Source organism: Vicia villosa, linkage group LG5, assembly GCF_029867415.1.
Source record: "Vicia villosa cultivar HV-30 ecotype Madison, WI linkage group LG5, Vvil1.0, whole genome shotgun sequence".
Taxonomy (NCBI): Eukaryota; Viridiplantae; Streptophyta; class Magnoliopsida; order Fabales; family Fabaceae; genus Vicia; species Vicia villosa.
Genome location: NC_081184.1, coordinates 118,090,348 through 118,234,526, shown reverse-complemented (window position 1 = coordinate 118,234,526; position 144,179 = coordinate 118,090,348). Strand labels below are relative to the sequence as shown.

Sequence of the window (144,179 nt, the reverse complement as noted above, 5' to 3'; positions counted from 1 at the left end):
TTAAAAGTCATCTACCTAGAAAAGAAACTAAAGTTAAAGATGACCCAAGTGAGGATATGAAAATTTTAAAAGCACTTTGACATAACTTATTTTTTAGTTCCAGAAGAACTAATCAAGTACTTGAAATATGCAATAAAGAGATCTCGATAAATTATGTCATGGATGAAATAAAATGGAACCGAAATTAAGAAAACCAAATAAAGTCGACAATGGCAATGTATTTGTATCAATATAGCGCTAAATATGATAAATGATAACGAGGATCATGAAAGAAAGTCTATCAAAGATTATAGACAAAGTGAGAATTGGCCAAAATGAATATATTCAATTGAATAAGATTTAAACTCACTTTACAAGTAACTTGATTATGGACATGTAGTCCGAACACCTCAAGGTGTGAAACCAATGGGATATAAATGAGTTTTTGTAATGGTATAAATTTTGATTTGTGGCTTAATGATTTTCAAAAAGACCAAAGATTGGTTTTGATAAAACATATCCACCTGTAGTGGATTTAATTAATTTTTTGATATTTTATTAGCCTTGTAGTACATGAAGGGCTTAATATAAACATGATGGATGTTGTAACATCTTATTTATGAAGCTAACTTGATAGTGACATTTACATAAAACTCCCTAAAGGATTTTATTTATCAAAGATACATAATTTTGAATCTCGAGAAACTACTCCATAAAATGAATAAATCTCTCTATGGGCTGAAGCAATTTGGACGCATGTGGTATAACCGTCTTAGTAAATATTTGCTTAGAGAGTGGTATACAATTAACTCCATTTGTCCTTTTATTTTATAAATAGACTGGGAAAAGAATTTCCAATAATAGTTATCTATGTTGATGACATAAATATTATTGAAACTCCTGAAGAGATTCCAAAAGCTATAAATTGTTTAAGGAAATTATTCGAGATGAAAGACTTGGGAAAGAAAAAGTTCTTACAAAATGAACATTTAGAAAATGAAACTTTTATATACCAAGAAGGTTATATAAAAAAAATTAAAACATTTCTATATGAGAAAATCTCGTATATAGAAAAATGTTAAAATGTTCTTATATGATAGACAAATCTCGTATGTTGTCTACCTCTATGATGTTAGATCATGGAATTTGCAAACTATTTTTTAGACCTCAAGAAGAGGATGAAAAAGTAATTGGTCCTGAAGTACCATATCCTAGTGATATTTAAGCACTAATTTATCTTGCTATCAATCTATTAGCAAGGCACAGTTCTTCACCTACACGAAGACATTGGAACAAAATCAAACATATGCTTCATTATCTTAGAGGTAAAATAGACATTGGTCTATTTTATACCAAAATATACAAATTCGAATTAACAATTTATGCAGATGGAAGTTACTTGTCAGATCCGCATAATGGTAGATCACAAACAGGTTATTTGTTTGTTTCCATGTGGTGGTACAACTATTTCATGAAGATCGGTGAAACATACAATAGCAACAAGTTCATCTAATCATGCAGAAACTTTTAGCACTACATAAGACTTTTCAGTGCAAAAAGATTGGTCTTTATCGTCGAAGAAATAATTTTTCAGTTGAGGGGGAGAAATAAACATTCAGCTGAGGGAGAGAAATAAGTTTATTTTAAAAGGATATTGTACTCTTTTTCCTTCACTAGATTTCCACTGGGTTTTTTCTAGTAAGGTTTTAACGAGGCATATCCAAAACAAACATCCAAGGGAGAGTGTTAAGAATAATTGGATGATTGTCTCCCAAGCATCTTATTCCTTATTTATAATATTGTGTATTTATTACATTGTCTGTATGTTGTCCTATAAATAGGACCAACCTCATTGTAAAATATATACCGATAAAATAATATAGAATCATTCTATCTTTCACTATTCCCTTTTATCTTATTTCTCTTTATTTTATAACAATTACAAATATATTTACTTTATAAAGAAAATATTTCAAAACTAATTTATTTTCTTTTATTCTTATAATATTATCGTTTATAATTCAATCATAAATTTATTATTACAATATAGGTATTCAATTAGAGGATATCACAAAATATTTTATAAAAGTATAATGATAATAATATATAATTTAAGAAGATTTACGAATACAATAAAATATATAAGAAAATATTGCAAAGAAATGTTTTTATATTCAATGGATTTCAATTCTTCATTCATAACTTTCATCCACTTCGAATCCTTGAATGCCTCAATTGCATTGACGAGTTCGACATCTGCGTAGAAAGCTTTGTATACCAGCTCAACATCATCATCGACCACATCATTTGATATAATCACATATTCTTGCAACTTTGTAGGCATATATCTTGTTCTCTGAGGTTTGTTTGGACCTACGTCACCCCTGACTTCTTCTTGTCGAACTTCGGTTTCGATTTCAATTGCTGGTTCTTCACAAAATATTCTCCCTAAATCCTTCTTGGCATTCTCAGTCCAATCCCATTGTTTAAGCTCATTTATGATCACATCCCTGCTGATCACTACTTGCTTGTTCATTGTGTCGAACAACTTGTATCCACCAGTCGAATGATATTCTATTAGGATCATTTGACTAAACTCGTCATCAAATTTTCTTCTCAACTGATCTGACACGTGTCTATGTGCTATAGATCCAAATACCTTCAGATGACTCATGCTAGGCTTCACACCAGACCAACATTCTTCTGGCATAATTCCTTCTAGCTTCTTCGTCAGACATATGTTCAATATGTATGTTACAGTCGACACAGCTTCACCCCAAAACTCTTTAGACAAATGCTTGCCTTTCAACATACTTCTCACCATGTTCATGATGGTTCAATTCTTCCTTTCTGCTGTGGTGTGTAGGGTGGCATCACCTCATGCACGATCAATTCTTTCTCACATAACATGTTGAAGTCTTTCGACACATATTCTCCACCACCATCAGTTCTTAAAATCTTGAGCTTTCGTCCATTTGTCTTTTGACCATAAATTTAAACTTGGCAAATACCTCAATCACTTCACTTTTCATCTTGATTAGGTAAGTCCACAGTCTTCGACTGAAATCATCTGTGAATGTGACAAAGTATTTATTACCTCCATTCGAATCCACCTGGATTGGTCCACTTACATCATAGTATATAATTTCAAGAATTCCCTTCGACTTGCTTCCTGCATCCTTGCTGGAGCTATTCTTGTGTTGCATTGCCTTCACACACTTCTCTTGAAATGTCGATCTTTGGTAACCCTGAAACCATATTTCTTCTTTTTAACTCTTTGATGTCAATGAAGTTAAGATGGCCTAGTCGATAATTCCATATTCATTCATCTCTGGTAGTTGCAGTTGCAAGGCACTTGTGCTCCATCACATTGAGTTCAATCTTGAAGACTCTATTTTGAGACATAGGAGCCTTCAAGGTTAACTTTCCACTTGCGTCGACGACTCTCATCATCTTGTCTTTGATCGACACTATAATTCTTTTCGACCAACTGCCCTATACTGAGCAAATTGCTCATCATGCCTGGTATATACAACACATTGGAAATTATTGACTGCTTGTCATCTTTCCTCACTATCAGAACGTCTCTAATACCTTCAACTACTATATTATTGGCATTTATGAATCTCACCATGTTCTTCACTGAGGGCTTTATATTGACAAACCAATCTTTCCTTCCAGACATGTGTAATGAGCATCCCGAATCCAAGGACCATTGATCCTTGTATCACTCTTAATCTTTTATTGTGACCGCCTACATCATATCTTCTTCTTTGTGCTTTACAAAATTTGCATCACTTTCTTGATTCTTATGCTTTTCTGGATAATCACTGGAATAGTGACCATACTTCTGACAATTGAATCACTGAATGTGACTTTTGTCAGGCTTTTGACCACCACCTCTTTCTCTACCTGCAGCACGACCTCTTTGGTTACCTTCGTAAGAGGGCTTTCTCTGATTCGACCAGCTTCCTTCTTGCAGATTTCGACCAGTCAAATTGTTGTAGCCTCGCATTCCTTTGTTTCCATTCCAACTTCCTTTAGCTTTCTTTACTTCTGGTGGTTAAGCCTACAGAGCCACATCACTCATCGACTTTCCTGCAGCTCTTTCAGTCATTGTTTGTTCATGAGATTCAAGCGTCCCTTGAAGCTCTTCTTTTGTCAATTTAGACAAATCTTTCGAATTTTATATGGCTAACACTATGTGGTTTAACTTAGGAGCTAATGAGCTCAAGATCTTTGCAACAACTGATCTTGATGTCAACATTTCTCCACATACCTTGATTTGATCACAAATTCTGTAATCCTGGTGAAGAAATCATTTATGCTTTCACTTTCTTCCATCTGATGCAATTCATATGTTCTTTCGTGAGTTTGTAACCTCCTCTCTTTCACCTTTTCTACACCACCAAAAGAATTTTCAAGAATCTTCCAAGCTTATTTTGCAGATTCTACATCACTAACCTTTTAAAAATTATTTAGACTCAAACATTGATGAATTATAAAGAGAGCTTTATAATTCTTCTTCTTCTTTAATTCTCTGTGTGTAGCTTCTTGTTCATCCATTGCGTCTTCTGCAAGCGGTTCTAACCCTTATTTCACAAGATCCCAAATTATTTGACAACAGAACACAACCTTCGTCTACTTGCACCAATTCTCATAGTTATCTGCTTTCAGAATTGGAAGACTCGTCAGAAAATGCTCATTCGGATGATTCACTGTCGTTAATATTTTCCTGCTTTGAATCGTTCAACCGGAGCTTTAGATATCATATGTTGAAATTAAACTCAAACCTTTGAGTAATTCCTTACTGTTACACAACGACAATGAAGAAAACAAGAAAGAAAATTTAGGTTGCAAAGGATTAGGGTTTACGAAAGTAAAGGAAGATGATGATGATTTTTTGCAGAGTTTCTCTCTGTCCACAAACTGCGGAAAATATCTTATTCACTTGCAACTGCAAATTATGTTAATATTCAACTTGTTACAAAACAGGAATTACTCCCTCTATTTATAGTTTTAGGTTTGCTTTCTCCCTAAGACAAAGCCCAAAACATAAAAGTCCAAAAATACTTATTTTAGACCAAGTCGAAATACTGTGTGGAGCTAACTGCTTCGACACTTCGACAACAACATACAACTCGACATTCTAAACTTTTCGACACACCTTGTATCAAGTAACATGCTGCTTCGATACAAGAAATTACAATTTAACATCAAAGACATATATGTAAATTTATCGACAGACAATTAATGATAGAGTATGAGTGAACATTATTAATGAATGAGGATAAAATAGAAAGGGAGAGATAATAGAAGAAGGTGAATAAAAACTATTGAGAAAAAGAATGGAAAAAAATTGCAGTAGAAGATTCATAAATTTTTGTAAATATAAAATTTAACTTTTTTATTGTTGTATTTAAAACATATTTATTTTTTAAAAATTATTAATAAATGATAAAAATGAATTTTAATTAAAATAAAAAAGAAAAAAATATAAGAAAAAGCAATAAATTAAAAGCCACAAACTTAATAATTATTTTAAATAGTTTTTAAAAAAAGAAACAAAAAGTTGTAAACTAAAAATCAATTACTTTCAATCAGAATTTTATATTTATGTGAACTGAAAAAAAAAGTGAAGCTAATTTTTTAATATTATCAAAGAGACTCTTTAAAAAGGCTACAATATATAAAAAAAGTAAATTTTATAAATAGAGACAAAGAATGTATTGTTATGAATATTTATGTTAGTGGAGTTCCATCCATTTCCTAGTTCTTCATCTTCCTATTCCATACTTAATATGTGTTTACTATGTGTGATTTTCTATCTCCCTTGAGTCCTATAAATAGAGACTCATATTACAATGTAAAGTACACTAAAAATAAGATAAGATAACATTGCTCTCTTTCTTCTCTACCTCTCTTTGATCTTTATATAATTTTTATTTAGTTTATAACACGTTATCAGCACGATACTCTACAATGCGAGTAATGATATAGCCAGGTTCTACGTTAATTTTCTAATCTTAATATATTTGAACCAATATAATATAATTCATGATTTTGTTACTATTTTTTTTCTTCATATAAATATGTTTATTTTTATATATATTTTGTAGAGAAATTTATTTACCTTGTACAATAATATTAGATTTCTTTGATCATTCTTGTTAAATTCCGTAAGAATTTAACATTAAAGCATTTCTATATGTTTGCTCGGAATTGAAGAACAATTTTTTTGAACGTTGTTTATGGAAATAATTTGTGATGTGATATTTGTAGAACTAAAGATTAATATTAAACTATCTCTAAATTATTGATCAAAGATTGAGTTTAATCGATTATTGTGTTTATCAATAATTGATGAATTCCAGAAGAATTCAACGTTCAATCCTCTTTAAAAGGTCGCATCTATAATATTATTGAATCTAAGAAGAATTTCATAATTTTTTTTTGTATCGATCTAAAAATTCATAATTTGTAATATGCTTATTAAAAGATTGTCACTCGAGAAAAATGACACAAATAATTTTAACACATCCCAGAAGGATGGTTATATATATATTTTTAGATTATTGTTTTTAACAAATTATTTATATAGTTTCTGAAGAACTTATCAAGCATCCTTGAAGAATAGAGAAATAAATTATTTTTATAGTTCCTGAAGAACTTATCAAGCATCCTTGAAGGATAGAAAAATAAATTATTTTTATAGTTCTTGAAGAACTTATCCATCCCCGAAGGATAGTAAATCAAATTAATTATATGACGATATAATTTTAGTGATATAATATTGTATGATTAAATATGTTTAATTTTATAAGGGGTAATTGTTTGATTATTATATGATCATATGTTCAAATGAATGTATTTGATTAAAGTGTTTAATAATGAGATACTATTATATTGGTTTTGAATTATACTGGAGGTATTGAATATCTTTGTATTATACAAATGAATTTGGACATAAAATGTATAATAGAAAAGCTATCGGCTTTTTCCTCGGCTTGTACTACACTTATAGTACAATTTAAACACATGTCATTGTAAACCAATAGTTTACAAATTACACTTAAATATATTGTTGGTAAAACCGGTTGGGTCATCTCGGATATAATATGAAGCGGATAATTTGTATTGAAGAACCAGAAGTTTCTTCAATTAAGTCAATTTTTGTGTGTTTCTAAAGGAAAATAAAAAATTGAGAAATTGCGTTTTTATGACATTAATTGTTGCATCAACTAAAATATCATGCATATGTCTCTACTCACAACCAGAAGTTTGTGAAATTATTTTCTCAACTAATTAGACTAAGATCTTGTTTTCTAGATTTATTTTTAGAAATTCATGTATAAGTATCACATATATTGTTAAAATTGATATTGAATATCATGTAATATATGTTCATAAAAAGAAAATGGACCCGAAGATTCATTCTTTAGACGTCTAAAGTTAATTATATGGTTGATACTTATGAGATCATCAATTCTAAATTATATATTTGAAACACCCAAAGTATGATATTAAGATATTTATTCGCATTAAGCCAACAAGATACTATATTTTACTCCTCCCTAATTTATTATAATACTTCTCATCTAAGTGAATATTTGGATGTGTTGTGTATATTCCAATTGCTCCAATATAATACTTAACGATGAGTCTTGAAAGAATATTGGAAAAATATAATTAATAAGAATCTCAATTTTGAGAATATAATTTGAGAAAATAATCAAATACTTGATTACAGCCCAGTAGGATGATTATCACTTGATAAATTAATTTTCCCAATATTAGGGGAAGGGAATAAGCAGCTGAAATCATGAACAAGAAGTTCAAATGAACAATTTCAAATAAATTGTTGTCTTGATCCTCGTACAAATCAATATGAACCAAAAGTTCAAAATATTATTCATTTGCAAAGTTTATGAAATAAATTATCAGCTCATAATACTCCACTCAAAGTGGATTCTCCTATTGGATAATATATTATTACAAATGAGTTGTTGTTGCGCCTGAAGCGTGGTATGAAAGTCGGTTCCAATGTTAAAAGTCCTCTACTAAGAAAAGAAACTAAAGATGACCCAAGTGAGGATATGAAAATGCTAAGAGCACTTTGACCTAATTTAATTTTCAGTTCCAGAAGAACAAATCAAGTACTTGAAATATGAAATAAAGAGATCTCGATAAATTATGTCATGGATGAAATAGAATAGAACCGAAATTGAGATAACCAAATAAAGTCAATATTGACAATGTCTTTGTATACAATATAGCGCTAAAAGTGATCAATGATAACAAGGATCATGAGTCAAAGTCTATTAAAGATTAGAGATTAAGTGAGAAATGGCCAAAATAAATATATTCAATTGAAGAAGAATTAAACTCACTGTACAAGTGACTCACTTTTGGACCTGTAGTCCGAACACCTCAAGGTGTGAAACTAATTGGATATAAATGAGTTTTTGTGAAAAAGAAAAATAAGAATGATATGAAGTTTGATTTATTGCTCAATGATTTTCACAAAGACCTAAGATTGATTTTGATAAAACATATTCATCTTTAGTGGATTCAATCGATTTTTGATAATTAATTATCCTTGTAACACACGAATGGCTTAATTTGAACATGATGGATGTAATGACATCTTATTTATATGGTTCACTTAATAGTGACATTTACATGAAACTCCATGAAGGGTTCAATATACCAGAGGCACGTAATTATGGATCTCGAGAAAACTACTACATCAAATTGAACAAGTCTCTGTATGAGCTGAAAGAATCTGGATGCATGTGGTATAATCGCCTCAGTGAATATTTACTAAATGATGAATATACAAATAATTCAATTTGTACTTGTATTTTCATAAAATGATGTGGAAAAGAATTTGCAATACTAGTTATCTATGTGAATGACATACATATCATTGGAACTCCTGAAGAGCTTCCAGAAGCTATAAATTCCTTAAAGAAAGAGTTTGAGGAAAAACAAAAACTATGTTTAGCCTTACAAATTGAGAATTGGGACAATGGAATATTTGTACATTAGAAAGATTATATAGAAAAGTGTTGAAACACTTCTATATGGACAAATCTCATTCGTTGTCTACTTCAATGATTGTTATATCATTAGATGTAGAGAAACATCCTTCCAGGCCTCAAGAAAATGATTACAAAAATTGTTTGGTCCTGAAGTACCATATCTTAGTGCAATTGGAGCACTAATGTACCTTGCTAATTATACACGTCTCAATATATCCTTTGTGGTCAATCTATTACCAAGATACAATTATTCGCCTACATGAAGACATTTGAACAGAGTCAAACATATACTTCGTTATCTTAGAGATGCTGGTTACTTGTCAGATTCTCACAATTGTAGATCAGAAAGAGGTTATTTGTTTACATGTGATGGTACAACCATTTCATGGAGATCTATGAAACAACTCATGGCAACAACTTCATCAAATCCTGCATAACTATTAGCACTACATGAAGTCACTTCCAAGAAGAAATTTTAAGCAACTACTACAAATAATATCGTCTCACATGTAAATGTCTGCATGAGGGGGAGAAAAACATATGTTTTGCACTCTTTTTTCCTTCACCATGGTTTTTTCCCATTGGGTTTTCCTGATAAGATTTTTAACGAGGCAATTCACATTCAAAGGATATTGTACTCTTTTTCCTTCACTAGAATTTATCCCACTGGGTTTTTTCTAGTAAGGTTTTAACGAGGCATATCCTCAATGGACATCCAAGGGGGAGTGTTATGAATATTTATGTTAGTGGATGTCCATCCATCTCCTAGTTTTTCATCTTTCTATTCCATACTTAATATGTATTTAATATGTGTGATTTTCTATCTCCCTTGAGTCCTATAAATAGAGACTCATATTACAATGTAAAGCACACTTGAAAGAAGATGATATAATATTACTTTTCTCTTCTCTACCTCTCTTTGATCTTTATTATTTTAGTTAATTTTATAACATGTATAAATAAGATCTTATATACTCTTAAAATACAAATTAAAACTTTTCAAAAATATAAATGTCATCTTGAACGAAAACTTAAATTTATAAGAATTTGAATGGACAAATTTGAAGACAAAGTTGTTACATCCGGTACATTAACATGTGTCCTATGGTGAAACAAATTGTATAGTTGTTTGATTTATAAATCTTTCTCTACTTAAATGTAAGTGTGCTTCCCACAAAAGGTGGTCCTTCACCACGTGAGTATATACTAATTCTCGATTAAGTAAAGAAAAATAATAATAAACGTGGGACATTACACTTGATACACATTTGGTTCTGCTTGACAATGTGTCAGTTATTTTTAGAAGGATTTATGATAATTAATACCTCATTTATTTCAAAAAAAGATAATATCTTTCATTTTCAAACAGTATTAATTATTATTTAATGACTTTTAATTTAATATTTATTTATGATAAATATCTTTCAATACATATTTGATCTTTATTATTTTTAATTTTAGGGAAATGTTAACAAGTGCCCCAGAGGTACTATTTAAGAGCTTAAAAAAGTAAGTTTTTCTTGGAAATATAATTAATTAATGCATCGAAAATTGAAATAGTGAACTTTTTAAAAAATATTTTCTTAAAATAGAATGCTTAAAGAGTGCCCCTGGGGCACTCGTTAGCATGACCCTTAATTTTAATAGATTATGTGTAATGAATTGGTGTAATGGAGAGGAGATCGAAGACAGTTAAAAAGATATATTAGAATCCCAATGTGATCTGAGTACAGTACAAGTGTACAACAATGCATTGAATATAAGTGATCACGTGGAAAGTGCCCCATTCACATGTGCTACTGATCTGCAGACAAACGGCAGTCTGGCATTGTTCTTTTTAATACTCCTCAGATTCAGAATATCAAGTACTATCATATTATTTGTAATCAATTATTTATATGATTATTATCTCTCCAAAATGCCCTCTGTTGTTTACCAAATTTACATTTGCAAAAGTTTCAATAGGTAATTATATTTGACTTAAATATATATTTTTAATCCTTTTATTTTATAATTTTAAAATTTTACTCTTTATTTTAAAAGCTCCTCTAAACTTTACCTCACTTAAAATTAAAAAATTATTTTTAATTATATGGTATTAGTGACTAGGATAATTAATTAATTAATATTTTTAATTAATTAATTTAAGTATCTTATAAATACATTTTGAAATGATTAAATACAAATTTTTTTAAAAATTTCTGATACATTCAAGAACCCCACCAGTCCACAAACACTCCTTGTGTAATATTTATTTCGACCAGTGTTTTAAAAACCGGACCGGAGATTAAATCGGTGAAGGTATTAGGTTACTGGTTTATTGATTGAACCACTGGGTCATTGGTCGAACCGCATGACTAAATCGGATAACTCGGTTCAATAGACCGATCGTTATAACAAAATTATATAGTTATAAAACGTGTCAAACCGAATAATTTAGTCTTTATAAAATATAATTAACACTTAAATTTTAAAAAATATCATATCATAAATAAATTTACAAGTACATAATTTAAATTCAAATTTCAAACATAGATATCACACGTAATAAAATAGTACAAAATTATAAAGTAGAACTGCAAACAAACTTTAATCGCTATATAATCTACTTAAATAATATATAATTAAATAATTTATAACCAAATAATTTCATTGTCTACTAAATTTAATTTAAAGGAAGAAAAATTGTTTAAATGTTGAGATCTCTTTCTTCAATATCAAAACTATATGCAACAAAGTCAACCGTCCGCAACATCTTTATTTTTATTTTTATTTTTTATTTAAGTTCTTTTATTGTTTCTTTTTTATTTTTCATTAAAATAATCAAAATGCGTCGTTTTAATTTTTTAAAAAATTATTTTGTTAAAATACAATTAAATCACCGGTTCATGAAAACCGTCGGTTTTTCCGGTTTTAGCGGTTTACACCAGTTTTGACCAGTTCAGATCGGTTCAATGACATATTCGATCCAACAATTGAACCAGACCGGTTACCAGGCCGGTTCCTAGTTCGACCGGTCCGATTTTTAAAACACTAGTTTCGATAATAAAAGAGATTTTCTTTACAGACCCCCCTATAGGGAGAACCTCCAGCGAAAACCCAAAAATACCCTTATTTCGGAAATACATTTCCAAAGTAATTTTTTTTTAGATTTTCCCAGAATTCAGAAATGCACTTCCGAAAACACCTTTTCTGTGGTGTTTTCGGAGATGCATCTCCGAAATCACTGAAAATTAAAAAAAAAAACGTTTCAGGTATTATTTCAGAAGTGTATTTCCGAATAAAACTGCATCAGTTCGAAAGTACATTTCCGAAATAAATCACCTAACAAATTTCGGAAATGTACTTCCGAAATAATGTCTGGCAGAAATTAAAAATAACAGTTTTAACAAGATAACGTTTGTTGGGTCAATATTGCTCCAATAAGTCTATAAATACTACTCCAATCCTTTTCATCAACATCAAGCTTCAAAACAACAATGCCACAAACCTACCCCCACCTTGCGTTTATCTACTTCAGCAGTGGCTACCCGACGCCGTTCCAATTTCGCTTCTCGCGTGACACGTCGTTCTCGGAATTGATAATGTCGTTCAACACTCTCTTGCAATATTCGGAAAATCAGAAGGTTATCAAGCTTGAGTACCGCTCGCCTTCGCTTAACGACGAGGGAGACATTGAGTTCACCCCATTTGAAGTCAAGAACGACGAAGATTTAGCGGTTTTGTGGACAACTTTTGACCGATTTTCTTCGAAGGGTCCGATCGAGTTGGATGTGAAACTTCAACGTTATCAAAATGTTGACTCATCCTCACCTACCAGTGTTTAACAATATGTAACTTTAATTTTATGTTATGTGATGTTTGTAATTTCCATGTTTTATAATAAATCAAAGCGTTGTTGTTTGTTTCATGGTTTCTGTATCAGAGAAGATTTCGGAAGTACATATCCGAATTCTTCCAGGGGGTGAATTCGGAGATGCACTTCTGGAAACACCTTTTTTTTTCTGAAAAAAAAACTTTATTTCGAAGATGCACTTCCGAAAACACCTTTTTTTTACAAAAAAAATGAGTTTTCGGAAGTGCATCTCCGAAACCACCTTTTTTTTCATAAAAAGTTGACTTCAGAAATGCATTTCCGAAATAAAGGGACATTTTGGGGATTTCAGCGCGGGTGACTGTTGAGTGCCAGAAATTCGTTATTTTTACTATTGTTTTGTGGCACTTATCAATTCTTTTGTATTATATTCTCTGAATAATTCCCCGCTTTTTGTATAAATATGTATAAATAGGATTTAATTGAGTTTTTATTCATTTATATACCATTTGATAGTTTTCTATTCATTTTGTAGATATCGAGTCGCTTTTGGAGCACGAGCAATAAAGTGCAAAAGACACGGCTTCAAAACGCGCAATTTTGAGCGACGGAACCAACGAATCGTCGAATAAATCTCAAAATCAAATAAAAATAAATCATCAATTTAGTTGATATTCATCCATTATTGGATAGAGCATGGAATAAGCTTTCCAACGCTTTGAACCGGGCGCAAATCAGAGTTACGGTTCTCGAGTTATGGCCGAAACAGTGCAGAACTTTTTGCTGTACTGGTGTGTCTCGCCGGGCAAAAAAAGGGCTCGCCGGGCGAGCCCAACCGACCCAAAAATGTGCCAACTTGCTGTCTGGAGTCGCCGGGCGAACCATTTTAGTCGCCGGGCGAAGCAGTGTCGGCAGAAACGTGTTTTAAGGTAGAAAAATCACATTTTTGGAGGTATGGTTGGATATTTTAGAGCTCCAATCCATCCAATAGCATTTTTTGAGTGGAATGATGCTAGAAAACACATTGGAGTTGTCAAATGGATGATCCGGGGTTGAATCCTTCATCAATCGGAGCCGACAAACCGGGAGATTTTTGGGTTTTTCTCCATTTCCTCTCTTTGTAGTTTCTTTTGTGAGTTTTGTTATGTATATACTTTGATCTCATGTATATTTGTTGACTATTATGTTATATAAAGCTTGCTTTCATATTTTTATGGATTATTGTCTTCGATTGTTGCTTTGTTGCTATGTGTTTGAGTTGCTATAGAGATGTAGGGCTCTAATGCTTATCTAGGATGATTTTCTATTAACTTAATTTCAGAGATGGATTAGGTTGATAATCACTTAGTGTCAGTGCTTAATGCGTATGAGTGGTCGTGTTTGTCTGAGAGATCGACATTTACGGGAAGCTCGGATTTCTCATGTGTTGTTTAGGTGTCTGAGAGATCGTCACTTAGATAATGTTGTGGGTTGTGTTGTTGACATGTGGTAATATTGATAGGTTACAAGTTGAGTATATTTGGTCAATAAGTTTAAGTTTGTGAAGAGTAGATTATATGCAATACTTGATAGTTTCTTCTCTCTAAAGAATGAATTCTTTTTATGTTAATATTTACTTTTCCATTTTTTATCTTTAACAAATTCAATCCAAACTTATAACTATGGAAACTGTTGAACGACAGTTCAATGCACTAGTCCCTGTGGAGACGATAATTTCCCGGATAAATATTTCCAAAACTTTTGTTGCTTGCCGCTTTACCGCCTCAACAGTGACCAAGAAGACTAGGGGGTCTAAGAAGAAATTCTCAAATTATAAACACTTGAACATTTTTTTGTGAAAACGACGTGAGACTATTCTCTTTCTCTTTCTGCAACCTAACTGCACAATCATCATCCTTAACCTTATTCCACTGTCGCAGTTTGTTAATTTGTATTACTACCATCAGTATTATTCTTGTTAGAGATGCCACCACATTTCCACCTTTATTTGAGCAATTTCCTAAAAAATCTTACTTAAGTGGTGCTGAGTAACAATATGTTTCTTTTATCGCCTAGTTTTACTTTGCAATTAAGTATGTTTAAAGAAATAATCTTAGAAAATGAGAGTAAAGACAAAACATGTTGAAAACACACTCGTATAGTTTTGCAAGAACAATAGACAAACCAAAAAGTAGTATGATGTTAATTGACAACTTATATATACAATGGGGCTTTTGAAAGTTTGAGCTGTAAAAGTTCATTTAACTTACGTTACATATTATCATTTAGAAAATTTGTAGTTAATATAAGATCATTATAAGATCATCATAACATTTTCTTTTCAGAGTAGTTCTTGTTGAAATGAAATTAAAATGAGCCATAAATTATTTAGAAAACTGCCTGTTAAACCACATGATACATGTCAACTTGCTCACAATTCTAGTTCATTGGATAGTAAAACAGTTGTCTCTGTTTAGGAATTTCTAAGACTTTTTCGTCTTGCATCTGTTTTGTTTAGTTTTGTAAACTTCCTCCCACTTGTTGTGATGCTTTTTAAACCTTTATAGATGATCATAAAGCCACATAATATTCAAGGTTGTTTTGCATTGTAGGAAATATGAATCATGTAGCTGGGGCGTCTTCATCAGTTAGAATTAAAAAAGCAGCCAAAATTTGATTTCGACAATGGTGGATGCAAAGCTGAGAATAAGATGTACAACAGTTTGATTTTGGAAGAAGAAAAGGAAAATTCACCAGTTGTAACTTTTGTCCGCAGAGAGAAGAACGCAGTGGAACGATAAAAGCACAAACATGTCCACATTGGAGAAACATGTAGTTGCAACAATGAGTGATGGTTGGAGGTTTTTGAAGAGAACAAGCAAAGATGTCCCACATTGTTTCCTTTAGAAAAAAAAGTTTAGTGTTTATAAAGCTATTTCATTCTAATGAGTTATGAATTAAAAAGTGAATGTGCGGGCCAAAAGGGCTAGGCCCCCAAAAAAACTTTCTTTTAAGTACTACGAATCATTAATTTTCAAAAAACATAATCAAAATTATTAATTAATTAATTTGTTAGTCAATAAAAAATATTTATTTATCCAGTCACTAATGCCATGTAGTTAAAAATAAATTTTTAATCCAAATCATCAATACTACGTATGCAAAATTGGAGGGGGCTATGAATATGTCAAGTGATGTAAAGTTTAAGGATCATAAAATTGGCTTTTAAAATGGAGGGACTAAAACTTAAAAAACTTAAAAATAGGGGGAGACCAAAAGTGCATTTAAGCCATTATATTTTGATACACATTCTTAAATATGATAATTATTGTTCACCATGAACAATGATTTTATTTAATTTTAATTTTTTTTAAAAATATTTTTCTTTAAAAACAACTTTGATTAATAAATTATAAAAATTTGGTTAAAAAATAGTTTTAAGTGGTGAAATAAAGTTGATTAATAAAGTGTAAAAATTTTGATAATACAATTCACAATTTTTTTTGATAAAGGTTAAAATATATTCAAAGAAAATTGATACACAAAAAGGAGTGGAGGAGTATATCAAAACTCACTCAATAAGATGTTAATTTAAATAAAAAAAATAAACTTAACCTATTTTTATAGAGTCATTTCTTATATCCAAAGGTAAATAAAGAATAAAAAAGACTAAAGGAGGTAGACGTGCAGCTTATATTAGCAAAAAAATTGCATAACTATTTCCTTCTCTTAATATGCGTATGATAATGAAAAACATGTCCAAAATAATCTTAGAACAATCAAGTCATTTAATCTAACTTGCCAAGGAACCAAATCAAAATTGTATTTAATCTAACTTGCCAAGGAACCAAATCAAAATTAGTTTTGCAAAATCCTAGACCATTGTAAGGGAGTCACTCCACCCGAAGTTTGGACCAACCCCTCTCCTTTGCTACTTCAACACATCTAAATACAACACAAAACTCACAAAAAAGAAACACGCTCTGCAAAGGCCAAAAGAAACAGGCCTTTGACATTCCTGTATATACTACAACAACCTATAGAAGTTGGATTAAGAGAAGGCCATATCTACATTGCACTTGATCTGGTGAAAAGGAAGGGGTGTCATATGTAACACCTTAAATCCTGAAACTTATAAATAAAGTATTACACGATAATTTAAGGTGCCACCAATAACAATCCTTTAACAACAGATAGCCATTTAGCAACACATAACAAAAAATTATAACATCATACAACACTTGTCATCACATGCTCACCATGACTTAGGCTCATTGCGGCATAATAATCAATAAAAGACAACAGTCAATTACATATGTCATCAAATGCTCACCTTCACTTAGGGTATCATTGCTACAGAATAATAAACTGATAATGAAACATACCAACTTTCAATTTTAGTCTCATAAAACATAACTTTCATAAAACAAATGAAACGGAGTTGTAATACTCAACTCTCAACAATCTCCAAACGATTCAACAAATAAAAAATTAATTCACAACAAGGTAAAATAATCCTCTTTAACAAAACAACTTCAAAACATAAACGAAGCGCCTCATCCCGATGTTACAGAGTCAGAGCATGACACTACTAAATAAAGCAAAAACTAAAGGAAATAACTCCAAGAGATATCTTTCACTTGCAACACTAAACTATACTCCTGAGTATCTGCAAGATGTCCATGGTGGACAATATTAAAGCAAAACGGGTGAGAATACATTCAAATAATAAATGGTGTATAAACAATCAGGATAGATTCACACACTACTCAATCACGCATATGTCATACATGCACCACACATATTCATATTTCACCCACATCACAATCAAAATCATACAAATCACACAAGATTGCTCATAATTATACACACATCTCATCATCATGTAATGGAATGCAACCTCGACCCAACTCATGCTCGTCACGGTCCCTACTCTAAACCAGACTCACAACCTAACTTTATAAGCATGCAGTACCAACTCAACATTTGGTTCTTTGTATGAACCAAATTCCAATCAACTACAAACCCGAGGCGATCACCGAGCTCCAATCATTAACACCGAGCTTGGGACAAGTTACAACGTCCCATACCGAACTTGTTAACTCGCCTCTTTTACAACAACAACAACGACATATGATGCATATCTTACAAGTCAACGCAACTTAATAACAACTACAACATTTAAGGTCCACACCGACCATAAATAACATGCATTCAAAATAACATAATAATATCGCACTGAATTATTATTCAAAAATCACCATAACAACAATATAACATAATTATGCTCACACAATAGCAAGTACTCAACAATACACATAATAACTCAACACGACATTATCAACACATATTCACCTATTCATCATCCGTTAAATGTTTCAAAAAATTGATTCAATTACATTTTAATCATCAATTACATTAAAATAGTCCCAAACAGTAGCTAACAATAGCCAAACAACAAAAAAAACACAGTAAGTCGACAATTGTAACTTTCATATAAACAACTCCCATATAAACAACAAAGACATATAAAACAAGCAATAAATTATCAAACAATTCAATGTTAATACATTATATTCAGCCTCCTAAGGCATCACCATGAGAAAGTACCACGCGTTAGCTTTCCAACACTTCAAACGGCGTCTCAATTGGACTTACGGAGCTAAAGTTATGATAAAAATAAAATTAGAATAAGAGAGGACCCTCCCTCGCTAAGCTATGATGCTCCCTCGCTAAGTGAGGACGCACATACCTGCAAAAACCAGAATGCAATTTTCACTGTTGGATACTTTCTAGACCTCCCGATTTCGATCCTGTAAAAAGCCTCGATCTCAGAGTTCGAAATACAACAAATATCCAATGATTAAAACATCTAATTCACAATTTATCACAGACTGACATCAATTTCATCACGAATTAGTCAAGTATATTCATACCCTAAAACCTCCAATTTCACCCACATTCATCATTCAATCAATTAGTTCATGAACATAAAATATCATAGAAATAAAATACAATTTCTCATCAATTTATGCCACATAAAAACAGAATTGCATCATATATTTAACAAATTATCATCAATTCGTAAGAACCGGAAAAATCTATTAGAGGTTAAGGGAAACCTCTCTACCCTTTCATGATTAAGGCACCCATAGATGAAAAATCCCTCCTTATATTGTAATTCTAGCAAAAACAAGAAATCTCTATGGTTATCTCTCCCAAAGCTCTAGCTCTCTTCTTTCACATTTTTTTTCCTAATTTCTAATCTCACGTATTGTAAAAAGTCCCTCTAACTCTCTAACTTTCTTTTTAGGGTTAAATATGTTTGGGATCCTCAAAAATAACCCAACATTCAATTTTCGTCCATAAAAAATTTTCCTTCAACCCTAATGTTTTTCGTCCATAGTTTTGGTCTCTGCGGTCTATTTGGTGTAACGAAAGTTGATGTGGCACGTCACGGTTGCACGCAACGTCAAAGTCAACATGATATTTTATTTAAAAAATATTAGGATTAAATGCACTTTTGGTCCCCCTATTTTCAAGTTTTAGTCCATCCATTTTAAAAGGCAACTTTCTGGTCCCTAAACTTTACCTCACTTGGAATTTTCATGGTCCCCCTCCAATTTTGCATATGTGGCATTGATGGTTGAGATTAAAAAATTATTTTTAATTACAAGACATTAGTGACTAAGATAATTAATTAATTAATATTTGTAATTAATCCATTTATTTAATCAAGTTTTTTTATAAATACATTTTATAAATTATTAAATACAAATTTTAAAAGAGTTTTCTGGGCTAAAGGCCCATTGCATTCAAAAATCCCACCAGCCCACAAGTACTCGTTGTGTAATGTTTGTTTGGACTATATAAACACTGTAACATTTCTTTGTGAAAACGATGTGGGACTATTTTCTTTCTCTTTCTGAAACCTAACTGCACGATCATCATCCTCAACCTTACTCCAATATCTCAGTTTGGTAGTTTGTATTAAGGGTGGCAAAACAGGCCGTCCGCCCCGCATCTGTCCCGCAAGCCCACCAAGTGAAATGAGCATAAAACTCAAGCCCGCCCCGCCAAGGTGGCGGGTTGGCGGGCGGCGGGCTTTCCCGCCTATTTATTTATTTATTTATAATAGATTGATTGACTTTTATACCTTTCAATTAAATTTTTCAATTACTTTTTAAATAATTTTTTTAAAGCATCTTTTAAACAAATTTTACTTTAAAAAATGTTGCATATATTCACAAATAAATGTATATAATAATACCATCAAGAATTAAAATTATTAGAATTAACTAGAAAAAGACGAATTTAAGGCAGGACAGACTGAACAAATAGTTTTGGGCGGGCTTTGGCGGGCGGCGGGTTTTGGCGGGGCGAGCAATGGCAGGCGGTGGGTTTTGGCGGGGCAGGCTTTGGTGGGCGGCGGGTCATAAATCTCAACCCAAGCCGCCATTTAATGGCGGGTGCGCGGGCCGGCGGGCCACGACCCGTTTTGCCACCCATAGTTTGTATCACTACTACCAGTATTATTCTTGTTAGAGATGCCACCACTGTTTTCGCCTTTGTTTGAGTAATTTTCTAAAAAAACCTTACTAAGTGGTGTTGAGTAACAATATGTATCTTTTGTCGCCTAGTTTAACTTTGCAATTAACTATGTTTAAAGAAATTATCTTAGGAAATGAGAGTAAAGACAAAATATGTTGAAACACTCTCATATAGTTTTGCAAGAACAGTAGACAAAACAAAAAGTGGTATGATGTTAATTGACAAGTTATATATACAATGGGGCTTTTGAAAGTTTGAGCTACAAAAGCTCATTTAACTTACGTTACATACTATCATTTAGAAAAGTTGTAGTTATTATACGATCATCGTAACATTTTCTTTTCATAGTAGTTTTTGTTGAAATGGAATTAAAATGAGTCATATATTATTTAGAAAACTTCCTGCTAAACCACATGATACATGCCAACTTGCTCACAATTCTAGTTCATTGCATAGTAAACAGTTGTCTCAGTTTATGAATTTCTATGACTCTTTCGTCTTGCATTTGTTTTGTTTTGTAAACTTCCTCCTACTTGTTGTGATGCTTTTTTGACCTTTAGATGATTATAGGGCCACATAATATTTAAGGTTGTTCTGCATTGTAGGCAATTAAATCATGTAGCTGATGGACGTCTTCATCAGTTAGAATTAAAAGAGCAGCCAAAATCTGATTTCGATGCAAAGCTGAGAATAAGATGTACAATAATTTAATTTTGGAAGAAGAAAAAGAAAATTCACAAGTTGCACCTTTTGTATTTAAGCCAAAAACATTTGTATGAAAAAATTGGATGAATATGATTCCTAGCTCCTAGAATAAAGTCCAATTTTTCTAAAATTGTCCTACCCTAACTCAAGTCACACTAAAACCATTAAGACAACGACATTGTGTGTAACAACTTTGATTTGATAGATTAATTTGAATTTTTTAACACTACGGTAAATTTATTTCTGCTTATTGATTCAGTGATATTCTGATGATCATTTGAGTGGATTTTAATAAGGAGAGAAAAATTTATTAGGGTTGAGATCGATGGCCTTCTTTTTAATTATCTCTTTTGAAGTTTGAGAATAAAAGTAGGATTTGGGCATGATCCTGAAAGTAATCTGGTAAGTATCTTCGAACTTAGAAATTATCTTCAGTCAGGTAAGGTTCTTATGTTTATCATATAGTAACATCTCTCGAGCAATTTCCTTGTGGAGAAGGAAAGGCTCGAGTTTGGGGCTGTGATGACATTTAGTCTTTACATGGTTTTTAGTAAGATTTATATTATTTTTAATTTCTTTTTCTACTAATAATTTCTATTCTTTTAGCCTTTTAATATAAATCCAATTCATTATGGAAAAGCTCAATATGTTTCAAAACCACTATAACTAGATAAATTCTACAATATTTTCACAATGAAAGTTACGATGACAAGAATGGAGTGAGACTCAAACATAATATTTGGAAGGAAATAGTAACTTTGAATAATTCATAAATTCGCACTATGTTTCATGGAGCTAACATTCTGAAATTTTATTCTCACAAGACAGATGATGGACACGGTGTCTAAGACAATGTGTTCAACATCTTTTACCAGATTTGACAGATAATAGAAAATAAATCATATTAAAATAAATAACACAAAGGATTGTTAATCCCGTTTGGTGCAACGCCACCTACGTCTGGGGGGCTTCCAACGCAAGAAAGGAAATCCACTTTCAATAGTATTAGTACAAAGTGTCTTAGATGAATAACCCTTGTTCAATGCCTATCTTCCTAACACTACCCAAATATTTATATTTAGGACTCCTTATAGAACTATTATATTCTCAATAGTCAATAGGAAAAATAGGCTTACTTTGAACTTTCTTAGTTCAAGGCCAATTCATATTACTACCTTTGAAGCTTTGTTCAGCCCCCCTGGATAAAAGACCCCTCTCACTCTCTCAAGCATTCTCCCAAGTGTAATATGATTGAAAAGATGGAACAATTAAATACTCACAAATACTTTTGTTCTCAAGCTTATAGAATTAGTATCTGTTGCACCCTAAAATTTGCCCTAATAATTTCAATCACAATTGACTTATGCTTCACATTCATCTGCATCTATCTATTAGGTCAATAACCTCATAATCATGCATACAAGGTGTGGGATTACATTATGTTTCTTGTGATTTAGGTTTTCCATTTAAAAGGACAGGACTTGTCTATCAAGGTTTGATTCATCATCATCATCATCATCAAAAGGATCAATCTCTTCTTAATGCTAGGTTTTCATTAATTATTTCACCAGATGCTTCTATTGGACTGAGGTTTTGAATCTATCAAACACATTAGGACATCATTTGATTGGATTGATGGTTCTCAAGCACCTCAAATTTTTCTTTGATAAAGTATATGGTTCATCAAGACATTGTGTATGGAGATTGGGGTTTTGGCCCTTCATTAGATAAAATCAGGATTAGGGTTTCAGCATCAAGGTAAAATAATCAGGGGATATTCAAAGACATCATTTCAATGGCCTTTAAAGTGTACCAAGGTGTCCAACATCACTTCATGATTACAAGATTGCAATTGGTTAAAAATCACTTGATTCATCTAATACAAAGTCAACTGCTCAAAGTCAAAGTTTGACTTTTGAGTTTTTTGGTCAACCATGGACTTCTCAAGTCAAGAATCATGAAAATATGACCAATTTATGCATTTGATTTAGCCTAAACAAGAAAATCAAGCAAAATATCAAAATTAGGTTTTTGAGAAATTTTCTAACTCCAAAAATTTGTGTTCATCTAGCTTACTTTTCAAGATCATAACTTGCTCTTCAAGAACCCTAAAGTTGCAAACAAGGACTCTTTGGAAATCTCTCATGGCATAGTTCAATGTAATGAAAATATTTGAGGTTAAAAGGATTCTTAAAGTTCTTAAAATTGATGACTAAAATTGGTGTTTCAAGTTGTTAAAAAGTTCAAATACTTGGAAATATTTCTAAGTGTTTTGACCTTACCAAGTGCATGACTTTACGGCCAATTTGTGATCAATCCAAGTCACCATTTTTCATACCCAAGGGATGTACTTAAAGATGACATTTGATAATTCATTATTATGGAAAAAATGGTCCAAAAAGCTCATGTAAATTGGGAGATATGAAGTGTTGAAGTTAAGGTTTCAAAGTTGTCAAAATTGCCAAATACTTAGAAAAAAAATCTTAACATCCAATTTTATTGGTCAGTTTTCTTCATGATCCAAGATGATTCAATGAAAGTGATCAACATGAAAGTTGTAGTATTTTATGTCCTCTTTCCAAATAATCCAACAACATTAATTTATCTTACTTGAGCTAGGAGTTTCAAAGAGATTAAGTTGGCATGTTGAAGCTGAATTAGAGCTCCATTTTCATGTCCAAACCATGTCCATAACCTATGCCATACCTCATGATCTTGGTGCATACCTAATTTTTCTTCTAATTCTCAACAAGAAATGAGCTTTACACAGGTCCTAAGTGCATTACACAATTGGTTTGAGCTTTGTCCATGGATACATGCCATTTAAGGATCATTTCTTCAAAAAGTTCCATTCCTATCTTCATAAAGGTTACTTTAATCAGAAGTTGACTTTGTGAAAGAGCTTAACCTCTGATTACACTCCATCTTAATCTCTACTCACACTCTTCTACTGCTCCCTAATCTCCTCAACCACCCTAAAAAGCTTAAAGCTATGGCTTAAGGACATGATGCACCATGAATTACCATTTCAAACTCAACCAAGCCAAAACTCCATAAGCTCCAATTATGACCACCTATTGTTCCCCCAAGCTTCGCTATACATAGAGAACCATATCTCAGTGCAACACACACATTAAATACCCCTCAAACTCAAAGAACACATATATAGTATTTGCAAAAAACCTCCATTGAAGCTCAGAATCAATTTCTTTGAATCTTGCTTCCCATACTAGTTTTTATTGAAACCTCCACTCAAACACCATCCATACACTATAACCTAGATACAATATGCATTGAACTCTATTGTAATAACTCAAACACTCCCCCAACCTCACTAAAACAGGTCTGCAACTTGACCTGGGTAGGAAGATTCAGAGCATTTCAAGGTAAACTAAGCATTGCAACACACTCCTGGAACATCAAGGAAGCTAACCTGATCATTCTCTTAGTTCAAAAGTACCTGTAAAGAAGCACTGGAATTTCTTCAATAGGTAATTTTCTTTCCACTTTGAACTCATACATACATGCACCATTTTCATGATTTCTTGACACCACAATAATTGCTTTGATGTGGGGAATGAAAGCCCTAACATATTGGCTATTGATTGATGTTGTATGCTATTTAATTTAGTTTGAATTTTTTAGGGTTTACTGGTTCTTGATCAAATTCATGTTATTCTTTGAGTTTTAATTTGTGTTAATGGTATATTTGAATTCCTTGTGAAATTATGAGCAATTTGGTATATTTACATTCCATTTTTGATGCAAAATAGAGAAAATTCGAATTTGAAAATGGGGGATGTCTATAGGTTAAAGATGATACAGGTGGCGTGTATTTTTGAATTTTGGAACCGAGTTTGTGTTATGTTGTTTTTTATGCACAATATTACTGCCAAAAGGCGTTTGGCCCAGTGGCTAGCATGTTTTGCTAGTGACCAGAAGGGAGGAGGTTCGAACCCCTCACCTCTATTTTTTATCACTTGTTTCTTGTTTCTTTTTTTTCTTCTTTTCTATTTTAATTTCTTTTTTTATTTTATTTCTATTCTAATTTAATTTCTTCTTGATCAATACTTGATTTTATTTTCCCAAATATTTCATAAAACAAAAAAGAATTTATTTTTCTTACCTTGAGTTTTTTTTATTTATTCACACATGAAAATAAAAATAATTAAATTATAGTAATTTAAATAAAAATTAGGGTTTCTCTTGATTTAAAAAATCCCGAAAATATTAGGGTAAATTTCTAATTTATTCTCACCACATAAAAATGTCCTAAAATATTTTTGACGATTGTTCACATACTTTTAGTACTTTGATTTAATTATTTTTTGTTACTTAGAAAAACCATAAAAATATAAGTTTGTTCTTGATCATTTTCACTGAATACTTTGCCAAATTCTTGATGTCTTCTCTTTGTGATGTTTAATACCATTTATTACCATGTTCTTGGTGTCTTGTATCTTGGTGAATTACTGATTTAAGTGTACTTAATGATTGATTACTTTTGGATGTTTAAATTAGGGTTTCAACTTGAATTTGCTTGAAATATTTTCTTTGAATGTTGTGTTGGTTTTTAAACCATTTCCAAATGATTGGTTGACTTGTCTTGATGGATATAGGGATGAGATTGATGTGTTTAAATGTTTCTTTCACGAGCTTAGACCATTGATCCTTTGATGCATGTTTAATTTTCCTTTAGGGTTTAAGATTGAAACTTGTCTTAACATGATCTTTGTCCATCTTTGACTTACATGCATGTTGATCCTTATTAGGGTTTGATTTTTTTTGGTTGATTCACGTGTGGCTTAAATACTTTTGTTTGATCTTGACTTTCTCTTGATAGACTATGACATCTTGTAAATATAATTGATCATTACTTGACTTTGATGTTCACTTAGCATGTTTTGATTAGGTCATGATGTTTATCTTCCTTGAGTGATCTTGATGTGTGTCATGATGCTTCACATGTTCATTACTTACACATACATATACACACTTAACATGTTCACACACACCTCTATGTCATAATACTATACATGTTCATATCATACATATGTTCACCTGGTTGTTCTCATACTCATACATGCTTACTATGTTCATATACATGTACACATGATCACCATGCTCACATACACATACATGTCCACATGATTACCATATTCACATACACACCTATGTGTTCACATATCCACACTCCTTTTGACATACACTTGATATTGCTATGGTCTTGATGCTTGACTTTGTTAAAACATGTCTATAATTGATTGCTTGTTACACCCTTTGTCTTGATCTTGCGTGAATTTATGACACAATCACTTGTGTATACTTGTGTTTGTTTGATCACTATTTTTGATATTTATAAACATTTGTCTAAGTGTTTATCTTGGGTATGATTATATGATTAGGGTTTAGATGATCATTCCTTTTAATTAGGGTTTTGATGTCCGTCCTTGGGATTTTTCTAGTCCACTTTGGACCTTGTCTTTTGTTTATCTACTAGTTGATTGCTTGCTTGATTCTCATGTTCCCTTAGATACTCATTCAAACTTAATCTTTGAAAAAGGATGAATTTGAGGTAGACTTTAGGATTCTTAATCCAAGCATGATAACATTAGGATAGTTATTCCCATTCAATCCAAACTTTAAGACCATTAATATATGATAACATTAGGTTAGTCCTCCTTTTTTAATCTCAACTCTAAGTCCATCATACATGACAACAATTAGGATCAAGTCTCCCATTAGATTTTGTTTCCTTCTTTTGCATTTCATTCTCTCAAGACTTAAACATTTTCATAATCAAAATCTCAAAACACTTAATCATATCTCAATAAGAGTGGATCGTGTGGAGTACCACATACGTGAGAGATGCTAGTACTTTCCCCTTGCGTAATCGACTTCCATACCTAGATCTTTTATTAGGGTTTTATCGATATTTTCCCGTTTACATTGTTGGAAACATTAAAGTTCAGCGGCGACTCTTGTTCATTTGAGTTAAGTTAATCAATAGTTTAATCTCAAAATTTCTCATCGCAACAGTATCTAGGAACAAAGTATTACAACCTATAAAAACAAGACTCAACTAAAACAAAATTCTCCTAATGAGTATATATTTTCTCTTAAGGTCTAGGTCTTCACAAAAGGGATGAACTCCTTATATAGCCACAAAAGTCAAGCTCCAAAAGCCCATCACGAAGTTTGGTTAGACTTCTAAAATGTACATGAGATCAATCTTCATTGATCACCTTGAATAAATCTGAATATCTTAATTATTCTTGTTGTATTTTATTCATATTACATCCTCCAAAAACTCACATAATCAATCAAATCTTTATTAGAAAGATTGAGATCTTTGATTGATACAAATCATGAACAATTAAGCAATCCATACGCAATCTTGCTAAAATAAGATCTTTTCCAAATCCAAACTTAAGCTAGCACACTTATATCTATGATATAACAGAAAAGGAAACAAATCTTAAAAGAACAAGATATACTTCAATTTATCTTGCTCGCCAAGTGACAGTCCGAGACAAATGTCTCACAGATCGTTGGAACATTTGGTATGACATCTGTCCACGTAGCAATTATGAGTCTTGAACAAATCAAATAAAATCTTTAATGATATAAATCACAAGTTCAACTTCTCAAGTATAAGATTCAGAATATATCTCTTGCAAACACCGAATCATATTTTAAATCATCTTCAATAGAGATCTGAGGTTTTCTCATTAAGTGCAAATCCAAATTAAATTTCTTCATGAATCTTCAATCAATATCTTTTCATATCCAATATTAGCACAATATTGAATAAAATCTTTTCATTTCAAATCTTCCTTCAAGGCATATTTAATATGTCTTTTCTTCAATGCAAATACGATCAAATCAAATCTTCTTATTTGAAGCAAATCCAAATCTTTTTTTTTATTATCAAATCATATCTAATTAAATCTTCTTCAACCTTTATATATTATGATCTAACTAACAGACTGAGGCCAGATGTTGCACATCATGTTAAAATATCTTGTCCCTCGTGATGCCTTTTCACATTTTACACCTTATGTTTCTCATGTTTTTTTACCAGTTAATCAAAGTAACAACAAATTCATTGAAAAAAAATGGAAAAATGATCTACACCAAGCACATCAACATGAAGTGTTAAATAAATCTGACACAAATCATTTAGGCTAAATCGAGGGAACGTGTCGCACCTGATGAATGGTGTGATGCGAATTGCATGGTCCCAATTTTTTCTATTTATAAGAAAACATAATCAGTTGTTAAAGGTCTGGAATTTTAATGAAGACAGACTATTGTGGAGTGCTTGGAACTGAAGATTAATGATCCAATGTCATCAAAGTAATTCCCTTTGATTGTAATGTCATATAATATTTTTTTTGGGTCAAATAATATATTCATCCAAATCCTACATTGGGTAATAGAAAGAAAATAAAATTGGATTATTGATATAAATAGAGATTGTTAGTTTGAGTTTTCTTCACAAGAACAAAATGTAGTCTTTTGGGTGTATTAGGGATTTGGGTAGTTGTGTATCTTGAGGAGGTTTTCATCTTTTCTATACGAAAATTGTTGTTGAGAGGGTTTGCGATTTTTTCATACAAAATTTTTGTTGAGAGGATTTGTAATTTTTCTATTAAAAATTATAGTTGAGAGAGGGTTTGCAATTTTTCTGTCCAAAAATTGTTGTTGTGGTGGTTTGTAACTTTTCCTTTAAAAAATTATAGTTGAAGGTTTTCAATTTTTCCGTCCAGAAATTATAGTTATTGAGAGGAGTTGTAATTTTATATCATCAAAAAATTGTTATTGAGAGAGGGTTTACAAATTTTCCGTCCAAGAATTGTAGTTGAGAGGAGGTTTACAATTTTTCCGCCCAAAAACTACAGTTGAGAGAGGGTTTGTCACTTTTAAGTTCAAAAATTGCAATTTTGAGGGTTTGTAATTTTCTCTTTAAAAGTTGCAATTATATGAGAGAGTTTATAATTTTATCCTTGTAAAAATTAGGGGTTGAATAATGAATTTGTGAGTTTTATTTTTTTTGAATTTTTTGCTTCTTTTTATTCTTTTATGAATGTGCTTCTGCGTGCACTGCTATTTGTTTATTTGTTATTTTTCCAACAACTAGTATCAGGGTTAAGACTTCGATCAAGGGAGGAAGGAAGAGTAACACAAATTTTGATCAAAGAAAAAAGAAGAGTAACAATTATTTTGATCAAGGGAGGAAGAAGACAAAAAGATCGGAGAGTAATAATTTTACAAATGTGGCTAACCTATAATGATTTTAAACGCTTTGAAGATGAAGTTGATGACAAAATAAAGATATGTGAAACTTTGGATGAAGGGAGGATTTGATGGATCAAATAATATATTCATCCAAGTCCTACATCGAGTAGTAGAAAGAAAATAAAATTTGGGTATCGATAAAAATAAAGATAGTTAGTTTGAGTTTTCTTCACAACAACAAAATATATTCTTCGATATTCTAGATATCTCAGGAGTGAACAATACTCGGGTTTGACAACGCTACGGTTTTCTAGATATCACAGGAGAGTATTCAGTTTGGATATCAGGTCGGCGAGAGTGATGTCCTCACGGACCCTAAAATGATGTGGTGGCATCTCACCATTGAAATACACAAATGCAAGGTGAGGATATGTATTCATTTTTTTTTATTTTGTGTGTTTTGTAGAAAATATGGGATGATAGACACCCTATTTATACAAGTCTTGGATCACTTTGGACCTTAGAAACTTTATCATGTCATTAGAGCACTTTTCGGAGATGTATAAATTACAAAAAAAGTAGTTTATTCATGTTGTGTTTTTTTTTAATTAGAATGAGGTTTATCTTAATAAGCATATCAGAATTTACCCTGAACTAAAAACATACCAGAAACTTAGAAAACATAAACAGAATTGTAAACCATAAAATTTGGAAATAGAAACAAGACATCTGCACCATCATTGTTGAATATATATATATATATATATATATATATATATATATATATATATATATATATATATATATATATATATATATATATATATATATATATATATATATATATATATATATATATATATATATATATATATATATATATATATATATATATATATATATTACTTATGTATTACATCATATCAAAATTACATCGTTGACGATAATACTTTCAAAAAGTGTATTGATTACAATTTAAAATGCATCAAAAGATGCATCATCGCATAAATCTACAACTTGTTTCTCCTTCGACCTTTTCTTTTTTGATTCTCTTTTAAGCTCTCTCAATTTGGTGAACTCTTCCATCCTTTCCAAAAATTGATCCGGTCAAGTTTCTACCTCTTTTGCGGAATGGGTCGTGCACTCCAAGGATGTACTTGGTATAGGACACCCCAGTATCAAATAAGCCTCAACAAAATGTAGCAGTTTTGAAAGTCATCCTATACACATGATGCGTCCGGAAGGATCTTTAGGTGACCCACTCCGAAGTGGAAAATATGTCTCAGAAAAACCATATTTTGTGAGATCGATACACACCCGATCATATGCACTTGCTATAATATGGCCCATTTCAAGGAAGCACATTCATTTTATAAACAGTCTGGGACTGCTAACAGAAGGAGTACGTGAATAGGCCTGCCTAGATAATTATGGATATTATTAGTAACAGGAAGTCTGATCCACTTAGTAAAGTCTGATTTTTGCTAAAAACCATTCCTGACTTGTCAAAATTAATCTTCTTCCCATAAGCCTTCTTGTAAGTATTGATGAAGTTAAAAAGACTTTTAGCTTCACTTTCATCTGCTCTGTCAAAAAGTAGGCTATCATCTGCACACAAAAAAATAAATGAGTGATGGTAGGCGCTTGTTTAGCAATAAATATCCCTTTAACTTGTTTATTTAACATAGATTTCTTAATAAGATTAGAGAAAACAACACCACATAAAATGAAAATATAAGGAGAAAGAGGGTCCCCTGTCTAATGCCTCTGGTTGGTGTAAAACTCTACCATTGATTAAAATAGAAAAAGAAATAGAGTTGATACAATTCATAATAATGTTAGTTATGCACAAAGAAAAGCTCACATCTAATGTGTTTTTTTTTATGAATTTCCACTCAAGTTTGTCATAGACTTTAGTCATGTAAGCTCTTTTTCTCTTAGTAGATTTTTATATGATTGAAAACTTCATAAGCAATGATGGTGTTGTCAGTTATAAGTATTTTTTTTCCACAAAAGTACTCTGATTCTCACTGATAATATGAGATAGGATCTTCTTCAATCTATTTGCCTTGGTTTTAGTAATTATCTTCATGATCACATTACACAATGATATAAGTCTGAATTTAGAAGGGACAATAGGCTTACTCTTCTTAGGGATCAAGCAAATATAAGCTTGGTTGTATATTTTGAGGTCACCATTGTTATTAAGAATGTTGAGGACAATGACTATAATGTCTTCATTAACTGAGAGGGGTTGAGAGTCTTCAATCTCTACTCCCTTCTGATATTTGTTGTTTTGTTGTTGTTGCTTGATCGTTTGGACGGTTGCTTGCATGGTGGCTTGCATTTCCGCTAGGATTTCTTGGTGGCTACCAAAGGAATGTGAAATATGTGTTAATACCATTGATAAACAAGAGTTGATTGAGTGAAAGCTCTTGTATAAAAGGTGCAACCCATGAATATTAAGGTAACAACACTACAGGGTCAAACTATCAACAAAGGCACCTCTTTCCTTGGTAGAATTGCAATCCACATAATCACATATACACCAAGGATAACAGGCTCAAAAAGCACTTGAACCCTAACATAAGTACCTAACAATAACATCTGTATTTTGAACATGTGACAAAAAGCATTGATAAATGATTTTTATGCAGACAAACTAAAGCCATGGTCAATTGGTCATGAATGTCTACCTACTTACTTATACATACACAAAGCAGAAAGTTCAAACATAATAAATTTTACTGCCAAAGCGACCTTTCTTGCAGCCAAAGAAACCTCTATGTGGAGATAAACCAGAAGGATGTGCCGATTTTAGAATGTGATGCTTTGTTGCATCAATTAACCTGACATGTACATGCTCATCAAAAAGTTTCAAAGAATTTATTTTCCATGCAAGAAAAGAGAAGAGTCTTATTTAGTTTAAGAAAACAATTTCTGAAAAACGTATGCTTACTCTTGAAGAATAACTTGTTTGTCCCCTATTTCTCAAAAATAAGCATTTATTCAAAATTTATATAATTCTTTGATTAGGCTGCCTTTGAAAAACTATCAAAGTGACTATTGTATGACCACATCAGTGATTCCATAACTAGCTCTTAAGATTTGTCATAAACAGTGTTATACAATTATATAGTTGTTTTTCTTAGCATGACATGAACATTCTTGTTTTTCTACATCACAATGAACATTCAATGCTGTAAATAAATCCAGTCAATGTAAAAAAGTTGTCGACTATTTGATTCGAATATTAAATATCTAATTAAATACACCTAGAATATAATTCACCAATTATTTTATTCCTAAATATTTTATACATATAGAATAAATCCAATTGTCCTTCGCAATACGATTATATTTTTAGAATGTTCGAGACGCGTAGAGATTTAAAGAATATATTTATTAAAAAGTTCATTGTATTTTTGGATAAATACGATCAATAATTATCAATTCGTCATTATTTTATTCATCAATTCAAACATTCCGCTGTTAGTCGTAATTCTAATTATTAAAAAATTTAGTATATATGTTAATACTATTGTCTTTCTCAACACGAAATGAATAAGTCTGATTTTTCGGACTGAGAATGATCATCTACATTTAGATTGTTCTAACAAATGACCTTATTCATTTATTAAATATATGAAATTCTAAAAGAGTAGTAACAAAACAAATAAAAGAATGAAAGCCATGAAAAGAAACTAGTTAGGATTTAATGTAAGCTCTCAATATTTTTTTCTTTTATAAATTCTCCTTCATCCTCAACCTATCACTTCACACCAACACAAGCCATTGTTCCTAGTATAATCACCCCAAAAGTTCTCACTTTTCTCTACAATGACTTTTACTCCAAACCCACCACCAAACTACTCCTTACTCCCTCTTGAAAACCATAAAAATCACAAAAATAGAAGAAACAGTAAGTACAATAGACAGAAAAACAGTTGGGACTATTCCAGCTCAAAGGTTACACTTTTAGTCGCTAATAGAAGTGATGCTACTGCTGGTGGTGTTAAATCTGCTGGCAATGCCAATGGCAGAGCTGCATATCTATCTAGATTAGGTCTTTCATTGGATTGCATGAAATCAAAGATTGTACCTGTGATCTCTGACAGGAGACGAACCTGGTTCGCCACGGGGATGAACTTTGGAATGGAAAGGGTAGCACCTAAAAAACACATTCATAGCCCTGCTGCAGATGAGGCCCTTTGTTGTCTCTTCAAAGCAGGTAAAAATGATGATGTCACGTACAATGTACTTTTGTCAGGGTACGGTAGGCATGATATGCACGATGAAGTGAGAAGGCTATTCGAAGAGATGAAGGTGCGGAATATAAGTCCAATTAAGTTAACTTGCTTTACAATGATTGTAATTGAAGGAATACGCCGAAATGTGTGGAAAAGCGAATGGTCAATTTCTTGTTTGGATCTGCATGTGATGTCTTGTGGTGCTGCTTGTGTACTGGTTCATGCATGGTTGCTTAATATGCATACGCTGAACTTCGTGAGATTGTGAGGTATGGATTTTTCCCATTGAATATTTTTACTGTTTTTGTTTGATTAGATTAATCTGAGGATTAAAGTGTTGATAGTTATTTATTTATTTTTGCAGCATTATAACTGGTTCAGGAAAACACAGCAAAGTTATGGATGATGGAAGTTTGAAAAAAGGTGTTGAAGCAGTCCTTAATGGAATGGGAAGGTTTGTGTCTCCTGGAGATTTGGTGGCTACCTGGCTAAGACAACCTGATATTCTCAATTTGCTTGTTCTATGTGATGTTCTAAATCATTCACAAGCTGCAGATCCATCACATAATTATCCAGCTCTTGGCAATTAGATTGATACAAGCTCTGTAAAACCGACAATTTAGATTGAATGTGCGTTTGGTCCCGAAACCCTATTACTAGCGTCGTTGTGTCGGAGTTTTATCCATGTGGCTGCAAGTCTCTTGTTGCTTTGAGTCTCACAAAATAAAGTGTCTTGTTGGTTTCTTAGCTTAAATAAAGTTTCTTGAATTCAATGTCAGTGTCTTGTATTGTCCGGTTATAGAGGCAAAATAAAAATAAATGAATAATAGTACTATTTAGCTCCATTTGATCTTTGCTCTTCTTACTTCAAATACACTTGCTTTATTGCAAATTTTAATAGTTAAAATCTCCTAAGTTTGGTGACAGAAAATGTTATCTAGATGCAAGGTGAAGTTTGTGAATGAAGGTCACAGAAATGATATAAAATAAAATTTGATTCACAATCTCAGATTAACTGATTGTGTAAATACGATATCAATGAAAATACAAGTTTACATCAATTATATCAAATAAAGATGAATAGAAACAAAATTAGATTCATGTACCTGTTGAAAGAAGCTATCATTGTGATGAACTTTCACTATCAATGATGAAACTGGCTTGTGTTGGACATCATTTGAACCTTGATACCAGTGTAAGAATGGAGCATCCATCACTATTGATTAATTGACTCTTTTGATTGCGGTCTCCAATTTCGGATTCAGTATACCTGAACCACGGGTTTCTGCCATACTCTTCGGTTTTGGATTTCTTCTGTTACGGTTACGAGGTTTCTCATTTCAGATTTCAGATTTGGTGATGTGCGTGATGTTATGCGGTTTTTCCTTTATTTTCGGATTAATGCTTTGGATTTTGGAAATGAGAAGAAAAATGATAAAGACATGAGTGCAGTTGCACTTGAAAGTGATGTCTCAATTATTTATTTACGATGATAATTTCATAAACCTTGCATGTCAAAATTCAATTTGAATTATTGTTTCAGTTGTTTCCTATCATGTTACTTCTAGGCGTGATTTCTTCTTATTTTATGGTGTTGGTGATTTTGAAACGGTAAAAATAAAAAATGAGGGAGTTTGTGAAATTTTTGGTATGAGAGATGTTTGGGTTGAAATTGGGGTTGGATATAAATTTAAATTGAAGAATGTGAGACATGTTTCTGATATTCGTCTCAACTTGATTTCAGTCAAAACTTTGAATATTGAAGATTATCACACTTATATTGGTAATGGTATGTTAGCTCGAAAATGTCTCGCATGCGAGTATATATGTATATTTGAAAGTAGCAAGTGATAAAAAGTAAGAATTTCGTACCTATATGGAGTGTAAGCAACTTAGATTGACTCCGTAAAAAATTATCTTTTGAATTTAAGTATGAGCAAGGATAAAACTAATATATGAGAGTCGTAAGTTCAGTTTTCTTTTAAGCAAGATCTATATAGAGTAAAATGAGTGTTGTTAATATTTCAAGATAGTGTAAGTTGGGCTAAGGTCCATTAATATATATGAAGCAATTATGTGTACATGATGTGAAGTGTCATGGCAAGAAAGGTCAGAAAGTGATCTAAGGATGTATTTCTACAACATCAAAAATGTATATTTCAAGGCAAGGGAACAAATCTCTAAATCACACTTATAACTCTAAAATACGTCTGTTTATATTCTGAAAATCCTTTATAGTTGTAGTTCTTTATCTCTAAAGGAACTAATCAAGTGAATATCTCTATCATACTCTTTTCAACTATTTTTATTATGAAATCCACTTGTTGGTTCTCTAAAAAAACAAGCTTCTAAGTTGATCATTCAAAGAAGCATATTTATAAAAGTTTAGCACATAATAAAACAAGGCACTATCATCACATCACTTAACATAAAAGCAACATATATTAACTTCTCATTGCTCAATAAACAAATGGTTTAACTTATAATGAACTAAGTACAAACTACAAAGTTGGTTCTTAAAGGAAATATTTTAAAATGGATAATGAAAAAGAAATGAAAATCTAAAAGTAACGTGTTGCCTCCTTGTGATGGATAATCAACAAGTGATGACTTTAGTCGCGCTAAGATTTAGTAGTAGGCACCGGAAATGATTAGAAGAAGAAGTTTTTTTTTCTCTCTATTAACCCTCACATTATTTTTTTCCTATGTTTTCTTCAAGATGATGAACTCTTTATTTTGTCTTCAATAGGATCTATTTATATGCCTCCAACTAGGGTTCCTTTTGCATTGTCTTGGATCATGAGCCTTTTGAGAAGTCACATAAAACCCAATGCTTTCTTCAGCACATTCCTTTCTTTCCTTTTACTTTGTATTCAATGAAAATTAGCTGGTACAGACAATTGTGGGGGACAAAACATAGCATGGCATACTGCAGCAGCACAAGTGCAGGCGGCGCTTATCCTTTTCTGCAAGGCGCAATTTAGCATGTGTACTACGTACTATTCACTTTTATCCTCTAGCTCCATTGATCTTATCCATTTAATTCAAGAAAATATCTTTCAATTTAAGAGCAAATATCCCTTTCCAATGCAGCTTCCTTTCCACGCATGTCCTAAGAATCCAAGTAATTGTTTCTCTCTTTTTAGCATCATGCTTTCCTTTGGACTCCCAGCTGCTATCATCTACTGTCTTTCCTTAGCTCATTAGAATTAACCTTATAACAAGCAACAAACACATAAAAACTACAAAAGAGAGCACATATAATTTACTCTAAAAATAGCACAAACTCAATAAATTAAGCTAACAACTAACGAATTAACAAGCTAAAATAAATAACTAGGTCATATAATAACTCACAAAATATGAGTTATCACACCCCAAACTTAAATCATTACCTGTCCTCAGGTGTTGCGATAGATAGCGACAGAGAAACTTCACTTCCCAACAACAACCTTTTCTAACAGCTCTAGTTCATAATCAACCCAGAAATCATCTTAAAGAAATATCTCGAAATATTGGCACAACTCAGCCTTGCTGCCAATCATAAAATGTGTGTGTGTTGTGTGCATAGATTGATGTTACCTGTCATGTCAGTACTCTTCAATCAAGATATCTAGTCTAAGTTCATCTTTGATTATCTTACCCTATGGTCCAATGATCCATCTTTCAGTTTCAGAAAGGGGGTTTGAATGTTCTGCTTTAGATTTTTTGTTCATTGTATATTTAGGATTACACATGCATTTATTATTGAATAGATTTACTAGATGCTCCACCTTTTCAGTTTTCACCTAATGAAATCTCACTTGTAATGAGTTCAACCTGTTACCAACTGAGCTGACTTAATGAGACACTCGCTCATTTTAACTTGTGCAGTCAAATGACTTTTGGAACGAATGTAGTTTACAAACAATGTTGTTGAAAAACACATAATCAGCCATTGGTTAAACCAAAAAATATACCAAAGTCTTGAGAGAAAAGCACTTGAACCCTACATATAAATTATAGTTGCCAATCTATGGGACTTATGCCCATTTGCTTCAGATGTTGGTTAGTTTGAGAGAAGTGCCTATTGAGAGAAAATCAAATAAATACAATAAAGTAAGAATGAAAAAATGGATAGATTAGATTGATAGAAGTATGATTAGGTGTTTTTATATTGACTTAAATACACTTTTGATCTTCCTACTTTGTTTTTTAATTTTTAATCCCCCTATTTTAAAAGTTAGCTTTTTGATCTCTAAACTTTATTTTCCTTGAGATTTTCATGATCCCCTCCTTTTTTACACATTTGACAGTAATAATTAGGATAAAAAAATTACTTTTAGTGATTGAGATAATCTATTAACTTTCATTTTTTTACAAACACGCTTGCCAATAAAACCATGTGTTAGTTTTATAAACACTATTGTTGGTTAATAAAACGATGTGGGACTCAGTCTAAACATCTTCCATGCCACTGCTATCACCAAGTTTTACTTCCAATTGTTCAAATGTTTCTTGACATTCTAGTTGAGTCTTTTTCCATAAGTTGCTTTAATATTTTCATGGAGGGTATAGTGTTATAAAAGAACTTGCTTCAGTAGTTCCACATGGTAATCAAAAGGTGTTAGAGTTGCAGCGGAATTTTGACTTCTAAAAGTGATATGACATACAACTCTCTTAAAGTTAAATAAGAAATTAGTATAACATGAACAATGAATTTGTATGAAGAGATATAACTGTCTAAAGAAGAAAGATTGAATTTGTATATGTTGTTTATATTATTACAAACTAATGATTCATCTTATATAGTAATCCACATACTATAAAATGAATGAAGCATATTACAAAACACATATAAGCCATGTTATTCCTATTATTGTTCCTTACTAATGTTGTATCTTGCCATAATTAGTTTTGACTAATTATTCCCCCAATTCTCCACCTCGTTCATAATTTGAAATATTCAAATTTTGGACGAATATGGAATAATGTTTAGCAAGTTCAAGCAGTTTTGAAATTTGCTACCTGATACAACCTCGGTTAACATGTCAGTTGGGTTATCATCAGTATGTACCTTCGTAAGAAAAATATGTCCTTCCTCTACGACATCCTGTACAAAATGATATCTTACATCAATATGCTTGGTCCGAGCATGATGAACCTGATTCTTTGCCAAATGCAGCGCACTTTGACTATCACAACTCAGTCCTACACATTCTTCTTTCATACCCAAATAATCTAGAAGACACCTTAGCCACAATGCTTCCTTCACTCCTTCTGTTACTGCCATATATTCGGCTTCTGTAGTTGAGAGTGCTACTGTAGACTGTAACATCGACCGCCAACTAACTGGAGCACCATGTATTTGAAAAACATAACCAGTAGTAGATCGTCGTCTATCTAGATCGCCAGCATAATCTGAATCAACAAACCCACTTATTTGACATGTATCTCCACCAAAACACAATCCGGTGTTAATGGTACCTTTCAAGTACCTCAAAATCCATTTCACTACTTCCCAATGTGCCTTTCCCAGATTCGCCATGAACCTACTGAAAACACTTACCGCTTGTGAAATATCTGGACGTGTACACACCATAGCATACATCAAACTGCCAACTGCACTAGCATAAGGTACATTTTCCATGTATGCCTTATCTTCTGCTGTAGTGGGAGATTAATTACCATAAAGCCTAAAATGTGGAGCTAATGGAGTAACCACCGACTTAGCACCTTTCAGTCCGAACCTTTCAACAACTCGCTCTAAATAGTCTTTTTGACTCAAGAACAGTTTCTGGTTTATCCGCTCTCTTCTAATCTCCATACCTAATATTTTCTTTGCAGCGCCCAAATTCTTCGTCTCAAACTCTTTACCAAGTTTAAATTTAAACTTAGCAATAAGCATGTCATCGACATACAATAATAGATAGATATAATCACCTTCAAGAAGCTTCTGAATATAGACACAACTGTCATAACTACTTCTAGAGTAACCTTGTTTTTATCATGAAAGAATCAAATCGCTTGTACCACTGTCTAGGAGATTGTTTCAACCCATAAAGTGATTTCCTCAAGCGACATACCTGGCCCTCTTTACCCTCAACCTTGTATCCCTCGGGTTGATGCATATATATCTCCTCATCTAAGTCTCCATGCAAGAAGGATGTCTTCACATCTAGTTGTTCCAGCTCAAGATCACCATGAGCTACTAAACTTAATAGCACCCGGATAGAAGTATGTTTCACCACCGGAGAAAATATCTCATTATAATCAACTCCTTCCTTTTGTGCAAACCCCTTGGCCATTAGTCTAGCCTTATATCTTGTACCACCCGACTTAGTATGATCTTCTTTTCTTTTATACACTCATTTACAACCGATAGCGGACTTTCCTACAGGCAATGGGACCACCTCCCATGTCTTGTTCTTGTGAAGAGATTGCATCTCTTCCTCCATAGCAACCAACCAACTCTCTCTATCTTTATCTTTGATAGCTATCTTGAAGGTGACCGGCTCATCATCTTCAACTGAGAGTGCATATTCCACTAAGTTAACCTGTCCATAATGCCTAAGAGGTTTGTCTGACCCAAACTTCAGAACTGGTTTATAATTTCTCTTTGGCCTAGTAGCATCCAAAGATTCTTGTTGTTGTTGTAACACATGTGTATTTTCCTGCTGAACCTCCTCATGATCATGTTCATCCTCTTCCTTGTCTTCACTGGCGATAGGATTCTCCACCAGACCATGACTAGAATCTGGTTGGTCTTCAGATTCTATCTCAATAACTTGCTTATTTGATATCGTCACATCACCATCAATAGGTTTAATAGCTTTTGACAAAGCTACCAAATATTTTTCGTCAAATGTAACATCCCTGCTGATCACAAACTTATAATCTTCTACACTCTTTAAGACGATAGCCTTAGACCCCTTTTGCATATCCTAGAAAGATAGCTTTCTTGGCTCTATTATCAAGTTTGTTATCCTTAACGTGATAGTAGGTTGTGCATCCAAAAAAATCCAGTCTTTCATAATCTGCATGTTCACCTGACCATATCCTATAGGGCGTGTCTCCACCTAAACTAGAATGTGGGGATCTGTTTACTACATAAAAAACTGTAGCAACCGACTCTGCCCACCATTCTCGATCTAGCCCAGAATTAGAGCGCATACACCTTCCTTTCTCAAGAAGTGTACGGTTCAGTCTTTCCGCAACTCCATTCTGTTGTGGTGTACCTTTGACCGTCCAATGTCTAACAATCCCTTCCTGATCACAAAACCTCTTGAAAGCTCCATCTGTATACTTTGTACCATTATCCGATCGCAGAGTTTTTAACTTTCTACCCGTTCTGTTCTCAACCATTGCTCTCCAACATTTAAAAACAACAAATACCTCATTTTTATGCTTAAGAAAATATATCCAAGCATACCTTGAATGATCATCAACATATGTAACAAAGCACCTGGAACCACCCTTAGAAGTAACCAGAGCCGGACCCCAAACGTCAGTATGCACATAGTCTAATATCCCCCTGCTTTTATGTTTGCTTGTAGAAAACTGCAACCTATGTGCTTTACCAAACACACAATGTTCACAAAATTCCATGCATGGCTTTTTCATGTTCTTCAGCAAACATTTCTCACCAAGCAGTGATAGACCCTTTTCAGACATACGCCCAAGGCGCATGTGCCACATCCTCGTACTTTCCGTCTGGTCTTTACTTTTATTGATTCCAACTGCCAAATCACACGTGACAGTTTCCCCCACAAGAGAATAAAGATTCTTGTGACGAACCCCCTTCATCACAACCAACAAACCACGAACAACCTTTAAGACTCCATTTTCTAAGATTATTTTGCAACCATTTTCCTCTAATACACCAAGAGAAATAAGGTTTTTCCGCAAATTAGGGACATGTCTCACGTTCCTCAAAGTCCTTACTGCTCCATCATGCATCTTGATTTGAATTGTATCATACCCTATAATTTTAAAGGCATGGTTATTCCCCATTAAAACTGTACCATCATATGCGCTTTGGTATGTAGTAAACCACTTCCTATTTGGGCACATATGGTGCGAAGCTCCGGAATCAAGCATCCATATTTTGGAGATATCATGATCTTGCTCTGAAACTGAGAAGCAATCATCCTCGCCATTTTAGACATAACTCGCCTCCTGCAAATCTTGTTGTTTTCGTTGTTGGTATACTTCTTGAATAATACTCTCTTATTTGGATAATTTTCTTTAAAGTGCTCAAGCTCGCCACATTTAAAGCATGTTCTTTCCGCAGGAGCTCTAGATTTTGATCTAGACTTCCTGCCCTTTCCCTTTCCTCTTTCATTATTCCGCCCCTACTAGCAAACAATCCTTGTGCCTGCTCGTTATTTTCTCCACCATTACCAGACATTCCACTAGTAGCAACCTTTCGAAGATCATCCGCTAATAGCGATGTTCTAGTCTCATCCATGGTTAGAGTATCACCCACAAGCATCAATGTTTGAACTAGATTTTCATACTTCTTGGTCAATGAAAGAAGCAACTTAAGTGTTTGGTCTTCATCATCAATCTTCACTCCTATATCTTTCAAGTCTGGTATAATCCTATCAAACTTATTGACATAATTCCGGATTGAGATGTCTTCCTCCATTTTGCATGTATATAATCTAGATTTTAAATAGATCCGATTTGTTAGAGTTTTCACCATAAAGTTATTCTCTAACTTTGCCCACACGCCAGCAACCGTTGATTCTTCACTTACCAAGAAAACAACATCCCTCTCAAGACTTAAAATTATGGCTGCCCGTGCTTCAAGATCTAGCTCTTCCCAATCCTCGTCCTTCATACTCACAGATTTTTGTTCTTTCCCTGCTAACGCCTTATGTAATTTTTGTGATATAAGCAAATTTTTCATTTGCATCCTCCAATAGGAAAAATCATTTTTTCCATTGAACTTTTCAATTTCATATTTGCCGACCTTGACCGATCCACTAGAAGAAGCCATTATAGGTTCTGATGCCAATTGTTAGAGATGCAGCGGAATTTTGACTTCTAATAATGATATGAAATACAACTCTCTTAAAGTTAAATAAGAAATTAGTATAACATGAACAATGAATTTGTATGAAGAGATATAACTGTCTAAAGAAGAAAGATTGAATTTGTATATGTTGTTTATATTATTACAAACTAATGATTCATCTTATATAGTAATCCACATACTATAAAATGAATGAAGCATATTACAAAACACATATAAGTCATGTTATTCCTATTATTGTTCCTTACTAATGTTGTATCTTGCCATAATTAGTTTTGACTAATTATTCCCACAAAAGGCTTGAAATAAATGTGTATAATGCAATGGCTTCTGTGTATTCACTTGATAACTCCATTGCTTTACAAAACATGCATACTTTATTGCTTTACAGAATTTTCAACAAAGTTTTCTCTCAAACAACTTAGATTTCCTCACTCGGCATAGAAATTGTTCCAATCAAATCTAGACTCTCATTGATAGGAAGCTAAATGCTAACCCTAACAAAGCTTACAAAACTAAGAGAAACAAGTAAACAAACTAAGAAAATAGAATTAAAAGATAACTTTGATTTTCATTGATTGATTCCAAATGTCTCTATGAGACTACATTATATAATATTCTTAATGGATAATAATAACATAAAAGCCCAAACACTACTAAAAGCCCAATAACCATAATAATAATAATAATATAAGTTCTATTATTACCCTTCTAACTAATATAAATCATATACTACCCTTCTATCATTGCCGCGGGGTTCACTTGAACCTTGTCCTCAAGGTTCGAAAATAAATATGAGAGTGGAGATATTGTTCCCGGATTCCATTGCTTGAATAACAAATTGTCACTTGCAACACAAACTTCAGAATTTGAAAAATCAACTTTCTCACATACATTGACGGGTACAGCGGACGTAGGCGCCTCTGAATTTCCACACAGGGCAGTTTTTCCCACAGCAAACACTAGAAAAAGCATAACCATTGCCTTGAGACCTTTAATCTCTTCTTCTGATATATTTTCAGCCATAACCTTCAATGAAAGTTTCTTGAAGTTATTCATTGCCCTGAATTGTTTCATTATGGATAGAACAACACTATTAATCAGTTTAGCAAATGCTTCCCCGCCTTCTCTCATCCACAGATGTTCAAGGGTTTGTGGTTCACCTGCTTTCTTACAGATGCCATCAGCTGTGTTTTCAGATTCACAGGGGCTCCCAAGCTTTTTCTGAACATCTTCAAATTTTGCGGTAGCTGATGGTGTTGTGCCCGTGGTTCTCTTCGAGTCCAATGCATCTATGGTCAGTGTAGAAACTTCATCCCGAAAGGCATACCAGGAATTACCACAGGCAACGCATTCCAGCTGATAATTGTCATTGTGTCCAACATGGATAATCTCCCTAAAGCCCACCTTAAACTCTGTGCATCTTGAGCAGCGGGCATCTGTCATTTGCATGTGTTGTTTCACATCAGGCTCCTTCTTGGTTAATTCCTCAGCAATCAATTCAATGGGTGTCATATTCAAAATTTTAGAAGGTTCCAACTCTCCATTAAGCAGACGGCGTGCTAGCAATGCATTGTTCTTGAGATTAAAATCCAATTGTCGTAGCTTTTGGTTGTACTTCTGAAACTCTGTTGAAAAGGCCTCGTTGGAAGCTTTCTCAAAAGAAATTATGGCTGAAACAGCCGCATCTGGCCACACAAAAGACTTGGAACTCTTCTGACCCTTGTCTTGACAGTCTTTTGCTGTTTCTGAAGTTTTATCATTGTTGTTGTTTTTTATTTCATCATAATCAGCATTTCCTGATCCATTTCCCTTTTCTACACCCTCATCATAATTACACCCGCACCGAATATGTTGAAGCAGCCTCTCCAACCATTTGTCACGATTTATGTTCCCAGTTAGTGCATTGAAATTCACTAATATGCGATGATGCTCTGAGTTATTACTTACAAAACTCATTGGTGTTTCGGGCTTTGAATGTTGGTCACTCTTTGAAATGCGTTCCTCCTCCCTTGAAACATCAATGGGTGAAATGCTCTTTCTCCTTGAACTTCTTTTATTTTTCATCACCTTCTCCTGATCAGCAGGAGGGGCTTCTTCAGGCTCAATGTCAAGTAGCTCGTCGATGCGTTTCTGAGTTTTTTGAACAAGCTCATCAATTTCTTGCTGTTGAACATCTTCAAAGTCCTTATCAGTCAGCTTCCAGAGTTTCCTTTCCAAAGGGTCATACGCCTTTTGTACAATAAAGCCAGGATGTTGCTTACGTTTCGGAAACTGTTTGTTTAAGGGAGCAAAGTACACCACAGACTTATGCATAACCGACTCTGCAGGAACCTCATCACGGTGAAAACTATAATAAATCTCCCTTGTATCACACGATTTCCAGTTGCCGACACCTTTCTTTTCAGCTTCTCCAGGACGATAAAAGCACCAATTGATAGGAAGCTAAATGCTAACCCTAACAAAGCTTACAAAACTAAGAGAAACAAGTAAACAAACTAAGAAAATAGAATTAAAAGATAACTTTGATTTTCATTGATTGATTTCAAATGTCTCTATGAGACTACATTATATAATATTCTTAATGGATAATAATAACATAAAAGCCCAAACACTACTAAAAGCCCAATAACCATAATAATAATAATAATAATATAAGTTCTATTATTACCCTTCTAACTAATATAAATCATATACTACCCTTCTATCACTCATCATCACAATTATTGGAAACGTTTGATATACCTGGAGCTAAATCAATAACTCCATTGCAAACTACGTCTCTTAACCAAAATTACAAATTCCCGGTAATTGTTTATTTTACCCAAAAACCATACTTTCCTTACTTTGATTGCTATGCTTGCAGATTTGGAGAGATGAAATAATTCCAATAGTTCTCCTTTTAGCATTTTTATTTGATTTGTGTTAGCTTGAAAGTTTACCATATTGAGTTCTCTTTCATTAAGTTGTGCAACATTTTCATTTTTCTGGAAACAGACTAGTTGGTTTGTTGCATCTATGACCATTGTGTTTTTTAAATAATAACATTGAAGACTTCCTAGATGGTGCAACAATGGAAACTCATCTCCAAAACTAGAAGACTTTCTAGGTGGTGCAACAATGGAAACTAATAATCAACATGAGTATGAAGAACATGAAAGAGAAACAATGACTTTACTAAGCTTAGACAACATCTACTACAACAACAATGCAGAAAGTTACTATAAGCTAATCTGTTTCCCTTTTCCAATGATTTCCAATGTCAAACACAACTAATTTTGAACACACTTCTATCAATTGAGATTCTAAAAAGATGTTTTGAACACCCTTGCTATTAGCTTTTGGATTATCCAAACTGTTTGGTTGCATCTTCTTAAAGTCACATAGCGATGAAAAAAGCACATCAAGATGCAAATAGACTAAATTGTAGGTTATATTAACCTTTTAATAAAGAGTAGAGTAAATTCTTGTGGGGATAATTAGTCAAAACTAATTATGAAATGATACAACATTACTCTGATATAAGTCAGGAGAAATAATAGGAAAAGAATGGTTTACATTTATTTGTAATATCATTCAATCATTTTATAGTATGTAATTACTATATAAGTAGAAGCAAGTGAAAAGTTATTATAACAACATAAGCCATACAACATATATACAAAGTAGTTTTCTCTTATAAATTCATCTTTCTTCTTAGACATTTTATTGTTATAGCTACAATATTTCATGTTCAATTTTAGTGAGAGTGATATTTCATATCATTATTAAAAACTAAAATTCCGCTGCAGCACCAACAATTGGTATCAGAGCCAATTGTAAAATTGTAGAGTGGTAAAAACTTTATTATTTTTTATTGGTTATCGAAGATAATGGCTTATACTAATGGAACCGTCAAGGTTTGGAAATATGAAATAGAGAAGTTCAATGGAAAAAATGATTTTTCTTATTGGAGGATGCAGATGAAAAATCTGCTTATATCACAAAAGTTGCATAAGGCATTAGCGGGGAAAGAACAAAAACCTGTGAGTATGAAGGATGAGGATTGGGAAGAGTTAGATCTTGAAGCACGGGCAGCCATAATCTTATGCCTTGAGAGGGATGTTGCTTTCTTTGTTAATGAAGAAGCAACGGCTGCTGGTGTATGGTCAAAGTTAGAGAAAAATTGCATGACGAAAACTCTAACAAATAGAATCTACTTAAAATCCAAATTGTATTTATGCAAGATGGAGGAAGGCACCTCAATCCGTGATTATGTCAATAAGTTTGATAGGATTATATCAGACTTGAAGGATATAGGAGTGAAGATTGATGACGAAGACCGAGCACTTATGTTGCTTCTTTGACCAAGAAGTATGAAAATCTAGTTCAAACATTAATGCTTATGGGTGATACTCTAACCATGGATGAGACTAGAACATCGTTATTAGCGGATGATCTCCGAAAGGTTGCTACTAGTGGGATGTCTGGTAATGGTGGAGAAAATAATGAACAGGCACAAGGGTTGTTTGCTAGTAGGGGAGGAACAATAAAAGAGGAAAGGGTAGGCGCGGCAAGTCTATATCAAAATCTAGATCTCATGCGGAAAGAACATGCTTTAAATGTGGTGAGTTTGGGCACTTTAAAGCAAATTGTCCAGATAAGATGGTATTATTTAAGAAGCATATCAACAACGAAAACAACTCCATAGGTAAACAACAAGAGTTGCAGGAGGCGAGTTATGTCTCAAATGGCGAGGATGATTGCTTCTCAGTTTCAGAGAAAGACCATGATATCTCCAGAAGATGGATGCTTGATTCAGGAGCTTCACACCATATGTGCCCAAATAGGAAGTGGTTTACTACCTACCAAAGCACAGATGGTGGTACAGTTTTAATGGGGAATAACCATGCCTGTAAAATTATGGGGTATGGTACAATACGAATCAAGATGCACGATGGAGCAGTAAGGACTTTGAGGAACGTGAGACATGTCCCTAATTTGCGGAAAAACCTTATTTCTCTGGGTGTATTAGAGGAAAATAGTTGCAAAATAATCTTGGAAAATGGAGTCTTAAAGGTTGTCTGTGGTTTGTTGGTTGTGATGAAGGGGGTTCGTCACAGGAATCTTTATCCTCTTATGGGGGAACTGTCACGGGTGATTTGGCAGTTGGAATCAATAGAAGTAAAGACCAGACAGAATGTATGAGGATATGGCACATGCGCCTTGGGCATATGTCTGAAAAGGGTCTATCACTGTTTGGTGGGAAAAGTTTGCTGAAGAACATGGAAAAGCCATACATGGAATTTTGTGAACATTGTGTGTTTGGCAAAGCACATAGGTTGCGGTTTTCTACAAGCAAGCATAAAAGCGGGGGAATATTAGACTACGTGCATACTGACGTTTGGGGTCCGGCTCCGGTTACTTCTAAGGGTGGTTCCAGGTACTTTGTTACATATGTTGATGATCATTCGAGGTATGCTTGAATTTATTTTCTTAAGCATAAGAATGAGGTATTTGATATTTTCAAGTGTTGGAAAGCAATGGTTGAGAACAGAACGGGTAGAAAGTTGAAAACTTTGCGATCGGATAATGGTACAGAGTATACGGATGGAGCTTTCAAGAGGTTTTGTGATCAGGAAGGCATTGTTAGACACTAGACGGTCAGAGGTACACCACAACAGCATGGAGTCGCGAAAAGACTGAACCGTACACTTCTTGAGAAATCAAGGTGTATGCGCTCTAATTCTGGGCTAGGTCGAGAATGGTGGGCAGAGTCGGTTGCTACGGCTTGTTATGTAGTAAACAGATCCCTACATTCTAGTTTAGGTGGAGACACGCCCTATAGGGTGTGGTCAGGTGAACATGTTGATTATGGAAGACTGGAAATTTTCGGATGCATAACCTATTATCACGTTAAGGATAACAAACTTGATAATAGAGCCAATAAAGCTATCTTTCTAGGATATGCAAAAGGGGTCAAAGGCTATCGTCTTTGGAGTGTAGAAGATTCTAAGTTTGTGGTCAGCAGGGATGTTACATTTGACGAAAAATCTTTGGTAGCTTTGTCAAAAGCTATTAAACCTAATGATGGTGATGTGACAATATCAAATAAGCAAGTTATTGAGATAGAATCTAAAGACCAACCAAATTCTAGTCGTGTTCATGTGGAGAATCCTATCGCCATTGAAGACGAGGAAGAGGATGAACGTGATCATGAGGAGGTTCAGCAGGAAAATACACATGGGTTACAACAACAACAAGAATCTTCGGATGCCACTAAGGCAAAGAGAAACTATAAACTAGTTTAGAAGTTTGGGTCAGACAAACCTCTGAGGCATTATGGGCAGGTTAACTTGGTGGAATATGCACTCTCAGTTGAAGATGATGAGTCGTCACCTTCAAGCAAGCTATCAAAGACAAATATATAGAGAGTTGGTTGGTTTCTATGGAGGAAGAGATGCAATCTCTTCACAAGAACATGACATGGGAGGTGGTCTCATTGCCTGTAGGAAATTCTGCTATCGGTTGTAAGTGGGTGTATAAAAGAAAAGAAGATCATACTAAGTCATACGGTACAAGATATAAGGCTAGACTAGTGGCCAAGGGGTTTGCACAAAAGGAAGAAGTTGATTACAATGAGATAATTTCTCCGGTGGTGAAACATACTTCTATCCGGGTGCTATTTAATTTAGTAGCTCATGGTGATTTTGAGTTGGAACAACTAGACGTGAAGACATTCTTCTTGCATGGAGACTTAGATGAGGAGATATATATGTATCAACATGAGGGATACAAGATTGTGGGTAAAGAGAATCAGGTATGTCGCTTGAGAAAATCGCTTTATGGGTTGAAACAATCTCCTAGACAGTGTCAGTGGTACAAGCGATTTTATTCTTTTATGATAAAACAAGGTTTATCTAGAAGTAGTTATGACAATTGTGTCTATATTCAGAACCTTCATGGAGGTGACTATATCTATCTATTATTGTATGTCGATGACATGCTTATTGCTTCAAAAAGCAAGGTGAAGATAGATAAGTTGAAGTTTAAACTTGGTATAGAGTTCGAGACGAAAAATTTGGGCCTTGCAAAGAAAATATTGGGTATGGATATTAGAAGAGAGCGAATAAATCAGAAATTGTTCTTGAGTAAAAAAGGTTATTTAGAGCGGGTTGTTGAAAGATTTGGACCGAAACGTGCTAAGTCGGTGGTTACTCCATTAGTTCAACATTTTAGGCTTTCTGGTAATCAATCTCTCACTACAGAAGAAGATAAGGCATACATGAAAAATGTACCTTATGGTAGTGCAGTTGGCCGTTTAATGTACGCTATGGTGTGTACACGTCTGGATATTTCACAAGCGGTAAACATTATCAGTGGGTTCATGGCGAATTCGGGAAGGGCGCACTGGGAAGCAGTGAAATGGATTTTGAGGTACTTAAAAGGTACCATTAACGCTAGTTTGTGTTTTGGTGGAGATACATGTCAAATAAGTGGGTTTGTTGATTCAGATTATGCTGGCGATCTAGATAGACGACGATCTACTATTGGTTATGTGTTTCAAATACATGGTGCTCCAGTTAGTTGGCAGTCGATGTTACAGTCTACAGTGACACTCTCAACTACGGAAGCCGAGTACATGGCCGTAACAGAAGGAGTAAAGGAAGCATTGTGGCTGAGGGGTCTTCTAGGTGATCTGGGCGTTAAGCAAGAATGCTTGAGACTAATGTGTGATAGTCAAAGTTCAATTCATTTGGCTAAGAATTAGGTTCATCATGCTCGGACCAAGCATATTGATGTAAGGTATCATTTTGTACGGGATGTTGTAGAGGAAGGTCATATTTTTCTTACGAAGGTACATACCGATGATAACCCAGCAGACATGTTAACCAAGGTTATGTCAAGTAGCAAGTTCCAACCTTGCTTGAACTTGCTAAATATTATTTCATATTCGTCCAAAATTTGAATGTTTCAAATTATGCACGAGGTGGAGAATTGTGGGAATAATTGGTCAAAACTAATTATGGAATGATGCAACATTACTCTGATATAAGTCCGGAGAAATAATAGGAAAATAATGATTTACATTTATTTGTAATATGATTCAATCATTTTATAGTATGTAATTACTATATAAGTAGAAGCAAGTGAAAAGTTATTATTATAACAAATAAAGCAATACAACATATATACAAAGTAGTTTTCTCTTATAAATTTATCTTTCTTCTGCGACATTTAATTACTTCATACAAGTTTATTGTTATAGCTACAATATTTCATGATCAACTTTAGTGAGGGTGATATTTCATATCATTATTAGAAGCCAAAATTCCAATGCGACACCAACAATATGGCTTCTAATAATGATATGAAATATAACCCTCACTAATGTTGATCATGAAATTTTGTAGCTATAACAATAAACTTGTATGAAGTAATAAAATGTCTAAGAAAAAAGATTAATTTATAAGAGAAAACTATTATATTATATATATATATATATATATATATATATATATATATATATATATATATATATATATATATATATATATATATATATATATATATATATATATATATATATCATACAATATAATAAAGCAAAATGAGTATTTTGGCAAGTTTGCTACTTGGCACTCTCTCATGCATTCTTCTATTTATATTTTTACTATAAAAAGAAAGTTTCTTATATTATCTTATTATTATTTTTTATTATTTAATTAATTATTTACTTTTAATTAAAACAATTTAACAGTCCTATTTTATACCCTTAAATGTCATTTCATCCTTATAATCATTACTACCCCTAATTAAATATTACAATTAATATTTACAGCCAACTCTTCTATTTTCAAAACAACTTTTTACATGTCAAATAATTATCATTTTCAAAACGTGTTTTCCCAATAATTATTTTTACTTCCAAGACTTTGATACTACATCCAAGGTTTCACTTCACTATTTAGCCAATATTCTTTCATCTCTCCAATGTTAACACCAATAGCATTTCTCTTCTATTTGTAGACTCGCTCTTCTATATCAGTTAACTTTCTTTCAACAGGTAAACATAATAAAAATTGTAACATATCCTTTCACATATTGTATATACCATTTGCGATCTACGATTTTAAATTTATTATTGTGCATACTGATTGTTTGTTTATTTACGATCATTTTGTCCGATTTTCTTGCAAAATAATTTCTTGCCCGATTTTCCATTTTCTTCACTATTCAGATTTCATTCTCAAACATTTCTTGCATTGTCTTTCAATAATTTAAAACAAACAATATTGCTCATGGATTGTTTATTTTTCTTATTTGAATTTGTGTTTTAACTTTTGAAGAAAAATAAAGAAACTATTGAAGGATTAGTTTATCTGTTTTAACTACATCTATTTTATATTTTTAGAATTTTCTACGGCTTGGAGAGATGGTGTAGTTGAGTAATTTGCATGGAAAAGTAGAGAGTTTCTAAGGAAGTTTTGCGATGCAAAGATGGAGTTGTTTGTTACTATGATCTGATGGAATATTTTGGGTATTATATTTTAATATGATTTTTGAAGCATGAAATTTCCAAATGTTTTTAATGTGTTGGTTTAATAAATGGATATGAAATTAAATGTTGAAGAAGAAATATTGTTTGCTTTAAATTATTGACCAATACTTAAAGAGACGTAAAATATGAAAATAACAATTATTTGTATTTATTTGTGGTTTTTGTTTTGTTTCACTTTTAATAATATCAATTAACACTAATGTCGTATAAAATTAAAAATAATAGTATATAATAATAATAAATATTAATAATGTGATAATAATCTTTATCGATTCTCCCAATCTTTTAATTCATAATCTTATTTATAATCTTTATCAATTCTTCTAACACCTAATTGTCTTTTTTTTTATTTTCAATATTATCAGTGTAAATGCAATATATTGGTCACTATCTTTAAAATTAATTCATAACGTGATTTCCATCAGTTGTAAAGCAAAATAAAATCCTATAGAAAAAAATTATATTTCTTAAATGATTAGATAGTGCTTCCAAAATAAATATATTATTCGAATAAATAATTATGTTGTTGATTATGTAATAACTATATATTATTGATAAAAGACTTAAAAAATGCAAGCAATTTTCATTGAGTTTGTTTTAAAATATGTGAAAAATATTATGCTAGGATTTATAAATGGGAATGAAATTAAATTTGAAGATGACCATATTATTTTGTTTTTATAAACATTGATTCAATTAATTATGACATGATATAAGAAACAAAACTGACTAAAAAATTATGATGGGTGAATACACATATTTTTTATGCTGATCAGTATTTTATTTTCCTTTCTTATTTTATTTTATTTTTCTCAATATATTATTATATATTAATAGAATAATGCTAAATGTTACGACAGTATTTTTCGTGGAAACCACACGACCGTGTATTCAACCATGCAGTTGTTTTATATTTTTTTCATTTATTGTAATTAATACTTGATTTAAAATAATAAATATTTAGTCAATAGAAAGGATGTAAAGCTACATACATATTCGTTGTTTTCGTTGATGAAATATTTCGCACACTATAGCATCACTCATATTAATATTACTTGACTTGTGCGTTCAAATGCACATGTCTATTGCTAACTAAATATTATTACTCATATTTTGTCTTAATTTGAAACAAAGTACAACATATTATATATCATCAACATTTATATATACGTTACTCTTTAAAATCTAAAAATTGCAAAAAATTTATGCTGACTTTGTTAATGCATAGGTCAAAAAAATGGGTAGACAAAATAAGGGGTGTGACCCTCTTCGAAATAAAATTAACATTTTTATGAAGTCTTTTTACTATACACTAAGTATGTAATTGAAATATTTGGAGTATAAACAAATTTATGTATTATTTTAAAACAATATTAATTAATACATTATTTTATTATTTTTTATAAATGGCAATAAGGTAAAAATGTATTTATAAACAAGAAAAGTCAATTGTTGATACAATTATTCTTATAAACGGAAATAAATTTCAAATATTTTTATAAACGAGAAAAAGTCAATTGTTTATACAATTATTTTTATAAAAGAGAATAAGTTACAAATATTTTTATAAACGAGAAAAAGTTAACTATTGATACAATTATTTTTATAAACGAAAATAAGTTAGAAATATTTTTATAGACAAGAAAAAGTCAATTATTGATACAATTATTTTTATATTCAAAATAAGTTACAAATATTTGATTAATACACAAATTTATTATTATAAAATTTGATACGGTAAAATTTGGACAATTTATATTCTCTTACTATATATTTAATAAAGATCAATAACTTAATTTGATATATTGCGTTATAAAGATCATTTGTGTTAGTAAATTATTTTAGAGGCTAATGTAGTTTGACATTCTGTTTTTGTTTTAGTGAATGAGATGATATAATTTTATTCTATAAAACATATATAATTATATATTATTATTATTATTGAATAGATTCATATTAAAACGGATTTTAGTTTATAACTAAAATACACTTTAATATTTATGATATATTTAAATTTAGTATTAGAAATATGTACAATGAAATTACACACTAAAAACTACTATAAATATTTATTTTAAATATGAGATAATTATGATGTATGAAAAACACAACTTTCTTATGAAAAACACAAATTTGTTATTCTTTTTATTCAATTGATTTATTATATATTAAATAAAAGATCTATTTTATATATTTTATGCCCTAGGGACCAAGACTATTTAATTTTTTATTATTTAATTTATTTTCTCTTCTAAAATAGACCATACATACGGGTCAAAACTACTTAATTTGTATATATAATTTTATTGAATTAACACAATTTCCTTTTAAATATTAATAAAATAATTCTACACTATACAATTAATTCATATTTGGATCAGAAACACGAATTTAGATATTTTTTTATTTTTTATTTTTAAAATGAGATTTTTACTTAGAAAGTATTTAACCCGTGCCTCGCACGGGTCTAAGTACGTGTGTATATATATATATATATATATATATATATATATATATATATATATATATATATATATATATATATATATATATATATATATATATGTTGCATTGCTTATATTGTTATAATAATTTTTCACTTGCTTCTACTTATATAGTAATTACATATTATAAAATGATTAAATAATATTACAAATAAATGTAAACCATTCTTTTCTTATTATTACTCCTGACTTATATGAGAGTAATGTTGCATCATTCCATAATTAGTTTTGATTAATTATTTCCACAATTCTCAAAACAGGTGGGAAAAGAGTAAGATGTAACCATGCGCCTCTCAATAGAGAAAAGTATAATATATCTCTGAAAAATTTACTTCCTACCCCTACAATTGTCTTTCTACCCCTACAATCAAATTTTTTGGACGAAATTACCCTCGTATAAATAGGTAAATTTTTTTTCATTTTCAACTTTTTACTGATTTTGAACAAACACTCTCCCTTCTCTCCACGAAATACGCTCCGGAACCCTTCAGAAGACTCTTCCGGTTCACAAAATCACCAAACCGGAACACATTTGGTAAGTGATCCGGTTTGCAAAATTTCAAAAAATCAGAAGAAAAAAAAATACACACCGGAACACATTTCCAAACTGTTCCGGTTTGTAAAATGCTCACCGGAACACTTTCACCAACTGTTCCGGTATGGCCAAAATGCTCACCTGAACAGTTTCGAAATGTGTTCCGGTGAGCATTTTACAAACCGGAACAGTTTGGAAATGTGTTCCGGTGTGTATTTTTTTTCTGATTTTTTGAAATTTTGCAAACCGGATCACTTACCAAATGTGTTCCGGGAAAGAAAAAAACTGAACCGGAACTGTTTTCAAAAGTCTTCCGGTTTGTAATTTTGTGAACCGGAACTCTTACCTCAAGTGTTCCGTTTTTTATGCGCGTAGGGGTGCAGATTTCAAATTTTTTTGACTTTTTGGAAAAATGGTAAAAAGTAAAATGGTAAAATGGTTATTAGTGTTTGAGGGTAAAATTGTCATTTTTAAAAAATTGTAGGGGTGGGAAGGTAAATGTAGGGGTAGGAAGTAAAATTTTCTATATCTCTTACTGAACCTAACTGACCCTAAAATTAGTTCCTAACAATAATATCTCTATTTTGAACCTGGCCGGCTCTAATAAGAATTGTCATGACTCATGAGAGAAAAAGCCTTGATAAATGATTTTTTATGCAAACAAACAACCTGTATTTGTTCATAACAACTGATTCGTGTGATCGTATTTTGCAGACAAACTAAAGCCATGGTCAATTGGTCATGAATGCCTAACTACTTGATACATACACAAATCAGAAAGTTAAAAACATACTTTTACTACACTGCTATATTAACGTATCAAACTTTAATGCCAAAGCGACCTTACCTGCAGCCAAAGAAGCCTTTGTGAGCCGATAAACCAGAAGGATGTGCAGCTTTTAGAATGTGAGGCATGGTTGCGTCAATTAACCTGACATGTACATGTTCATCAAAAAGTTTCGAAGAATTTTTTTCGACAAGAGAAGAACACTATTTAGTTTAAGAAAACAAATACAGGAAAAATACATACTTACTATTGTAAGACCACATCAGTGATTCCATAACTAGTTTTTAAGATTTGTCATAAGCAGTATTATACAATTATTAGTTGTTTTTCTTAGCATGAAATGAACATTCGTGTTTTTCTACATCACAATGAACTTATCACTTATAGGTTCAATGTTGTACCTAAATCCAGTCAATGTAAAAAAACTATCGACTATTTGATTCGAATATTAAATCTAATTAAATACACCTAGAATATAATTCGCCGATTATTTTATTCCTAAATATTTTATACATCTAGAAAAATGCAGCTGTCCTTCGCAATACAATTATCTTTTTTAGAAAATTCGAGACGCGTAGAAATTTAAAGAATATAGTTATTAAAAAGTTCGTTGTATTTTTGGATAAATACTATCAATAGTTATCAATTCGTCATTATTTTATTCAATAATTCAGACATTCAACTGTCAGACGAAATTCTAATTAATAGAAATTTTAGCATATATGTTAATATTGTTGTCTTTCTCAATACGAAATGAATAAGTCTGATTTTTCGGACTGAGAATGATCATTTGCATTTAGATTATTTTTAACAAATGACATTATTCAATTATTAAACATAAGAAATTCTAAGAGTAGTAACAAAACAAATAAAAGAATGAAAGCCATGAAAGGAAACTAGTTAGGATTTAATGTAAGCTCTCAATATTTTTCTCCTATAAATCCCCTTCATCCTCAACCTATCACTTCACACCAACACAAGCCATTGTTCCTTGTATAATCACACCAAAAGTTCTCTCTTTTCTCTACAATGACTTTTACTCCAAACCCACCACCAAACTACTTCTTACTCTCTCCTGAAAACCATAAAAATCACAAAAATAGAAGAAACAGTAACCACAATAGTCATGAACTACAGAAAAACAGTTGGCACTATTCCAGCTCAAAGTTTACACCTTTAGTTGCTAATAGAAGTGATGCTACTGCTGCTGGTGTTCAATCTGCTGGAAGTGGCAGTGACAGAGCTGCATTTTTATCTACATTGGGCCTTTCATTGGATTGTGAGAAATCAAGGGTTGCACCTGTGATCTCTGGGACGAGTCCAGCCCGGTTCACCACGAAGATGAACTCTGGAATGGCAAGGGTGGCACCTTAAAACCACATTCATAGCCCTGCTGCAGATGAGGCCCTTTGTTGTCTCTTCAAAGCAGGTAAAAATGATGATGCTATTAATCATATTTTTGTTTCATATGAACCTGAGCTATGGGAAGAAGACTATGTTTATATGCTCAAAAAGTTATGTAATACCGGTAACTTTTTGTTGACGAAAACATGCTTTGATTTTATTATTTCGAAGCAAAATGGGAGGGTTGCTAAAGGTAAGCTGACCAGCACTATGATTGGTGCTCTTGGTAAGTTAGGAGAGGTTAATCATGCCTTGAGGTTGTTTGAAACTGCTAGGCTTGAAGGGTATGGAAACAACGTGTATTCCTTTTCGGCCATGATTAGTGCATATGGTCGAAATGGGCGCTTCCATGATGCTATAGATTTATTTAGTTCCATGAGTAGCCCGGGACTTGAACCTGACATGATCATGTACAATTCGTTAATTGATGCCGGGTTAAAAGGGGAAATGAATTTTGATGAACCTATTGATAAGTGCAAAGAGATAGAAAAAGGAATCAAGCCAAATGTGGTCAATTTCAACTCCATAATTAATGCATCTCGACAATCGCCGTCTTTGGACCATGGAGTTAATGGTTCTTCGCGAGCCATCGAGTATCCAATTGAAGAATCATCTTGTGTCCTTATTGATGGCACTTTTCAGGATATGAAGGGCGGCGACTGTATCTTGAAGGTGTTCGAGCAACTTGCTGCTGAAAACGCAGGTCATATAAAGAAGGATAGGAGGGGAAGACAAGAACAGCACTGCATACTGTGGTTCTTACAAAAAATGCATGAGATGCATATTAAACCAAATCTTGTCACATTTTCGGCCATTTTGAATGCTTCCAGGTAATTTACTTTAAAACTATTTTTTTTTCATTATCTTGAATTATACTCTTTTATTATGTGAACGTTGATACACTTGCGAGCATATATGACCAACCTCGGAGCTCAAAATTTGATCCATTTTGATGTAGTCATTGCAATTCGCTTGAGGATGCTTCAAAGATGCTAGACTCGCTCCGTTTGTTTGATAGCCAAGTGTATGATGTAACCCATGGACTGTTGATGGGTTACAGAGAAGAAGTATGGGTTCGGGCTAAAACTCTGTTTGAAGAAATGAGGTATATGGATTCTTCAACTGTGTCCACCTTTTATAACGCCCTCACAGATATGTTGTGGAACTTTGGTCAGGTAAAGTTCAGCCATTAGAAATTTTGCTAGTTTTGCACTACTTTGTTTATCTAACACTCTTATTTTTATAAATTAACATCAGAGACACGGAGCTCAAATGGTTGTAATTAAAGGGATATGCCGAAATGTGTGGAGAGGCAAAAGGTCGATTTCTTGTTTGGATCTGCATTAGATGTCTTGTGGTGCTGCTAGTGTAATGGTTCATGCATGGTTGCTTAATTTGCTTGTTCTGCGTGATGGTTCACAAGCTGCAGATCCATCACATAAGTATCCAGCTCTTGGCAATTAGATTGATAGAAGTTATGTAATAGTGACACTTTAGATTGAATGTGTGTCTAGTCCCTAAACCCGATTACTAGTGTCGTTGTGTCTTGTTCTTCTTCGTGTCGGAGTTTTACCCATGTGGTTACAAGTTTCTTATTGTGTTGGGTCTAACCAAAAAAAAAATTCTCTTGTTGCTTTCTTAGTTTAAATAAAGTTCCTTGAATTCAATGTATTTGTATTTTTCTCAGCGTCTTGTATTGCCCTGTTATAGTGGCAAAATAAAAATAAATGAATAATAGTACTATGTTGCTCCCTTTGATTTTTGTTCTTCTTTACTCAATCTCATTGCATTATTGCAGGTTTTAACAGTTATAAGTTATAATCTCCTAACTTTCATGACCGAAAACATTATCTCAATGTGTAGTTTTGTGTGAGTACTTGAATTGAACAGATAGTATAGTCACGAAATAAATATGAATACAAACAAGATTAGATTTATGTACCTGGTGAAAAAAGGCATTGTGATGAAGTTTCAGTATCATGAAGAAACCGGCTTGTGTTGGACATCATTGAACCTTGATACCAGTGGAAGAATGGAGCATCCCTCATTATTGATTAATTGATTCTTTTAAATTGGTAATGTGTCCTACTTCTTGTTTCCGATTTTGGATTTCTCCGGTTAAGTTTTCGTTTTCAGATTCGGTAATTTGTGCAGTTGTTATGTGGTTACCTCCTTCCACATTTTTACGCTCTCGCGTTGCTTTCGGTTACGGTTTTGGTTTTTGATTTCATAATGTGTGCGGATTTTAAATAAATCAAAGGGTTGTGATTAACTCGTGGTTAAAATATCTCACACCTTTCAAATACACATCAATTAAATTCTATAAAAATATAAAATTATAAAATTAAAATGTACTTATAACTGCTTAAATAGAAAAATTATAAAATTTGCCATCCAACTATTATTAGAAAAGGTTAAAGGTAGTGAACTCTAGGTGAAAATTAGTTTTACATTATCATCCAATAGAATTATAATATTCAGTCATTTCATATAGCATTTTAAAATTAAAAGCACTACTTGACGGAATTAAAAGCATGACTTAACAGAATACACGTCCATGATTGATTGACAATATAAAAATACTTTACATGTCAATACATACTCTTTTTTTTCTAATTCAAAAACATCCCAAATTTATTGTTATTCTTACATAATATTTATTTGAGTTAGTTTATCAAGACCAAAATTCCGCTACTATTATCCCTTCACCCTTAATTTTACATGCTTTGATCAAAATACCCATATATAAATACTTTTATGTTTCAAAATTTTCTTTTGTTTTTACTCATTACAATTTACAGCTATGTGATCCAATGAAAGAAAGTAAGAGAATTTAAGAAAATTAATGGAAAACACTATTTGACTAAGAAAAAACTATTTAATGACGGTTTGATACAGTTTGAAAATTTTGCAACAACAATTTAGAAAATTAATGGAAAACACTATTTGACTAAGAAAAAACTATTTAATGACGGTTTGATACAGTTTGATATTTGGAACCAGTGTTTTGAATAGTATCAAGTCAAAATTTTAGTTCAGTTACTGCTTAAAAAGGTTCATTTAAATTGAACTTTTATTTTAATTTGATTTGATTCGGTTTTTCTGCTGTGTTGTAGTACTATCTATATACACAGTCCTACTAAGTACATTCAAAGAATATATCTAACATAGGAAATGGATTCTCTCATGCGACATGAGTCCATTAAATCATCACTATACATTTTGTTGAAGACTACACTTTGAATATACCGTTTCAAATCTCCACCATAAATATATCGTTAGTTGATACTGAGAGAGCACATGGATAGTACAAAATTAATTTATGATCCGAGAACAACATACCAAAATGCTACTAGTATTGGTCAGTACTTCAAAAATACCACATAATCATCTATACACCATGGATAAAAAAGCTCAAAAAACACTTGAACCCTGCATATAAATTATAGTTGCCAATCTATGGGACTTATCCCCATTTGCTTCAGATGTTGGTTAGTTTGAGAGAAGTGCCTGTTCAGATAAAATCAAATAAATACAGCAGAGTAAGAATTAAAAACTGCATAGATAGATAGAAGGAAAACTGATTAGATGTTTGTATATTTAAATCTTATGCATTGTGAATTTCAACTTGTTTTAAGAATCTTCAACAAAACTCCTAGAGGTAGGCCTTTTGGTGAAGATTTGGAACGTGAGAGTGTGTTCCTTTCAAATATCTCAAGTTCAAAACCAACTAGGTGCTACTGATTCATGTGTTGGATCGGTCTATACAGAATTTTGCTTTAACTTTAAATGGATCCCGCTAGTAGATGGTTGGAGTGATCATCTTTGATTAGTTAGTCTCACGGCTAGATACCAATTTTTCAAAAAAAAATCTTTAACAAAACTTAGCAGGCTTCGATTAGTCGATCCCAATGCCGGATACTAAATTTTCAAAAAGTCTTTAACAGAGCTAAACAAGATTCAATTCAATAAACAGGAACTTTAAGCAGTAGTGAGACACCCTAGGTGGTCTATGGAGGACATTTACTATGAGATAAACTGTTTCCCTTTTTCAATGACTTCCAATGTCAAACGCAACTAATTTTGAGCACACTTCTATCATTTGAGATTCTAAAAGATGTTTTGAACACCCATGCTGTTAGCTTTTGGATTATCCAAAAAGTTGTTGCATCTTCTTAAAGTCACATAGGGGTGAAAAAAGCTCATCAAGATGCTCATTCACTTCGGAATAGACTGACTAATAGTAGGTTATATTAACCACTTTTAAATAAAGAGTAGAGTAAATTCTCAAAACAGATGGGAAAAGAGTAAGATGTATGCACCTCTCTAGAGAAAAAAAGGATAATATATCACCTACTCAACCTAGCTGACCCTAAAATTAGTGCCTAACAATAACATCTCTACTTTGAACCTGACAGGCTCCAATAAGAATTGTCATGTGACAAAAAGCCTCGATAAATTATTTTTTATACAAACAAACAATTCAATATTTTGTTAATAACAACTGACTAGTGTGAGCTTATTTTGCGGACAAACTAAAGTCATGGTCAATTGGTCATGAATGCCTAACTACTTGATACATACACAAAGCAGAAAGTTAAACATACTTTTACTACACTGCTAACATAATAAATTTTCATGCCAAAGAGGCCTTACTTGCAGCCAAAGAAGCCTCTATGTGCAGATAAACCAGAAGGATGTGCCGCTTTTAGAATGTGATGCTTGGTTGCATCAATTAACCTGACATGTACATGCTCATCAAAAAGTTTCAAAGAATTTATTTGCCATAAAAGAGAAGAATCCTAAGAAAACAATTTTTGAAAAATGTATGCTTACTCTTGAAGAATAACTCATTTGTCTGCTATTACTCAAAAATAGGCATTTATTCAAAATTTATATAATTCTTTAATTAGGCTGGAATTGAAAAACTATCAAGGTGACTATTGTAAGACCACATCAGTGATTCCATAACTAGTTTCTAAGATTTGTCAGTGTTATACAACAGCAGTACCTAAGTTTCTCCTGAGCAGACTTTCCCCACAGCAGAAACACAACCCCTTCTTTCTTCTGCGAGATTGTCTTGATAACAGCATCAGTAAATTGTTCCCAGCCTTTTTTTGCATGAGAATTTGCTTGGTGCTTCCTGACTGAATTGAAAGCTAGTTATAAAATAATAGAATACAAGCATAAATGCATAATACACCAGACATAGTCATAGTAAGGGTATTGTCATGCTAGATGACGCAAGAAGTGAAATAAAAAAACAACATAATCGAATACATGCATAAACGCGTGGTACACCAAACATAATCATAATGAGAGTATTGTCATACTAGATGACTCAAGAAGCGAAATAAAAACAGTTTATGACCTACAAGTAACCAATACTCTATTAGAAATTCACAAAAATCTTGCATATCTAACCTGTGAGAACAGCGTTGAGTAAGAGAACGCCCTGAAATTAAATTAAAACCGTGGTCAGAATATTTTGAAACAAAACATCCACTAGTTAAAGTCATCCACTAACAACACTTAAGCCATCTGCACAAATGAGTCAATGAGCTAGAGAGAAATCCCTTAATTTAGGACAGAAACTTTTCTGACAAGCCCATCTAACTGTTCAATAAAATTAACCAACAGTTAAATCTGTGAATTTAATTTATTTGCATATGTTCTTATTTCATCGTCTACAAGTTGAGAATCACATTGGTCGTCTTTGTTGTCATGATTATTTTGCAAAAGACGATACTTCTCCATGTTAGAGAGTATCTGACAGACAGTACAGTGTTAAAAAATACAATGTGTCCACTTAGCCAGGATTGTTTAATTGCAAGTGTAAACAAACAAGTCTACAGATCCAAAATTCATTTTAGTACATCTAGTTATGCATCCTTTCTTGCAGCAAACTGAGGTCATTAAATAAAATCACTGTGCATAAAGAAATATATTTAAGCACAGATAGAAACTTTTTCAATAATCACAATATCAAATAATCAAATATTCAAGCAACAACAGTTTTCTAGAAGCTTTTACACAATCTAAAAAATTAAACATTTATAGCTTAACCAATCAGGCACCGAGTAACTGACTCATTTTAGTGCTATTTGGACATATTACATTACTCAAAACACAAATTCCCTATTTGCAATCTTTGAAGGAAACAACATTAAAACTTAAAAGGGAACAACAAAAATTGCAGAATTAGGTTAGTAAGCAATGGTTACCTGCACGGCCCATTTTTCAAGATTACCCTGAGATGGAATTGAACAGCCAAGGTCTTGCTTGAGCTCCTTAAATATATTTACCAAACTAGATGGAACTTTGATTCCCTCCGGTACAGAGAACGAAAGCCCCATTGCTTGACCAGGTCCATGATAAGGATCCTAAAATAAAACAAATTCAAAATCAGTAACATAAATTAGAGGTAGAAAACTTTAAAAAACAAATACAGATTAAAATCCAAAAACCTGGCCAAGTATCACGGCCTTAACAGAATGAAAAGGAGTAGTGTTAAGAGCATTGAAGATCAAATGCTGAGGAGGATACACAGAATCATCTCTAGTAGAACAAATCTCCGTTTCAACGAACTTCGAAAGATTAACGGCATACGATTTCTGAAATTCTCCAGATAAAGCCTCCAACCACGATTCCTCCACAAGCAACTCTTCTAGTTTCACGCAACCCGCAACTGAAGATTCTGTAAAACAATAACATTAGAAACAAAAGAATCGTTAATTTATAGTATATCTAAGCAATGTGCATTAACAAATTAACATGCCTTTGTGTTTGGAAATCCTGTCGATGCAGATTTTGAGGTTTCGTTTGGACAGAGCGAGGCTCTTATTGAATTCGATGCGAGATTTTTGGTCGACGGAGAGGGTGGAGGAGGCATGGGTGGTATCTTCGGATTTGCAGATAGTGGTGAGAGTGGGTTTCAAGCGTTTGGGAGCTCGGTTGAAAAAATCGGTTAGGGTTTTGGAGGATGCGGAAGCCATTTTCTTCCAAAATGAAGAATGGAGGAGAGTCTTGTGTGGCGGGAAAGTACATAAAGCGTCTTTATATGTGTCAATAAATAAATACCAAGAGAACTATTACTCAATTGTGGCTCAAATTTCGGGTCAAAAGGTTAAAATTGAGTCACACTCAATATATTTTTTTATAAGAGAAATGCTAAGAACACTCTCTCAAACACTTACTCTTTTATTGGATGAAACATGTGTGGGTCCTACCACTTTATGTGGGACCTACTTTCAAAGTGAGAGACCCACACATGTTTCAACCAATAAAAAAGTGAGTGCTTAAGAGAGTGTTGAAAAGAGAGTGTTGCTAGCACTCCTCTTTTTATAAATTGTTTCGGAAATACATATGTGTATTCGCACTAAATATAATCTGGAGATGTATTTCCGTAATTACACAAGACAATAAATTTTAAGTTTGTTTTAGTGATGACCATATGAAATTGACGATATATATTATAGTCATATTATGAATCAGTAAGTAATCCCGAGTTTATAAACTCTAAAAGATCTCAAAGGCAATTTGTGTAGAAAAGTGCAAAGAAAAGTGTTTGTGATTAAAACTATCAAATACTTGAATGTGAACAAAGTGAATGTAAATTTGAATTGAAATAATATAAAATTGCTTTGGAGAAGTAAAATAGACAAAAAGCATAACAACTTTCATAAGATAAATGCATGCTTTAATTTAAAAGTCTTACAGAAATTTAAAGGGAGGACGTAGACTCATACATTTTTTATAAATTGTTTTTCTCTTTAACTTGGATACTCTAGTTTTATAGAGAATGAGTGAATTTTGCGACCTTTGACCATAACAATGAGATCAACTTATATATTACTACAATGTTAATCAATGACAATGATATTCTCTACAAAATTCGACATGTGTTTTCTTACATGGGCATCAGCCTCCCAGTTTGCTTCCACGCGTCTTTAATGTTAAAACGGTTGCAAACCCTCCACCATATTGATAATTGTGCTGATAAGCCTTTGAACCTCTTAATTTCCTCTTACGAAAGTCTTTGGTCAACTCCTACAGTGTTATTGAGACATCTTCACATCACCTAATCATAAGACTTAAGAATATCTTAAGTACCCAACATCTGGTGGACGTGTCGAACTCAACACTTGTCGAAGAGCTTATTTGTACAACTCTTTCCAAGATTCGGGACATGTTTTAAAAAGAGAGTGATCTTAATCTTGTGGATCTATTCCTAAGACTCCTCCAAACCAAGCTTCATGTGTATTAGAATACCATATGTACTAACTCATCTGATAGGTCAGTCGAACCATCTTATCTTAGTCGACATAGTTAGTATGTCAAAGCATTTAATTGAGTCTCTCACATTTAGCATTTTCCAACATGGTTATTATCATTCTCTGCTGAACTCTTCAACAAAAAAATTCATGCAAACAGATGACCCCAAAAATGTTATTTTCAATCATATGTATCAGATGGAAGAAATGTGGCATTTTTTAGAATCGATCGACATTGTTCAAGATAGCATGTACACATCATAGTCATCATGAATATTTTTCACCAAAATGTCCCATCAAAGATGTGTCTGCAGATTGTTATCATCACTCCGATTTTCTAGAATATTTATAGGCCACGAAATTAAATTTCATTAAAAGAAATCATTTTATTTTATTTTTTCCAAAAATTAAATGTCACATGTCCACTTGAAAACGACAGTATTTGATTTTTTTAGAGGAAAATTGGAAATGTGTGTGTGTGTGTGTGTGTGTGTGTGTGTGTGTTTGTGTGTGTGTGTGTTCAACATTTTTTTCCTTTTCACCATCTCCTTCTTCAGAATCCTAGATATTTCTTTGAGCTCTTTGTAAGAAAATTCCCTTTTATATAATTGATGGGTATAGCTTTGCTTTAGAGTATTACTTTTCTAAATTCCCATAATTTCCAACATGTGAATTTGGCTTGGTTTTTCGTCCACCATTTTCAGATTGGTTTACATGTGGATCCTTAGCATCTTTGGAGGATATCCTGTTCAAAACTCCTGTTTGGTTTGAGATAAGTTCATAGAAAATCTTAGTTTAGCTTGGGGCCTAATCGCTTCAAGTTGCTAATTAGAAATAATACTAATTGGTTGAGTTCGTTGTTTGGAAGGAAGACTAATTGGTTCACTGTGTTATTATCTGTTTTGTTGGAAGCTAGTCTAAAACTTTATTTTTCTTGTATAATGGGGTTTGAGAGTATAACCTACTAAAAGCTCTTAAGTATTATTGAATACTCTCAAGATCAAATCTTAGGGACAATATTTGATTTTTTGGTAGAAACTATATAACTCTCTAGTGTCATTTCTCTTACATGTAACTCTTTATTTTTCATTTATTTACCTTCAGCTTCTATTTCTAAAAATATTTTTAAAATAGTTTTAAACTCTGAAAATGATAACGAAATGTTTTCAAACTATCGATTTTTGAAAACCCACAATTCATCCATCCTCTATGTTATATTACGTATGGAGTAACATGTCCAATGTGGTGAACTTAAAAATATGGAACAAAATGGTTAAAGAAGGTTTTCCTCCTAGATAGTCACGCAATTATTGATGATTTTGATGTAAGCCAAACTTATAGGGTTCAGCTGTGAGGGAGCAATCATCTCGTGGTTCAAAACCTCTATTTTGAAACTTTTGAAAGGAAAGTGGATACTTAGGATCGAGAAAGTGCACTCATAAAAGGAATAATGTGCTTTCCGTACTCGCTGCAAATCCTTTTATCTTCCTTGTGGATCAGTACACTTCAATATAAAGAAGGACGCACGTCAAGGAAGACTCTCTCGAAACTACCTTCACGAGTAAATGTAGAGGCATATGTTGAAATGACAAGATTAACAAAAGAGGCAAAGCATCCTACTTATATTTTTTACTCATAATGGGCACCACATCCTTTGACAAAAGAAAATAGTATGTTGTGGAAATACATATGATAAAAAGATCAAAGAAAACACCTCAAGAAGTTGTATGACTGACTCCATAGGGATCGCGTAATTTCTTACTAAAAGAAGTATCGTGAGCATCATCAGTATCCCAAATTGCCTCAAGAAAATACTCAAGTACTTTAATTTCCAAAGGTCATTATGATATAACCTACGAAAAGACATATAAAGCATGAGACAATTTTAAGGCGCGCATTCCCAATGAGATCAACGTCACATCTTGGTTTTCCACTCAAGTTTAGTTAAAGTCGGCAGGAAAAGACAATGCAACAGAGCCCTCGTACTACAAGAAAAAGGCAAGGGCATGGGGGCAACTGCTATGGGCCGATCAAGAAGACCTAAAATTACGGCCCAAAGAAGGCAACAATCCACCAAGTCACTTGCAGAATATGAGTGTTATCTTGGGTTTGAGCACAGGAGATTCGGATCCATGATCCATCCAACGAGGAAGCGTTATAATTGCTCTGCTATATAAAGAGGAAGCGTGTCATTTTCCATGTACAATTCAAATTAAAACTTCATTCACTCATATTAGTCTTTTGTTGACTTGAACATAACAATGCCAACCTGGCATGTGAGTCGCATTCTCTTTGTACCATAAGCTTAAGTTTACCGCTGTAATCTTTAATCTTTGATCTCTAATTAATTTTGGTTCACAAGTAGAACAATATGCAACAAACTCTTCCATAACAGAAGCAGATCCTAGTGTAATTGTATTACATATTCACATATGTGATATAAAAGTTGGAAATGCACTCAAAGACTTGGGTGGTAGTGTAAACTTGATACCACTAGCGGTAGTTCAAAAGATATGTGACCTCAAGATAATACCAACCATGCCAGCATTAGAAATGGCTAACAAAACATATAGGAAGCTAGTGGAAATTATTAAAGATGTTATGATTAAAATTGACAAATTCTCTATTTTTTTATTTTGAAATTTTATGGTGTTGGACGTCGAGAAAGATTCTAAGATACTTCTTATCTTAGGAAGGTCCTTCATAAATACTGCAAGGATGCTCGTGAACATTAACAAAAGTCAAGTTAATGTAAGGATAAAAGATCATGAGATATATTTTCATATGATTAGTATAACTTAGCATTAAAAGTATCAAGCTAATGGCGTTAAACAAATCTCTCGTTGGAAGGCAACTAAATCCAATATTTAAAGCTTTTTCTTTTTAGGATACGTTTTCTTTAGAATTATTCAAAAGTTATAGTATTGAAAACTTCTGTGTGACTGAGCCCACTTTAGCACGGACCAAGTCCCGCTTAGCGAGTTGTGTACAAAAGCACATTTGAAAAACATACGCAAACTCGCTTAGCAGGTAGAAGTCTGCATAGTGAGAGAGTGGTTGCAAGCATTAATTACTCAGCTCATAATGTAAAAAAAAAACTCTTAAAACATGGTTCTTTTTCAAACTCGAGAGCAATAACGATTTACGAATATGTCGATTAGGGGTGGAAATAGGCTGGGCCGAGCCAGGCTTTGCCAAGCCTAAGTCTGGCCTGTCAAAAAAACTAAAACCTAAATCTGGCCTGTAGCCTGTCATATGCTTATTTTTAGGCCTGAGTCTGACCTTTTCGAAGGACTGATTAGCTAATTAGCCTACATAAAAGTCTATTTGTTTTATATATATGTAAATAAGCAATTAAAATTAGCATAAGTTCTTTGTGACTATTTGTTTAAGAGAACTTGTGAAAATAATATTTATTTATCAGGTTTCAAGATAATCACATTTTATTTATGTAGTTTAATTCAAAATGCAAAAAATAACATAAAGATAATCGCTTTTTAGATTAATTGAAAAAGTAATGTATTTAGTCTATATATGGTCCAAATACATTAATCAATGTATCTAAAAAGTCAAAAAAAAATTATAAATAAAATAAAAGTCAATTTTTCCTTATAAATAGGATCCAAGGGTGTATGTTTCCATATTTTCATGTTCTTAGTCTTAGAATAGTTAGCGTGTCATTGTCATTTTCATTATATTAAGAAACATAATATGCAAGCATCCTATTCAAATACTCATGTGCTAATCAAATTTGTTCTTATATACATTAAAAAAAAAAAAACATCTGCAATCGACACCGTATGCTAGTTACACCGTATGTATGAAAATGATTTAGTGATGAACAAATTTCAAAGTGTGGAAAAAAAAACTATTAAAAAAATAATAAATATGTATGTATAGTATTTTATACGGTGTATGTGTAAAACTAAGTGCCAAAGTAACATTTCCCTACAAAAAACATTTCATGTTCTTTAATTGAGTAAGTCATGTTTTTTAATTGAGAATGTTATGTTATATTGGCCAAGGAAACATACAAGTCCCAATACCAAAACTAAAAAATCAGAAAAGCAAACTATTGATTTTTATCTAAAAGCAAGTATAAACTCCAAAAAATTTGCTGTCACCACCTTCAGTTAAAGCCAAATAAAATCAAATATTGGTCAAGAATCTGAAATATTTCCCAATCCAATAGGCCATTATAATTTTACAGGCAAAACAAAAAATGGAACAACGATGAACAATAGTTTCTATGACCAAAATTATGCCTGCAGAGGCATCCATGTTTATAATAAAACTCAGATAACTGAAACAAAAATTAATATGACTATGGTAAATAACAAACGTTTTTGAGGTGATAACTCTGATAATCAAACTACAGAAAATTTTCAATTTAGGCAAATGACACATAAGGAAGCAAGCAACAGAATATAAACTCTAAGTCATCCTCTGGGCAGCTTCCTTGGCAATAAGCCTTTCCTTTGCCTTGGTTTTGGCTTGGGATTTGGAACCCATGATTCCACCACCCCACTTCTTCCTGTATTCTTCATACTTGTCATTGAAGTTTGCCTAAAATACAACCAAAATAAAATACATCAGTTTTATTGGTAACAGTATAAACAGAAGGGAAAGAAAAAAACCATATAATTCAATATCACCTTGATTGCTTCAAGGACCCTGCTAAACTCCATTTTATCTTCATTTTTAACAGTTGTCAAGCACAAAACAGCTGCAGTTTTCTTATGGACAACCTATAAAGTATAGATAGATGAGTTACGAGTAATTAACCAAGTCATGTCAATATTACTTACTCCATTACATACTAGTGTTGAAATCACAACAAACTTACAGTTCCAAGGCGAGCCTTGCCCTTGACAATACAATATGGAATTTCCATCTTCCTGCACAATGCTGGAAGCCAGACAACCAATTCAATTGGGTCAACATCATGAGCTATCACAACAAGCTGGGCTTTATTCTGTAAGAAAAAGATAGCTTAGTGAGTCATTCATCAATATCACAACAATACACAAACAAGACAATAACCACAATGACTGAATAACAAAATCAATAGACAACCTGCTCAATGAGGTAGGTAACATGATTGAGACCATACTTGACATTGATAGGCTTCTTGGTCTCAACTGTTTTACCCTCAGTCTCTGCCTGAGCCCTTTTCAAAAGCCTCTCCTTCTTTTCTGCTTTGTCCTCAGGCCTGTACTTCAGAAGAATCTTGAACAGGCTTGTTGCTGCAGATAAATACAACCATAGATGATAATAAGAATCATTACTCAAATCAAAGACAATCTAACCGGATTCAAATATAACCAAAGCAGGTAGCTGATTAACATTAAGACCCGCAGAAAAACAAAAATCTAAGGTGTCATAAGCTATAATCTACAGTATTATAGAGCTATCATATATTCATATTACAATTATAGCCAAGAAAATTGAATTTCAATTATTACCAAGAACATATTAACATATGATAAGACATCAATATTTAGACAATAATGTTTCAAATATCACACAAATATGACAACAAAATCTATTCCAAACATATAATAAGTTTATTTCTGACCTAGGTTTTTGTCAAGAGTTTTAGTGAACTGGTTCAAAGCTGGGGGAACCTTCAACCTCTGTTTCAAAATTCTCTTTTTCCTCTGAATCTGAACAGTCTTTGGCCACTTCACAAATCTAGTCAAATCCCTCTTAGGAGGCAATGCACCACCAATTCCAAATTGCTTTGGGCGTTTCTCGAAAAGTGGGTTTGTAACCTTCTCCTGAGAAATTAAAACCAAATACAAAATAAATCCCAAAAACAAACAAACAAAAATTGAATCGTAAATAAGATTGATATTGAAGTAGTTACTTACTGGCTTCTTCTTGGAAGCTGCAACTGAAGCTTTAACACCCTTTTTGGGACCCTAAACATGATGATTATAAATTATAAGTGTTACTCGCAGAAATGAGATAAACGAGGATACTAAAGAAATGGAGATAACGATAATTAGGAATACAGTGTAAAGAGGATCTGAATTCATGGAGTTTACTCACCATTGCTGCTGCTGGTGCTAAAGCTCGTTCCGTGCGGTGACGAAGACCTCTTAGAATAAAACCCTAATTGATATAGTTTCTTATATGTGACAATATGGGCCTGTCCATTACCGGTTCAGCCCAGTTTTTTTTTTTATTAGTCGATGAAAAGGAGAAAAAAATACTTTATTTATTCACTACAAATCTACAATGCTTTATTGTAGGTTAAATTAAGTTATTGATTGTTCCATACTTCCATTGCTTATTTTTTATATGTGATATGATAATATAAAATTAAAAATAAAGTTCTTTAATTTACTACTACAATGTTTTATTTCATGTTATTAAATTTACTACAATTTTGTATTTGATGTTAAAATAACTTTTGTTTATTATGTTTGGTAAAAATAGTGGTTGCCATATGAGCTAGCTATAAGTTTTAGCCTCAAAAATGTCATGTTAAATAGAGCTTAACTATTTTGATGTTAAACAAAAAATGAGTTGTGTATTGGTGAATCTACCTTATAAGTTCTCTGGAGAGTCTCCAACAGATGAAGAGAGAGTGTACATTCAAGGTTAGTACTTCAAAACGTAAGTCAATGAAGTGGAACTCGCAAGTGTATATTGAATCGTACATTAGTGTGACGCATGACCATGTTTATATATGAACGATGGTTTGAATGCTCTTGATGAATGTGGTGCCTGATATGGGGACCGTTATATGGACTTTCGCGACTCTTTAGTGAATGTATACGTGTTGGTTATTCTCATGGGTTAAGTTAAAGATTGAATAGGTCTTATTTGATTATTTGATCAGTCCATAACATATATTATAGATTTTGTTTTTATAGTTAATTCTAATTAGAAATTATAAATTATATTTTTTTTAATTTAAATTAAATTTTTATATTGAAATATATTGTTAAACTTTTTTATGTAAATTTATTTAAATATAATCATTCTGTATTATATTTGTTTTTATCACAATCAATTTACTCAAAATATTTTCTCATCGTAGAAAAAATACATTGTAATACTCTGAACATGGTAGTGTCTAGAATTATCATATTCTGAATATTAAATATTGGTACTAATACATACAATATTGCGTAGATTACATAAGTATACGACAAACATATAGTACATGACATTGTGTACACAAATACAACATGTCTAGCATATAAAATTTAAGAACAAATTGCACAACAAAAACAACATATAAGAAACCCTACTAAAAAAATGTTCAACAATAGGGAGTGAGACAATGTTATCCTATAGGAACCCTATTAAACCATAAGTCTTCTCTATCAAAAGTTTTCTTTAAACTACTCGTGACTACTAGATTATAACACTTGTGTACCAAAAATAAAACAAAGGGGTTTGAGGAGAAACAAATCTCACACATTGTAGGAATGTTGATGAACTCACTATAATATATCACAATAACATCAGGAGACTATTAGCCTCGCGAAACGTCTACTTACTACTAACACTTCTCGTGTCAAGTACAATTTTGCTCTCTATGACTTCCTACTAATCTTTTCAATCGGATCTAGTTAAAGTGTGACGTACCACCCATTGCCTGCGACATGGCAGTCACGTGTAGAAAGTCTCGACAATTCTCACATGTATTTCAATTGATCTCTTTGGGACCAATGTCATTTTATGCTCACAATCTCATGATATATCTAAGCACCTGAGATCCATTATTAGTTTTCCTTGACTCATAACCTACTTTACTTACAATTCTTAGGTTACCTCATAATAAATTGTTAATCACAAACATCAAATATATATACAAGTACTATAACACTTTACTATAGGATTGACTTTTGAATTAGATTTTCAACTTAACTGACCGTGTCTTAATCAAAGTTACCGACCTCAAGTTACATCAATTACGAGCTGACCCTATTTTCCAGTCAATGGGGATTATAGGTGGGCCGTAATTTTAGCTTACGACCATAAAAGTCCCAATATTTTTCATTTTTTGGGTAAAAAGGTTGTATGGTCGACCCGTATGCTCGCTTATAGCTGTTTGGGAGCCCATAAGCAAGAGAGACAGTTGTCAAAGGCTCATGTACCACCAAGTCTTGCTTTTTCACTTGTTTTTGGTCATGTATTTCCATATCAATCACATTCATTCTTAGAGGAAGCACATAAGACATGTTATCCAACAATTCACACACATGCAATCACAAATCAAGCAAACCAAGAGTAAATTTAATAATCAAACATTTAACCCTATATGCAAAGATTTTAGTTTGTGCAACTATTAAGCCTAAAGCAACCCCACCTTTTTCAAAGAAAAAAATTATGGAATGTGAAGGAAAGATGAAGAGAATGATTAAGATTTTGATTATTCCACAACTTTCTTCCCCGATGACTCTTATTAAATATGTAACCAATGGACAAGCTTAAATGAAAAACAACTTCTTCTTCCTTTCTCTTGCTCCCGCCTGAAGACCCTTCTTCTATATAACTCACTTGCGAATTTGGTTTTGGAGATGTAGGAGAACGAGAGAAAGTGATAAATTATTCTCATAAAAGGCTTATATACTTCTCAAAGAAAAAGACTAGAAAGTTGTTGCACTATTACTCAATTTACAAACTATACCACTCATTCTATTGGGATTACAAGATCTCATGTTCTTTACTTCAAATCATCACTAATCTCTCATTAGTTAGGGGTCAGGTACTAAAAGATTTATTACACACGTTATAACCAAACATGTTTTGTTAGAACCAAACATGTCAATTTATGCCTTTTTTTAAGTTAATTATACTGTAAATTAGTGCACGAGCTTGTGTATTAGCTCTAAAAAGTGAAAATTTGTAGCGTTTCAACTTTAAGAAGTAAAACATCAATTAGATTAATGTAAACATCATAAATCATATTTTGTAATTTAGGGGTTAAAGATAGAGACAATTACTCAAATTATTTTTCATATTATCAAGTCACTCACAAGTTTTATAATCTAACGTGTTTTTGTTCTTTTTTTAAATAGACAATATCATGTACATCAAATGAGTTTGAAATAGAAACACTTACTGAAGTATTTCTTTATATTATGATGATCACACTCAAATTTCATAGTCTCGTTATAGCTCATGAAATACATAGACAAAAAATACTCAACATAACAATTGGTTATAAGGGAAACGAGATCTCATCTACAAATTTGATTTCTAGTAGATTGAGATTCAAGAAGAAAGGAAACATAGTATACCATATTTAACATAAAACAAGTATGGTTCTCCAAGAACACATTAAACCTGAAAGAAATGATGCTTGAAATATTTGTGGGACAACTAAGAGAGAGAAAGAAAGAAAGAGATGGAGAGAGAGAGAGAGAGAGAGTAAGAGAAAGAAAGAGAGAGAGAGAATAAAGCCTAAGGTTATTGACTATTCGAGATTCTCAAACTGGCCTTACCCTAACTTCGAGGCTATGAAAGATAGAAAAGTACTTTGAAGTGCTTACGCACAAACTCAGAGCACATAATGCGGGCATAATTACTGGGATGGAGTTGAGAATGAGTGACATTGAGTTAATACATGATTTTGCAATCAAATTCAATAAAACGGGAGACAAATTTGTAAACATATCATATTTGTAAACATATCATATTTTGTATTTCACAAGGTGCTGTGATTAAATCATGAAACGGGTAGTCATCTCAAAAAAAGTATTAAATCAAATGTTTGCACTAAAGTTTCCTTCATACATACATGAAATACCATCCATTGTATTATCATCCATCCATACACATCAGTCCTTGCTAAAAGTACGATACTAAGAGTATGGGAACCTACTCACGTAATAATTATGAGAGATAGTGTATTTTCTCTTTTTGAAATTTTCCGTGTCTCTAAACTCAGAGGCTTAGGGTAATTATAGGGACTTGTGGGCTTAACTAACATTGGATCCCATAATATCGTTATGGAGAATGTGAGGGTAGAGAGAGATCTTTATCGTTAGTTCGTGGGGAGATAATTTTCTCCCCCTTCATAATATCCTTATATTGTTATATCCATGGGATAAACGAGGCAAAACGTGAGTGGCAGATTTAAATCCCGTCGTGGCGACTAGTTGTTCCCATTCGAGCGCCCACACTGCGCTTTGGACGATAAGTCCATTTTTTATCCCTAGTTGGGATTTAACCAAAACCATATTTTGTCATGTGCCATTCCTTATAATTCAAGCCCAAATACATTATCCAAGTCCACAGTCCCTGAAGCATGAGGCATTGGAAAGGTCAAAGTAATTTAATTATGGTGTACAACCTTCCTAAATTTCTATGAATTTCCTCTAGCGACCTATGGGGCGATTACCTCAAGCATCACATAGGGAGAGTCCCTCAAGCATCACCTAAGAGTCTGTTAAGCGTAGCATGATGTGATTCCCCCAAGCATCACTCAGGGCAAGTCCCTGAAGTGTCATATAGGGCGACATTTGCATCATTAAGTGCTTAATGACGAACTCGTCTAAGGAATCCAAATTTGCAAAAGACGTGTCAAGTTGTGAAACGTGTGGCAGTTTATTTTATTAGTGTTGGTATGTACCTAATAAAAGGCAATCATAACCTATGTTACCTAGGTTGCCTTCGCAAGTACTTACGTTATTCCAAAATCTCTAGTTTTAGCAACTCAAATTGCATTCAGCCTTTCTGTAACTTTAATCTTCCTTGCAAACAAATATAATCCCAATCTCTCTTTATTATTCTTTTTCAAAATGGTGATCAATGAGTTAAACTAGAGGGAAAATGCAATTGAGTCTTCCAACAGTAGGGAACTTATGGAATTGTACGAACGTTGCATGAACAACTCCAGGAGAGTTCATGAAACATTTGATTATAGGCTCCTCGAAGTGAGAATCTTTGGGAAATTAGGAGCTATGAGTGCACCTTTGAATCTATCAGTGACAATGACTCTCTTTATTCCTATTATTTATCAAGAAATCCAACTTTGACGATGGCGGCCAATTCAACAAAGCGTTCAGAAGTATATGACTTAGATACGTATTACACATGCGATTACAGAGTAGACTTCTTTAGGAGACATCTGAACTTGTCTGGGACTGGTGATGAGGGGGATGCGATTCCGAAGTCATGCCTTGAAATGGAGCAGGCTAACATGATTGCCTGATGGATTCCCCTAATGCATTCTTTTATAAGTACCTTTCGCTCATTCATGACCTATATGTACTTATTCCCTTCACCCACTTTGAAACTTAGGTCCACACGGCCATCAATGGTGCTCCCTTGTATATAACACCTAAAGCTTGGGCCTTCATAAGGGGGTTCAAGATCATTTTTGGATCCTAAAGGTTAATCCCACAATTTGAGCCTTTTTTCTGTATGGTACCAAGGCGGAGTCCAAAACTGATTAGGTGACTGTAAGCGCCATATTAGGAAGAGTTTTATTATCCCCTCGTTCCAACTATTACAAATACTAGAAGGATAAATACGTGAGGGTAATAGGTGTGATTAGGAAACTACGGTCACTGTTATGGAAGATGATACCCACCGTTTTCCCATATACTAGACAGAGAGTCTCTTGACCATAATTGGCTATGATATTGAGATCTTAACTCAAACGATAAGTGAGGTTTTATGAATTTAAGGATGATTTTGAAGTACGACCAACGCGAACGTCACAAAATTAACCAAAATTTGTGTATTCTAATTTTGGTATGCATTCTCAATTAGGTCTCTCTTATGTTTTAATAATTGCGAATTTATTTTCCTTTTTGCAGAAACAATAGCCCCCTTAATGTTGCTGAGAGAAAAAACACGTCTGACAAACGAGCTCCCACAATCTCACCATTATTATAGGTTACTAGAGGTAAGAACGATATTCAAATTCTCCTCACCCATAGTTTCTTCCACCACTAAAAAAAAATGAACCACCAATATTCACTTTCACCTCATTATTTATAGAAGGACTAAACCATAACCTCACTTTAACCCTTCAAAGCTGAAATGATCTTAATAGTAATATTAACAATATTTTAGAAGTGGTTGACTAGAACAAAGACAAAGATATAACTAAGATTGAGATGGAGTCGAGAAAGACACATTTACGACCATAAACAAACAATAAAACTTTAGTATATGATTATCTATGGGTTGAGGAGGACCCTCCTAATGCATTTTTTAAGGAAAATTTTATAAACTTGAAAGGTTGATCAACATATACTTTCACTTGAATATGTTCATTCAAAAATGTACTATTTACATTCATTTAAAAGAGATACACGTGTTCCACTATTCCAAATAATAATATGTGTTCATTCAAAAATGTACTATTTACATTCATTTAAAAGAGATACACGTGTTCCACTATTCCAAATAATAATATGTGCGAATGATCGATAAACTATAATTCATCCACTTTGATGCATTTGCAAACTCATCATTCATCATGGAATTAAATCCCATTCTAGTAAAAGAAAATGGTCAAAAGCTCTACTACTACTACAAAAGTGTTATTTTTTCTCAAAATATTTCCTAATTTCCACACTTGAAGACGAGTGTTACTTTCTTTAATTTACAATTATCACTTTATATCATTTTGTTATTTTTTCTCTTGTTTTCACCTTATGGGCTACTTTCCCTTCTTTACAATTATGTTGACTTTGCTGAGTAGACAATGAAATGCTCTTCAACAAATCTCTCTATTCTCTTAAATCTAGAGGATAGTTCTTAGCCCCGACTTGCATTTTAGGATTATTCAACATCCTATGCAAGACGACCTATGCAAGACGACGGCTATGTAGAGGGTGGTAACGGCTCCTAATTTTTCTTATTTACTCCACCGGTTCAGTAGTGCTTATCATTTTTTTTTTGACTTGTTTAGTAACCAGTTTCCAACTTACTAACCGATTTTAAAAATTAAATAATATTTCTGCAGCCAGTTCTGATAAATAGTTGGATTTTAATATTCAGCTACTACCGCTATACCTAACAAAAAAATTTTAAAGGTAGTAGCTTGACCCTGCAGTAACCTGCAATTGCCCTGAAAACTAAAAATGCTGAACATGTACAGCAAAAATATTGGCAAAGCATATAGTGATTTCTACTGGCAAACTGAATCAAATGAATTCTACCAGTAAACTCAAGAAGGATCTAATATACATACTTAATTAAATCCCTGGAGTCAAGAATAGGTCACAACTGGCTTTTCTAGCAGTGTATATCCACCAAAGAAAGATAGAATCAGCATGAAAGCTAAAAAAAACTTAGCAAGGAATTGTATCCACCAAACATCGTGTATATGATAAATGATAAATTAAACAGCTATTCAGACCGACAAGGGGTATAACTTAGAAACAACAAAACTACTCGTCAATCTTCGAACTGCAAGGTTTCTTCCATTCCCCGTAATCATCGGCTCAGCTTGCAAAGAAACCCCTGTTGCAAGGCAAAAAGGAAGCCACTCAATGTAGGAACTACGCATAATTTACAATTAGATTACAATGGCAAGAATAATTAAAAAGATTTTTGCTGGCCTCTAAATTAAATAAAATTAGGAAATAATTTGGTATATTGCATGATCCTAACAGAGACACCACATACGCATTAGAAAAATACAATGAAATAAAAGAGAAAAGAAAGCATCTACCTAATCAGAGTATAATAACCAAAATGCAGACACATGTATGAGTTCTCCAAACACCTATTCTTTTTACTGATTCAAATCATATATATCATTTCCTCTTAACACCTTTTCAATTCTGTTCACACACATGTATTTATATATGTTTTTCTTGCAGACACAGGCATGTCATTAATTATATTTCCTATATCCAATGATATCTCCTAGGCCCTAGCACATATTCTTTTTACTGTCTCAAATCAAATATATCATTTCCTCTCCACACCTCTTTAATTCTGTTCACGTACATGTATTTATATATGTTTATCTTGCAGACACAGGCATGTCATTAATTATATTTCCTATATCCAATGATATCTCCTAGGCCCTAGCACATATTCTTTTTACCGTCTCAAATCAAATATATCATTTCCTCTCCACACCTCTTAAATTCTCCACGCACAACTATTTATATATGCTTCTATGGCATTAATAAAATTTTCAAATAAAGTTCCCTTTTCAAAAAAAACAATGATACAAGTGATGTGTTCTCTTCTAGACCAAACTACTTATTTCATCATCGGACAAGATATCAGCCAGCAACAATAATCTAAAGTGATTTTTTCCATACCTTAACCAGTTGATGGGAGAAACACCCTTATAAGCTCTTTCACGGTAATTTTTTTTCTACAGGTAGGACATTTAGCCTGAGCACTTATTGCAGACTTGATACATGCCTTGCAAAAAATATGACCACACCTTGTTGACATTTCTTCAACCAAAGGGCCCATGCATATAGGACAATTGAAGACAGGTTCTTTTGGAGGCTCGGGTAGCTTCTTGACACTTTCCACCTGCCAAGGAGATATCCAAATCAAGTCAGAAATTAGAACTCCAGTAAACCTTTATGGTCTTTACAAATTTTGTTCGTTGGAGGTGGTGATTAAATAGCAACAGATAATAAAAATTTATATTATATAGATTAATAAATAATTCCAAGTACAAGGCAAAACTTATATATTGAAAATAATATGATAATTTACGCAGTACAGTAGATTTTAAGACACAAAAGAACTAGGACACTGAAAAGCATTGGCATATTGGCCAGTATCTAACTGCACTATAAAAGGATGAAGAAAATCAAGTTGTGTTTGACATAAAGAACTACGCTAACAACACAACATCTTCAACAGCAAGCATCCATAGCAAGCCACCCTTGCATCAATTCAGTTAAATGCAAGTAAATATATCTCAACTAAAAATACCATAAATCTACTGTCTCTAGTTTTAAAACATTCATCCTATCCCCACTTATGCTCAGTGGTAGCCTGTCCCACAACTGAAATTTTCCCTATCCCACAACTGAAATAGACTAACTCCTCAGTTCCCCAAGAGAGAACAGCAAAAGGACATAGTCTTAAGAAATAAGTATTTAAGTCTATATAATGTTTCTCTTCCATCCAAATATAACAAGTAAAATAAAGGCACTGTAAATAATTGCCTAAAGATCATAGCTAGAAACAAATCATAAAGAAGTAATACCAAATTACATGCCACAAGCTTGAAATTAATTATCCCTAACCCAACAGCTAACTATTTGTCGCACAGTAGAAAACTAATCAGTACAAATCCGACAGCTAATTTTTTCAGATGATAAAGGAATAAGTAACATTGAACATAAAACATGACATGTCACATAGTGCTTTTACCGGAGAGCTGCTACTGCCTTCCAAATTAATATAGAGATCACAATTGATAATGGTTTGATTTGGAGGTTCTCTTCTGCGCTTGTTGCGATTATTGTTGTTTACCCTGTTCTGCTCTTCTGCAATAATCATGAATGACATACTATATCAGCAAAATATACCATTACAAAAAATTAAAAATCATGAAGAGTAAAGACTGCATCAGGAAAAAAACCAGAGCTAAGTTAAAAAATATTTTATTACATGATAATAATAATGTGATAGGATACAGAAGCTTCAGTAAAAGACATTCTAACTCAATCATCGGCAAGGAAATGGATTGGGGAAAGTAAGGAAATGCAGTACTGGAAAATATAAATGTTAAAACTGGGGGGAACATGACTTAATTCAACAGTTACTAGAAATAATACACTTCCTAACCCTCACATAACAGCAGCAAAGACAAATCATTGGCAACAAACAAACTTTCAGGATATATGCCACTTGATTTCTATTATTTCCTTTGATTACCTTAGGTGAAGCAAGTCTTACAGGCTATAAGTGCAATTAAAAGACAATTATTGTCATTTTTAAAAAGTACAATATTTACTTGTGAGAATAAAGGAATTTCATGTTACCTACTAAATCCACATCAACTATAGTCCTGGAGCGATTTCTTCTAGAATTGTTTTTAGCCTAAGAAAACAGACACGGAAAACAAATTAGATTCAATTCCAACAAATAAATCTAGCAACAACCGAAAGACAATAGAACCAAAGAATATACAAAAGACGAGATAAACCTCAGCAAAGGCCCTAGGGGAAGATTCAATAACATCATCATCAATGGCCTCCACATCAATCAACGGAGGTTGTTGTTGCTGGTTGTTGGCTTGAGTTTCTAATACTTGAGGCTCCAACTGAGTTGAAGGTCCTTCCTGCTCACGATTCTCACCAGCCGGCACTCGGTTAAGGTCAAGGTCTAAAACTGCCTTCCTCCGCCGGTAACTTCTGACAGCAGTCTGCCTGCTGCTCGTCCGAGAGCTCATATTGGAACCAATGCTCCCTAATTCCAAGACGAAATCTGAAAAAACCAATACATCATAGCAACACAAGTAAAATTTGGTGAAGAATAAACAAAAACTGAAAATCCAAAAAAATTCTGAAAAATCGATTAACAAATCCTCATACCTACTTACACAAGCGAAAAAGGTGCTAGAAATCATATAAAAAAATTATAAACCTATGTTTACAAAAACAAAGCCAAATAATGAAATAAAAAATAAAAAAAATACACTAGCACACAATCGCAAACCAAACAAAAAAATCAGTTGAAAACCGAGAATCGTAAACCCTAACACGATAACAATCGTAGAAGCAACTAGTAAACAATTGTAGAAGCAGTTTCAGCGATTGTAACCGATCGATGAAAATCGGAAACCCTAACATGATAGAGAGAGAAAAAAAAACGTACCAGAGGGAAATCGCTATGAGGTGTGAGAGAGAAAGTGGTAAATATAATCGATGGATGAGAAAGGAAGAGGAAAAGATTGTGCAATAAGAAGGAGTTAGATCTTATAGAGAAACGTAGGAAAGAAAAAAAGGAGGGGGAAGAAATGAAAATATTGTGAATGGAGGTGTCGGGGCTCGGGTCGGAAGACCCTGCACGCGCTTCAATGAAACCAAATGCGACCCAACGTGGTGCTCTTTCTCTCTTCTTCGTTGCGCACGTATCCCACTCCCTTCGTTTCGCACGCGTTTCTTTTTCTTTTTTTGAAAATTTATTTGTTTACTTTGAAAAAAGGTTTTTTTTTTGAAAAAGGAAGATTTCTACAAAAATACTTTCCGTTGTAATTTCCTTTTTAATTTGGTGTAAATGCATTCAAATCAATTCATTATTATAAATAAATTATTATAAGCTGATTTTTAGTTGTTAGTAATATATATTTATTAAATATAGCATATTTTGTGGCTAATATACTTAATAAGACCAATTCAGAGTTTTAAATATTTAAATGGATTTGAATTCAATCCATCTATATTTTTTTCAATCTTCTTTAATTTTAAATTTTGATTTTTTGATTAATCCAATTGTAAAAATAACAAAAGTGTTAAACACAATATTTTTAAAAGGGAAAAATATTTCCATATATAAGTTAATTGAATTAAAACTTGATTCTTTTAACATGTATAAAAAATAAAATAATTTATTTTTTAAAATTACAATAAATAATTAATTAAATATACTAATTAATTAAAAACTATATTTTTTCCAATATATAAAACTTACTTAAAGATCCATTGTTTTCTCTAAAATATAATTAATAATATTAATTAACTATTGATTTTTTCAATATATAAAATATACAAAATAATCTAATTTGTTCTTAAATACACTCTATTTAATTTTAAATTAGATTATATTAAAAAATATATTTTAATTAATTATTATACTTAATTGTAGAGTGTATTTTAGAAAAATATTAGATTATTTATATGCTACATATGTTTAAAAAATATTAAAATTTTAATCAATTATTTTATATATGGGACATTCAACTAAACTTCAATATGATAAAAATCTAATCTAATCAAACATGTATGTTATATATAATTAGATAATTAGACAGAGTTATCAATATTTTAAAATAAATTATTACTATATCTTTTATATTTGATCTCATATTAACTAATAAATTATCAATATCATTTGAAAATCTAATTGAATTTCTAAATTAAGGTTTCTAATTGAATTTATAACCTAGATTGATCACTAATCAAATATGATTTTAAAATAATAAATCATTAATATAATTAATATTAAGATATTTTTATATAATAGTATTAGAATTGGAGTGGCAAAACGGCCCGCATGTCCCGCCCCGCGTCCGTATTGTCTTATGTCTGCAAAAAAAAAAAAAAACGGAGCGAGCAAGTCCGTCAAATTAAAATTGGGCTAAAAATTAAGTCCGTCCATCCAAGGTGACGGATTGACGGGCGGCAGACTTGCCTGCCTATTCTTTTATTATTTTATTTTTACATTTTTTAATAGATTGATAGACTTTTTTATCTTTCCATAAAAATTTTCACTTATTTTTTAAATATTTTTTTAAAACATCTCTTTTACAAATAAATGTATAAATTAAACCATTAAAAAATAAAATAAGTATAATTAACTAAAAAAATGACGGACTTAAGACGTGATAGGTTGAACGAAAAGGTGAGGCGGGCTTTGGTGGACAGCTTGAACGAAAAGACGAGGCGAGTTTTAATATTTTAAACAAACAACAATTAAAACTGTAACAATTTTAAGGAATTTTCTAACACAGCAAAATATTAAAAAAAAAAAACTTAAAATAATACAACTATTTATAAAAAATATCTAAATTTTTTAAATATTTATAAAATATTTTTTAGAAATTTTCGCCATTACTTCTTATTTACACTGCTTTTAAATTTTTTTATCAAAAAAAAAATTGAAATATTTGATACACTATTTAAAATGAAACAAGAAATTCTCTAAATATAGTATTTCGTAGTATATATCAAACAAAGTCTAATTTAAAAAAATTAACTATTAAATTTTTATAAATTCAAATTGAAGGATAATGTTAAAAAAAAGTCTGATTTAAAAAATTTGATTTTAAACCTTTTCAATTTCATGAACTCTTAAAATATAAAAGACTAAATTACAGTTTTTTCCCCTTATTTTTGTATTTTCACGATTTTAGTCTCTCTATTTTATTTTCAAACACTTTTGATTTCTCATCTCCACTTTGCCTACAAAAAACGTTTATGTATCACATTTTAAAATACTTTTTTTTGTTCCTCGTTCTCATTTTTGGTCCCTCAGCCCCACTTGAGGACGAGTTAACTATTTTAAAAAGTGTTTTTTAGCTAGAATAGAGATGAGGGACCAAAAATATTTAAAAACAAAATAGAAGGATTAAAATCGTGAATACACCAAAATAGTAGATCAAAACTGTAATTTAGTCAATACATATAAAAATTCTATCAAATTTAAATCTTGATAAAATCGATATGAACCATTATTAATCATTGTCAAATAAATATGTTTTTACATGAGACATCAATTTTTTTACCGAAAACATGTCAATCTCAACCAAAACAAAGAAAATAAATATTTATTAAAAATACTACTCCCTCCGTCCCAAAATAAGTGTCGCATTTGATAAAATTATTTGTCCCAAAATAAGTGTCGTTTTAAGTTTCCAATGAAATTTTAATTTTTATCTTCCAATTATGCCCTCTAATTAATACTCTTAAGTTATTATTCTCTCACTTTACATTTATGATCATTCAAATACACCAATAATAAACAGGGATAGTTTTGTAAAAATACTATTCTCTCTTTCATTTATCACATTTTCTTAATCCGTGTGAAATGGCCAACTATGGCATATATTATGGGACGGAGGGAGTATAATAATATATGCACATTGAAAAAAAATATTTTAAAATTGATTTTGTATAGAGCATATGAGTTGAACAATTCTTCATATGTAAAAAATTAATGGCAAAATATCTTTTTTGTTCCCTTGTGTTAATTTTGGAATTTATTTTAGTCCCTTAATTTTAAAAACCGACATATTTTGAAGTTATGTGACCAAAATGACACATTTTGAAGAGTTAAAGGATCAATATGACATTTTTTTTAAGTTAAGTGACCAAAATGAATCTCAAAGTTAACATAAGAGACCAAAAAGATATTTTGCCAAAATTAATTGTTTAAACTAGAATTCTTTTGTTTATAAATATTTTCATGGGTATTTTATAAATTTTTCAAGAACTTTATAAATATAAAAAAGAAAAATTATTCATTTGTAATATTTTAGTGATGCTTGGTTTAATGTATATTTGGATTGGTGGTATATGATGGAATGGAATGGAATGTAATGAAGTGGTAAGTAATGAGGCTCTATTGTTTGGATTTGAAAATAATCGATGGAATGGAATGGAATATGATGGAATCAATTCCATCAAATTCTCTATTTTTTGTTCATCCAATTTAGGGTGTATGGGTTGGAATGAAAGATTTTTAAAAAATTAACCAAATAATGGAATGTGATCTATATTTCATTTCGCTCCGTCATGTTCCACTCCGCTCCGTTTTGTTCCATCAATCCAAACATAGTGTTAGTGATGCTTTATAAGTTTTTCAAAAACCATATAAAGTTATTTAGGAACTATATATACAAAAATTATTCATTCTCAATCTTTTAGGGAAGCTTTATAAGTTCTTCAAAAACTATATAATAAATTATAATTTTGTTATCTTATAGGAATGCTTGATAAATTCTATAGATACTATATAATAAATAATAATTTTGCTATCATATAGGAATGTTTAATGAGTTCTTTATAAACTATATAATAAACTATTACTTTGTTATTTTTCATGGATGCTTATAAGTTCTAAAGGAACTATATAATAAACTCATTGTTTAATAATTCTTCAAGAATTCTTTATAATTTAATCAGATATAATATCAAAATTCAACACGGATAATAAAAAAATATATAAAATAATGAATTAATATTACCCCTAATAGTTAGGACTTCAATTTTTTTAGAGTTTCGTGTTGATAATATATTATAAAACTGAATAAAACAATAGAAGAGAGAAAGAAATGAATAGGGTTTATTATTATTTTCTTTTTGAGTGAATGGTTCAAATACAATATAAGTCATATTTATAATAATAATAATAATAATAATAATAAATGTAAACCAATATGAAATCTTTCATTTGATGGACATCTATAATCATGCCTTTTATAAGAAAATATATATATATATATATATATATATATATATATATATATATATATATATATATATATATATATATATATATATATATATATATATATATATATATATATATATATATATATATATATTGTATATGTAAAGGTATGTTCCTTTTTAAAAATAATTTGTTGCAATATGTTTCTCTTATCACGTGAACTTATGTTTTTTTACTATTGGATTAATTAAATGGTTAAGATTAAAATGATCTAAATCTGTCTCGCGAGGGAGACCCCACAAAAGTCAGACACGAGATTCATTTCAATATTTAGAATTCATCCAACGATCCTTTTGCATAGGGCTTCGCATTCACCAGGAACAATTTCAATTGTCATTCATATATAAGTTTGACTCTGCATCAAACCAACGTAAAACTCATTACACACTTCCAAGTTTCTTTTCTCTGGCTTTATTGCACTGAGTGCTGAAATATTGACCTTAACCCTCCCCATCAATCGATGTGCCACCATCTTAGAGATTTTTTACAATGAACTCCACCAACCAACTACCAATTTTATGTTCCATATCTAAAGATCAGAGTTGTTTGTGGAAATCGTTTTTCAATACTCAAGAAATTCGATATTGGATTTCTCATATTTCATTTGTTGCACCGCCACAACTATTTTTGTTAAGCAATATAGTCATTATTAACTTTAATAATCATTAAACAAATTTAGATTCCAAAGCGACTTGATTTGACAATTATCCCAATGTTGTCCCTATGCTTGATACCCTCACACCAATCACCGCCATCGCGTGTGAAAAGCCATTTTCTCCCTCTGAGGTTGATGGTCTAGTTATGGTCGCTTTTCCTGTTGATGCCTCTCTCCAAGTCCAAACTTATCAATTGGTCGAGCAAGAGAAATTTTCAAGTCCTATCATCCTTTCAACCATGTCAATAAAACTCCAAGGACAAACGTTGGAGCAACTTCTGCCTCTAACGCAATTACAATTATTGAAACTAAAAATTGCTTAAAAACTTCAGCGACTCTAGGCCATATTCGGGATGCAAGGTGAAAACATACTTATAATGAGCATATATTACATGTTGCAACACCAAAATGCACATCTGCTTAACTAGATGCTTCTCTATTTATAAGAGAACCAATAGGGATGACAGACAAACTCAAACCAGTGGGGTCCACCCGCACCCGAACCCGAGTCAACGGGTGAAAACCCGAGTTGAATGGGTTTGGGTTTGGGTTTGGGTTCAGGTGCCACCCGATATTTCAGGTGCGAGTTTAAGTTCACTGAAACCCGCACCCGAAATCACACCCACTTAGATATTAAATTACATAATTGCTTAAATAATGTCATAAAAAATGTGCAACTTCAGTATAATAATAATGTTATCCAATAATTGCTTAAAACTAATCATCGGATTATCAATTTTATAGAAGAAATTATGACTACAATTAAGAAGAGTTTCAATTGTGTGTAAGGTTCATGTTAACTCTTCAATGTTGCTGTTGTATTTTTTTGTGTTTTTTCTGCGGGTTTGAGTTTGGGTGGAAAAACCCGAACCCAACGGGTGTGAGCGTGGTGATTTCGGGTGCGAGTTTGGGTAGTGTAAAACCCGCACCGACCGACCCGTTGCCATTCCTAAGAACCAATATAAGATTTTGTCATGAACCGCTACGCAATTAAAAGTGCAGTAGCACAGTGACCTCAGGTCACTCTAAGATCCATTATTAGTGATGCCACATCACATCAAAAGATAACACTTAAATCACCAAAACATCGTTGTCACCATGGTTGCGACTAGGGATGGAAATAGGTTGGGTCGAGTTAGGCTTTGTCAAGCATGAACCTGACCTATTAAAAAAACTGAAGCCTAAGTCTGGCTTGTAGCCTGTCATAGACTTATTTTTAGGCCTGAGTCTGGCCTTTTCGAAGGTCTGATTAGCCTGTTAGCCTACATAAAAACCCATTTTTTTAGACATATGTAAATAAACAATTAAAATAATGTTAAAATAATGTTTAAATAGACTAACTAACTAAAATACCAAGAGACTAAAAATTTGTTTACATTGACTTCTTTTAACTCACCTATTAGCATAAGTTATGGGAGACTACTTGTTTAAGAGAACTTACGAAAACAATGATCATCAGGTGTTTACATATTATTTTCACAAGTTCTTCAAGATAACCAAGTTTTATTTATGTATTTTAATTCAAAGTACAAAACATAACATATTGATAGTAAAAAAATTATTCATAAAATTATTTAAATAGGCCGGTCTGATAGGCTTGAAAGGTTTTTTGGAGGCCTCGGGCCTATCCTTTTTAACTAATAGGCTTATAATAAAATCTAGGTCTTTTCTATTTTAAAAAAATGTGTGGCCTGGCCTGAGCCTGTATAGGTTAGCCTGTAGGCCTTTGTTATCGGTTTGGCCTATTTCCACCTATAGTTGCAACTCCCCTCCTCATGACTCGGGGGGGGGGGGGGGGGGGGGGGTTGATGGTAGCGACACGTCTTCCAAAGATCGAAGTTCTGGGCGATCCCTTTCATACCACTCCCAATGGAGAATTGAGCAAGCCACCACCTACCAAGTTCTCTTCCACCATAAAAAAACATTTGTCAAGCACATTGTTGATTGCAAGATTCCTAAGTCCCTAAAAAAACTGTCAAAGTTTGACAATTACAATAGAATCGGGAATCCAGAGGAACACATAGAATAAGTGGATATTATGTCTGATAATCATCACACTAGAAGTATAATAAAGTGAAAGTTATTTGCATTAACCTTCTCAAATCTCTAATAATATTATCGCACCTTCTTTGCCACATACATCTTCCTCCATCTTCTATAATCTCTACACTCTTATATTCTTTCTTTTTCACCTTCTATTTTTATGTAAATGTTCCATATTTCAATTTCGTTTTTATCGCACATTTTCTTCCCTAATCTCTCAACATTTTTTTCTATTTCACCTTGTCTCTTATATTATTTTGTTTCATTATAATAATTTTTATATTGTTTTATGTCGTCATCTATATGTGTATTATGGCTCAATAAAATATTTGTAAAAAACCGGACCAACCGAACCAAACCAAACCGCATTAGTTTGGTTTGGTTTGATTTTTTTTAAAAGTTAACCGAACCAAACCCAACCGCACGATTTTTTCTCTAGCGGTCCAAATGATTTTTTTCTTCAAAACCGCTCAAACCGCACCGCGAACACCCCTAGTTGGATCGCCTCATTCACTATTATCTCCTTTCTTCTCCCAATCTCCTTTCTTCTCCCAATCCCTAGTTTTTAGATTTAATGGATAAAAAAAATCAATTCAGATTAATAGGTGTACATATAGTTATGCGGTAATAAGATACACACATGAAGCAGACAAGATGCTAATAGTTCAAACTATAGTGAATATTCTCAAATAGAAATTTGTCCAAGGAAATACTAACAGCATAAAGATCTTTGGTTATACAAAAGCTCCATGCATTCATCAGATTGCAGGATAAATTTAAGGATTTAATTCAAAGCAAATGAAATCTCTAGTCAAAAAAAGCAACACATAATCGGAGTCAAAACATCAGAGTGCATTTCTACTGCTATTTTTAATATCGGTGTCTACTCCTGTCCCGATCTCGCCCATAATCCCTGTCTCGATCTCTTCCTCTGTCCCTCTCTCTATTCCGACTGCTTTGCCTCTCCTTCTCAATTGACTCTCTGCTTCTATGCTCTCCATCATCACGGTCCCTTCCCCTGTCTCTGCTTTTTTCTGTAGCATCTCTGTGAATCCCTGCCATAGGTGTTATAAAGAGAAAGTTGGTTATAGCAGGTCGAACCAATTCTGAATTCCATAAAAACATGATGATCACATATCAGAGTGACACAATAACATGTTAATTCCTCTACAGCCATAATGATTACTCAAAATATAATGTAAAAGTATTTGGGAACATGTGAAAAAACTGAAAAATGTGATGGACAAGGGGGAGGAAGGTGGGGGTCATAGAGCTTGACAAGTGTGCAAAGTTGCAGCTTCAGCTAACCCTGTAACTAATTTAAAGGTGACAAATAATTCCAGATATAAAACATTACCTAGATCCTCAACCTCCCAACCAGCACGCCCTGAACCAGGAAGCACTCGTGCAGCTTCAGATTGCTGTGTTTTGGCACGGAATTTCTTCTTAAGGTTTCCAAATTCATCATACAGCTCACCATCATCCTGGTGGTAGAAAAACAAATCATAAACCAGAGTCACTTGTATATACCTATATACTCCCTCTGTCCCAATTTATAAGGAAAAAAACACTTATTTTTTGTCGCAAATTATAAGCAAAAATATCAATTTTTATTCTATTAAATCACTTTGTTCCAAAAATGTATCTTTTTCAATCATAAAATAAATCTTACTTCAGCCTGCCGCCTACGACGTTTAGTTTCTTCAATTTCCTCTTCATCAAGCTCTTTGTAACCTCCAGCTCGCCCTCCCCTGTTTAATTAGAAAGTAACTTGAGTTAGAAAACAACAACAACCAAGCTTTATCCCACTAAGTGGGGTCAGCTGAGGGGGGAAACCACACCTTCATACTGCGAAACAAATGAAATGGACATTTATTATATACAGCGAAATGATACTCAAGCTATCTTTGAAATTAGTTCGGTGAACAAATTTTAAGTTACATTTATATTTGAAAAACATAACGGTGCTGTGGTGCTATGATTGGATATTAGACAAGCACTACCTGCCCATGGGAATTGATAATATACAACTTGTCTACAACCATAGTCGTCCAATCATGTAAGGTTGCTAATGGTTATTCAGTTTTACCCACAAATATCAAATTATTGAGATTTTTAACAAATAAGAAAACAAAATAAACCGATACTCAATTTGATATCAACAAAATGTAATATTTGTAATCCGTAGAGAGTCAAAAAGTGCAATGCCATAAAAAACATGTTTAGTCCAAATATTAAATGAATATGATAATTATTATGAAGAACCAACACACAAAAATAAAGTGTGGCGGATATGAGGATCTTGCATTGGATGTGTGGTAAGTCTAGAGTAGACGTGATAAGATTAAAAATCATAACATTAGGTGGTTTGGAGATGTAGAGATAAGACTTGTTGATTATGTAGTAAGGAGATTAGATAAGATGGAGGGTAGTCAAACTGCTAGAGGTAGAGGAAGAATATATGAAACTATAAGCAAAACTATTAAGATAGATCTTGGGATTAACGAGTTGGATAGAAGTATGGTATTTGATAGAAAATTATGGCGTCATTTGATCCATGAAGCCGACCCCGCTTGGTGGGATAAAGCCTAGTTGTTGTTGTTGTATGATGATTGCATATGAATTTAACACACACAATAAGGCATAGAAGTAACTTTACTACCTTAAATAGGACTCTCCACTTGGCATCAAATATTGGTTTTCTTAGAATCACACGTTATATTTTAATTATAATTGAACAGATAAGAGAGAGCCGACAGTTTCAAAATAGTCATTTGGTCCTATTTTATCTTCTAGAATTTGCTTTACGAATTACAGCTTTTAACTTGGTTATCTTTTTTTTTAAATGTAGAGAAATTGAATATTTCTTCATACACCTGCTATTCAGAGGTGTCACTAATAGTACATACTTGAAGGTAACAAAGAATTAAATATAATACCTTACACCACCCTCGTTGTGCCCAGGCTTATTTGTATTGCAAATATTGCATTTTAACCGCTTTGCCCAATTGATATTGCCACACCTATGCACACAAAAAAAAAAAAAGACAGATAAATCAGTACATCAAGATTTTCAATTAAAAAATAAAAAATCCTGTACAAACCACATCATGCATGTTAATTCCAAGTTCAATGTCAGGTACAAGTATAACAGCCTCAGCCTACCGTTCAGTTGGGTAGAAAGACTCATTCAAAATGAATAAAACTAGTGATGATATAACTGACTATGAGCCCAAATCATATATACAACTTGAAATAAACTCTCAAGCTCCAACAGAATACAATCTTAACCCCATATTTGCTACAACTGCAATCAAAATGCAAAATCAACTGCCACAACCCACAAAGACAGAAGAGACAGAGGAAATAGAGGTTCAGTAGCTGAGCCCAAGGACAAAACCTGGGGGAGAGGTTAACGACAACGTCAAAGAAGTTATCAAGCTCACCTCAAGGTCTTCTTACCCCATGTCAAAGTTCTAACCTATCATCATATTATTAAAGCCTACAAACACTTATTCTCTGTAAATTGTAACAGATTCAGTAGATCATATGTGCCTAAGTTTGGAAAAAAGGCCACTAGATTTGCACTCAATCACATCTCATATGACGATTGCTTCCTTTAAAATTCATAGAGAACTAGAATAGCATAAGAAGGAATGATGGATTGGATTGGTATGTGCCAAAATTAATACAAAAGGCAAAAGGAATGCAATTTGGCTAATATATAAAATTTCCTTACAAAACTAACAACCTTAATACAGTCAACCTAGCAAAGTGCAAAATTAGGAGATATAAATAGAAGAAAACAGGTAGCATTTCCTTACAAAATTAACTCCTGTTTGAGCCATGTTCATTTCATTCACAAGAGTATATTGTGTTTGTGTGTTACACACGTACAAACTTAAATCTCACCATCATATTCAATTTACACATGGTTTAACCGTTCGCCAGCACTACGTCTAACATGTTTATCAAATTATAAGAAATTTATACGTGTTAACTGAAATCAATAAAATATTGAAATTTGAATTAAAAAAACAAAATTTAAAATGAAACCAAGTATAAATAAATCACACACAAAAAGAATGCAGGGACAATATGACAAAATCGTACATTGGACAAGACCAGTCATTGGGACCAAATAGTCCTGCAGTTGCACCAGCTGGACGGCCAATACCCCCTGAATCTTGCCCAGAACGTCCCCTGCCACGGCCACCTCCTCCTGCAACGCCAGAAGCACCAGCAGGGCGTGCACTTCCACAGCGATTACACGCACCACGAAAAGCAAAATTCACATTGGAGCAACTGCAATGACAAGAAAAAATGTGTTGTTCTTTCTGCACACAAAAAACTACTACGACTGAAACAGCGCGTAAAAGAGCAAGAAAGAGCTGCTCACCAATCTCATATCACAGACCTTGTATTCGGACACATCCAATCGCCCTCTTGTTGCCATGGTTTGCTGGAAGCATCAATTTGACCTATACCTCCCCCATTAACACCATTAACATCAGTTTCAGTTTCTTCTGGTCCAACAATATCACCAGCAACAACCGGATCTGCTATTGAATTATAAGTTTGGTCATCCTTGTTTTTAGACTCAGCTATATAAACTCCAATTGCATTTCCATGAAAATCTTTGTTGTTAAACCATTCAACAGCAGCCACGGCAGCATGCGGATCCTCATATGTCACAGTAGCATCTCCCTTTGGTTCATTAGTCTCTTTGTCCCGATATAACCATATTTTAGGTCTTCCTGTACGTTTATCTTTCTGCAAAACATGAATTGTAAATGAAAAATGACTGATAATTTGGAAATAGAAGGTGGTGCGGAAAAACAGAACCACGTAAAGAAGAAAAAGAAATGCAACAAAAAACAAATTGATTATTCAGGAATCCTAAATAAACCTTACTTTGCAAGGACAAAAAATCATTCAAGTAAATCACATCTTACATAAAAACATGAGTTTCCAAACATTACCAAAATCTTTGTAAAATTTCATTTCCTGAAAAAAAAAGTTGGACAATAACATAGCATCATTTTGAAGGATAGCTGCAGGGCCAATACCTTTATTACTCCAATGGTACCAAAATATTCAGCCAACATATTATCGTCGGTCCCATGAGGCAGGTTGCATACATAGATAGACCCATTAGAAGGAGCAAATTTTCCAGGAATGCTTGCCATGGAATCCCAATCTCATGAAATAAAAAGCAAAGAGAACCAGCACAGAGCTCTGAAAAAACAAACAATACACATCATTTCTTTTAAACAGTATAAAAACTAAAAACAATATTGCAAAAGAAGCAACGTCGTTTATTGCATATCTCGAAAAATAGCGGTTTGATCAAATTCCACTATGCAAAACAATTGTAATTTTGTTCAAATTCCACTATGACGTGTGCTATAGCTGTTATTTAACAACACTGTTTCACAGTACTAGATAGACATGCAAATGCCCACAAAAAATGTGAAGCCGGAAAATCTAAATCAGAAAACACCCCTAAGGATAAAACATAACGCTATGACTATCACATCCCTAACCGAGTTTCTTTTACGATATTCCACAACAAAAGCGAGAGCATTCACACATACATATTGCCTATATAAGCATTAAGCAAACTATAAAGTCATTTTCAGATAAAATCCATACATATCCTCCAATCAGACACAATTCTTATAAACCAACTAGTGTAGAGCTAAAACATCTCCTCAAAGGATTTATTTCTCACCAGAGACTTCCTACTACCAAGTATCTCAACCCACATCCTCTTTGTTTGCAGACCTAGCGTGCTTCCACTAGGGCCCTATTTGTTTAAACAACTTAATTAAGCGCTTGTGCTAGCAGAAGCACTTAATTAAGTTGTTTTCATAACCAATCTAGGTCAACCTCATGGAAAAAACCTAGGTAGTTATTAAATGGATACAAATCCTAAGAGAAACGGTCACAAGGTTATCACCTATATCAGTGTCATTTCTGAGTTAAAAATCGAATATGCGGAAACTGAAAACATCACAGATTAGAGTATGAATTGTGGAAACTGAAAAACGAATGAAGTAAAACGGCGATTTGAGATACGGACGATAATGTATCGATGAAATAAACGAAAATGAATACTGTAATTCAAATAGTATCGGCGAATGGAACGAAGAAACGAAGAGAGATGAAGAGGAAAGAAGAGTTCACCGGAATCGAAGCGGCGCGTGACGGAGAGAAGAAGCGCGTGACGGAGAGAAGAAGCGCGTGACGCTATGTTCTTCACCGATGGATAGATCTGCGATTTATCGCTCCTCTACAGTCTCTGCTCTTTTCCTCCACCCTCTTCGATAATCCTTAATTCCTCTTGGATTTTTTGTATTAGCGTTCCTTTTTATTTCGCGTATAACTGGTTATCCCTATGGCCATTCTCGTATGAGTTTTACGTTTTACTTTCACTTTCACCGCATTTTCTTTTTATTTATTTATGGTTTAAAATTAACATTTTAATTCTTGAGAATTTCTAACTAGACCCATGGATATCAGGCACATTGCGAATTGGCAAAATTGTCCTCGTACTTTTGTAGATATATTTTCGGAAGCACTTATTTATTGTTTACCATTATTTTCTGTAGATGTACATATGAATGCTTCCGTAGATGCATCAATGAAAGAATTTGATGTTATAATTCGCACCACACTCTTCTCTTCCCCATTCTTCACCTTTCTCTTATTCATCTCTCATACTCTCTCACCTCAAAAATCAAACTTCCCAATAGCCTGTTTTCTTTCTCTCGAGTTCGGCTGATAACGTCCACATCATCTATAAACACATTCTATCAAGTTCAAAACTCAATTTAATCGGTAAGTTTTTGACTTTTTGAGGTATTTAAGAATATTTGTAATAGAGCTAGAATTCGATTTTTAAGTGTAGCAATGATTGGATTGTTTAAGAAATATAGTTTAGAGACAATGAATGTGTTGTTTGATGTGTTAAGATGACGTTCAAGCCACCAAAATGGGGTTTTTAACCCTCTGCAATAGTGACCCGACATCATGATTGGGTTTTAGAGGTTTCAGAAACTTCCGTAGACGCATCTACGAAAGAGATTAACGTTAGGTCATTCTATAGTTGTATCTACAGCATATAGAAAAAAACTTTTTTTTTGTTTTTCTAATTTAACTGTATCTAATTCGACTTTATTTGTATTATGCATACATTATGGCCGACCAGAAGGATTGCATAGCATGCACCAACATCAACAGCAGAACATAAGTTCCATATTCAAACAAAATAATACCCCAAAAAAGTCTAGCCAACATCAACAGTAAAACATAACTTCTTTGATGTTATCCAAGATAACTGAACTCTTCCAGAGCATAGTCGATCAACATTACCATGTGTTGTATGATGAAATTAGATCCAGTGCATATCAACTACAAAGTTTTACTAACTAAAACTTTGTAGTTGTTCTGCACTGAATCTATTTTCATCATATAACACATGGTAATGTGTTGGTCGACTATGCTCCCGGAGAGTTCAGTTATTTTAGATAACGTCAACGAAGTTATGTTTTACTGCTGATGTTAGCTACGTTTTTTGGGGCTTTATTTTGTTTGAATTTGATTGAAAGTGATCTTGAAAAGACACTAGATAATGATAAATCCACAATTGAAAAAAATTCTCTCGAAAAAGCACAAGATGAAAATGAGATCATTGATAATGAAACTGAAAATAAGAATGATCTCGAGATTTCAATTAATTATGTTGATACGAGAATTTTGTGGAACCGAAAAGGTATGAATATAGATGAAATATTTTCATTCTCCATTGCATGTGAAATTATTAATGAAAATGATGATCCAGAGCCAAGAACTACGAGTGAATGTCAAAATAGACATGACTGGAAAAACTGGAAGGATGCAATAGATACTGAGTTAAATTCCCTTAAAAATAAAAAAGTATTTGGTCCTATTTCGGCTATACCGAAATATGTGAAACCAATCGGGTATAAATGAGTTTTTGTAAGAAAACGAAATGAGAAAAATGAAATTGTCAAATACAAAGCTCGTCTCGTTGCACATGATTTTTACCAAAGACCAAGAATTGATTATGGTGTAACATATTCTCCTGTTATGGATGTCACTACTTTTCATTATTTGAGTGGTTTATCAGTATTTAACAATCTTGATATGTATCTTATGGATGCTGTTACTGCTTATTTATATGGATCACTTGATACTGATATATACATGAAAATTGTAGAAGGATTTAAAATGCCTGAGATATCAAAATCTAGAGAAATGTATGCAATTAAGTTGCAGAGATCATCGTATGAGTTAAAACAATCCGACGCATGTGGTACAATAGACTAAGTGAATATTTACTTAAAGAAGGCTATGAGAATAATCCTATTTGTCCTTGTGTTTTATAAGAAAAACAATATCCGAATTTGTAATAATTGCTCTTTATATTGATGATTTAAATATCACTGGGACTAATAAAGAAATCAAAGAAGCGGAAAATTGTTTTAAGAAAGAATTTGAAATGAAAGATCTGGGAAAAACTAGATTGTGCCTTGGTTTACAGATTGAGTATACTATAAATGGTATATTAGTACATCAATCAAATTATATAGAAAAGATATTGAAAAGGTTCAATATGAACAAGGCAAATCCTTTGAGTAGTCCAATGATGGATAAAACACTTAATATTAAAAAGGATCCTTCTAGGCTTAAGGAAAGTAATGAAAAGGATCTTGACTCAGAAGTGCCATAACTTAATATTGAGGCACTCATGTACCTTGCTAACTATACAAGATCCAATATAGCTTTTGCAGTGAATTTACTAGCAAGATTCAGTTCATGCCCTACGAAAAGACATTGGAAAGGAATAAAACATATGTTTCGATATCTTCGAGGTACATTTGATCTTGGTTTATTTTATTCTAACAATACAAAACCAATTTTGCTTGGTTATGCAGATGCGGGATATTTGTCAGATCCACAAAATGCTAAATCAAAATCTGGATATATATTTACATATGGTAACGCTACAATATCACGGAGATCGCAAAAGCAAATACTTGTAGCAACTTTTTCAAATCATACTGAAGTAATTGCCCTTCATGAAGCAAGCAAAGAGTGTAAATGGTTACGATCGGTAACTCGACATATCCAATGAGCGTCTGGTTTACCAATTGATAATAATCCAACAATTTTGTATGAAGACAATGTTGCATGTCTTACCCAAATGAAAGAAGGTTGCATAAAAAGTAACATAACCAAGCATATTCCTCCGAAGTTTTTCTCAATCACAGAAGAACTTGAAAGAAATAAAGAGGTTGATATTCAGTATCTTCGTTCAAGTGATAATGTGACAGATCTCTTTACAAAGGCACTTCCTTCATCAGTTTTAAAAAAGCATGCACAATATATTGGAATGCATCACCTTCGAGATCTTTAAAGAAGAGTTATATGTGTTCTGTTGAGGGGGAGCATAATGTAGTACTTTTTTTCTCTTATTAAGGTTTTTATCCCAATGAATTTTTTCTAATAGTATTTTTAACGAGACAACTTATGTTCCCATAGAATTCTTCTCAACAAGACTTCAACGGAGCACCATGACAAATATTTTAAAAGGGAGAGTGTTATAATAATAAGCAATTATTATTACTATTTTGAAATAGAGAAAAGGATTGATGCACTGACAGTGTAAAATAGTTTACACTGTCAACCCAATCACAACCATGTATCCAATTAAAACACTCTTTTATTTTTGAAAAAATTTAATGACATGGCAAATTGGTGGTTGTTTATTGGATGACAATGTAAAACTATTTTACACTGTCAGTGCATATCCATTAAACCCTTTGAAATATATTATGAATAGTGAATATCTTTTATCTACAAAATTGTCAACTTAGCATAGTAACTTCAACTATTACATCTACAATCACAATGCTATATATATCATACTATGGGTTCATGTAAGAACACAACAATTATCCTAGTGAAATAAATTACTCCCACACTCTCTTCTACATCTCTATTTTTATAGTTTTATCATAATATTCGATTTTACTTAACATTTTCGAATTTGTCCGGTTTGTTTATTTTTTCTCATTTAAACATTTATAAATAAATAAAATTAGTTAAATTAAATGAAAAGAAAGTGAAATTGAGTTGAAGGTTGTGTCAGGTTCACTGCTGAAAAAAACCCTGATACAGTGTTACTCTTGCAAAAGGCATGGTGAGCCATGGCAATTGATCGCAACAGAACCCACGCCAAAAACCCAAACCCTAACCGACTCATCATCATCATCCAATTCTTCAAACACACTTCAGAATGATTTATGATGGTGATCATGCAAGAGCAACAACATCAACCCCATCAGCAGCAGCAGAATCCTTCTCTACTGTTGCCAAACCTCACCACCACCTCCCTTAGGTCACCATCCTCCACCTCCGCCGCCTCCCAATCCCATCTTCATTCGCCTATCCATATCGCTACCCACCGCCAACCCCTACTCCCGCAACTTCCGGCGCCACTCGCGACTGTTCTCCCGTCCGGGGAGGCGGTTTCGACGGCGCCGCCGAATTTGCAGTTGGCAAGGGTCCGTCTGTCGGACATTGCTCCGTATGACGGTGCACCGGCGGGACCTTATGTCAGGGCAATAGAAATGCTGTGTTCGTCTCTGTTGAAGCATAATGCGGCGGTGATTGAATTAGGGAGTGAAGATACTGCTCTGATGCGATGTGGATTGGAAGGTGCTAGATTGTTCTTCAGGAGTAGAGCACATCTTGGTGTTGGGAAGGGAAGTCGCGGGGTTTACATGTATAGGGCAGGAAGGTATATTGTAGTATAAATAAGTTATTCTTGCTTATTCAGTCACAGGGCTTGTTTGTTGCTTTGAGATGGACGATTGTTGAGTTGTTTTTATAGCAACTTATGTTTTTTCTCTCCCTTTCTTTCAGGGCTTTGGAGGATTGGGATTCATCTCCACCTTGCATGGCTGATATTTTTAGGTGCATGGGAAAGGCTTCTCGTGTTGCTTTGTCAGCCATTGCAAGGCATCTGCGGCTGAGAAGCGAGTATGGATTGAGACTCATTATTCAATTTGTGATTTTTTTAACTGTGTATGCTCAGAGAAAGAAGTTTATTCTGTGCAGTGTTTTTAACCACCTGCTTGATGATGCTCCATTACCTGCTAACGAGGTGTCTTCTTCTGTTCTTGTTGGGACCTACTCACACGCGTCTTTGCAAAATGGAAAAGGTGCCATTGGAGGTGGTAAGCCCAGCGTCAATGGTGAAGACGAGAAGGGATTATTGACCTTGATATCTTCTGACACTCCTGGTTTTCAGGTGTCTTTTTATCGTATTATGTATATTGTAAAGTATAGTCCATGTGTGTTTTATTTCAATCACCAATGAAGAGAAAATAATCACTTACCTATGGGCTGTAACGTCGGGTACTATCATCTAATGCATATGTTTTACTCTTGGGGATTTTGTTTGATGATAGTAAATTTTTTGTAATTTTCTACACGTTATATGAACAGTCTGTTCTCTTCTCTAGGTATGTGATCCCAATGGCCGCTGGTATCTGGCAGACAGTGGGTCTGGGCCAGGGGATCTTTTACTGATAACAGGCCGGGCGCTTAGCCATGCTACTGCAGGTCTACATCCAGCCGCATCATATAGAGCTTCTCCAGATTGTTTTCTGAGTCCGAATAGTGGAGGAAGGTGCCAATATATATTTATAAATTTGGTGTGAGCGTGCATTTTTGTGAGTAAAACCTTGTATTTGTGATAACTGATAAGATTTCCCAGGACCTTATTTGAGTACTCTTTGACTGTAGGACTTCACTTGCATATAGACTCATGCCTCAGGGCAATGCTATACTAGATTGTTCTCCAATTGCAGCAGCTGGTCATGTTATTCCTCAAAGCTATGTTCCAATATCTGTAAGCCAGTTTATGGACGACCTTGCTGCTGAAGAACTGATAGGGCGCCAATGTGTTAATGATGATGTAAGCTATCTCTCCCAATGTTTTCTTTGAGTATGTGTTATGGAAGTCGCGTCAAACCAAATGTGACTAAATACTTTAAAGAAGATCCTAACCCATAATAAATGTAACTACTAAGAGGCACTTTTGAAAATATTAGCATTGCCATCTACGACTCTTCCTAACTCAAATAGTCCAAAGATCTTGGCATACTTATTGCGAAATGTAACGTTTCTGCTGCAAAACACAGCAGGAGTTCCTCTCCAACCACATTCACCGTGATTCTTTCTGTTGTTATTGTTGTTTATACAAACCACAATTCTTTTTAAAATGAAGTACCCTATTTGAAAACGAGGCAAAATACAACAACTGACAGAAAATTATTCACAAATTGTTTGCACAACCTTTTATGCTGTAATTTGGTCTCTACTTTCTTGTGCCTCAGCATAGACTCAAATACCATTTTAAAGTAACTAACCAACATTGCATTGTAATATTTTTGCCTGTATGATTGTTGGCATTTGGATGATTTGATTATTGGTCATTATAATGTTTTTTATTGCATTTGATGCAGCGACTCTTCTTGTAAAGCTTTCAATATAATTTTCTTTCAAGAATATTTTTATTCAATGTTCGGGGAAACTTATGCACTTCCCATTCACAGGTTGCCCAAAGCAATGTGAATAAGGACCCATCATTAAGAAGTGTTCTGTCCGATCCTTTGTCGTAAGTGTAGTTTAATTCACATGTCGGAATATTGGTTTGGGTTTTATAGATACTTGGTTTGTCCCATTTCACAAAACAACTTTAGCCACGAATCTTTTGAAGTCCAAATGCAATATGTGCATTTAAAATTAATTTCTGTTTACATGTGGGCATTTTATTTGACCCATGTAGCCGATCCTACTCAGTGGGATAAGGCTTGGTTGATGTTGTATGTGGTCATTTTCTTTTTAACTCGCCTATTGGCTTGGTTTGTATCTTCTCATTTTTCAAGAAAAGAAATGAAAAATATAATCTTCATATTCAGATTCACTTTTATTCTAATAAATATTCTCTTTCCTTTTTCATCCAATTTACTAGTGGCTCATTCTTGGAAGATGCAATGCTTGTCTCATGTGGACATTCTTTTGGTGGTCTCACACTGAGAAGAGTCATTGAAACAGTACGTACAACTCTGTCTTATTCAATTTTCTAAGCATGCTCAGTTTGCATCTATGCATTATGAAATGATGGCCAACAGCTGATGAAAGTGACAATTTTGCGTTTAAACCATTGTTGGACACTGTATGACTTAACTAACTAGTGTTCCAAGATTGAACTTCTATTGCAGTCTGGGTGCTGCTGGAAGATTAGTAACTACAACAAAATAGGAAGTTTGATAGTCAGGTTCAGGATTATAGCGCATCAATTACAACTTGTTCAAATGCCACAACCACTTGGTCATTGTCAATATTGCGTAATTTGTCCACTGTTTCAAATATTTAACATTCCAAATTAATATTTTGAAAATATCCAACAAAATTATGAGTCCCTAAGAATTTTGAGGCCCTGAGCATGGTTTCACTTGCACAGGGCTGGCATAGACACAGTTGGTCTGCCGCATTATGCCGCTATTCAAAATTAAAAACATAGGCTAAGAGTAGTTAAGCTTGTATTCTCTTGCTCTTTGTGCTTTTTCATTCATGCATCTGTATTGTTATTTTGATTTTTCTTGTTTTGTCTCATTTCTATTCCCATCACCATATATTTGTAATTATAACTGTTACATGGGAAGAGACAAGAATCATAATTATACTTGTTGTTTCTGTCGCAGTCAAGATGCACCCTTTGCAATGTTGATATTGAGACTGGTTCTCTGATCCCTAATCTCGGTATTTACTGTTTCTTTGTAGTTTTATTATGTTTCAGTTTCACCATGTAACCACAAACTTCTCAGAATATGTAGGTTTTTATCTGGTCTTGTTATATCTTTCTGTCTCTGATGCATTTGGTTCCTTGTTACTTTTCTTAAAATTATTTGTGACATAATGTGGTTTCAACATTTCCTTTGCAGCTCTTAGAGCTGCAGCTGCTGCTGTCAAGCATGAGGATGATCGAAGGTTATTTCGTAATGCCGCTCTTCGGAAGCGGCGGAAAGAAATGGGTGAACCAATGGATCCAATCAGAAGAGTGAACAGGGTATAAAACACAAGTAGCCTGTGATTTTGATGAGACTGACTTTTGCTTTAGTAACAAACCAGTAGACGTTAGTTATATCTCAGTAGCCTGTGATTTTGATGAGACTAACTGAACAAAATGTTAAAGACTAAGAATTTAGTTTCAAGTAGAGAAATTTATGTATATTAGCACTTATGTTTCAGGAAAATGGAGATTTTACTTCTACTGATGGACTCCAGCGGGGAGTACAATATCCATTTTCAGTAAATGAGAAAGTTATTATTAAGGTAAACACAGTCTGTTTTACTTTTAAATTTTTTCCTACTGTTGAATCAGATGAACCAGGGAATTATAAACCACCAATTTTCACAGGGTAACAGGAGAACACCTGAAAAATTTGTCGGGAAAGAAGCTGTAATTACGTCTCAGTGTCTCAATGGCTGGTGAGTTATGCAGAATATTTTGTTAATTTGAGTTTAAAATCTTGATATGTTAATAGCAGAAGGCCAAAAATCTGCCGTATAAACTCGCCATATGATCTATGGTGCACACTAGTGCGGCCTATGGTGCCGCCATGGTGAACATCCCTTCACAAATTTTCGATGGTGGTTGTAAAAAAAATTCTACCATGCCATTCTGCATGGCCACCATTTAACAACACACTAATTATGAAATAAGTTAATTTTATATAAATATCAAAAGATAGTTTCTTGCACATAATTAGCCAGAATCCATTATATGCCTTATAGATGTGTAAGGGGATGTTAAGAACTTGTATGTTTATTAGAAACAGGAAAAATGTCCACTGATATTCAAATCTGTGGGTCTCCACCTCTCTGCCCTGATGAGGCCCTAATTCTTTATCAGATGTGTAAATGATGCTTCCATCTCTCCCACATCTATATGTTTAATAAAACTGTCACAGGTATAGGCTGTGGCTAATCTTCCCGCCTTGACTTGTAAGCCTTTTCTATGAGTAATTAGTAGCTTTTGCCATGTTTTTTCTTTATGGTTTGGATGGGTTATTTTTGTGTGCATTGCATGGTAGTTGCACTCAAGTATCATCTATGTGCACTCTCATACCCCTTAAAGCCATGTGCAGTTAGTAGCATACCAAACCAAACACGATCAACGGTCCTGAGTTAATTCTTGCCTAACCTTGGAAATCTTAATGCCATCATGCTTTTCAAATCCTCCTAGTAATCACCCCACTGCAATTTTTCTTGCTAAGAATGACATGTGGCAATTCTACTTGGAAGTTTATGGATTACTCCTACAACACATTCCGGTACAATCCTCGAGGCTCTAGGCTGACAGTAGGAGCAACTTATAATTTATTAAGAGCCCAAATGATGCATTCTACAAGTTTTCGTCAATAATGATGCATGTGCGATTAAATAAATTTCTACAAAATGGGCACGCAGGAAAAAAAGTCCATATGAATATAAATGAAGCACCATATGATTGAATTACCTGAGATGTTTGTTCCCATAAGAAATCACACTGCCATAGTAATGAAACTATGCACAGAGTTTTCTGTTATGGCTTGAGTTGCTACCCGTTGACCACATGTACTGCCCCAAACATCAAAATGCATTTTCCAGCTGAAATGGAATATTACTTCTGAAATTGCATTGTTAAAATATCCCTAATAAGACATAATCTCTTCTGAATAGTTGGCCAGTGTCCTTCCTATTTTAGGTCATTTTGTATGGGATTTAATGTTGAGTGGTAAAGAACCAACACGGTGATTATACTAGACAAGGGAGGGTATCTATAACTATATATAAAGGCAAAACATGGTTTTGGGGTAGCCTATTTTTGTTTCGATTATACCCTTTTTAGTTTTTGTTTTAACCTTCAACTCCCCCTTTACTAACTTCTATATAGCGGTTTCCATATCTCTTTCTTTCTATTATTTTTTATTATTTTATGAATAATTTAAATAAAAAAAAATAAGCACACAAAAAATACTATTTATTTTTCACGCGTTTGTTTACTAAAAAAGGCGGACTGACGTGCACGGGAGTGCCCGTTAGGACGCTAGTGTTTACTTAAGCTCCTAGGGGATTTGAGTATGTTTGGAGAAGATCCGTAGTAGCATTATTAAGAAGGTTGGCCAAATGAAAGAATAGTTTGATAGTTATAGGTAAAGGTAGGCCAGGAAAATTTTTAGGTCACTCAAAACATCAATCAAGAAAGACTCTGAAAATAGATGGAACGTCTTATCCAATAACCGACTCTACCCAGTGAATAAAGATTTGGCTTTTTGTTGTTGCATTGCCATGCCTCCCTAACAGTTAATAACGTCAAGTAACTAACTAATTGTGTAACTGGCCAAATTACTACTATATCTCATGCTGTGATGATCTCGATATTAATGAATTGGATAGAAACATGGTATTGGATATAACATTATGACAGAATTTGATCCATGTAGATGGTTCGCTTAGTGGGATAAAACTTTGTTGTTGTTGAGTGCCAGCGAGAACTATAATTGACAATAGAAGTGAATAATTTACTTATGTAATTATGTTCCTCTTTGCCAGCAAACCCTGACATATTTAACTCTATATTTTCAACTTTTCTGAATGATTTTAATTTGTCTTCAACTAGTCAGTGATTCAAAGTGCCGTGTAGTTAACAACACTTTATTTTGTAAAATGTGAGACAATTATGTTCTACGTGGTTTATTTCCAAACTTTATCTAAGTCTGCTTCTTTGGTATATACCATATAACCTCATTCAATGTCGATCTTTTGTACAGGTATTTGCTCAAGATTATTGGATCTGGAGAGAATGTCCGCCTGCAGTATCGTTCTCTCAGGAAGTTCTTGAACTCAACAACTACGGAAGACCAGAATCAGTTGCAGTTAGTTCAAAATAGCAGCTCTTAAAAATAGATTCAATTCAGGTTTTCCTTTTTTCTATTTTAGACGAGAGAAAAGGAAACTTTTGTAGTCTTGATCCTAAAAACAATTTTATATAGAATTAAGTTACCGATGAGGCTCCTTATAGCATGTGATAGAGGTTTACATAAGAGGTGATTGTGCTGTTGCTTATGTTAGGTCGGCTTATATTTATTGTAAAGAACGCAAACAAAGATGAATTATATAACATGTAAATTATATAGCTTGCTTTTATAACCACTCTGCAGTTTTCTTTGTAGAATGTGTTGCATCTAGCCTCTATATGCTGTATACTTGTGAAATGAAAACTGTCAATAATAAATACTGGCTGGAAGGGAAAGTATACTGCAAATTTATGACGAAAGCGATTGAGTTGCTTGGCATAGTCCTTGAGCTTATGAGGATGCATTTTTTTTGCATTCTTTCATTTTTATATGCTTGCAAAGGATTAGAAATTTTTGCACTATTCGTGATTCTCTCGAAGAATGGTCACTCACATTGGATAGCACAAACATTCCTAGAAATTTAATGAGGTTGAATGCTTTTCTTATATTGGCTAAAATTTACACCAATATTGTGAAACTAACAAGCACAGAGGATATGAAGAAGAAAAAGCACAGTTGCCTTAAAGTGATGCTAACAGAAACATTAGATTCCTATAGATTTTGTTACTATCCAAGTATAATTGTATAATAAATCCCTAAGTTCACAAAAAAGGGTGATTCTGTTAGCTACAGACTCCACCTTTGAGATGAATTTTAAGTTCTTTCAGTTCAATCTATTTGTATATCCACTCGTTTGCTCTTGCACCAGACGCGTCCATATCAATAAAGATGCTTACAGCCTGCATTAAATAACAAGAAAATTGAAAGAAGAAAAAAAAAGTAATAATATTATCCAAAAAAGTAAAAATCTTCAACTTAAATTTGGTGCATTCTAAATTGAAACTGAAGTATACAGATGAAGGCTTCCAAGTTCAAGACAGCATCTAGATAGCTGTACATGTAACAGGAGCATAATTATTACCTTCCCTATTCGAGGCCGTTCTTTCGACTTTGCTAGGCTGCTCCGAATATGTGAGACGGCTCCCCAGCATTTTAATGAGTTTGCAACATCATCAAGCCTCAAAATGTACTCTTCCTCAGTCAATGGAAATGATCTCTATAACAGTACAAACAAAAAAAACAGATAACATACTGAAATAGTATCCCATATATAATCCTAATAGACAATAGTAGTATAAGTACTAAACAAGCAATTCCATGGTAATAGTGGCACCATAAGTATCTATTGCAAAGAGTTGTTATCTAGTACTTTACAAAGCAAAGCAATATGTACTTAAATTTACATGTCATATCTATAGAAAATACAAGATGTTGAACAAGTGTTTTATTACCTGCTCCATGTACTTCCACATGACATTCATAGCAAGGAGATTTCTTCCCATGAATTCCTAAAATAAATTGTGTAGCAGCAAAATAAGAAAAAAATACAGAACATAAAGGAATATATAAGAACAAACATCACCTAAATAACTCATATAATTTCAGGACATGAATCTCTCAACTCATATAATTCGACTTGTAAGAAACTAACCTTCTTAATCAACTGAACATCATAAGACTTCCCATATTTTTTCCTAATAAGAGTAGCAAGGTCAAATCCACTAAACCTCGAATCATCCGTACCGACTATTTTCTCAAGACTTTCCCTGAGCATATCACTATTCACCCCTCTAGTTTCATCATTATTCTGAGATTTTTTCTTGTCACTCTCATCTGAATCATATGGATCCATACTGTCACTCACTGTACTCGAAAAAATTGGCCTACATCTTCTGGCACTACGGCGACATTTATGAGCAACATTAGGGAAGTCCAATCCTTTGGAAGGAGAATGATATCCTGAAAATGGTGCCTTATTAATACTAGTTCCTTTGTCAAGATGATCCTGAATTCTCAGTGGCCAACCGCACTGGTTGGTGGACATAATATTCATTGTTTCCTGCATTCAGTTTCATAAACAAATACAAAGAAAATATAAAACATTGTTAGCAACAAAAAAATAAATAAATCAGATACACTAGTTATAATTCTTCAAATTGATTAACCAATTAACAATAGTTGAGTTAACTAATTACCATTCAACTCTATGCACAGAAAGTGATTATCTTATGATTTTCCCTAATTCAACGGTAAATAAACAGTAATTTTAACCTTCCTAAAAATCTATATGAAACATGTTTTATGACAAGTAAACTCAACAAGACATAGAGGTTTAGTTTAGTTATTACCTGTGATAGACAGAAGCAGAGATAGATTCAGTTGGTGTTTTTTCTTATATATATATATATATATATAGTTGTTATTATTTTCTGGGTGAAGGCTTAAATATTGGAAGTGGTGGAAGAGATTAATAAAATAAGTTCCAGTTAAATATAAATATGATGATGATAGAGTAGAAAAGAAAAAGATAATAACAAAGAAGAAGTGGAATAATTGTGGATATTAAGAAAGATTGTTAGTTGTGGCGTTAAGGCAATGATAACCTCAAGTTCTCGTGTGTTTGGTGTACCGTAAGCAATGCCAACCACAAGCTGACATGTTCTAGACACTTGCTAGACACACCCCACCTCTTCTTTTTATTCACTTTAGTTATATATTTTTAGGGTTTAATATCTTGATTTATTTTATTCATATACTAAAACAAGATACAAACGTTATCACAAGTTCAAAATCATGACAACTAGTCAATATAATTAAATTGACAATTAACCTAAATAAATATCTTATATATAGCTTATTCTAATAAAAAATAACATTTCTAGAGACAAATAATTCATATGATATAAGATGTTATAAGATTGAAGCCAGGAAAAATAAATCTTTCTTTCTCTAAGATTGATTTTTTTATGATGAACTTGCAAAGTAATGGCATAAGCCAAACAGCGAAAAATCATTAAGTGAATTATAGAAGGGGTTCCTTATGAAGTAACTCAAAAAGAGAATTAATTTTTAACAAAGGTGAGAAAATTCGATCAATGAAATGAATAACATGTCACACACTACTGGAGACATGAGATTGAAAATTCAATGATGTAGGAACATTTAAAATATATTGATGTTTTGTTTCAAACACTTCCATTTTATTGAGGGGAATTTAAAGTTTTGTGACGAAGAATGACTTTTGATCGAAGAAAATAAGTCATAATAATAATTCATTACCATTATCAAATCTTAGCCATTTCAAAATAGTATGAAATTGATTTTTAACCTATGTCATGAAGTGCTTCAAGTGTTGCTTAGTTTCATCTTTTGTCTTAAGAGATATTGCCCATATTATTTTAGAAAAGTCATCCACTAGAGTAAGAAAATACCCGTGTCTTAGAAAGTAAGAGGTTGAATAAGATCTTCATAAGTCATTGTAACAAGTCAAAAGGAGGTGAAGATTCTTTTGAACTTTGCTAAAAAGAATGATTCTTCTTTTGTTTAGGCATCAAAGAATGAATGAAAACTGCTTAAAAATAATAGATAAACAATATACAAAACTGTTATCTTTATACAAGGTGAAAACTATAACAACTAGCTAACTAGCTAATGTTAATACAATTTGTTATGGTTCGACCAAAGGCTCAATACAAAATCCAATCATACACAATCTCAATCAAGATTATTCAACATATATAACCAATACACATGAGATTTAAGGTATAATTTCCGATCTCTATTATTTACTATACTCATTTTGAACTCTTAACTGACTTGGACGTTAGAGTGTTAGCCTTACACGTCCATCTCACACCACTGTATTGGAGATTTGTGCTGCCGATTTCAGAGTCTTATATCATAGACCAACACCAATTTTGGTGCCATACCAGAACAATGACGCCATGTATGGGAATTGACTCCTAATTTTTGCGAAATTCCACGGATAGATCATCCTTGATCCAAAGTCAGATCTCTACCATAACCACTGAGAAATGGACATAGTGGTTTCCTACGTCATATCGAAGAAATCTATTTAATTCTTCAATTTGACTCCGCCTCAATTCTCATTCATTTATGAGATTAACGCAAAAACAATGACTAACAGAGATCCATAATTGGAAATCTTCATCCAAGAAATGAATGATACCGGAGTGTGAAATAAAGATCTAGGAGTCCCAGATCGTAAGAAGGTAGATGAAATCCTGAGTGGGAAAGTACCTTTAGTGATAACGACCACGACTGTAAATTGCACAATGACATAATTCCTTATGAACGATGGAAGATCGTGTAATATCCCTTACACCAACACATTCAAATGACTAGGGTTTCGTTATCTAGATCTGGGTATGTGCAGTGGCGAAAACCTCTTAATTTTTGAAAATTCTGTAATTCATCCTGGTAGAATGACAAATATACCACTATCACTTAGAGAAGAGGAAAACGGAAGAAAGATAAGCCCCCATCTCCTGATAGTATATCCTAAGAGTGCCTTAAGCACCATCTTTAACAAGTCCTTCTTGGCAAAGCTAGATGCCATAACTCCCTTGTGCACCTCAAAATAATGTATCACATCAACACCAGAGAGTCGAGCGTGATCCCATAAGTCATACTGAAAAACCTCCATGCTCCGACTGTAGCAAAGGAAGGTCAAGAGAAATTCCGGAGGATAAAATCAAACCAATTCTAAGTAATTTCAAATTAGTTAATCTTGATGACAATCCAAGGTAAAGAATCCACGAATCAAGCACATATAGGCCACTACGGACCTCCTTTCTATTACTTCACGCGAAATGCCTGGCGTCCACCCCACTATATCATGTCGTTGGCGAAACTTCGAACCCAAAGTTTGGTACACCTCTCCATTGTCGTGTTGATTAGGTAAACCTCAGGAAAATGGAGGATGGGCATGAAACGTACCAACCTCAATATAGCGCATTTGGAAACCTAATTGGATGTCTGACCTTAGCAAATGAAAAGAAAACTTAGCCAACCACACCTTATTGCTAGTCACATACTTTTACCTAGGAGCTTCTAGGCATGAATATTCAGAAAGGATAGAGATCATATGCCATGTGTGATCGAGCAAGCCAACCACATATACCAATGCCACACAGGTGCATCCAACGAGCGAGGGTATGCATAAGCAATAAACTGAAAAACAATGACTAATACCGGACATGAGGGAATGGGGAGAACACATCTAGCCTTACCCTCGATACGTCAAAGTGTGGACTCCTTAGGCCGGTCGTTAAAGGTCCCAATCAATACTCTCTGGTCACCAAGGCAGTGGGGGGTAAGGTTGAAAAAGGACTGCACATACCTTATTTATGGTTCTCCCAACAAGATAAGTATTCCTAGATACTCTTTGAAATTTGAATAAATATATTTTCTAAGCATGATAAATATTACACTTCCAAATATTATTGTAACCCTCGACAATATAACATACACCATGATTTTTATGTTGATTCCTTTCCTGGACCCATATACATTATTAAGTGTTTGCAACAGGGACCCATCAACCTTCTTCCTCATTTCGACAACCCGGTCGTCATGGGCTCATTGTTCTTTAACCCTTAATTCTTTCTCATACTTAAGATCCACAGGAGCCTCATTAGTCAAGGTATTTGTTTTCACTGCAACAATGACTATATCCAAACAAGACTTCCTCTCCGCTTCCAAGGAGGACTCGAGTTTAGTAATTCGGGAAAATAAGACAAAAAGGGAACCATGAATTTTAGCACCATCCCGATAAGCCTCAACATGGATAGTTTTATCCTAGAGGGCCATCATCTCATCTTGAAGCTTAGAAAATTTCTCCTCCATAACTTCACACTTGTCTTTCCAAGAATGCCTCTCTTTGGAATGGTTACCCATGGATAAGACGTCTCCCCAACCAACAACAGTTAGGGAAAATAATGAAGCCAACCGATAATTATAGAAATTAGCTTCAGAGAAAAAAAATCCTCCTTCTACCTTTAAAAAGAGTATTGAGGTAGGCAGGTTCTTCCTCGGACATGGCAACAAAACATCTTAGGGAGTACGAGGAATATGGATATTCATAATAGCCAACAAAAACATCCTAGACAGGTTCTTTTTAGCCGATTCTTTCTTTGAGAGAGGACCTTGGTCTTGGTCCCTATTCCTTTTTGTATTAGTAGGAGAAAACCGAACTGGTCCTTGAGGATCATGATAACACCATGAGAAGATGGTTGGAAAAGGATAGAAGTGATCAAGGAAGTACCAGTGGTTGCAAACACTATCTGACTGAAAGGTGGAAGAGTGACAACCTGGTCCAAAAGAGGGTTGGTGCCACCTGGTGCCTACAATCCTTTAGCAATATCATAAACCTTTCGGAGAACATCCGTTTTATTTGCAATTATTGAATGTACATGTTAAAGAAAAGAGTCATGACTACAACCTCACCAAAAATCTATTTCCTATCTATACTACTAACTGTACCCACTACGTTGCGAGTATTGGTGGATCGATTCCTCTGTAGAGAATTTGTCTCTTTGGTAGGGCTAAACCCCTTATCATAGCCAACTACCAAGTAGAGAGTCTCAAAATCTCCTTTCTTCATAACTTTTTTGGGAGTAAGAGAATTTAGTTGAACACCATATGATTGAGGTTTATGGTTGAAATGGACTCAAGCCCGATATTTTGGGAACTTATTCGAACAAGACTCAGTAAAAACATGATAAAATGTGGAGTGAGCTTCCAGAGTACAAGGCCTCACCAAGGTGAAACACTTCTGAAAGTCGCCATAGTTTTTAGATAAAGGGCCAAACAAAGGAACATGTTGGCGCAACACAATAAGTACCTAATCCCGAATATTATACCTAGAGGTATGAATTACAACAAAAATAATGCAAGAACAATCGGTAGGAGGGTTTCCAAAACTAATACTCAGTCTAAAATTGCAATTATTCTCATTTATGTGTTTGATGACTAATATAATTTCCTGAGAATATTTATGAAATATATTTAATTTAATTTTTAAAATAAAAAATAAATAAATTGAAATGCTTGTAAATGAGAAGTTATTGGTGGTTACTTTTTATTCCCATAGAAATATAAGATTTCCACCCAATAACTTGGGAAGAGAAATGGACAATATTACGTGGAAAATAAGTTCCTGAGAATAAAAAGTTTCTAGGCAATTGAAAATATTCTCACTTACAATTGATGAAACAAACGCCCCTTAGTAAAAGAGAGGTGAAGTTAAAAATAAAAACCTAAAAAGGATATAATTAGTTATAGTTATTGATAATTGAAAAAAACTCACAATATTTATTCATTAATCGCATTTTTTGAGATTGTTTAATAAGACTTTTGAATTAGTTAAAAATTTCAGACACTATGTCAAATAACTTTTTTAATTTAATAATTTAGTGATCAAGGTTTCACATAAGATATTAGTGATTTGAAAAAAAAGTATATATCAGAAGAACTGACTCTGAATTCAAATTAAAAAAAAAAGAAAGTATATATACTACAACTAGGTCAATTGAAATTGCGTGGGAAACAAGAGTTAGTGTTGATCGAAACTGAAAAAAATGAACAAGAAAGATCGAGAAGAAATCGAAAGCTGGATAAAGGGAGACGAAAATGGCGGCGAGATGCTTAAACGGGTATGGAGGGTCCGACCTTTCATTCTTCCTCCGCCGCTTCACAGAGTCCCTCTCCGCGTCGGTAACGTCCTCGAACTCGTCGGTCCATCTCCTTCCGCCAAAACTCAAATTCTCATTCAAACCGCAATCACTTGCATTCTTCCTAAACACTGGAATGGGATACACTATGGTGGATTTGATCATTTGGTACTCTTTATTGACCTTGATTCTCGATTTGATATCAATCGTTTCTCGCAATTGCTTGTTCATCGGATTATGGAACCTTACGGTAATAATTTTCTATTGTTGAGTTTATTACTGTGTTTTGTTAGGGTTATTTATTTATTATTTTTTTCTGTGATGGAACAGGGGAAGAAGCTAGTGGAGATTATGATAAATCGTTATTTGATTTGTGCATGACTCGGTTTTTGTATGTTCGTTGTTCAGACAGTTTTCAATTTCTTCAGACTCTCAAGGTAAGAGGAAGAGGTTGCATTTGCCTCCAATCTATTAGCTCGGTGTTGAAAATAACCCGACTTCAATTTATCTTGAGTTATAGAATCAATTTGTACTTATGCTCTTAATTAAGTTGTTTATCCAAATACGGAAAGTTCAAGTGTCTAACTATGGATTTTTTGGTAAAGTTACTATGTTCTCTAGAAGGAGCATAATGCAAACCGGTTAATCTAACAATTTTAAACTTCTATCTATGTATCTTATTCCTTTTGTTCTATAATAGACGTTAAATTGGCGCTTGGATAAGGAGAAAGAAGTTCACGGGGTTAGTGTTCACTTGCTCATGATTGACAGGTTGGTTTTTTCTTTCTTTTTAGTGAGTGTGACATTTTATTTCTGCTTGCCATGGTTGAAGGTTTAGAAGTCGTAAGTAGTTGAGAATTATCAAAATAATAGTTTGGTATGATACCGTGTAGTGAATCTGGTTAGGTTTGTAATTTGAATAAGTTTAGGTGTGATTTTCTACCAAAATATAAGAAAAGGTTTAAGAGCTGTCGTTTTGATGTTATCAGTTATGTTACCTCACTACGAATAATAAAGTCTTCTTGCGAATTCCACCCATATACAATGTTAATAACAATTAGATTTAGAGAGCTGTCATTGTTATTTTTTATTTGTGTATGTAATTCATCGTTGTCCTCTTAATGATTGTTATTGATAGTATTTTCTGTTGACAACTCGATGAATAAAAGCAACAGCAAAATGAAGTTCTTTTCTCACTAGGTGAGATTGGCTACAATCAAATGACATTATAATGACATGAAAACTCTATGAATCGTATTAGCAAAAATAAAAAACCAGATTCATGCTAGAACCACAATGATTGAAAAGAATCCCATCAGAAAGTAGAATAAATTATACTACCTCCGTTCCTTTTTATAAGAGAAAATTCACTTTTTAGATTAATTAAATAATCAATGTATCTAGTCTATAAAGAGACCAAATACATTAGTTACTCAATGAACCTAAAAAATGACTTGTCTCTTATAAAAAGGAACGGAGGTAGTATTTTTGTATTCTCACTAGCCTACAATATGATTTTATCCAACTGTTTATTTGAACACTGTTGCTTAAAATATGATCTGATATAATAACTAATAAGTAAGCTTGACTGATCAAACCGTATTTTTCAGTATAGGAGCTTTTCATTGGATGGATCGTGCATCTATGTTATTGCCCCTAAAAGAAAACAGCAGGTAAGTGATACTCATGTTGATAGTTTCTAGAAGATGGCACATGTCTTTTTCACTAGGTTTTAGAATTCTAAATTGATCGACTCGTCTCTGTCTCCCACTTTTTTATGGAAGAATGAAAACTTAGTCTAAAAACAATGAGAAAATGAATATTGACCGGCGGTTCTCTTAATAATGAAATCCATATGTAACATTTGTCCATATATATGTTGATTTTAACTTTCAGGTGTTATGTGATGCAGGAAAAAGCTTTTTCTTCAAAGTGTGTCAGAAGCTGTAGTTCAGGATATTAAAAAGCTTCTTCAGGTGCATCCAATGCTTGTTATAGCAACAAAGTCAGTGATATTTTGGAATAAACAACCCACAGCTTCAATTGATGTCAAAGGGTGAGTTCTATAATGGTTATGGAAACTCAAACTTGTTTCTTTCAATATCCAGATGATAGAGAAACTTGTGAAGCTTTTAAATCCTACCTGTGATATTGTATGAAGAAAGAGATAATATCTTTATTTGGTGCAAGGTTGATTTTGATAAAAAATCTTCCGCCATGCAAAGAGTAGGAAAACTATTTAGGGGAATTGTGATTTGAGGAAGAGTTGTCTTATTTTAGAGGAGATTAATAGGGGTTTCATTTTAGTGGATCAATTGCTGTAATTTAGGAGGCTGACCCAAGGGCTGTATTATAGGAGGCTGACCCAGCAAGCACGGGCTTAGAGTAATGTACGCTTCTTCCCTTTTTAGCATCTTCTTTCCTCTATATCTTTCTATCTCTAACACAGTAACACCACTGTGCTTCTGTGCCCGTATTTTCTCTTTCTCTCTCGAATGTAGAGAATTCAGCGAACCCTGATTGGCCTTTATGGTTTAATAGGTGATTGGTTAGGTCTTTTGTATTTGCAATGATTAATTTTTTGTTTCATCAATTGGAAACTCTTTGATTAAGACATTATTTTCTGTTATAGTCTCATTATTAATATACTTCCTGATTTAATGTATGATGATACCCTATTACAGAAGTTTCATGAGAAATAATTGGGAAGAAAGAAGTTCGAGAAATGCAACAAGAAACAATCAACACCTTGAGTATCGTGAGTATATGCCTTCTGTGTGGCAGGTAAAGATTTTCTCACCTTTATATCAAAGACATCATTTGTAATTCACGGACCAACTCTGGTAAAATCTTAATTTGTTTGGGGAAGGTCCAAAAATGGTATTATATGTGAAATATTATTAAAAATATTTATAGAAAGTGCATTAGGCAGTAATAGTAGCAGAGAGTGGTAAGAGAAATGAAGAAAATGAGCTTAATGATCTGGTTTTTTTCGTAATATTTATAAAATTAAGCTGATGCCTTCTATTAATTAGCAAACATTATAAACTGAATATTTAGGAACATGTTTTGGCAAAATTTTATCTTGGAACACTACCATAGCTATCTTTATTTTTATTGTAGACTCATCTTTCAATAGATTCTAATAGGAATTGGGTGTTCAACTACGTTTCTGTTTATTATTATGATTTAATTATATTTGCCGATGACAATCATTAAACATGTTTTTTTTTCTAACATTTATCATCCTTCTCGAATATGTAATGTCTAACTACTTGGAGATGTAAAGCAGTTGTTCACAGAAATAAATCAATAATCTATAATTTTGGTTGAATGTGTCTCTAAAAAGTGATTGTGGTCTAAAATCTAATTATGAACTTGCTATAGTTCCTTTTTTTGATCGGGTAGGAAAAGGTGGGCAAAAGCCCGTTTCAAATGCTGTTATGTTTTGTACTTTTCTAATATGTAAACTCTTTTCCCTGTATACAAATTTCTAATTTGATGTCCTTTCAAATGTCACAGTCCTTTGTTACACACAGAATACTCATACGATCTTCAGGTTTGAACTCCATTGCTACTAACTACAATTGTCAATTGCTTTTAGCTATCATCATGATTCCATCATATTCCCTTTTCAGATGATCATTCTGTTACAAGCAACTGTCAGAACTCCTCATTCTATTTGTTGGAATGGTTATTGCCAAGATTGACTTTTTCAGATAAGATTGTAGTGAAAGATGTAAGGACACTATACTTATGTGGAGATCTTGGTTTTTAGACAACATTTTTTGTTGTTTCTTGCACAAATATTTTGAAAACTTAAAACAGATTGAAAACATTTTTGTAAGGAAGAGTAAAAATAAAATATAAAAAATGAAAATTTTCTTAAACCAAATGGACCTTAAGGTTACCAACTTTAGACTTTTTTCTGAACTTAATTTTGTCTTTTTGTTGAACTTGTAGGCTGGAGTTTTTGTAGATTCATGAATCCTGTTTGCAGAAGGATGGCAGTATGTGATCCATAACTGCTTTTAATTGTGAGTAACAAAATCTTTTCTACTGAACTTTGTAAACACATTCTCATCATTATTACTCATAATAGCAGCCCTCTCATTTGTTTTCATATTTTTTTATTTGTGATGCTAATTGATGTAGTACAGATTCACTAAAGGCTCTTAAACAAATGGAGCATATGACTTCTTGGTTGGATTATGCCGGATATAGGATTCATGATATTATCAAGAAGATCCGGTTTCATGAGGTTAAATTACTCTGTGTGCTACAAGAGAAAAGGAGTGTTACAAGTTATATTTCACATCGATATTCCAGAAAGATTGGCCATATATTTTATCCTATACAGCAGGATAATAGCACTGGCAGAGGACATTCTGCTGAGCATTATCTCATGCTAAGGAAAGGAGCATTCAAAGTGTAATTTTTAGGCAAGGTCCAGCCGCAGAAAGAAACCTACGGAACTGGTGAAAGGATTTGAACTCCTAGATCACAAGAATCCATCTTAGATGTGGCACTTATCAAAAGGAGGACATAATTTTGCTAACCTGGTCTAAGGAAAGCTTCTAAGTTCTAGCACTTATGTTTCTATTCATGATTTTTGCTTACGGACTTGATATCTGTAACTTTTCAATGTCTCCACCATTATTCTGACCCATTCCTGGGTTGAAATTCTGGTGCTGTATATCATGAGTAATTTGTACAGAAATTTTAGGTTCTTTGATTAGGAGATTAGGAAATGTATTATCTCTATTATTTGTTGTTTTGCTCACTTCTATAGTAAAACTATCGATTATTTTGCTCACTTCTATAATAAAACTATTGATTATTTTGCTCACTCCTATAAGAAAACTCGCTTTCCTTTTTAGGTGATCATTATTGCAATGTTTCTAATTTGTTACGTGCCTATTGTTTATGCTAGGTTTTGTTTGATACGTCTTTTTAGGAATGAGATATTGGAAGGACAAAGTTGGTCCTATGTTTGGTAGAACGTTAGCAACAGATAGGGTTTGTAGGGGGTTAAACTTTCAGTGAGCCTACTACTCCTGTATGTCTTTTGGAAGGAAAGGAACTACTTTCGTGGGCTATACTGTATTGTTATTTTTATTTTCATTTATGTTCAGTGAAACAAACAAAGGAGAATCAACTTTTTGTATCTTTTTTATTTTATGATACTACCAAACACGAGAAGTAATAATTTATCCATTTCTCCTTTCTCACTACCTTTCCTATAGTATTCATTATTTTCTTTTCCCTCTACCATTTCAATTAAAGCCTACCCATCAAATTTAGGATGCAAGAAGAGCTTTTTTCCCCCTAAATGAGCAGAAGATACACAATTATGACTTATCCCGACTCTACATGCATTCTCTAAATTATGACTTATCCCGGCTCTATGTGTATTTTAAGTATCATCTGCTTTTCATTTTTAATCAAAAAAAAAATCTGCCGTTGCTCATTTTAATTTCTTTTTCGTAATACCTGACCCGAAGAAAAAGCACATGAATACTATGTCAATCAAAACTTTACTATCTCTAGTTTATCATATTTCTTGTGTTTTATCCAGTAATATTTTCCATGTAAGCAAGAAGTTCAAGAGCTACAATGATGGAATATTATCTATACTATTCCTTCTATCACGTTGAAATTCTAAGCAAAATATAAAATAAAAATGAAATTACAGCTTTTTACAATACAGTAAAATACCAGTGTATAATGGATAGTGACAGACACACAAGAAGAAGATAGATATTCAACAGTATCTTGGCGAGGCTCTAGCAAGAGCAGGAGTGAGCAAGACATTTCGGCTAAACATATTCGAAATCTGACCATTCATTTCTTCTAATTTCTCTACTTTTACTGCCTTACATTTCAATATCTCCAGGTTTAGTTTCATCTGTTTTTTCTCTTGAGAGAAGCTGTCAATGGTACCTTCATTATACAGAACTATTTGCGAACGGCTTTTTCGTGGACTCTCGGTTACAAAGTTGGTCGTTGGAATTTTTGTTTGTTGAGAAATAAGTGCCTGCATTGCAACCATTGGAGGTATTCTGGGATTCTTGGCAAGATCTTTACTAGCTCCAAAGCTGAGTTTACTGTAGTTAAGACATTTACACAATCTTGATCTTTCCTCAAATGGGACATTTGGATGAGACTGCAAAACATTATTTGTTCCAAACATGAGAATCTTTTGTAATACGTTATGGTAGTTGTTAAATATGGTGCTGTAAATGGTAATGCAGATTTCAGAAATGCAAGAAATCAATAGGAATAGGAAAAAGGAAAATGGAATTCTCACCTCAAGATAGATATCAATGGCTCTGTAGATCCCATCAAAGCAATCCCTTGCGAAGTCAGGCAAACATTCTGCAACTCCGAGAAATTTAGCGATCTTGAGATTCTGATCAGGTGATATCTCTCTCAAATACTTGTCGATTAATCTACCAACCCTTTTCATTTTCTGCAAACACATTCCATCATAACCATTGGTATCAACAAATTGTTTAACCAATCTTATCACCAAGTTAACATCATAATAGATCCCGATATCTTGTCCTGAGACCAAAAGATCATCCAGCGTTGCTTGTTCGAGCATCCCACCAATCAATTTCTCTAGCTCAGTTCTGCAAATTTTACTCAACCCGAATCTGGAAACAATCCTTAACACCCAAAAAAGTCCTCTGCAAGAGAAGTTTTTCTTACCAACAAATATGACTCCATAAGCAGCTGTTTCTGCAAGAGCAGCATACTCGCTGTTGTTTCTACAATCGGCGTTTCTGGTTTGAGTAGCTGTTTTCAGATACTGCAACAGAAATCTTGTAAAGATTAAACTGTTGTTATCATCTTTGTATGATTCAATACACTGAAAAAGTTTCTCAATTATCTTTGGCGGTAATGTTTCCAAATCTTCAAACCACCATGCTTTGCTTGTCAAACTCGACTTGGCTTTTTCTGATGTAGTCTGTGTTGAAGAAGAAAATCTCTTGGCATAATTGCTTTCCGGTGAAGACAGTGTTGACGACGACGACGGTGACGAGGATGATAAAGAGGTAAACGAAATGTTAAGGTTTGCATCTGAATTTCGCACAATCTTTGTTAACACTGCACTAATGATCTTCTCCAAGAGACCATAACAATCTGCATATTCATAAAACATTCGGCAACTCATTAGACTTAAAACCATGTCATTCCATTTCCAGTAATGGATTCCCTCAAGAAAAGTTTGTGTCTGTTGCAATAGATTATTGTTGCAAACTTCCTCAGTCATTCCAAGATAAATAGCACAGCAATGAAGAAGAGACACATTAGCTACATCAATTGGTATTTTGCCATTGTTGTAACAAAACCTTGAAACTAACTCAAACCCATCTGAGCCTCCAGGGAAATCATTGATCCTAATTCCCATCTCCTTCACATGACATCTTCTCTTTTGATGATTCAAGATTTTCTTCACCTTTCCACAGTATTTTGATATGATCTTCTGCAAAATAAATGAACAAACTAGAATCACTTATTTGATTTAAGGAAGAAAATCACTGAAGAAGACTAATACATACCTCTTTCAAAAGAAATATCTGTTGACCATTAATTTTGATTTGCAAATCACAAGGCTTTGTCATAGCTACTTCTGCATTTGAATGAAAACTCTTTCTTTTGCTTCTTGCTATATATGTAACCTTTGTGAAAAAAGAAAGTGCTTTTAGATTAAGAGAAATCCTATTATCACAACCTGATAGATGTTTTTTTTATATGGAACCTACTCATGATTTGAAATTGAAAGGTTTCTCATTTCTTTTATATTCTCAAATCTAATAATGATAATACATTATGTCATTGAATATGTTTTTTCTGCCGTGAGTGTACAGTGTTAAATTATGTTAAAATTTTGGCAATTTTATGACAGATCCCATGTATGTGTCCAATATAAGACAGGTTTTGAGGTTATTGTAAACGTGGAGTCACAGGAGCTAAATGTATTTGGGTAAATTGTCCTATTGTCTTTTTAACCAACAAGTTGTTGTTGTTCTATCTGAAGATATATTATAAATTATTATGAAGTGAAATCATAATAATGTTGCGTGTTTTGTCATTATACATATATTTGTTGGTGGGACGAATAGCAGAACCTTTTGTGTGGTTTTATGTAGGAAACAGTAGTGTCTGTGGGAAAGGAAGTGGAAACTCAAAGCATGTTTGTTAATATTTTAGATCTTTGTCACATAATGTAGCCTTACTTTGAATGAGTGATTCAAATTTAGGTACACGTGAAGGTAGATTCTACAGCAATTCTTTAAGATGTGGTTGGCTTTTGATAAATGTATATATTACTATTACTGTATAGGAGTAAATGCACTTTTTTCTCCATTTATTTTGACAAATATTAATTTTAGTTCAACTTTTTTGATCTAGTAGATTAATGATGGGAATTTCATCTTTTAAATTCATACTTTGCAATTGGATATATCTACGCCACTAGCTAAAGTTGAGTTGGATTAATATGATCTAGTCCATTTATTTTAAATATAGGATTTTCAGTCATATTTTCTTTTATATTTATATGATTTTCAATTGATTTTAATTTTTTGTTTGTTAATGTGACATCATTATTAGTGATATGATAGTGATGCGACATAACTCTTCAACTTAAGATTTTTTTCTAATTAAAAAAAATGGTGAGAAACAATATGAAAAAAAAACGATAAACGAGTGAATAATAAAAATGTGAAATAAGAGAATGAAACACTAAGGGATAATAGAGATGAGTGAGTTATTTATATTAAACAAAAAGGAGTTGAACTAAGTAGTTAGTATAAATGTAAAGATTATTATACACACAGAGAGCTCCTCTATCAAAGAAATATGTTATTGTCCTGTTTATTTTTCTATCAAAATGTCAAATTGACGACTTGACGTTTCCATTCTATCATGTGTCTAATGATATCATCTCTAACAAAATAACGTGGGATTCGTTGGCACATCACCAATATTCTTCTCTCTTATACTCACTCCGGCCTTATTTATAAGCAAAAATTCCCTTTTTAGGTTTATTGAGTAATGAATGTATCCGATCTACATAGTTGGTGAATAGAATTCTCCATTCTCAGCTTGAACACAATTCTTTCAAAAATTGGGCAGTTGAGTCCTTTAGTGAAGATATTCATAAATTGACCTTGTGAAGGAATGCAAATCAAACCACAATCAAGCTTTTCCTTTGATAAAATGCCTATCCACCACAATGTATTTTATTCGGTCATATTGAACTGGATTGTGATGTATACTAATTACCGACTTATTATCACAACGAAGCTTTATAGGTCTATCTCATTTAATCTTCAAATCTTCTAAGATAATCTTCAACCAAAGTTATTCACAAATACCTCGTGCTTTTCTTGGAACTCGAGTTCAACACTTGGGCGGGCCATAACATTCTATTTTTTACTCCTCCAAATTACAAGATTTCATCCAAGAAAAGTACAATACCATGCAGTAGATCTCCTATAAGTAGTTAAACCTGTATAATTAGCATCATTGTAAGCCTCATGAGTAGAACACCCATTTCGTTTAAAAAAATTCCCTTTCCCCATAGTCCACTTAAGAAATTCTAAAATCCCGTGGGCTGGAAGTAAATGAATTTCCTTTAGATTGTGTATAAATTGACTAACCAAAATCACATCATATGCAATATCTGGCCTTGTGTGGGAAAGGTAAATTAGTTTCCCAACCGGCCTTTGATGCATTTCCTTATCCACCACTGCACCTTCTTCCACATTACCTAACCTATGGCTTGGATCGGTTTACAAGCTAGCTTACATGTTTCCCGAAGAAATTTCATGATATACTTTTGTTAAGATATGAAAATACACTTTTTGAGTGAGCCACCTCTATTCCTATAAAAATACTTCAGCCTCCTAAAGATTTTCATTTCAAACAATTTTGCTAAATATTAGGTCAAAACTTATTGTTCCATCCAATCATTTTTCAGTCAAAATGGTGTCATTAACATATACCAACAACACTATAACTCTCCCTAAAGTAGAGTGCTTAATAAACACTGTATGATCTCCATTTTTTTGTACCCTAAAGGCTGTTATAGCCTTAGTAAACCTTCAAAATCATACTCGGGATGATCGTTTCAATCCATATAATGCCTTTTGCAACTTACAAACTGAATCGACAACAATATTTTTCCTATATCCCGGTGGAATCTCCTTATAAATTTCTTCCTTAAGCTCTCCCCATATAAAAATACATTTTCACATCAAATTATTGTAACTCCCACTTGTAATTGGCAGCAAAGGATAATATAACTCGGACTATATTCATATTTTTCACATAGGAATGTTTTTATAAGTAAGCAATGCCATAGGTTTGTGTGAAACCTTTAGCAACCACTCTTGCTTTGCACCTCTCAATTGTCCTATCAGCCTTGTATCTTACTGTATACTTAAGGGATTTAAGAGAAGTTTTTCAAACATTTTGATCCTCTTAGCGAAATAATCCCAATAAATAGGTCTTGATTAAATCATTAATCATAAATCAAACTTACCAAAATAAGGATTCAAGAACTACCTCTTGAAGCATGCTTTATCTTTGATCTCGAACGAAGGAAGATATCGCTGCCTCTACGTATTCCACGTGAATGCAAAGTGGAAGGCGGTGCTAGCCGTTTTTCAGAGAATAACAAAAACTGACAATTAAGATTGCAAGGGAAAGAGCTTCTTCATTTATAGAGAGCTAGAAAAACCCGAATGCTCTTATTTTAGATTTTTCAAAAATAAGCTCAATCTTATTTAATTAAACTATTTTAATTAAATAAATATTATTTATATTTAATTAAACTCTTTTAATAAAATAAAATAAAATATTAATTAAATTAAATTAAATCATATTTAATTTAATCAATTATCAATTCTCATTTATTTAATTAAATCATATTTAATCAAATAAATTATATATGTGCTAACGTATTAAACAATTTAAATATTATTACCACATAATTAAATTAAATCTTATTTAATTTAATCGTTCATTCTACTATCAGTACTTTATGTGTGTGACCCTGTAGGTTCTCGTAACTTTGACAATAATATTAAATTAACTATTTAATATGCTAAACAATGAGCAGTATTTAGCAATACATCACTGCTATCCAAGTGACGACAATGTCATGTGATCTGACATAAACTTTATGTGATAATGATCGTGCATAAAATTACTCTTTTGCCCTTATATCTATATTGAACACAAGTCATGGATTGTGTCTCCCTTGTTTAGTTCAATATTTTATTCATTGATCTCCAAGTATACTTGATAACAACAAATAAGGTTAATATCTCGTATTGACTTATTTGAGCACGACCATGCATTTTTACAGTCATACTCGATCGAGAGGCACATAGATATTACTACCGTATATGTAGAAGAATCAAATCCCATATAGGTCACTCTTGTCCCTCATCATTATTTGTAGAGTACTCATCAACCATCTTTATGATCATTCCGTTACGAACAATGTTTGATTAGCAATAAAGTACTCGACTCCACATGTAGGATTCATGGTGGTTTCAGGTCGAAGGGTGGTATACACCACTATCACTATGAGAATAACTTATGACACTTACTTAACATACTATGTAGTATTCTCATAGTGGATCAATCCAGTATAAATATTACTCCTAATATATATACCTAAGTGAAGACTTGATATCTCATATCTATGACCCGTGAGATTCGTCATTAATTTACTCACATGATAATCTCTATGCATTAGTATTGTCCTATTTGAAAGTAAAACTTGACTATGGAGACTTTAAGAATAACATTCTTATGTTTAATGAGGTCACACAATCAAGTCATAATTGATGTATCATTAAACATAATAATTATTCTAAGGACTTTATTATGTCACATACAAGTAACATAATAAATACAATGCCTACAAACTATATATATATATATATCAAGATCATGATATAAATGCATATACAATCAATATTGATTGGCCATTAGGGCTTACTCCAATAATCTCCCACTAGCACTAGAGCCAATCGAATATTAAGTTAACATCTATCTGCCCATTGTGTGCGTCAGGCATCATCTAAGAATGATACTTTATTTGGGTATAAGGAACTCTTTCCTATGTTGGCAATATACACCTCTTCCAATTTCAACTTTCAATCTTCTATTAAAAAAGAAAAAAAGTGTCAAAATATAGATATGTGGATCACTCATGAGATCTGGTTTTCCGTACTTTCAAAATTAACCCATTATCATAGTGAATGAGATCAATAAGATCTACAATACAAGAAACACACCTTTGTTTCCAAGAATTAACAAAGCGATCCAAATCATATATTTTCCCTTTGTACTCAAAACGACAACAGACTAAAGCCTTCTCACGGTGAGCAGACAATGTTAGGGTGGGACGGTTGAGTCTCATCCTGTCGTTGTTTCCAACCATTATCCTTCAAAAAAACATGGTTAAAGATATTAGTACATCAGGAAGGAAATAATTCTTAGATGTATCTCCAAACACCATAAAGAATACAATTCGGATATAAATCTCCGAAGAAAGCTTCATTTTTTTTCTTCATTTTAATGGCAGAAACATCTCTACCCTTGCCCTAACCATCCAATACTCATCCAAATGATATAAACAGATCCCACACCTAAACTATTTCAAATGCTAATACTATTTAATGCATTAAAACTAACCTATTTGACCTAATAAATTAATCAAAACTCAAAATAATTTAAATGAGAAACTTATTAAAAATGTGTTGATGATGGTTTAAAGTGTTTAATGCAATAGTTAGATGAAGTTGGAATGGCAAGATACAAGCAAAGGATCTGAAATTGCTTCCAAAGTTGATGTATAATGTGAATTGAAAAAGGGCAGAGGGAGGGAAAGACAAAGTTTCTGAAATGAAAATGAAGAGGGAGAAAAGAGGGAGAAGCTGGCGCGCGTTTATATACATTTACCTAGTTCAGAGATGCATATCTGAATTAATTTTTTGAATTTAAAAAAAGGTTAATTCGGAGATACATCTACGAACATACCTTAAAACCCCTTTGCAAATTCATCTCTGAATAAACTTTTAAATAAAATGAAAAATTGGTGTGTTCGGAGATATATCTCCGAATATATGGGACATTTTAGAAATTTTGCACAGGGTCTGAGATAAGGTATAAGGATGCAGTGAGAAATTCCTATTTATTACTCTAAATGGATCACTCATTGTGGAACAGAGGAAGAAAGTATGTGTTTTACAATTTTGATTATATATATATATTTATCAGTTATGCTATTCTTAGACCCCTTTTTTACACCAATACTTACACCGTATGCACAATTCACCGTATTTATACGGTGAACAGTGTTTTTAATAAAATAATATTATTTAAAAAAAATATATTTTATTTTAAAAAATAAATATTATTTTTAAAATTTATTTTATATTACAAATGTAAAATTGTGTCATTAACCAACTTCACAAGTGTATTAACCACAAAAATGTAAGTTATTAACCAATTATTTTACTTATAATTTATTAACCACTTTCACTACTTCATTAACCAATAAAATACATACTATTAACCATATTCTGACACTAAATTATAAATATATTAACCAACATTTACACTCCATTAACCAACTTTATTTTAGTATTTAATATTTTTTATGTTTGAGAACACATTAACCAAGTTATGAACTATATTAACCAATTTTATAGATAGGATTAACCAAAGTATGTACGTATATATTAATTTTTTATGTCAAAATATATATTAACCAAACTTTGAACTGTATTAACCAAATTTTAATATTTTATTAACCAATGTAGTTTTAGAAGAAAAAAAGATTAAAAGTCAAAAAAATGAAAACACTGTTCACGTATTTGTAAACAATGTTTTAGGTGTAGGTGTAACATTTTATGTAAGAATAGCATTATTCATATAATATAGGTCTAGTAGAAGTATCATTTTTAATTACAAACGAACACAATGTATGGTTTCGAATTTTGATATTGTTTCCAAGACTAGGATGTGTTATTAGTTAGATGATTAACAAACATAATAATATAAAGAAACCTTATATTATATTCTGCATATGAAGCTTTAATGAGCTTCGAAACTAAGTTGTTTTGTCTTAAGCAGTTGAACTTCAAAACATGCAAATTAGAAAACATGATGATTTTATAAAATCATAAATGGTAAGCTGATTTGTAACCTCCACAATCCATCATGTTTTTTAGTCAATTATTATACGAATTTCAAGTGATATGGCATATTAGGTCTGCATATTTGTCATGTCGTCACTGTTACGTGTCCACACAGTCACCAAAGAACATTCACGTGAGTTGCCACGCCAGCTTCTATTAACATACGTTGATTGAAAAGACAAAAAATGTGGACGGAAAATATTAAGAGGACTATTATTTGAAGTTTTTTGAAGGACTAAAAGTGAATGTTGAATATTTTGGGGGACTAAAATCATATTTAATTCTATTACAATTAATCAAAATTATTAGTTAGTTTTGTAAAAATGATTTATGTCAAATTTTAATTTTAATATGATAACAAAAGCCTATTAGAAATTGTTTTTAAATTAAATATATCTATTCTAGAATCACGCATATGAGTATTTTTCAAATAATATTTCAAGCATTCATTAAATTGTCTTATAGTATGCACAAGGCAGGGTTCAAATTGCATTGTTTTTATAAATATAAAATAATCTATTTATAGATTAAATAGTATAGTTTCAAAAGGTTGCGACCCTTGATAAAACACGTCGTTTTACCAAGTATTGCAACTCTTTCTAGTAAGTGTTACAACTCTTTACTAAGTATTACAATTAGGCAAATTCAAAAGTAACGAACAAGAGAAACTACCACTGCCACGTGTGGCGGCTTGCTGCCACTAGTCGACCAGTGCCAAAATGCCACCCATAAGCCGCCATTAGAGCCTCTATAGCCACGACCCAGTCCTGGTCTCGAAGCTGGAGTCGGTGTCTCCCATTGCGACACCGACGATGTGGATTGTCAAGGTGACAATTGGAATAAACCTTGGGACCCAACCACCACACTCATCTAGAGCTGTCAATATGGGCTACCCGGCCCTAAACGGGTCGGTCCCGGCGGGCCCTAGGCTTTTTAGGGCTAGGCCATTTATATAAAGAGCATTAAAGTGAGTTAAACTTTCAATGTGAGACTCTTTCCTATACATTGAATGCTCATTTATTCACTTGCAAGGTGTCATGTTATTATTAGAATATATAATAGCATGTATTTAATTAGTCTCTTCATTAATTCATAATTACAACAATCCTCTACTCTTGCTAATAATGAAAAGATCAATTACTACAAATGAAACAAAGAATGCTAATACAATTAAGTATATTTCAATTTCAACTTGGCATTAGTAATACAACCCAAAATCTACTCAAAATTTTAGGTTTCAAAGCTTTGAACTTGTTATTCTTTGTGATTATATCGGTTTTATATTACACACATTCTCTAGCGGTTCTTCGCATACATCTCTTGCCTAGACTATTTATGACCATGTGTTTTTCATGTCTCGCGAAGATATGATGAGAGAAACTCCAAATCTCACTTTGAGACGACACCCTTTCAAAATTCACATAGGTGAAATTCATATTGTATCTTACTCAAAGAGTTTGAAAAAACTCAACCCTCCAAATGCAATAGTCAACATTATTTCATAATGTTGCACATACATCCAAATCAACGAGTTGTTGTTACCCATTCAATCAAAGGTTAATGTTTTCTTAACGTTAGATGGGTTGCTACGGTTGTCGGAAAACTTACTTAAGGAGTTTTAACCTCATGCCTCTTGAGGTAGTCTTCACTAAATCTCTGGTCAGGGGTTTAGTAAATAGATTAGCTAAATTATAGCTTAAACGTATATATGTGAGTGAAATGATTACACCCTCAATCAATTTTCTCCCGAAGGAATGTCTAAGACCTATGTGACTAGACTTTCCATTATACACTTCACTATATCTCTGGCTAAAGTAGCTTGACTATCGTAATGTATCAACAACTTTGAAACATTGTCTTTAGCCAATGAAACTTCTAACATAAGGTCCGTTAACCATTCAACTTATTTATCAGTGGAAGCAAAAGCCACGAACTCTGATTCCATGGTTGAGAGATTGATAGAAGTTTATTTCTTTATCCTCCAATAAATTGCACCGCCAGTTAATATAAATATCCACTAGTTGTAGATTTATGATCTCCAACACTCGATGTCCAACTCTAATTGGTATATCCTTCTGATATGACAGGAAACCTACTCATTTTACTAACTGCAAATGCTATGTTTGGTCTAATACATTGCATCAAATACATTAGAGAACCAATTTCACTTGAATATTCCAATTGAGCCACAACTCTTCCATCATTATTTTCAAGCTTTGCACTAGGATAAAATGGAGTATTCACTTCCTTGAAACGTGAGTATTAGAACTTATCAAGCATTTTATCAACATAATGTGTTTGACTAAGTTTATAACTCCCACAGTTTTACTTTACTTTGTTCCTTAAAATAGTGCCAACTAGTCCAAGATCTTTCATCTCGAGTGTGGAAATTAGAAACCTCTTTGTTTCTAAAATTCCATTCTTCTCGTTGCTAATGATCAATATGTTATCAACATATAAACTAAGGAATAACAAAATGTCCTCATGCACCTTTTTGTACAAACTCTTGTCATAAGAATTGGGAACAAATCCATTTGAAAGAAAGACAAAGTCAAACTTTTGATGTCATTGTTTCGGTGCTTGTTTTAATCCATACAAGGATTTAATAAGATTGAAAGTCTTTAGTTCATTACCAGGAAGTACATAACCTTATGGTTTCTCCATGTAAATATCCTCATGGAGATCTCCATTTAGAATTGTCATTTTGATATCCATTTGATGAACTATAAAGTCTTGTAAAGATGTTAATTTAGATAGTACTCTAATTATTGTTGTCCTTGCTATCGGGGCATATGTGTCGAAATAATCAACACCTTCCTTTGTCTAAAACCTTTGGCTACTAATCTAGCCTTATAGGTATTTAGTTTACCATCACTATGTTACATCATTATAAACAACCACTTGTATCCAATGGGTCTTGATCCCTTAGGTAGATCGACAAGCTACCAAGTGTGGTTTGATATTATTGAATCACTTTCGTCTTGGATAGCATCCTTCTAAAAGAAGGATTCACTTAAAGTTAATGCTTCCTTATAAGTCTTAGGATAATCTTCCACTTGAATAATAATGGGAATCTTACGGATAAAATTCTCACTATTTCCTTCTACTAGATAAAAAAAGTCGACAATCAATTTTGTTCTGCCCTATATCCTTAGCCTTTCGGGCTCTCTTGCTTATCATAAGCTCGGGTTGTTTTTAAATAATATGTTAAGAACTTTCAAGTTAAGTTTCAAAAATTCGTGGAGAACCTTCCTCACAAGGTTCTTCATTTGTGGGAATATCATATTCCTTATCCTTTGTGATAAGGTTCTCAAAGAATTCTCATATTGAGATTCAATATTTTCATAAGACTCCAAATTCAAAAGTCTATATGCTTTATTGTCGGAGCCTAGACTATAAAGGAAATTTGATCCCTCAAGGACCCAACTTAGTTCTTTTAGCATCCATGTTCTTATAATAAGCTACATACCCCTGTACTCTAAAATTACATGTATTCGGTGCTCTGCCTTTCCATACCTCATTTGGAGAAATACTGATTTTCTTCACAAGAATTATATTCCTTATATGACAAACAGATAACAAAGCCTCACATCATAAATTAAATGACAAATCAGAGTGCATTATCATGGATATGCATTTTTGTTATGGTGTACGAGATGCAGAACTTTCATGTATAATATCATATTATTCATAATATGCATCAAATTCAGTAGAAAAAATATTCTCACCCCTATCACTCCTAAGAACTTTAATACTTGCACTTAATTCATTTTCTACTATGCCATAAAGAAACATATTCCATTATATAAGCATAAATAGAAATTTTATTAATAATATTCTCAACAGTACAAACTTTAACCATTCCCTCAACGAAAAAACCCTTTCCCATAAATACACCATAAGGGTCAATATTAACTTCCATGATTCATACACAAATTTAATACGCGTTTTTCCCAAAACATCCCCACTAACAAGGTTTATATTCATGTCGGGAGCATGAAGTACATTAATAAGAGAAACTTTCTTCCCATAAGTGAAGTTGAGTTCCATGGTTCTCATTCCAACGAACCTCAAATGTATTTTCTTTCCTATTTGAACCTCTTGTCCATCAATGACTTAATAATAGGTTTTTAATGTCGTTTTGTCATAGAAAACATGGACAACAACACAAGTATCATACCATCATCCTTATACCTTGCCTATGATATCCATAGTTTCGCTCACATTAGCAATTATGTTATCATCAGAATGAACAACATTTGCCTCATTTTAGGATTTATTGTTATTGTAATCTTGAGCATAATGAACATGCCACACACATACCAACCAATTTGGCATATGAACATTTGCCTCATTTTAGGACCAATATATTTCTTCTTACCATCTTATTTCTTCTTGCCTTTTATTCTCACCACATTTGCCTTTGAGTATCCAACAACCTCATATTTCTCTCTATCTTTCAATTTCTTATCGATTCGAAGATTTTTATGGATTTTTTTCTAGTGAGAAGTCCTCGGAATCAGGAAGAAACATTTTCCTATAGCTTTTCCAAGAAGACTACAATTTTTTAGTAATTGCACCAACTTAGAAAGCTTCAAAAATATCAATCTTCACAACCCTCAGTTTATTTGCAAGACCTTGTAACTTATGCATTTGTACAAATATAAGCTTTGAATCCAACATTTTAAAATCGAAATACTTTGAAATCAAAAACTTTTTAGCACCTTCCCTCTGAACACAAAATTTGAACTCGGGTGCCTTATATATTTCCTTTTTCGATTAGTTGTTTGTGTATAGATCGAAGAGACAATCAGATAGTGTGTTAAGAATGTGTTCATGTAATAATTATTCATCCCCATTTCATTTTTTTGCGTTATGACTTGAGTTCATTGGAATCATTGTCTTGCGGTTCAGAAATCGGTGCCAATTCTGGATCCAAGACATAGAAGATCTTCAAAGTAGAAAGGAGTAAGATCATTTTGTCTTGCCAACGACTGAAGTTTGTCCCATCAAAATGGTACAACTTCTTAAGGTCTTGGTTCATCACTTTGATGCTTGAAATGGAAGCCTCGGTTTCATTTTTTGAGATACTATTAGACTGTTAGAAATTGATTCGAAATTAAACTAATCAAGGCTAGAATTGTGCATATGAGAACTTTTCTAACAATATTTCAAGAATCCTTTAAATTATCTTACAGTTTACTCGCGAGAATACTTAGGATAATTTAGTATATTTCAAGTTTGCACAAGATATATGAAAACTCAAATTGCATTTTTTTAATCCAAAGTGGTCTATTTATATATTAAATGGTGTATTTTCACCAAGTTGTGACCCTTGGTAAAACACGACATTTCACCAAGTGTTATAGAGAAACGAGTATAAATTCCTAGGATATTATTTTTTGGAATTTGAAAGACCTTTAGAGGTATCTAAGATAATTGAGATACACTTCTAAATATCTTGGATTTGTGTGATTCTCACACACACACACACACACATACACACACACACACACACACACACACACACACACACACACACACACACACACACACACACACACACACAGGTAATAGGGTTTGTTCTTGAAAATTCAGGTGACTATTTTCTTGTAATTCACTGGTAATATTCTGTAACAACTAAGAAGACTATTTTCTTGTAATTTGTTTGTAATATCTTGTAACAATTAAGGTGATTATTTTCTTGTAGTTCAGTAGAGAGATTCAATCTCTCGTTGATCAAATCCTATGATGTCAGCCATTTGGTCCACAAAATTGTTAATGAAATATAACTGTTCCACGATCAATTTTTCTAGTTCAAACCTTGTAGTGACCGTTCCACTTGGAGGTGCTTCGATCCATTTATTTCTTCATGATAATGTTACCACAAGCAGTTAAAGCCTTTTATTGCTTTTAGATATTTTAATTGGAATGTAGAGCAAACACATATTTTTAAATTTTTCTAAATGCTTATATGAATTCAATGGTTTACTTCTGTCAAATGGAATGTCTCACAAACTTGAAAAAACAAATTTTTTTAATTTAAAAAAAGAATAGATTTGCTGGTTAGAATCCATAAGTTATTTTTTCTTTAGATGTGTGACGCCCAAATTTCCCAGAGAACGAACAACTTGTTCAACCATCTTCTCCTCTTGCTTCTAAGCTACACGAGTAGCTTGCCGTATTGCTCTTACGAATCTTTTTCGATTTCTGGATCAAATTGCAAATTTTCTGAACTTGCACTATGCATAAACTAAGAAAAAAGTACCCTTATTGGTATTAAGAAGAATAAAACTAAAACTAAAACAAAATTGAAAATAGAATAAAAATAATTTTAAAATACGCTAAATTTCAAATAAGTCGTCTACTATTGCCTTGTTAAAGTGATCAATAATCCCCGACAACAACGTCATTTTGTTGGCCTACAAAAATTTCCATAGTAATTGTGCCAACAATAATCACAATGTGTAAAGTTAAATCATCATATCCACAAAGATTTTATTAACTTCATCAAGGACAAGGTGATTGCACTTGTGAATCCAACATAATAAGTGAGTAATGGTAATAAGGTGTGTGCATAGTGTGATTGATTATTTGTGTTTGTAATAGATAGAAAATGCTAACAAATGGTTGATAAATATAACTATGACAACGATTAACTTCCCCTTTTGAATCATCTACCTCCTCGATGTGAGAATTATCTTGAATGTTCTTATAATAAATATGTTTTAATTATGACCTTTTACAAAACACGGAATCACAACCTTTACATTCCGCAAATACAAGGAATATCCAATTGTAAGGCGACCCACCTTGTTAGAAACAACCCCCCATATTTTGGGAGTCTCCAATTGCAACGATGAATATTTTATGGAATGTAAAATAAGAAAAAAATTACAAAACATAAAATTACAACCATGAAACCTTCCATATATTGAGAGTCTTTAATCGTAAGGCGGCATACTTCGTCATACCAACCCTCATATATTGGGAGTCTCCAATAGCAATGAAAAAGTTTCATAGTGCCTAAAACTAGACTAATGGTCGAGATTATTCTTGTCACAACCCAAGATATCATTACAATCTCATAGTTTTACCAATTCGATGAACAGTTCACCACTAAGTCTTAGTTGTCATCTAAGTCAATTCTCCCAATTCTATAGACATGAGGAAACATTAAATGCAAATAAAACTATTGAACCATAAACAAAAACTCCTTACAGAATAGAGAATTACATAAATCATATGATCATAGCAAAAAATCTATATGAAACCTAATCTAAGGAAACTAGCCACTTATCCTTAAGGCTTCGTTTGAGAGTTTGGAGGGGTGGGGAAGACTTCGAAAAGAATTTTTTATAAAAATATAGAGAAATCTTTAACATTTTTTAGAAAAAAATATTTTGTATAGAATGATAATTTAGTGCTCTTATCATTAGCAAATTTTTTATTTTTGGAATACTATAACAACAAACTTATATTTGATTAATTTGTCTAAACCCTCCAAAATCTTCCAAAACTGCTCCTCCAATTAATACAATTTTTTAAGTCCCCCAATTATGAGGATTTTGGTTTTAGAATAAAAATAAATCTCCCAAAATCCTCCACACCCAAATACTTCTATTCTTTTCCCTCAATCTTTTTCTTTTTCCAAAGTCTTCCCCTCTTTTCCCTATTAACTCTCAAACAAAGCTTACGGGGTTCATAGTTTTAACAATAGAAAAGCAATAATAAATATTTCAAATGATTAGGAATGAACCCTTAATGGAAGTATTCGTTTTCACCTCTCATTGATACAACAAACACCTTAGACTCTCTAAAAATCAAACCTCTAATGACTAAACAGGTTTTTCTACTTATATGAAAAAAAACATAAAATGTGTGATCATGTTGCGGTACTACTTAAGTGGACTATGATTGCTTCATTCATCTGGTTAATGATTTGATATTTGTTTGAATAACGATGATATGCTGATGAGTGGATCACTTTTTCCTTCTAAGGGTTGATAGCACTGCAATTTCTTGTAGGCGCGCAATAATTAGATGAATTCATTATTTTGGAAATTCAGGAAGAAAGTTTGGATCGCGACGGTATACATGTTGATTGTCAGGATGGCTTGTTGAATTTCAATAGTGTCGTTATTGACTGGCTTTGGTACTTTCTCTGCTTTTATTTTGTTCTTCATGTTCAATTTCTCTCATTTCTTCGTCATCCTAACTTTCATAGTAAAATACTATGAAATTTGCATGGTTAGGATGATTTCTACACGGTCTCATTTTTTTCACGAATCTTCATTTTCTTTATTAAAACCTACAAAATAGAAATGCATTAATAGTAAAAAGAAACTCTTTAAAACAACAAATTTAAGTATTAAAAACATAGTATGACAAAATGTCATCACTTACCTTGCATGATAGAACTACATCCATATATGCCACCCAGTATCTCGAATTATTGATTCACTGGAATATCTTAACCTGACTAGACAAAACTTATCCTTCTCCATCAACAAGATATTCTAATTCATGCATAAACACACATCACTACACATGTAGCTATTATAAAGCATGTAATTCTATTAAAGAACCCCAAACTTCAATCTCATTACTTCCTCAGATGTTGTATAGAGAGGTAACTTGAAAGATCAAACCTCTAGCATATATCATCTTCTTTGGAAACAAATTATCTCTTAGCTCTTCAAAAGTAAAAGTATGGTTACTCATTTATCCACTGAATTAAGATCTCATGTTGTTGCTACAACTACAATCCAACTCGCGTGGCTCGCCGACTTGCTTAAAAAAATGCATATTCAAATGAGTGTAACACCGAAACTACTATGTAATAACATTGGTGCAAGTTATCTTTGTTCAAATCTTGTTCTTCACTCGGGTAACAACTCATTTCATTAGATTACCACTTTGTGGGAGAACAAGTTCATCAAGAAAATTTTATTCTCTTCACGTCCATTTCAAGGTCTTCCACATCTTGGAGATCCTCGACTCTTCAGCATCCCTTTCATAGTCTCTCACATCGTGAGAACTATCACTAATCTTTATAAAATCTACAGAATGACACCTCACCGCTAAATGTGACACTTTTAGTATTTATGGATTCACCACTCCACTTTGCGAAGAAGCGCCACTTATATCATTCCCACTTGACAAGTCTAAGAAAGCTATGTTTGAGTTTTCTATGTTGGCCATAGCTAGAAATAAATGGAAACAACTAAAATGATAAAGAAATAATATGTTATCTAAAAAAACTATGGAGTTTGAGTCGAAGGAACAAAGACAAAATCATCATAAACCCAAAAATGTTGCAAGAGCAAGGGTAAAGGTCGAAACAAACAACAAAAGATCACCTGCAAAGCATGTATTATGGTGAGAAATGAAGATACGAAACTTCATTGCAAAGGAGCGGAAAAAGTAACTAATGGCACTCAACCATTTTTTATAAGTAACTACGGGGTGCAGATATATGACCATATATAAATTAATAAAATACCAGAAAACGCGATCACCAACTCAATATTTACTTCAAATTCTAACAACACTTGAGTACATTCGATTGTTATAACGGTGGCCACTCCCCCTATCCAGGAATCCTATGGCTACACGGAGAAATTATAGTGCGAAACTTTTCAATTACAAGACAAGTATTTAAGGTGTATGTTTTTAAGGTCACTTGCTCCCACTCAATATGTTTCTGGCCCCGTCTCTAAGGTGTGGACCTGCCCAAATACTTCGCGACAACAAAGAAGAAATGTCTTGAGGATGATCTCAATGCTTTCGTCACGATCATGGTTATATACCTGAAATCAAGGACCTGGGAGAAAACTGTTTCGGGATGGATAAATGGCCTAGCAAGACCGGCCCAACACCAAATGCTCAATCCAGAACAACCTCACTCAAGATCGACGTGCATGTGAAATCTCTCCAGAAGGAATCACATTGGAGCCGAGCCACTTGATCATCTTGTTGCCATATCCAATCATATCAACCGAAAACAATTTTAACCATCGACTATAATAAACATGTTTACGAGCCATAATTCATTTTTACAGAGTTACACATCTTTAATATTATTGAATTGAACGTTGGAAAACTATTCTTACAAACACACCCCCGCTCGGGTATTGCACTGCTGTACCAGAACTTCTCAGCATCATATTATCAATCTTCTGTTTCAACCAGAATACCATCATTGACCATAACTAAATTTAGTTTGTCATATGTAAACTCATTTTGATAGTATAATTTTTATGAATAATAATGAATCAACAATATTAATTTACAACAATTCTACATCTAGAACAAAGCAACAAAGTAGTCCCTATAACTCTGTCTGGCCTAGTACGATTATATCAATATCAATCTTCATCACTTAAACAAAACCAACAAAAAAAAAAACAAACCCAATTATAAAACTTACAAGCAAACCAATTTAATCTCGTTAGCCATAATCACGGGTCTTTTCTGCGTACCAATGTCAAACAAGTGGAGGTATCTTTCAATAATCAAATGCTCACCAAGAGCAACTAGCATATACAGTAAGCAATTTCTTAGCATTTTGTAATATTATTTGTCAGTAAAAAAAAATTATTTTATGGTTTCACGTGTCGATACAATTCTCTATTTTTTAGAAAAAATTTCCTTAACTTCTTTGTTTTGTATCTGCAGACCCTATTAATATTCATATATTATATTAAAATGTAAAGATTTTTTATCCGGAAGTTGTTATCATTCAAATTTTGTTAGATGAAAAAGTAAAGATATAATGTATTCGTTTCTTTTTAATTGTTATTTTAAAACTTTTTATATATATTAAAAAAGTTAATGATTATTGTTATCTTTCATACAATAATTTTTTTATTTATAATACTTTTAATTATTTGTCACATATATTTGACTTTTTTTTCTCAATGACTAAGAGTAATTTTGGCAAAAGTGCAATTAATATTATCTTGAATCAGGATGTTGTTCGGCAGACACAGTAGTGATCGTGCTGATTATTTTAATGACTGTATTTTTATTAGATTGATGTATTTTATTTTGACCATGTATATATGACACTATTTGGATGAATTATACAATGTATTTTGTGTGTGTACTAAATATCATTGTCTTTACATTACACTACTTTGATGTAAAAAAAAAATGGAGTTTTGGATTAAAATGTAGTTGATTTAAAATATAACAGAATGTTCCGTAGGACATCTATATGGAACAATCTGTTTTCAAGACCTTCCGTAGATATATCTGCGGAACATTTCCTAAACTCAAAACGTTCACTAGTTTTCAATGCTTTTGTAGATACACCTTTGAAAAAAGACCAAATTTTATTTTAAAAAAGGTGCTTCGTGATGTGTATCTCTGAAATCAGAGATCATAATTAAAATTTTATTAGATGACTAAAAATATCAAAGGGTGGATTGAGATATTCTCTTTTAAAATTATCTATATAAAAATATCACAAAACTATTAGAAAACAACCTATAAATATAAACCATTAATTTAATTCATAAATATCCTTCAATTTAGTTTCTAAAATATATAAACTTAATAAAGAGTGCATATTGTAAATAAAGTTTATTATTTAATAACTAAATCATTTAAATTTTATTATATATTTTAGAAATATTTACTATCTATCTATAATAATTCAATTGCATGAACTTCTTCAATTGTCCTTTCACAATAAATTATTTTCACTAAAAAAGGACGTTTAAGTAATTAAATAATATTTATTTTCTTCATTATCATCTCTTATTACAACGTGACATGTGGCATTCACTTTTCAAACTGCACCTATTAAATCACAATTAAATATTAATTAGATTAGATACATTCATTTTCTCTCTTTATTAAAATTTCATATCTCTCTCATATTTTTTTTCTCACACTTTCTCATTTTCATTTTAGTTTTTTCTCTATTTATTTATTATCACTAAAAACACTAATAATCTATTTTTTAATTTTAACAAAATTAAAAATTGATTTATCTCATGTGTCACTATCAACACAATATCTATTTTATTTTAATCAACAATTGTCTTAGTTTGAGAGAGAAAATCCTTATTTTTAAATATTAATTTTTTCCATCTCACAATCTTTTTTTTATAATTTTTTAATACAATTAAATTTAGATGATTATTGTTATTTCACAATTAACTAAATCATTTCAAATTTTTCATTTGTTATAAATACATTTTATATAGCATCGAATAATTTTTTTATCCCACGGATCATTATTTCTATTTTATTTTAATCAATAATTTGTCTTGATTTGAAAGACAAAATCCTTATTTCAAAATATCAAAATTTTCTTTTTTTGTTTTTCTTTATCTCACAAGTCATTTTTTTCATGATTATTATTATTATTATTATTTTGATAAGAGGGAGGGTGTTAGGCCTTTTTTACATGATAATTATTTTTCATTTAATAATTAAATAACTCATTTTAAATTTACATCTATATAAATAGGTTTTATATTGTATCAAATAAACATTTTATTTTACGGACCATTATCAGCACAATACATATTATTTTATGTTGGTGATTTTAGTATCATCAATGTAATTTTGGTAGTAATGTGATTTACTGAAGGCCGATCCAATTATGCGTTAAGCTTGAAACGAGTTAGGGAAGTGCGGAGTGCACGCTCGTGGAGCCAAACGTACAATTGAATACGAATAATAGAAACGGGGTTCCAAGGGGCGGAGCCCTTGGCGGGGTGCGGGGCAGCGCACCGTCGGGGTCCAAGGGGCGGAGCCCCTGGCGGGGTGCGGGGCAGCGCCCCTGGCTGGGGTCCAACGGGCATAACCGTTTTACCGAACAAGTGCTTCGTTTCCAACCAACATAACTGTTTTACCGAACAGGTATGTCTGTTCGTTTCTATTATTGGTCTCCTATATAAGGAGTCTTTTGGTCTCGATTTGCAATACGAAATCATATACTTCCTCTACGTTCTGATCTGTTCTCCATTGTCAGAAACAGATTGATTCTTCAAGAATTATCCCTGCAAAGATTTCGTGAACTCAGACAAATATAGGGTCAAAATACTTTATTCGGAAAGTGAACGAACACGATTCTTGAAGATATCCAGGATTATCACACCTATATCTAACATTTTAAACAATAATTACTTTAATTATTTAATACAATTGAGTTTATATAATGATTATTCATTTTAAAATTAATAGTTAATTTTAAATTTTGATACATTTCTGAATACAATTTATATTGTATCAAATAAATTTATTTGTGCGACAGCACGGGTATTTGATTAGTTATAGTAACGAAAATGAAATTAATAAATTTTAAAAACTAACTATATTTATGTTTAAGAGAATAAATCAAACATGTATTATTATTATTATTTTAAAAACAAATATATATTTATTTCCGTTTTGAGATAAACATTGAAGGTGACTAGAAACTAAAAAACAATATTTGAAATTGCATGTCCCACATAAAAAGTAAGCTGTTCTGTTTAGTGTTTAGATGTATATTGAATTTATGTGTGTGGCGTGCGTGAACAAACATGTAAAACACGTACATGACTTTTATCATTTGGTCAGTAAAGTGTCTTGTTTTGGTAATGTATCCATATTTGGAAGATCATCCAGGGGAAATCGGAATCCATTTTCAAAAACTTTGCTGATCTGATATGTTAAATAATTCTAGAATATTATTCACCATGTTATTGTGGAACCTCTTAAGGAAGAGAAACAACAATATTTCGGTATTAAATATGTCCACTTTATAATTTCAGCAACTTCTAGTGTGATAAATCAGGTTGATCGGTAAGGTTACCTCACTATAATACTTAAGTAAATGAAAACATATTAGGTAATGTATGAGTGAGGAAGAGTCTGAATGCATGAGAATGATGTGTTTTCTTTTTTATATAATAAGAGCGGTTAAACTCGTATGCGATGAGTGCAACGTGTATTGATAGGAAATTAAATACAATAATAAACCAATATGCAGAGGATATAAAATTCTTCAAACTTGTAAAAACCTATGGGGATCAACAACAAATATATAACAGCAAATTGAACAAATAAAAGCACTAGAGAACAATGATATTTTAACGTGGAAAACTCTCAATGTGAGAGTAAACTGCCACGGAACGTCCAGACTAAAGAAATAGCCATACTATAATCAAATAAGTGTTAAGAATTTGTTATCAATCAATTAGTAATAGTATTGATTGAGATTCAATTAGTCATAAGTGTAAATTATATTATTACCTATTGTGTATAACCTCTTTTGCATATAAATATGCAACATGTGTGATTATATTTGATACACAGAAATACAATTACAATAATAAGGATACAAAATAGTCTCAAAGTGATTCACAAATTAGTGCTAACAAAAGTAAAATCACAAAACAAAATAACTTATAAATAAGAAACAAGAAGCTAAAAATACTCGAATCTGTAGCTTCAATGCGAAGCCAATATCTCTCAGGACTTTGTTTTGAAGATCTGAATTATCAAAAGGTTGACGCAGATGTTGCAAATCTACCCTTCAAAAATGAGCTTGATCCAACAGTAAACAAATTCAAAATCGTCGATTTACTGAGACTGATTGCAAAAAAAAAAAGGGAATAGATTTCTCGCTTTTTCTCTCTCTCTTTTGTGCACTGATTTTTGTGTCTTTTTCTCTCTCCCCCTCTCTCTCAATCATATATTGACTCTCTCGACTTAAATAAGTGAGACACAAATGGGCTAACATATTTAGACATTCTCCACATAGGAAGGGAGTCTAAACCCAACGAACCTCCCTCTCAGAACTATGTAGAGGAAATCTCAAATCGACAATATCACAACAAGCTTCAAACTTCCCTCTTGATTTAAACTTATGCATTGGTATGGTGGAACTTAAGGGGGACTCGCAGCGACTCCAAACTCCTTTCATCTGATAAATTTTTGGATTAGTCTTTTTTTTGTATTTGAAGAACCATCCTTAAGCATCATCACAACGGTCTAAATAATTCGAACACAATATTTTTTTTTTAAATATCTTGGGATTGGTATATGAATTTCTTTTGTGATACAAGAGGGTCGAAGCCCGAAAAAGAAAACTACACACTAATTAACCTAGTGGAACTAGTACCAATAAGGTCTGCTATGAACACCGGGTGTAAATCATGAGGACATACTTCTTAAGTGATTAGAGTGTCCAAATGTCTCACTCATAATTTTGCGAGTGCGTCCACACACTTATTTGCTTCGTTATAAATATGAAGTACTCAAAATTTGTCATTTCGATTCATCAAGTACTTTATTCGCTTGATCAATCCTTGACCCCTTGCTATCTTGAAGTTATTTATAGTAAGAGTTGTGCATATAATTTTGTTTCAAGTTGGACCTCCACTTTTTTGCAACCTTTCCTTATTGCTTGAACTAAGCCCTCATAAATTCCCTACAGTTCTATTATGACTTTAGAGCATTTGCCAATGTTCTTAGAAAAGCCTTCTAACCATGTGCCATGCTTGTCACGAAAGATTTCTCCACACCTTGCCTACCCGTCTATTTGCATCGATCCATCCGTGTTAAGGATAATTCAATCATCAATTGGTGGTTGCCATTTGATTTGTTGAAAAGAAGTTTGTCTAATTGTTACTATGTCTTGAACTGCTATGTTGATCTTGTATATCTTCATCCTTTGTACAATATCTTTTGTTAGGCTGATAGGCATAACATAGTCCTCCACGTGTTCCCTCTGATTCTGCAAAAACCAAATTGAATGGTAAGCCATCGCCCAAG

General features: G+C 32.8%; 10 protein-coding genes and 1 pseudogene across 14 annotated transcripts; 3 read left to right on the top strand and 8 right to left on the bottom strand.

Moving 5' to 3' along the window:
• Positions 1–30,209: 30,209 nt before the first annotated feature.
• LOC131602192 (uncharacterized) lies at positions 30,210–35,003 on the bottom strand. Its single transcript, XM_058874216.1, has 3 exons — positions 34,670–35,003; positions 31,459–31,682; positions 30,210–30,921 (listed from the first exon to the last, which is right to left on the bottom strand). Exons 1-3 carry the CDS (start codon positions 34,687–34,689, stop codon positions 30,734–30,736), a joined length of 432 nt encoding a protein of 143 aa, XP_058730199.1. The 5' UTR covers positions 34,690–35,003; the 3' UTR covers positions 30,210–30,733.
• An 8,311-nt stretch (positions 35,004–43,314) lies between these two features.
• On the bottom strand, positions 43,315–45,608 carry LOC131605248 (uncharacterized). The gene is made up of 2 exons (XM_058877626.1): positions 45,525–45,608; positions 43,315–45,027 (listed from the first exon to the last, which is right to left on the bottom strand). Exons 1-2 carry the CDS (start codon positions 45,606–45,608, stop codon positions 43,315–43,317), a joined length of 1,797 nt encoding a protein of 598 aa, XP_058733609.1.
• An 11,370-nt stretch (positions 45,609–56,978) lies between these two features.
• LOC131605247 (pentatricopeptide repeat-containing protein GUN1, chloroplastic-like) lies at positions 56,979–58,886 on the top strand (annotated as a pseudogene).
• A 1,713-nt stretch (positions 58,887–60,599) lies between these two features.
• Positions 60,600–64,408, bottom strand: LOC131607114 (uracil-DNA glycosylase, mitochondrial). Its single transcript, XM_058879151.1, has 7 exons — positions 64,132–64,408; positions 63,821–64,050; positions 63,578–63,736; positions 62,778–62,808; positions 62,365–62,500; positions 62,010–62,093; positions 60,600–60,863 (listed from the first exon to the last, which is right to left on the bottom strand). The coding sequence occupies exons 1-7, from the start codon at positions 64,346–64,348 to the stop codon at positions 60,797–60,799; spliced, it is 924 nt and encodes a 307-aa protein (XP_058735134.1). The 5' UTR covers positions 64,349–64,408; the 3' UTR covers positions 60,600–60,796.
• A 5,522-nt stretch (positions 64,409–69,930) lies between these two features.
• LOC131607113 (large ribosomal subunit protein eL8y) lies at positions 69,931–71,780 on the bottom strand. The gene is made up of 7 exons (XM_058879150.1): positions 71,681–71,780; positions 71,500–71,550; positions 71,205–71,406; positions 70,703–70,872; positions 70,473–70,601; positions 70,282–70,374; positions 69,931–70,192 (listed from the first exon to the last, which is right to left on the bottom strand). The coding sequence occupies exons 1-7, from the start codon at positions 71,681–71,683 to the stop codon at positions 70,061–70,063; spliced, it is 780 nt and encodes a 259-aa protein (XP_058735133.1). The 5' UTR covers positions 71,684–71,780; the 3' UTR covers positions 69,931–70,060.
• A 6,935-nt stretch (positions 71,781–78,715) lies between these two features.
• Positions 78,716–82,697, bottom strand: LOC131602187 (uncharacterized). Its single transcript, XM_058874212.1, has 6 exons — positions 82,415–82,697; positions 81,744–82,024; positions 81,580–81,637; positions 80,966–81,081; positions 79,888–80,110; positions 78,716–79,072 (listed from the first exon to the last, which is right to left on the bottom strand). The coding sequence occupies exons 2-5, from the start codon at positions 81,987–81,989 to the stop codon at positions 79,889–79,891; spliced, it is 642 nt and encodes a 213-aa protein (XP_058730195.1). The 5' UTR covers positions 81,990–82,024; positions 82,415–82,697; the 3' UTR covers positions 78,716–79,072; position 79,888.
• A 7,432-nt stretch (positions 82,698–90,129) lies between these two features.
• On the bottom strand, positions 90,130–95,866 carry LOC131602186 (transcription initiation factor TFIID subunit 15). The gene is made up of 8 exons (XM_058874211.1): positions 95,658–95,866; positions 94,538–94,706; positions 93,886–94,241; positions 93,582–93,773; positions 92,408–92,491; positions 91,141–91,219; positions 90,826–90,952; positions 90,130–90,523 (listed from the first exon to the last, which is right to left on the bottom strand). The coding sequence occupies exons 2-8, from the start codon at positions 94,655–94,657 to the stop codon at positions 90,339–90,341; spliced, it is 1,143 nt and encodes a 380-aa protein (XP_058730194.1). The 5' UTR covers positions 94,658–94,706; positions 95,658–95,866; the 3' UTR covers positions 90,130–90,338.
• Positions 95,867–99,594: 3,728 nt separating this feature from the next.
• On the top strand, positions 99,595–106,788 carry LOC131602184 (uncharacterized). 3 transcript variants are annotated; one of them, XM_058874207.1, is made up of 12 exons: positions 99,598–100,299; positions 100,425–100,541; positions 100,620–100,812; positions 101,027–101,220; positions 101,310–101,481; positions 102,122–102,183; positions 102,541–102,622; positions 103,274–103,331; positions 103,514–103,638; positions 103,821–103,904; positions 103,990–104,060; positions 106,385–106,788. In XM_058874207.1, the coding sequence occupies exons 1-12, from the start codon at positions 99,803–99,805 to the stop codon at positions 106,512–106,514; spliced, it is 1,785 nt and encodes a 594-aa protein (XP_058730190.1). In that variant the 5' UTR covers positions 99,598–99,802; the 3' UTR covers positions 106,515–106,788. The 3 variants fall into 3 exon arrangements, with proteins under 3 accessions (XP_058730192.1, XP_058730190.1, XP_058730191.1); XM_058874208.1 differs by having other exon boundaries at positions 99,601–100,299; positions 101,027–101,193; XM_058874209.1 differs by lacking the exons at positions 102,122–102,183; positions 102,541–102,622 and having other exon boundaries at positions 99,595–100,299.
• Positions 106,789–107,044: 256 nt separating this feature from the next.
• Positions 107,045–109,055, bottom strand: LOC131602185 (uncharacterized). Its single transcript, XM_058874210.1, has 5 exons — positions 108,820–109,055; positions 108,123–108,530; positions 107,923–107,979; positions 107,553–107,687; positions 107,045–107,370 (listed from the first exon to the last, which is right to left on the bottom strand). The coding sequence occupies exons 2-5, from the start codon at positions 108,522–108,524 to the stop codon at positions 107,305–107,307; spliced, it is 660 nt and encodes a 219-aa protein (XP_058730193.1). The 5' UTR covers positions 108,525–108,530; positions 108,820–109,055; the 3' UTR covers positions 107,045–107,304.
• A 4,910-nt stretch (positions 109,056–113,965) lies between these two features.
• Positions 113,966–119,014, top strand: LOC131602183 (DNA repair protein XRCC2 homolog). 3 transcript variants are annotated; one of them, XR_009283955.1, is made up of 10 exons: positions 113,966–114,415; positions 114,496–114,602; positions 114,866–114,936; positions 115,776–115,838; positions 116,078–116,221; positions 116,850–116,949; positions 117,688–117,724; positions 117,804–117,904; positions 118,129–118,202; positions 118,326–119,014. XR_009283955.1 is itself a non-coding variant. In XM_058874205.1 (9 exons), the coding sequence occupies exons 1-9, from the start codon at positions 114,073–114,075 to the stop codon at positions 118,150–118,152; spliced, it is 990 nt and encodes a 329-aa protein (XP_058730188.1). In that variant the 5' UTR covers positions 113,966–114,072; the 3' UTR covers positions 118,153–119,014. The 3 variants fall into 3 exon arrangements, 1 of the variants encoding a protein (XP_058730188.1); XR_009283956.1 differs by having other exon boundaries at positions 118,321–119,014; XM_058874205.1 differs by having other exon boundaries at positions 118,129–119,014.
• An 804-nt stretch (positions 119,015–119,818) lies between these two features.
• On the bottom strand, positions 119,819–122,049 carry LOC131602182 (BTB/POZ domain-containing protein At1g50280-like). The gene is made up of 3 exons (XM_058874204.1): positions 121,734–122,049; positions 120,476–121,657; positions 119,819–120,331 (listed from the first exon to the last, which is right to left on the bottom strand). Exons 1-3 carry the CDS (start codon positions 121,794–121,796, stop codon positions 119,930–119,932), a joined length of 1,647 nt encoding a protein of 548 aa, XP_058730187.1. The 5' UTR covers positions 121,797–122,049; the 3' UTR covers positions 119,819–119,929.
• Between the last annotated feature and the right edge of the window lie 22,130 nt (positions 122,050–144,179).

Bases quoted from the DNA above. Each gene is read 5' to 3' on its own strand.
- LOC131605248 (XM_058877626.1), bottom strand. From the start codon at position 45,608: ATGGTCATAGATGCAACAAACCAACTAGTCTGTTTCCAGAAAAATGAA. The intron at 45,028-45,524 runs GTAAACTTTCAA...GTTAGCATTTAG, and splicing joins ATGAAAGAGAACTCAATATG to CTTCCTATCAATTGGTGCTT.
- LOC131602186 (XM_058874211.1), bottom strand. From the start codon at position 94,657: ATGGCAAGCATTCCTGGAAAATTTGCTCCTTCTAATGGGTCTATCTAT. The intron at 91,220-92,407 runs GTATTATATTTA...CTAATTAAACAG, and splicing joins CACAACGAGGGTGGTGTAAG to GGGAGGGCGAGCTGGAGGTT. The intron at 90,524-90,825 runs GTAATGTTTTAT...CACCTATGGCAG, and splicing joins TTGGGAGGTTGAGGATCTAG to GGATTCACAGAGATGCTACA.
- LOC131602183 (XM_058874205.1), top strand. From the start codon at position 114,073: ATGAACAAGAAAGATCGAGAAGAAATCGAAAGCTGGATAAAGGGAGAC. The intron at 114,416-114,495 runs GTAATAATTTTC...GTGATGGAACAG, and splicing joins TCGGATTATGGAACCTTACG to GGGAAGAAGCTAGTGGAGAT. The intron at 116,222-116,849 runs GTGAGTTCTATA...ACCCTATTACAG, and splicing joins GCTTCAATTGATGTCAAAGG to AAGTTTCATGAGAAATAATT.
- LOC131602187 (XM_058874212.1), bottom strand. From the start codon at position 81,989: ATGAGCTCTCGGACGAGCAGCAGGCAGACTGCTGTCAGAAGTTACCGG. The intron at 81,638-81,743 runs GTTTATCTCGTC...CTGTTTTCTTAG, and splicing joins CCCCTAGGGCCTTTGCTGAG to GCTAAAAACAATTCTAGAAG. The intron at 80,111-80,965 runs GTAAAAGCACTA...TCTCCTTGGCAG, and splicing joins AAGGCAGTAGCAGCTCTCCG to GTGGAAAGTGTCAAGAAGCT.
- LOC131602184 (XM_058874207.1), top strand. From the start codon at position 99,803: ATGATGGTGATCATGCAAGAGCAACAACATCAACCCCATCAGCAGCAG. The intron at 100,542-100,619 runs GTATGGATTGAG...TATTCTGTGCAG, and splicing joins CATCTGCGGCTGAGAAGCGA to TGTTTTTAACCACCTGCTTG. The intron at 103,639-103,820 runs GTATAAAACACA...CTTATGTTTCAG, and splicing joins CAATCAGAAGAGTGAACAGG to GAAAATGGAGATTTTACTTC.
- LOC131602182 (XM_058874204.1), bottom strand. From the start codon at position 121,796: ATGACAAAGCCTTGTGATTTGCAAATCAAAATTAATGGTCAACAGATA. The intron at 121,658-121,733 runs GTATGTATTAGT...TTTATTTTGCAG, and splicing joins AGATATTTCTTTTGAAAGAG to AAGATCATATCAAAATACTG. The intron at 120,332-120,475 runs GTGAGAATTCCA...AATGTTTTGCAG, and splicing joins CCATTGATATCTATCTTGAG to TCTCATCCAAATGTCCCATT.
- LOC131607114 (XM_058879151.1), bottom strand. From the start codon at position 64,348: ATGGCTTCCGCATCCTCCAAAACCCTAACCGATTTTTTCAACCGAGCT. The intron at 62,501-62,777 runs GTTAGATATGCA...CTTTCAATTCAG, and splicing joins ACTCAACGCTGTTCTCACAG to TCAGGAAGCACCAAGCAAAT. The intron at 62,094-62,364 runs GTACTGCTGTTG...TGTACATGTCAG, and splicing joins TCTGCTCAGGAGAAACTTAG to GTTAATTGATGCAACCAAGC.
- LOC131602192 (XM_058874216.1), bottom strand. From the start codon at position 34,689: ATGATAGCTTCTTTCAACAG. The intron at 31,683-34,669 runs GTACATGAATCT...TTCCTTTGGTAG, and splicing joins ATGATAGCTTCTTTCAACAG to CCACCAAGAAATCCTAGCGG. The intron at 30,922-31,458 runs GTAAGCCTATTG...TTTTGTGTGCAG, and splicing joins TTGCTTGATCCCTAAGAAGA to ATGATAGCCTACTTTTTGAC.
- LOC131602185 (XM_058874210.1), bottom strand. From the start codon at position 108,524: ATGAATATTATGTCCACCAACCAGTGCGGTTGGCCACTGAGAATTCAG. The intron at 107,688-107,922 runs GTAATAAAACAC...GTACTGTTATAG, and splicing joins TGTGGAAGTACATGGAGCAG to AGATCATTTCCATTGACTGA. The intron at 107,371-107,552 runs GTAATAATTATG...TATTTAATGCAG, and splicing joins AACGGCCTCGAATAGGGAAG to GCTGTAAGCATCTTTATTGA.
- LOC131607113 (XM_058879150.1), bottom strand. The intron at 70,873-71,204 runs GTCAGAAATAAA...ATTTATCTGCAG, and splicing joins AACTCTTGACAAAAACCTAG to CAACAAGCCTGTTCAAGATT. The intron at 70,602-70,702 runs GTTGTCTATTGA...TTTTTCTTACAG, and splicing joins TTACCTACCTCATTGAGCAG to AATAAAGCCCAGCTTGTTGT.